Source organism: Trachurus japonicus, chromosome 11 (genome assembly GCF_045865225.1).
Source record: "Trachurus japonicus isolate A0001 chromosome 11, Traja_1.0".
In the NCBI taxonomy this organism is placed as follows: domain Eukaryota; kingdom Metazoa; phylum Chordata; class Actinopteri; order Carangiformes; family Carangidae; genus Trachurus; species Trachurus japonicus.
Genome location: NC_140917.1, coordinates 120461 through 242096, shown reverse-complemented (window position 1 = coordinate 242096; position 121636 = coordinate 120461). Strand labels below are relative to the sequence as shown.

Below are 121636 nucleotides of genomic sequence, written 5' to 3'. Positions count from 1 at the left end.
GTAGCAAGTCTTAAAGTTGGTGGTAATGTACCATTATTAAATGACTCGTTAAACATACATGTCCTTATCCAGGTCTACTTTAACTTCCTCTGTGAGCATTTTAAACTGGAGCTGATTAGGAAAGGTATCTCTATAGGCGGGCATGGGGGAGCATTCTGACCTGTATAGTGATTGATAAAAATCCTTAAATGTGTTATTAATATCTAGAGGATCGTTTGATATCTCCCCTGATTGAGTAGTTATGCCATTAATAGCTCTTTCAGATTGTATTTTTTTTATTCTCCAAGCTAACAATTTGCCGGCTTTTTCTCCCTGGTCATAAAAGGCTTGGTTCAGCCACAGTAGACTTTTTGCTGCTTTATCAGATGTTAATTTATTGTATTCTGTTCTTAAAGGTTCATGAGGCAAGAAATGCACATGCGTACTGCTAAAGCGTTCAAAACCAAAAAGAATGAGCCCACCCGCGTATCTCTCCGTTGCCTTGAACAGGCTGTGTGCTGCATAATGCGCTGCAATTCTGGGTCCAAATTTCCCGCGCTGTCCGCGGATGTGACGTCAAATGACGCTGCATGCGCGTCCTCGACAGCTTCGGCTTTCCTCCGCTTGCGCCCAGCAGTCGGCGGATGTCTTGCAGCCTGAACAGTCATGTGAGCAGCGAGTAGAGAAATAACGTCACTTTCTTACATTTTAATATTTTTTCATGCGAGAAAGTGTCGGTTTAGATTCCCAATCTGTTGTCAGTTTATCCAAATGGGGACAGCTCTCCATTCCGACACCCCTTCACTTCGACACCCCGCTGTTCCGAAATACCCCCACTTCGAAACACCGCTGTTCCGACACAGTCCCCCCGCAGCTGTCCAATGTCGAAGGTGCTGAACCGCGTGACGTTGTTTACATTCTGCTTTGTGGCTTGTCTGTGAAACGTGCGCTGCTCAGGGACTGGGCAGATCTGTCCCACTTGCTTTCTCCCCGACTCTGTTGTTGGAGATCTCCACAGAGTAATAGAAAAACAACCCCCCCCCCCGCGCCGCTCGAGCGCGGCTGAACCTGGCTTGAGCTCACACTCACAGGGGCGCGAGGCTGCTGCAGCCGCCACTCATGCTGACAGCTGACTGAGGGAGATGCTTTTCTATCGCTCTGGGCTTAGGCAATGAAGAAAGGAGTTTGTTAAGTTTAGTAAAAAGACCAGGTAGAGGCTAGACAGGCCAGAAGCATAATGAGCGTTATAAGTCATTAATATGAAGTATTTGCTTGTTTTGCAGTTAATTATGCACATGATCCATTTGACCCCAAAAAGGAAAAAAGGATCATTGCGCACTGCACAGCCTCCGTTTCCTTTCTGATTAGGTCTGTCTGTCCGTTCGGAGTGGGGGGGTTTCCCCCAATAGCCTTTTCGGAATAGCGGGGTCTTTAGAAAAAATAGAAAACCCCGCTATTACGATGAATGGAAGTCTATTGTCGGAAAGGCGGGGCTTCGGAAAGGCGGGGTGTAACCTATCCAAATAACGTCTGTAAGTAGGTTTGCGCCGACATTTTTCGGAGGAGTGCAGAGCCACACACACACGCAGCAGCAGCAGCAGCAGCAGCAGCGGCTCGTCACAGAGGCTGCAGCCGGGGAGCTGAGCTCATCGGCCGGTCAACCTATGTCCTCCTCCCAGGGAAGAAAACCAGCCCAGTAACTTCCCCACAGGTTTTTAGAGGTTTTCTGCCGGCTGGTTGAATTGTTTTTAGGAGATAAATGCTGGTCTCATTTATGAAATCTAACAGTGGCACTGTGGCAGTCGCATTAGTTCATTTGAATGAAAAGTGAAGCTTCAGGTGTGTGTGAGCAGCGCAGCCTTGGGGCTCTGTACGTACAAAAATCACCATATTTAGGCTACTTCAATAAATAAATAAATAGTTTTACAATGAGCCGATTGATTCATCCTTGGTCAGTTTATCCAAACAACGCCTGTGGGAAATTCTCCGACGTGTTCGGAGGAGCAGAGCCACTAGAGCAGCCGAGCGGCAGCAGCGGCGGCGGCGGCCGGTGCTGACCTGATGCCTGGCGGTCAACAGGCGCATAGGCAGGAGTGGGCCTGGCCGGGCCAGTGCCGCCCACACGAATCACTGGCCCGCCCGTCCACGTTTCATAAGAAGAAAAATTTTATTGATTAAATTAAATTAAATGCAGTTAATCGATCGTTTTCAATGGGAGTTGTTCTGTGAAATATAAACAAACAAAGCCGACAGACATGTAGCGGATCTCTGTTTAAAACGTTGGTGCAGCGCACTGAGCACACAAGGGAGAGAAGAGGTGAAAAGAGACAATGTTACCTGTTGTATAATACTGGACTCAGTCATGTAGCACCATCGCTAAAACACCGAGACCAGTGAGTAACGAGTCAAAAAGCTGCAGACACTGATCACTGATCACTGCCTGAAGAGTTTGAAAGTAGCCTCTAACTTCATGAACGCAGCTCAAACAGACCCGCTGCTTCAGCATGGTGACACTTTGATAAATACAGCGGATCTGCGCTGGTTTACAGTAGCCTATCCTCTCGTATATTAGCCGGTCACTACCGGAGCTTAATTAATAATAAAAATTTTTTAAAAAGCGCTCCTCGTGTAGGAGCGGAGTTTCCTCTAGCCTACTACAGCTGATCAGCTGACATGTGGTCAAGACCTGTCACAGTCACAGGTGCATTTCATTTTTATAGGACTTCAACCTCAAAGCTGTCTGTCCTCAGACTGTCCTGACCTGTCCCTGAACACCACACAGGGACAACATGGAGCTGCTGTGTGATTGGTTACTGAGTTTTACTGTTTACATGTACATGCAGGTACAGTTAAACACAGTTTATCATCATAGTGGCAGGAAAGATCATTTCATCTGTATGTATCAAATATTGTGTTGGTCAAGAGCAAGTTACAAAAAATAAAAGAAAAAAGTTGTGCAATAAAATGGTTAACAGTGATGTGTGCTAGATGAAATGCACTGTCCTGAGAAAAGATGGCCCATCCAATTTTGTACTGGCCCACCCAAAATTTTAATTCTGCCTACGCCACTGGCGGTCAACCTCCCGGTGTCGCGGTAAATTGAGCACTGTACAATGAGCGTGGCATGGCGCATTTACTGTTTATTAATAGCCAAGCGCGGTGTGTGTGTGTGTGTGTGTGTGTGTGTGTGTCGTGAGAGAGACCCCAGAGGAAAAGAAAATTCAAAATGAGATCTCAAAAATGTTTCATTTACTTCTCCTAGACAACTATGAGATCTGTGTGACAGCAAACTGAGACTAAGGGCCCTAGTTTCTTAGACCAGGTGAAGTCTAACATCAGCGCAGCTTCGCCACGCCAACGGGGTGTGGCCCAGGTCCATTTCGCAAGATTGGTGGGCCGCGCAGTCAGACTTATACCAGCGCAAGCCCTCCCCTCGTCCCTCCTACCGGCGCAAACGGTGAAGAGGGAGGAGAGAGGGCGGGAGGGAGACAGGAGGAGGAGAGAAAGGCGTGGAGTGGGTTTGACACAGCCGAGTCAGATCTTCACCAATCAAAGGAGCTCCTCTCCTCACCTTTAACTGCTCCGCGGGCGATGCGCGCTGCAAGTTTGTCATTTTATACTTGGACATGGACGGAGGAGACAGCGACGCCAGAGGCCGAACCTCTCCCAGGAGGAAACAGCTGTTTTGGTCCGGAGGTCCGAGCTCAGAGTGACCAATAATGAGTTTACTAATATACTTAACCAGGAATGATCTGATACACTGAGAACCCCTGCCCAGTGTAAGATACAACAACTAATAAACTAATAAAGAAACTCATATTTATTCAAACCCTGTGTAAGCAAGATGACAGGTGTAGGCTACACTAATCACAACATGAACAAACACCATGTGGATGAAATCAGCGCAAAGGACGCTCTCTCTCTCCCTCTCTCTCTCTCTCTGTCCTCCTCTCTCTCTCTCTCTCTCTCTCTCTCTCTCTCTCTGTCCGTCTCTTTTTTTCTCTTTTTTTTCTGTGATAGAGATGCTGAGTATACTGTAGTAGGCTATATACTGACTATCTGATACCGAGGCTGTTTTGGTGGACTAAGAGAGATGATGATTTGTGTTTTGTTTTTCAATACGGCTGCGTGATGCGGTCGCACGCGCTAATGAATTAATAAGTAAATAAATAGAGCGATCATCACAAGGGCAGAGTGGTATCTCAACACGGCAGCGACATGCAGTCATCCACCCTCAGTCCTGCTCTTGGGACATCCACAGCTGCTTTTCAGTGCCAGTTCGTCCCTGCTGTGTTAATTCAGGTGGAGTTTCCATTACGCGCCGACAGCCTTTGATCTCTGCTTTGATCTGACGTCAGATGTGACGGGACAATCTATATAGATATAAATTCACGTGTTGATTCCGTTAGTTGCATTAAATAGTGGTTATTGTGGATATTTATTGCATTGAAATGTGCCTGGAACTGTGGAGATCTGCCTGTGAGGTCTTGGTGACGTGTGTGCACTGCAGGTCAGTCAGCCAAACTTCCACTGCACCTGCTGCGCTCCGCCCTGCGCTGAGATTAGACCTGGTCTCTGAGAGTAGACCTGGTCTCCGCCCTGCGCTGAGATTAGACCTGGTCTCTGAGAGTAGACCTGGTCTCCGCCCTGCGCTGAGATTAGACCTGGTCTCCACCCTGCGCTGAGAGTAGACCTGGTCTCCGCCCTGAGAGTAGACCTGGTCTGAGAGTAGACCTGGTCTCCGCTCTGAGAGTAGACCTGGTCTCCGCCCTGAGAGTAGACCTGGTCTGAGAGTAGACCTGGTCTCCGCCCTGAGAGTAGACCTGGTCTCTGAGAGTAGACCTGGTCTCCGCCCTGCGCTGAGATTAGACCTGGTCTCTGAGAGTAGACCTGGTCTCCGCCCTGCGCTGAGATTAGACCTGGTCTCCACCCTGCGCTGAGAGTAGACCTGGTCTCCGCCCTGAGAGTAGACCTGGTCTGAGAGTAGACCTGGTCTCCGCTCTGAGAGTAGACCTGGTCTCCGCCCTGAGAGTAGACCTGGTCTGAGAGTAGACCTGGTCTCCGCCCTGAGAGTAGACCTGGTCTCCGCCCTGCGCCGAGAGTAGACCTGGTCTCCACCCTGCGCTGAGAGTAGACCTGGTCTCTGAGAGTAGACCTGGTCTCTGAGAGTAGACCTGGTCTCTGAGAGTAGACCTGGTCTCCGCCCTGCGCTGAGAGTAGACCTGGTCTCTGAGAGTAGACCTGGTCTCCGCCCTGCACCGAGAGTAGACCTGGTCTCTGAGAGTAGACCTGGTCTCCGCCCTGCGCTGAGAGTAGACCTGGTCTCTGAGAGTAGACCTGGTCTCTGAGAGTAGACCTGGTCTCTGAGAGTAGACCTGGTCTCCGCCCTGCACCGAGAGTAGACCTGGTCTCCGCCCTGAGAGTAGACCTGGTCTCCGCCCTGAGAGTAGACCTGGTCTCCGCCCTGCGCCGAGAGTAGACCTGGTCTCCACCCTGCGCTGAGAGTAGACCTGGTCTCTGAGAGTAGACCTGGTCTCCGCCCTGCGCTGAGAGTAGACCTGGTCTCTGAGAGTAGACCTGGTCTCCGCCCTGCGCCGAGAGTAGACCTGGTCTCCGCCCTGCGCTGAGAGTAGACCTGGTCTCTGAGAGTAGACCTGGTCTCCGCCCTGCGCTGAGAGTAGACCTGGTCTCTGAGAGTAGACCTGGTCTCCGCCCTGCGCTGAGAGTAGACCTGGTCTCCGCCCTGCGCTGAGAGTAGACCTGGTCTCCGCCCTGCGCTGAGAGTAGACCTGGTCTCTGAGAGTAGACCTGGTCTCCGCCCTGCGCTGAGAGTAGACCTGGTCTCTGAGAGTAGACCTGGTCTCCGCCCTGCGCTGAGAGTAGACCTGGTCTCCGCCCTGCGCTGAGAGTAGACCTGGTCTCCGCCCTGCGCTGAGAGTAGACCTGGTCTCCGCCCTGCGCTGAGAGTAGACCTGGTCTCTGAGAGTAGACCTGGTCTCCGCCCTGCGCTGAGAGTAGACCTGGTCTCTGAGAGTAGACCTGGTCTCTGAGAGTAGACCAGGGGCCTCATGTATCAATGTTGCGTACGCACAAAAAAGTGGCGTACGTCATTTTCCACGCCAACGTTCAGATGTATCAAAAGTGAAATGACCGTGGAAAAGTGCGGTGGCCCACGCCAACTCCATAGCTGGCGTACGCACGTTTCTACAGCTATTGTTCCTTTGGCGACACTTAGAGGTGAAGCTGGGAAACTGTTAATAATGTGAAAACAATTAGTCCTCAGAGTAATGTGCACATCAGAGACACATTTATGAACAACTAACCCATCCACATGTTGCAATTAGATAGGTGGATAGAAAAGCATGTGCAAAGTGGTGCAGGAAATATGTCAGCTTTAGTCTTAAGATATTGCAGATGCTGCAGTGCGAAGTGCACACGAGTCCCGGAGGTTTTTTTTTTTTTTTGTACATGATGACTCCGAGGGCAATTCTCTTGGAACTGAGCGCAGTGCGCTGCAACCGGCCTGAGAGCGCGACACGGCGGGGAGCATTCATCCATTCAGGTGCTGACCACACTGTGAACAGGAAGCATTTTTATACTATGAATGTACAGATCATATGTGATGCGTAAATGCATCACATATTAACAAACATTGTGGCGAGGTGGCTGGTTCAGCGCATGGTTCATTCATTCAGCATAGCTGGGGACAGATTACAGGCTGGGACTGTATGCGCGCAAAGTAAATGTATTTGTTTAATTGTCCTATGTAACCCCCCGCCCCGATGCACATTGAGCATGTCCGCCGAAATATCACGCTGTCAGTGACTTTCTTTTTGCTGGTTAAACTACACAGACTGTGTGAAGTACTTCATGTCAATAAACACATGCGTAAAGTTGGACATGTGTCTTTATCGGCCTCCCTGGCGCACTTCTGCATTTATTTACTACGCGATCTGTGTATAAAAGAAGGCAAATAAAATTGTAAATCCATTTCACATAATTTAATTAGAGTACATTGTCTGCTTTCATTTGGGATGACAGCGGTCCTCCGCCTCACGTCCACCTTTATATAACACACACACTCTCCCACCCCCTTTGTGATGGTGCCGGAGGACGGCAAAAAAAAAAAAAAAAAAAAGATGTTTACACGGCTCAACTTTATCGAGGAGCACCTTCCACTCAAATTTGGTTAAATTGCTGTTCCTCACAGTTTTTCATGGTGTTTTCTGACCGTAAAAAGAAGGGAATCTTTGGTGCAGGCCTTATTTACATTGATTTGCATATTTAAATGGGGGCGTGGACAGGGAGGAGATTACCACTTCTACATGTGCGCTCAATTCCACGTTGATTGGGATGTTGTTACGACTGCCGTCGTTTGGCCTGGGTGGTTATAAGGGTGCATATGTATTTCTGCCGTCGCTGGCTTGGTGTGTATTGGTGTGTAGTGGGTATGTGTGCAGGTGTGCCTGCGTGTGTGTTTGTCTTTGCAGCTCCTTAGTCGGGTGGCCAGACTCCTCCCCCTCCGGTCCCGATTGGTGCTTCTGAGCTGGCTGAGGATTGGTGCGGCGCTTCTGAGCTGGCGGGTGATTGGTGCGGCATCTGAGAGCGGGCCTGGGTCCTGGCATAAAAACCCCGAGTGGCAGTCGGCAGCTGGGCCAGAGCGAGGCAGACCACGCGTTCCTCCCCCTCACCCAACCAGCCACCTTTAGTTTTTGTTGTGTTCTCCCGTAGGGGTGGACCGCCATTTGAGTTATCCAGTTTTCTCCTGTTTTTGGTTAAGTCAGGGAGGTCAGCCTGTGTTCTGTTGTTTTTGGTTTCCTTTGCAGGTTAGTTTGTCCCTCTGAGTTAGATCCTCTTTTGTTTGTTATTTTGGCCTAGGTCCACCCCGAAGTTACTGAGCACTGTCATTATTTAATTATCGTTTAATCTGTACCAATAAATATTGGTTTATTTACTTCTGGCTCTGTGGCTGCTTGAGTTTTGGGGAGAGAATGTCACATTTTCATGTTGCTCCTCAGATACCCCTAGCTGGGGCGTAACATGAATTGGGGGCTCATCCGACTTCTCCTCACGTGTTTGTCCGTCGGTAAGTAATCGGTGAGTATTTAGCAGGTCTTCTGGTTGGCAGTTCTCTTTGTGTGGGGGGGAATCATGGAGTTCGTGAAGAGTCCTTCCTGGGAGGGATTAGAGCAGTGTGGGAAGGCAGATTTGTTAATTATGGCCAATTTCTATGGGGTTGTTGTATCTTACGCGTCAGGGGAGGCAGAGTTGCAACGTGTGTTGGGTGAGAGGTTGGTGGAGATGAGGGTGTTACCTGCTCAAGCTGTTTCTGGTGCGGAGGAGACAAAGGCTGCTTTGGCGGCTGAGGCGGGGCTTGCTTCTCCGGGGGCGGAGACGAGGGCAGCGGAGGTTGCTGGCGTCCTCGCCGCCGATGCGGAGCGTGAGCGTGCCTCTGAGTTTCCTGTGGGCGGTGTGTCCACAGAGGAGCTCCGCCTAGCCCTCCGAATAAAGGAGGTTGAAACCAGAAACAAAGAGCTTGAGGTGCAGGCCATGCAGCTCCGTGTGAGAGCTCTGGAGCTAGAGCAAAGCACACCTGTGGTCTCCACCCCTCGAGCTAGTCACATATTCTCTGCTTCCGCTGGTAACGCTTTTGATATCAGTAAACACATAGCACTGGTCCCCCCGTTTCGTGAGTCAGAGGTGGACTCTTATTTCAGCGCTTTTGAGCGGATTGCAGCGGCATTAAATTGGCCTAAGGAGTTTTGGTCTCTCCTGCTGCAGTGTAAACTTGTGGGGAAAGCCCAAGAGGTCTGTGCAAGCTTAACGATAAATCAGAGTTTAGACTATGAGTTGTTAAAAAAAACCGTGTTGCAGGCTTATGAACTGGTGCCTGAAGCCTATCGACAAAAATTCAGAAATAGTGAGAAAACTGCCAATCAGACACACGTTGAGTTTGCGCGTGAGAAGAGCGTTTTGTTTGACAAATGGTGTCATGCGTGTAATGTTGCCACATTGGCTGATTTAAGGGAATTAATGTTGCTGGAGGAATTTAAAAAGTGCCTCCCGGAGCGAATTGTTGTGTATTTGAATGAACAGAAAGTGGTGTCACTCACGAACGCAGCGGTGCTGGCAGATGAGTTTATTTTGACTCATAAAAGTGTCTTCACTGGGCCAATCCGCAATCTAAATTTTCCGCCTGATCGAAGACCGAGATCTCCGCCCGGCCGGAGACCTAGGTCCCCCAAATTTGTGCGGAACAGTGGACCGGTCCCCGCTGCCGGGGAGAATCGTGAATGTTATTACTGTCATGAGTCGGGTCATTTGGTTGCAGGGTGTCCTGTCCTTAGACGGAAGGGATACGCAAAACCTCATAAAGGTCCTGCCGGTGTGGGTTTTATTAAGACCGTGTCCGCACCTGAAAAATGTCCTGACGCAGCCATAAAGCCGGTTATGCATGGCGAAGTGGACCCCCGCTTCAGACCATTCATTTCCCACGGCTTCGTTTCATTGTCCGGGGAGGCGGGAGAAAAAAAAATGCCGGTGACAATTCTCCGTGATACTGCTGCTTATCACTCATTTATGTTGGATAATGTGCTGCCTCTGTCGTCAGAAACGTCATGCAATTCCGATTTGTTAGTGTGGGGAATAAAAATGAGTGTGTTAAAAGCGCCGTTGCACACCGTGCATTTGTGCTCGCCGTTAGTTACGGGTCGCGTAAAGGTAGCTGTGCGTCCGTCGTTTCCTATCGAGGGAGTTTCGTTCATTCTGGGGAATGATTTGGCCGGTGGGGTTGTGTTTCCTCCACCCGAGGTTGTCGATGTACCTGTGTCTGCCTCCTCTGTGTCTACTGTGTTTCCTGCGTGTGCCATTACGCGCGCGCAGGCTCGTAAGATGGGTGAAGCCACTGACCTGTCTGATTCATTTATGGCTACCTTAGAGGAAAATGTGTCGCATGCTTGTAGTAAAAGTGAGGAATCGAATGATGTGGGTGTTTCTGAACCGTGTGTTAAGTCTGAACTGAGTTTGGATGTAACTAGAGACGCGTTGGTGTCTGCGCAGAGAAAAGAGCCGTCTCTAGCTCATTGTGTGTCTTCTGCCGGTACAAAAGATGAATGTCAACCTGTTTCTTTTTTCTTTGATGATGGGGTGTTAATGAGACGCTGGAACCCAGACTCGTCTGCAGTAAATGCGGTGAGTCAAGTCGTCGTCCCAGGCGAATTTCGGCCTCAAATTCTCAGCCTTGCGCACGATTCCAGTTTTGCTGGACATTTGGGTATTGCAAAAACTTATGATCGGGTGCTGCGTCATTTTTTTTGGCCGGGGTTAAAAGCTGATGTAACGAAATATTGCCGGTCCTGTCACACATGCCAGCTTGTGGGGAAGCCTAACCAGCCTGTACCCCCTGCTCCTCTGCAGCCAATTCCCGTGCTGGGGGAGCCTTTTGAGCGTGTGTTGCTAGATTGTGTGGGACCGTTGCCCAAAACCAAGTCGGGTCAGCAGTATTTGTTAACTATTATGTGTGCTGCTACGCGCTACCCCGAGGCCATCCCGTTACGCACGATAAAAACTAAACCCATCATCAAAGCTCTCACAAAGTTTTTTTCCACATTTGGGTTGCCAAAAGTTGTACAAACTGACCAGGGCTCAAACTTTATGTCCAAGGTTTTTCGTCAGGTTATGAATGAGTTAAACATTAAGCATGTGAAATCGAGTCCTTACCATCCAGAAAGCCAAGGCGCACTTGAGAGGTTCCATCAGACGTTAAAGTCGATGCTGAAGAAGGCTTGCCTGGAGTCCAACAAGGATTGGGATGAAACTCTTCCTCTCTTGTTGTTCGCTGTGCGAGAGACTTCACAGGAATCTCTGGGTTTTAGTCCGTGCGATTTGGTGTTTGGTCATACCGTCCGTGGTCCTCTCCGGCTTCTCAAAGAGAAGTGGCTGTCGGAGAAGCCTAGTCCCGAGTATAACGTCCTTGATTATGTCAGTTCTTTTCGTGAGCGTCTCCAAAATGTTTGTCAGTTGGCTCAGAACAGCCTAGCAAAAGTCCAAGGTAAGATGAAACAGCGATATGATAAAAAGTCTGCGCTCCGTGTGTTTCAGCCGGGTGAAGAAGTGTTGGTGCTGCTCCCGCTACCGGGCTCCAGCTTGCACGCCCGATTTTCCGGTCCCTATGAAGTAGAACAGAAACTCAGTGACACTAATTATGTGATAAAAACCTCTGATCGTAAAAGAAAGTCCCGTGTGTGCCATATTAATATGTTGAAGAAGTATGTTACCAGGGAAGGTTCCTCGACACTGCCCCCTGCTGCTCCGGTGGTCTGTGTGCGTCCTGCTGTTCCTGCCGGTCCTCCACCGCTGTACCGACCAGCTGATGACGGGTTAGTAGAAAAAAGCGGCTCCACGCCAGCGGTTCGGCTGCCGAACACTGAGGTCTTAAATGACCTGGAGTCATTCTTGTCCCATTTGTGTCCTGCCGCTCGGGCAGATATCATTCAGTTGATTCACGATAATCTGTCCCTTTTCTCTGATTATCCCCGTCAAACTTCTGTATTACACCATGATATTGACGTGGAGGGACATCGGCCCATTAAGCAGCACGCATACCGACTGAACCCTACAAAACGGGCTCTGATGCAGCAGGAGGTAAGTTATTTGGTTGCGCATGGTTTAGCTGTTTCCAGTACCAGTCCCTGGAGCTCACCTTGTGTCCTCGTCCCGAAGCCTGATAACACCGCTCGTTTCTGCACTGACTACCGCAAAGTTAACTCCGTCACTAAACCTGACTCCTTTCCGTTACCCCGGATGGAGGATTGTATTGACCGTGTAGGATCTGCCCAGTTTGTCACCAAGTTGGACCTGTTAAAAGGTTACTGGCAGGTGCCTCTCACTCCGCGCGCCTCCGAGATCTCCGCCTTCGTTACACCGGACAGTTTCCTCCAGTACACGGTGATGCCGTTCGGGTTGAGAAACGCTCCCGCTACATTCCAGCGTCTCATGCACACCGTGTTGGCTGGGGTTGCAAACTGCGAGGTTTATCTGGATGATGTGGTTGCGTATTCCTCTTCTTGGTCCGGTCACCTTCGAACTCTCTCCGTCATTTTCCGTCGTCTCCGTGAGGCCTCCCTTACTCTCAACCTCGCAAAATGTGAGTTTGGGAAAGGGACGGTGACATATCTCGGTAAACAGGTGGGACAGGGGCAAGTGCGTCCTGTAGAAGCGAAAATTCAGGCTGTTATTGATTTTCCTGCACCACAGTCCAAAAAAGCTTTGCGCCGCTTTCTTGGCCTGTGTGGTTATTATCGGGCATTTTGCAAAAACTTTTCAGATGTGGTGGCTCCGCTTACCGCCCTCGTTAGTCCCCTTAAACCATTTGTATGGTCCGACGCTTGTCAAGTCGCGTTTGAGTCCGCGAAGGCTCTATTGTGTTGTGCGCCTGTTTTGTCTGCGCCCGTGTTCACACTGCCTTTTCAGCTGGAGGTGGACGCCAGCGCGTGCGGCGCTGGGGCTGTTCTCCTCCAGGAAGACGAGAGTGGGGTTGAGCATCCGGTTTGCTATTTCTCAAAGAAATTTAATAAACATCAAGTAAACTACAGCACCATCGAAAAAGAAGCCCTCGCGCTGTTGCTGGCACTGCAGCATTTTGAAGTTTACATCGGTTCCAGTGCTCATCCGGTCGTTGTGTTTACCGACCACAACCCTCTTGTTTTTCTGTCCCAGATGCGCAACGCTAATCACCGTATCATGCGGTGGTCCCTTCTCGTACAAGATTTCAATCTTGAAATCCGTTACAAAAAGGGGTCTGATAATGTTATAGCAGATGCTTTTTCTAGAGCCCCAGAGTGAGCTGGGAGTTAGACATCCGTAGGAGTGGATGCCTAACTCTTGGGGGTGTGGGGTGTTACGACTGCCGTCGTTTGGCCTGGGTGGTTATAAGGGTGCATATGTATTTCTGCCGTCGCTGGCTTGGTGTGTATTGGTGTGTAGTGGGTATGTGTGCAGGTGTGCCTGCGTGTGTGTTTGTCTTTGCAGCTCCTTAGTCGGGTGGCCAGACTCCTCCCCCTCCGGTCCCGATTGGTGCTTCTGAGCTGGCTGAGGATTGGTGCGGCGCTTCTGAGCTGGCGGGTGATTGGTGCGGCATCTGAGAGCGGGCCTGGGTCCTGGCATAAAAACCCCGAGTGGCAGTCGGCAGCTGGGCCAGAGCGAGGCAGACCACGCGTTCCTCCCCCTCACCCAACCAGCCACCTTTAGTTTTTGTTGTGTTCTCCCGTAGGGGTGGACCGCCATTTGAGTTATCCAGTTTTCTCCTGTTTTTGGTTAAGTCAGGGAGGTCAGCCTGTGTTCTGTTGTTTTTGGTTTCCTTTGCAGGTTAGTTTGTCCCTCTGAGTTAGATCCTCTTTTGTTTGTTATTTTGGCCTAGGTCCACCCCGAAGTTACTGAGCACTGTCATTATTTAATTATCGTTTAATCTGTACCAATAAATATTGGTTTATTTACTTCTGGCTCTGTGGCTGCTTGAGTTTTGGGGAGAGAATGTCACATTTTCATGTTGCTCCTCAGATACCCCTAGCTGGGGCGTAACAGATGTACAAAGGAAAAGTGCTTGGATCCATGCGTACGCACACTTTGATACATCAGATTTTCTTTGTGCGTACGACAGTTTCTGGATTTTGGCGTACGCCATGTTTCAGTATGAAATCCACGCAAGTATTGATACATGAGGCCCCAGGTCTCCGCCCTGCTCTCTGAGAGTAGACCTGGTCTCCGCCCTGCGCCGAGAGTAGACCTGGTCTCCGCCCTGCGCCGAGAGTAGACCTGGTCTCTGAGAGTAGACCAGGGGCCGTATTCACAAAGCCTTTTATCTTACCGCTAGGAGTGCTCCTAACTCGCACTAAAAGTTTTTATGTAGGAGTTTTTTCTTAAAAGCTATTCACAAAGCCGCTGAGACCTACTCTTACTAAGGATAAATCACTAAGAGCAAACTAAGAGTCACGCCCCTGGTGACGCCCCGTTGCTATGGATTACGTCAATTCTCGTGCACGAATTCGAGGCGCTCAACACGGTGATTGGTTGTTGAGTGCCGGCGGCGCCCCCCTCCCCCTCCCTCCCTCCTCCTCCTCCTCCTCCTCGCCGCCAGCCGCTCCGCTCCACTTTTTTTTTGCTGTCAGGTCCGACGGGGCTTTTTAGATTGCTTCGAGTCCAAACCACTGTCTCTGCTGCCGAGTTGGGCTCTGAACTTTCTGTCTTTCGCTCTGCCATCTGCATCTTTCTGCTACAGTTTTTGTCGCGTCTCACTTTCACTTTCTGCAGTGTGACGCTGTGCAAATGCAATGAGGGTCAGTGCGTCCACTCGCAAAGCAGCCGCTGGTTTTTTTTCTTCCCACATTTTAATATTAATTTTCACATTCGTTGACAGCCCTAATATTATATGGTGATCATAATAATGATGAGAAAAGAAAATGCATTACCCACATTTGTGGCCTATAGCAGGATTTGAACCCACACTGACAAGTAAGTTTAGTTTATTGAGGGAGCTACCCCATCACGTGAGCTATTACTACTAACAGATGTATGAGTCTAGCGCACCCACCAACCTTTTAAAAATATTTTTGGCTCACATCAGCACGACTGCGTCGCAGTTACCTCGGTCCGACCGTTGTGACGCCTATATTGGACAGTTCGTCACCGTCACTCCTCCCGTTTTATAGCGAAAATGTTGGTGATGACAAAAAAAATAAAATAAACACCGACAAAAAGGCACGTTGGGCATCAAAGGGCAAAGGGGCAGGTGCTCCAGCTCCCCCCTCTGCAGCAATTCGCAGTCCTCCATACATTTGCCTGGCTGCAGCCATTTGCGATTCTTTGTGAATAGGTCTTACTGAGTTAGGAGTCCTCACGAGGACTTTTAAGCTCTCCCAGACTTAGGAGCTACTTTTAGGCATAAAATACTTTGTGAATTACTCTTATTTTAAAAAACTAGGAGTCCTAAATTTAAGACTGACACGCCCACTTTTTTTAGGAGTTGCTCCTAAATTCGGCCCTTAGGAGCTACTTTTAACCTTAAGATTCTTTGTGAATACGGCCCCTGGTCTCTGAGAGTAGACCTGGTCTCTGAGACCTCCTCCAACTATGGTCTTATTATTTATTGGTTATGCTGTTTTTTTTTATCTGTTGTGCTTTCTTACTGAATGTTGATTTGTTCACTGTTTTTTGTGTAAAGCACTTTGGTCAACTTGGTTGTTTTTAAATGTGCTCTATAAATAAATTGGATTGGATTGGATTGGATATTTATTGCATTGAAATGTGCCTGGAACTGTGGAAATCTGCCTGTGAGGTCTTGGTGACGTGTGTGCACTGCAGGTCAGTCAGCCAAACTTCCACTGCACCTGCTGCGCTCCGCCCTGCGCTGAGAGTAGACCTGGTTGGAGGTGGCGAGCTTTCAGCGCAACCTCGGCGGGACATTTTCGCACAAAACTTCCTCTGCACCAAGCTGAATCTGTGACGCCTCCCCCTGCTGCGCGGCCACGCCTATCTCAGTGCAGCGCGATCTGCCAATCTGCTAATCTGACTTTGCGCTCGGCTGCGCTGGTCGAAACTTGCATTAGACCGGCTGCGTTACCTTGCGCAACCTGCGCTGCGCCACCAAACTAGGGCCCAAAGTCTCAGCTTGGCCCAGATTCGCAGAGAGTGATCCACCACAGGGTTGTGATGGGTGTAGTCGTGAGATATAGGGAGAGGGGAAAGCAGCAGGGCACCCAACTATGTGGGTCGACATGAGTCCTCCTCGATGTGGAGCCAAGCAGGCCGGTCATTAAACTCTCTGTACCTGTTCCAAAATGAGAGGTTTCTTATGTTGCAAGCCCAGTAATAGTTCTGAAAGTTCGGGAGGCCCAGCCCACCAACACATTTTGGGCGCTGCAGGAAATCCCTCCTAATCCTTGGCTTTCTTTTGTTCCACACAAACTTAGAGATTTCACTGTCCAATTGTCCAAAAAAAGATTTGTTTAGCACAATAGGGATACATTGGAACAAAAACATATATCTTGGGAGAACATTCATTTTATTCACTTTTCCTGCCAGGGTCAATGGGAGGTGGGACCATCTCCCCAGGTCTCTGACGGTACGCTCCAAGAGTGTCTTAAAGTTCAGTTTGAACAGATCTGAGTATGTTCTATTGACCATCACCCCCAGCTGTTTAAATGAGCCCTGTACCACCTTGAACGGAAATTGGGAGTAGGATATACTCTGAGCAGCCAAGTTTATTGGGAATAGTTCACTCTTAGAGAGATTGGGCCTCATTCATGAACCGTTCTTAAGAACAAATTTGTTCTTAAGTCCTACTTACGAAGTTTTTACAAAGATTGTGGCATTCATGAATGTTTTCTTATCCAGAATTTGTTCTTAACTAAGAACAAAATCTACGAACAGTCAGGAGTATACTTACACACTTTTAAGTGCTGAGACTTCTGCAAAAATAACCGATTATAGTGTTTTCTTCTGTTCTGCAGTTGTATGATATTATATGATTTGAATAAGAATTATTTTCTTATCTTTTATGATGTTTTTAATAATCATATATATTAATAATAATAATAATTGACAAATCATTGCAGTCTCTTAAAAAACATTATAGACACTTAATTCATAACAGTTTTGTTGTGCCCAACATACAGCTGCCGATATGATTTTTTTTTCCTAATTGCGGGCTGCAACAGTGCACTTACTGCAAGTGTTCACAGTACACACAACTGTTTTTTTGTTTTTCATATGTGATAATATGATGATATTTATGATGGCACATGTGAGAGTGTGGTCTCTCTGATAACAACCCGAAGAGCTGCATCCACTGCTGACGCTACTAAATATAGCCTAAATATAAATATAAAAATATAAACTAAATATAGGCTTTTTGTTTGTTTCTTTGTTTCATTCCTGCCGCAGTAGCTCCACTTCACTACTTAAGTAGTTTTTTTTTTTTTACAATATCTTTATTGGATTTTCATTTTTATAGAAAATATATATATATATATATAAACATATATATACGTACAGGAACACAAAAGACAACAACAGGTGTGTAAAATGATGCCATGGTACAGAAGTGTATAAACATACACCATCAGAAGGAGTTTACATACTATACACACTTCCATAGAACAGTGTAATCAACAAGACGAAAACAAGGCGGTCAGGGCCTCCCTTAGGAGGCAAATAATCATGAGTTTATAGAAAATACATTATCATGTAGTCCAGAAAACTGGAGAAGAAGAGGCTGGGTCGTGCAGAGGATGCGCCTATATTGTTCCAGGCCCGTCCATCAGATGTGACAGATCATTGTCCTTCATGTAGTTGATGAAGCGACCCCATATCATTTGAAATATCTCCTGTTTGTCCTTAAGAGTGTAAGAAATTTTTTCCAGAGGTAAACAAGAGGTTAGTTCCCTAAACCACACAGCAATTGATGGTTTACCAAAGCTTTTCCATGATATGGCTATTGTCCTTTTTGCCTGTAGAGAACACATGTTTATAAACATTTTTTCATGTTGCTTAATTCTGTGTCCCTCTGGGTAAAGACCTAAAAGAAAGAGCTTAGGTTCCAGTTCTAATCTAATTGAGAGAATCTCCTGTACATACAGACAAACCTCCTTCCAAAACTCCACCACTCTTGGACACTGCCAGAGGCAGTGAAATAAAGTGCCCTTATTTACCCCACATCTATTACAGGTATCTGGGATATTCAAATTAAATTTATTTAATTTTACCGGAGTAATATACACCCTCATCAACCAATTATATTGTAGGAGTCTTAGGCGTGTATTACCTGTCCCTGTCTGAGCTGTTTTACATACTTTACGCCAATGTTCCAGTGACAGTTCCTCCTGTAGATCTGTTTTCCATGCATTCAATTTAGACTCAGAAGAATCAGGAGAGAAATCCTTCAATAAATCATAAAATTCAGAAATGATACCTTTTCCAAAAGGATTTTTTGTAAAAATTTTCTCCAAAATTGTTAGTGGGGGACAAAGCATATACTGGGCTTGATTTGTTTTGATAAAGCTCCTTAGTTGAAGATATTTAAAAAAATGTTTGCGAGGGATGTTATATTTTCTAATCAACTCCTCAAAGGTCAAAATGTTCCCATCATTCCCATACATATCTTTTACTTGTTTTATCCCTCTATCTGCCCACATTCTGAAACCCGCATCAGCTCTCCCTGGTCTAAAGAAGTTGTTGCCCCAGATTGGGCTGAAGTAAGAAAGGGAGGGGGGGTCTTTTAAATATTTCCTAACTTCTTGCCAGACTCCAATCATATTTTTAACTATAAGATTAGAACATAAAATTTTGAGTTTTTTAGGTTCATCTGAGTATAGATAAGTGGGGAATGGGAGATTTAGGGAGTGTGATTCGATATCCTTCCATGATAGGGGCCCATCTGTGGTGAAGTAAAACATAAACATTCTTAGCTGTACTGCCCAAAAGTACCACAACAAATTAGGGCACTGTAACCCTCCTCTATCGTAGGGTAGGTATAAAAGAGACAGACGAAGCCTAGGGCATTTATTATTCCATATAAAGTTATTGAAGATTTTTTTCATTCTGGGGAAAAAGTCTGGAGGAGGCGGCAGGGGGATATTCTGAAATAAATATAAAAGTTTGGGGAGTTCATTTTAAGTATATTAATTCTACCAATCAGAGAAATAGGAAGACCGGACCATCCAGCAATTGATTTGGATATAGATACCAACATTGGGCTGTAATTAGCTTTTACTAAGTTTTCCAGTTTGGGAACAATTTGGATACCCAAGTAAGTAAAAGAATCCACAGTTCTAAAATGACGAACGTAAGTGGGTGGATCTGACCTCTCATTTGACTTAAGTAGCATTATGGAAGATTTGGAATTATTAATTTTATAGCCGGACAATTTGCCAAATATCTTAATTAGGTTCAGGAGGGATGGTATTGATTTATCTAAATTTCTAAGGAAAAGAATGACATCATCTGCGTAAAGAGCTATTCGATGGTCAGATTCTCCGATGCCTATCCCCGTGATTCCATTATGTCCTCTCACAGCAATGGCGAACGGTTCTATTGCAATTATGAAAAGTAAAGGGGACAGTGGGCAACCTTGTCTACAGCCTCTTTTAATTTTTATCGGTTTCGAAATGTTGTTGTTTGTAATAATTTCTGCATAGGGATCATTGTACAAAAGTTTAACCCAATTACAAAAACCCTCCCCCAGGCCAAAACGTCTAAGAACCTCAAATAAATAAGACCACTCCACCCTATCGAAGGCTTTCTCAGCATCTAATGCTAAGAAAGCCGTGTCTGATGCCCCTCTCAGGTTGTGTAAAATGTTCAAGACCCTTCTCACATTATGAAAGCCGTGACGTCCGGTCATAAATCCATTTTGATCTGCCATTATTAAACCTGGTAGTATAGGTTCTAGTCTTTTGGCCAGAATTTTACAAAGAATTTTTAAATCTGAATTCAGGAGGCTGATCGGTCTCATATTTTCACACTTATCGTTGGATTTACCCGGTTTCGGAAGAAGAGTAATCAGAGCACCTCTAAGGGAGGGAGGGAGTATCCCATTCTGAAAGGATTCTAAAAACATTTCCAAAAGGGGAGTTCTAATTTTTGATTCAAATTTTTTGTAGATGTCTATGGGCAAGCCATCCGGGCCTGCTGCTTTTCCAGACTTCATGCATTTTATTGCTGCCGAGATTTCTTCCACTGACAAACTTCCCCCCACTGCTGCCCCTTCACCTTCCTCTAATTTGGGGAAGTTGAGACTGTCTAAGAATGGCGATGAGCTCTGGTCAGCTAGCCCGCCATCTACTTCAGAGCTGTAGAGTCTTTCATAAAAATCACGAAATTTATTATTTATGGTAACCGGGTCTGTGATGCATTCCCCCTTCTCATTTTTAAGATTGGTGATAGATCTTTCAACTTGAAGTTGTTTTAAGCGCCAAGCCAGAATCTTGCCTGCTTTTTCACCTTGATCAAAGATACTTTGTTTAAGTTTTAAAAGATTAGCAGCGGCCTTAGAAGCTGAAATTTCATTGAACTGAGCTCTCAGTAATAAAAGATCCTGATGGATCTTAGGACAGGGGTTTTTAAAGTAAATATCCTCCATAATTTTAATTTTTGCCTCTAGTAACACAATTTTTTGCTTAGCTTTTTTAAATTTAGAGCTAGTAAAATTTATTATCTGGCCTCTGAGAAAGGCTTTGAAAGCCTCCCATCTAGTGCATGCTGATGTCTCATATGTATTAAACAAGAAATATTCATCTATTTGTTTTCCCAAAAAGGTTATTAAATCTGGGTCTTGGAGCCATTTCTGTTGAAATGACCATTTGGGGGGATCACGTAGGTGTCCTGACTCCACATAAACCAGGTTATTTGAGGCGTGGTCTGAAATTAAAATGCTATCATAATTACAGTCTTGAATTTTACCTAATAAGCTGGCAGAAACTAAAAAGTAGTCAATTCGTGAATACGTATGATGAGTCTTGGAGAAGCAAGAGTACATTACCACACCAGGGTTTCTATCTCTCCAGATGTCCCTCAGGTTTAGATCCTTAATGAATTGATGAATAATTGCTCTGCTTTTACTATGGGAAGAATCTAAATGTGTTGATCTGTCTTTATTAGGGTCGAGTGTACAATTAAAATCCCCAGCAATGATATAATACCCATTGAGTGATGCTAAAGTTAGAAATAAGTTGTTGAAAAAATTTGGATCATCTTGATTTGGTGCGTAAATATTAACCAAATTGAGGCACTCATTGTAGAGCGTTCCTTGAATTATGAATTATTAAATTTGTCAGACAATACCTTAGTGACATTCAGTGGAATGGACCTATGAACCAAAGTCATGACCCCCCTTGCCTGGGAGTTGAAGGGAGCTGAGAAAACTGTCCCCCGCCACCTCCTCCTTATCCTAGAATCCTCATTCGCTGCCAAATGCGTTTCCTGCAGAAAAATAATATTAGACTGTATGTCTTTTAATCTTCCCATTACTTGCTTAACTTTTTTGAGTTTTTGCAACCCTCTGCAGTTCCAAGAAGTGAATTTAACTACTACCCCACTGGACATAGTATCTAACTTGAAGTGGACTACTCATGATAAAGTAAAAAGGAATGTCTATAAGCCGCCAAAACAACCGTGTAAAAGAACTCCTTGAACAACAAACAAAAACCCGGTGTCCCAAAACCCGGGATTCAAACCCTTCCCCACTTGTACACCCCAGTAGACTTGGAGACCATTCCACTCTCGCTGAGGAATGGTCAAGTGTCGCTATCCACTCCAACTCGATAGTGGTCTCCCCCTCCATTATGAAAGGGAAAAGATTATATAAAACTAAACTCCATTATCCATTACTGTTGTAAGATGAAACAGAGAAAATAAAGGTAATCTCGGCAGCACCATTACAGGTGACAAGAATGTGAATAAAGTGGCAAGTAAAAAGTAATTAAGAAAATAAATTAGAACCCAATAATAAGTTGTAAATACGCAGGTTAGGTTTTTCAGAAAATAATTGCCCAGTTAGTGGTAAATATGGTACAAATGAACCTGCTTCCACATGTGTACAACCAAACACATACACTGAGAAAAAAATAAAAATAAGTAAGTAAAGAACCGTAAAAAATTAAATAGCTTACACAAATTAATTATTAAATTAAATTATAAATATCCTTAGATTATTCAGCAAATAAATAAATAAAATGTCTTGCTGTGCCAGAGATTCAACCGGAAGTACAAAAGTAAACATATAAGCAATTCTGGCAGGGTCTCATCCCAGTTGCCTCCTGGGAGATCGAGTCTAGATCTTGGCCAGAGAAATTCCAGATCAAACTCTTCCAAACTACGGCACACTAGCCACTAGCTCTAACAAACTTTTAAAAGTGTAACTGAGAGACCCGTTAACTATTCCTGTGTCGGGCATCAAACGCATTGCCAACTATCGGCAAAATTAACGATTTCACAAGAGCTGTTTACATTAGCTCCGATTGCCAACGGAGGCTAATTGTTATGCTAATACAAGTAGCATTGACTCCCATAGCAATTCAGCTTGCCTAATCGCTACCAAGGTATAAGTATCAGGCAAAAATAAGTGCATTATGAATGCAACAGAAATAAACCAAGAAAAGAAAAGAGGGAAAAATACATTTTCACAAGCACTGCTTACATTAGCACCTACTGACAACGACAGCTAAGTTGTTGTGTTATGCTGAGCAGTAAAAGTTATCACATTGCAGCTACTCATCACGTCTTCCCTCCTCTTGGATGCGTCTGATAAAGTCCTCCACGTCTGATGGTTTATCAAAGGACCGTGTGTTGCCGTTGTGGGTTAGCAGCAACTTTGCAGGGAACCGTATTCCATGTCTGATTCCCATGTCACGGAGCTTCTGCCTCACGGCGTCAAATGCCTTGTGCTTCTTGTGAATCCCAGCTGCTAGGTCGGGGTAAAACCGAACTGCTCTGTCTTTGTAGAATATCTGTTTCTTGCTTCGGACCGCATTCAGAACTCTCATCTTGTCTCTGTCGTTCATGAACTTCATAATTAGTGTTCTTGGGGGCGCGGACGGGTCGCTCCTCGGACCCACACGGTGAGCTCTCTCCAGGGTTAGTTTTGTGTTAGGTGAAGCTAAGCCCAGGGCCTCGGGGATCCACGTCTCGAGGAAAGAGCAGGCATCGTTGCCCTCCGAACCCTCTGGGAGGTTAACCAGCCTTAGATTAGATCTTCTAGATCTAGCTTCCAAGTCAACGAGTTTATCCTCCATATCTTTGTTTTTATTTTCGAGGCTGCGGACCCTGGCCACAAGGCTGCTAACAACATCCTCCGTCTCGGAGATGCGGGTCTCTGTATTCTTAACACGTTCCAAGCACTCACCAACTTCTTTTCTCACTCCTTCAATTGCTGTCAGGACACCATCAAACCTGCCGCAAAAGTCAGTTTTTAAGTTTCTGATAGCGTCAAGGATTGGCTGGGTGGTTGCTCCTTCATCACTGTATGCGTTAGCATTCTTCTCCGCCATTGGGCTAACATTGGTAGTAGCGGTGCCACTCTGTTTAGCCGGAATGCTACTCTGTGTAGCCGGACTGCTACACTGTTTAGCTGGAGTAAATTCTATTTTAGGTTGTGAAGCTTTGCCGCGACCTCTTCCCCTGCCCTGCGAAGCTGCCATCAAGGCGGTTCCTTAAGCAACTCCTCCGCTTGCTCTCGGAGTCAAATAGTTTAGTTTAATATAGGAAATTTGTCAAGATTTTACGGAGGGGCGAGACAGCCGTCCACCTAGCGCGCCGCCATACCGGAAGTCCCCACTTAAGTTCTTTTTATGTTTGGAGTCTGGTGCTCCCTCCCAGATTTTCATTTGAGCATTTCAACTTTCTTTCTCACTTCACCTTCTCTGCTCAGTGCTCTGTGGGTGCTGTGTGCACACGGCCCTGCAGTCTCATGCCCTTTTATGGGCATTGATGGGGCGGTTACCTATGCTAATCCTATGTTAATTAGACTCACCTGGCACACGCCCTCAATTTACGAGGAGATGGCATAAGAACACAGCTGCGAACAATTCTGAGGCTTACGAACGCGTTGATGAATCTGACGTAGGGTTTTCTTAAGGAACCTCTTAAGAACAACTTAAGAAAGAATCTAAGAAGGTTCTTAAGAAGATATTGGTGAATGAGGCCCATTGAGCTTATATCCAGAAACTCTACCAAATTCCTTCAACAGAGACAAAATGTGTGGGATTGATTCAGCCAGACTCTGATCATATAAGAGCAGGTCATCTGCGTATAAGGAAACCCTATGTTCTCTACTTCCCCTGTGTACACCCTGAAATTGACCAGAAGATCGTAATGCAATAGCTAAAGGTTCAATAACCAGGGCGAACAGCAGGGGGGAGAGCGGGCAGCCCTGCCTAGTCCCTCTGTGAAGAGGAAAAGGGTCTGAGCGGAGATTATTAGTCAGGATATATGCTTGGGGAGCCTTATACAGGAGTTTCACCCAGGAAATGAATCGTTCACCAAAACCAAACTTTCTCATTGCAGTAAACAAAAAAAACCCACTCGACCCTATCAAAAGCCTTCTCAGCGTCCATTGAAATCAATATCTCTGGGATTATTGCGTCTGGGCTAGGGGAGTAAATGATATTAAGAAGTCTTCGAATATTTGAGAATAAAAATCTGTTTTTAATAAATCCGGTTTGGTCTTCTGAGATCACTGATGGGAAAACTCTCTTGAGCCTGAAGGCCAGTGTCTTTGCCAATAGCTTGGTGTCAACATTAAGAGGCTGATGGGATATGAACCTGGTTCGAGTGGGTCTTTGTCCTGCTTAAGTATCAAGGAAATGGAGGCCATATAAAAAGTGAGGGGGGGGGGGGTGACTTATCAGCCCCTGAAAATGATTCGTTCAGCAAAAGGGCAGAGATCTGACCAAAGAAGGCTCTGTAGAACTCCAAGGTGAACCCATCTGGGCCTGGGGCCTTGGAGCTCTGCATGCATGTAAATGAATTATTTAATTCTTCAATGCTAAAGGGTTCTTCCAGCATAGCCTTATTCTCATTAGAGACTTGTGGAATAGGTAATTTACTAAGAAAAGATTCCACCTGAGTGGTGTCTACCACGGATTCTGAAACATATAATTGAGAATAATATTGTTTAAATGGTGTGTTTATTTCCCTGGGATCTAAAGTGGTTTTTCCATTGCTGGTATTAATTTCAGTTATCATCTTAGAGGCAGCCGATTGTCGTATCTGCCAAGCCAGGAGTTTCCCTGGTTTCTCACCATATTCATATGATCTATGACGGGAGCGTAACAGCTGCTGGGTAGTGTCTCTTGTAGAGAGAAGGTCGAACTCAGTTTGGAGTGCGAGCCTCTTCTCAGCAAGGTCTGGGCATAATTGAATAGCAGTTATCAAGTTCAATAATTTGGTCTGTTATGTTGGTGGTGCGCTCCCGTCTACATTTGTTATCAGTAGAAGAATAATAAATTATCTGACCACGTATAAAACATTTTATACTTTCCCACAATATACCCCTTGAGACTTCACCCACGTCATTTGTCAACATGAAATATTCTATTTGTGTCTTAATAAACTCAGAAAATGATTCATCTGATAACAGGAGATTATTAAAGCGCCATGAGCATGATCTGAGATGACAATAGCCTCATATTTGCATTCTTGAATTAAGGGAAGTAGTTTACAATCAACCAAAAAGTAATCAATACGGCTAAATGTCTGGTGGACTGGGGAAAAAAAAGAATAGGTTCGGACTGAAGGGTTTTTAAATCGCCAAGGGTCCATAATTTTGTAAGTGGAGAGGAATGCCTTAATGCATTTGGCCGACCTCGTCAGAGGCTGAGAAGAGGTAGCTGATCTATCCAGACTAGAATTCAGAACACAGTTAAAGTCCCCGCCTGCGATGAGGTAGTATCTATTCAAGTCGGGTAGAGACGAAAAAAAGGTGGTAAAAAATTTGTCATCATCAAAATTAGGAGCATATAAACTTGCCAGAGTCACTGGCACACCAAGCAAATTACCAGTAACCACTACATATCTACCAAAGGGATCTGCGTTAATATACGAAGGGTTAAACTGAATTTTCTTATTAATTAAGATAGCTTCCCTTCGTGATTTCTGTGTAAAGTTTGAGTGGAATATTTGTCCTACCCAGTCTTTCCGAATGCTAAGATGGTCCTTATCAGCAAGATGCGATTCTGAAATAAATGCAATGTCAACCTGTAGATGTTTGAGATGTGATAAGACACGGGCCCTTTTTTCAGGTTTGTTCAGGCCCTTTACATTCCAAGAGGCATAACATACTGCATTCCCATCTAAAGAGTTAAAACTTGTCATGGTACCCTATAACTTTCAAACAACACCAGGGGAGAATGACCATGAAGTAAAAAACAAGATATAAGGCTCAGTGGTAATGAAACAAAAAATATTTACAAAAACACTTAAACATGTACCCCCCCTCCCTCTCCCCACCCCACACGGGGCAACAAAAAAAACCTGCATGACTCCCAATGCAGGCCTTTGAGCCATTAATGCTCCTAATTATCGTCTGTGGCAACCAGTAAGCCAGGTCAAATTACAGAAAGTTAATAAAAAATAAATAAATAAATGAGAAAAAAAATTGAGAGAAAAAAAAAAGAAGAAACGAAAAGAAAAGAAGAAAAAAAAATAGACATATAGATATATACCTAAATATATATATATAAAGAAAATAAGAGGGAAAAAAACAGGATGGCAAACACAAAATAGGCTAGACACATGTCAAATTGCAGATTCCGTTGGTATTCAAGTGTCAACCTTGGGCATAGTACATTACATTTATCATAATGGTTAATTGTTAATTGGCTCCCCCCTCTCTCTTTCCTTCAGAGAGAGAGGGGAAAAAAGGAAAAAAATTTAAAAAAAAATTAAAAAAAATTACGATTATTGTCTACTCACATTGTCCCGAGGGAGGAGTCCAATATGTCTCTTTGTATGCCGGTACCACGAAGGGATTTAAGAGAAAAAAAAAAAAAAAAAAGAAAGAGAAAAAAAGAAGGGGGGGGGGGGGGGGGGTAGAGGCGGAGAAGATCTTGCTCTAAGATGTGACCGCTTTCTCCCTGAGGAATTTCTTCACCTCCCCGGGGGTGTTGAATGTGTGAGGCTCTCTAATTTCCCCGGTTCTGGATGAAAGAATTTGATATTCTTTTCGTAGAGGAGATGTTTCATCTCCTTACAAGCGGCACGGCTCATGGCCTGACTCCTCGTCAGGTCCTGGACGAATCTGACCCGGCGCCCGGAGAATTGGAGATCTTTACCCTTGGCCCACTTCTCGAAATGGGTCTTGTCCTGGTACCGCAAGAACTTCATTATGATGGCGCAGGGTCCCTTGTCCTCCTGCCTGTGGCCGACGCGATGCGCCCTCTCCAGCTCCGGTTCCGTCTCAAACACCTCGGTGCCGGACAAGTCCCTCAGTAGCTTGGACATGAAAGCCATCGGGCCCGTATGGGTTTCGGATCCCTCCGGTATGCCAAACACTCTCAGGTTAGATCGCCTGGAGAAAGCCTCCAAGAACTCCAATCGTTCCTCCACCTGCTCTAACTTTCCTTACAGTTTTATCACTTTGGGGCGTTATATTATTGATTATTCTCCCACCTTCGCCTCGTTGTTCGCCACTCGTGTCTCCAGAGCTGCAGCCTTGCTGGCAGCGTTCTCAGCCACGCGTCTCACCGGTGCAACACACTCCTCCACCTTGATAATAAACTCCTCTAAAATAGCGTCCCGGATGGAGTCTTTGATGGTTTAGGCTAAAGTGTCTGTTAAGGTGACAAGCCGGGCATCCAGGGCTGCCATAGTTATCGGATCTTTAGCCATGCTGAGTGATTCTGTATCGTTGTCGCCGCCCTTACTTGCTGCTGCTCTGGTAAAGTGTTGTTTAATCGAGGTTTGATTTGCTTTTTCCTTACGCGGCGGCATTAAGCGACCATTTCAAAATACGGCACGTCTGGTTATTTCACCACTATTAAGCAGCCCAGTGGCTTACTGGTTCAGATAAATAATTATGTTAAGCGGAGCTCTGGCTCACGGCGTCCTCCTCACGCCGCCATGTTGGCCACTCACACCACTCACACTTTTAATCATATCCTTGATTTAGTACTTACTTATGGAATAGAAGCTGACCATAATTGGATACCCATACAAATGGGTGTAACGACATTCAAAAAAAAGATGACAAATATTTTCCTCCTCCTGTTCACAAAAAGTACAGTGGATATTAATATTTTTATATGTAGAGATGGCCTGATTAACCGGGTAAATTGAGTGCATAATTTTAAAAGAAACTTCTTTAATTTTGTTTGTGACACAGTATTTGTTACTTGAAGTCCATACTGAGTTCCAGTTTATATCTATGTCCACAAATTTTGAGTTCCACAACAGTTTAGCTGCTGGGGTATTAATTTCTTGGAAAAGTTTCCTCAAATGTCTATTGGTGCATTATTTATCTGTTAAATCTATACCATCTAACATAAATTTTGTTTCAAAATATACATTACGCTGTGGTCTATTATCACTTCTTAATAACATCAATAGTCCCGCAGGTATAGCGTCAAATATTATGGCAAACTCTTTAGGTGTAATTGGAAATACATACTTTCTTAAGAACTCAGTATAATTGTACAAATGTCCATTTTAATTCAACAACTGTGTCACAAACATGATATTTTGATCAAACCATCTCTTAAAAAACAAAGATTTATTCTTATATTGAATATTTTGATTATTCCAGATCAGACATTTGTGTGGCGAGAAGTTATGTTTATAAACTAACATCCAAGAAAGTAAAGCTTCTTTGTGAAAATTTGCCAGATTTACAGGAAGTTTATCAACACTATAATTACAGTTTAAAAGAAATTCAATTCCCCCGACCTTCTTGAAAATAAGCTCTGGTATAATGTACCATAATTTACTTACTCCTTGCAAATATCTCTTTAGCCAATTTATTTTAAAAATTGTGTTAGAAGTGTTGAAATCCAATGCATTTAAGCCCCCTTGACAATATGGGTTACACAGTACTGTTCGTTTCAATTGGTGGGGTTTATTTTTCCAAATAAAGTTGAAAATTTCCGTGTCAATCTGTTTAATTTTTTTGGGTGGAACATCCAATACCATAGCTGTATAGACCAGCCGGGATAACCCTTCACTTTTAGATAACAGAATTCCTCCACTGATTGATAAATCTCTTAATAGCCACATATCATACTTTTTTAAAATTTTTTATTCAAGTCAACCCTTTTTTCTTGATCCTTACATATTTTAATACCCAAATATACCCAAACATCTTTAATACAGATACCTTCTATTTGTGTCAGGTTATTGGGTTTGTCTTTTAAAGCAAAGAGATCACATTTATTAATATTAACCTTCAAGCCTGATACCAAAGAAAATGCATTGAGACAGTCAATTGCTTTTTTTAAATTTATTTATTTATTTTTAACAATTTTTATTTATTTGTTTTAGTTATCAGTGATAACAATACATTGCAATACAATCCCTTCTGGATTATAGAGAACAATAAAAAACAAAAAATAAACAAACATAAAATACAATCATCAAGAACAGAGCCTGTATACATTTATATAAAATCAAGTCTCTCCTTATATAATAACCATTTCCCCCATCTTTTAGCAAATAAGTGTTCTTTCACTTTCAACTTGTATGTGAGATGTTCCATCGCTAGTATATCGTCTATAATTGACATCTATTGTTTGTTACAGGGGGGGTCAGTCTTGAGCCAGTTTTTTGTAATGAAGTTCTTCCTAGCCACCAAAAGAAATATTAATCAGATATTGGTCTCCTATATGCACCGATCCATCCAAATGTCCGAGGTACAGAACAAGACAAGATTTAGGAATCACATATCCCAGCACATTGCAGAGAACTGAGTGAACATTCCCCCAGAAGGGCTGTATATTTGTGCATTTCCAAAAGATGTGTGTGTGATCTGAATCTATGTCATTACGCAGTCTCCAGCATGGCTGGTGAGTACCCAACTGTTTGCTTTTGATTCTAGGTGTGATAAAATATCGAATCAGATTCTTCCAATTAAATTATTTCCATCTCAGTGACTGTGTAGTAGTTTGGTGTTGTGATGGTTTCTTAGTGCAACTTTTAGGTTTAATTAATGCTGGGGTGCCAGTCAGGCGTCAGAGTCCTGATAATAAGTCTGTGTCACACAACCCACACAAAGGATACACACTTTCAATAACTCATACTTTCAAATATGTACCCTTCATTAAAAAACACCTTCAAATACTGAACCCAGCACAAGAACAAGGACAAACAGGACACAACCAAGGTTTCTTTTGTTTTCTATTGTTCCAAGATATATTTCAATGTTCACAAACAATAAACAGTTCTATTAACAAGTCTCTTTCTCAGTTTCTTCAACAAAAAATCCGATCTTCAGAAAAACAGGAAATGTCAGAAAAAACCCAAAGCAGTCATAAAAAAGAGGGGCAAATCCAAAGCAAAAATAATCCAACAAAAATCAATCGGCAGTTACTCACACGCACCAGAGGGGGGAGTCGGTAAAGCGCACCAGTCAGTCCTGAGTCAGTCAGTCAACAGTCAGTTCAGGCCAGCTCCAGCGGGACCACTCGGGAGATCGCTGATCGGTACAGGCTCAGAGGCGGACAAACGAGGCGAACGCACGGGATTAACTACCGCTCTTCACTTTCACTTTTCCTCCTGTTAGGCCACTTTGGCGGCTCGAATCGCGCTCACTTTTTCTCCAGTCACACACTGCTTCGGCTACTGCTGCTGCTGCTGCTGCCGGCGCCGCCATGACAGTTATGACGTCGCTCTTAACCAGGTGATCACGTGAGCAGGGGCATGACCTGGCGGTCAAGTGAGTGGGCACGTCATGTACAACCTCGGCCCGTCACAGTGTGCTTTCCACAAATCATGCCATGTCCCTTCTGGAATCTCCTCACCCAGCTCCCTTTCCCACTTGGCTTTAACATATAATGTTGACTATTTTAGATTCCATTAGGCAGCCATATAAAACAGATACTGCTTTTGGGATAGGATGACTATATGCCTTAACCAGTAATTTTATGATAGGATGAATTTTATCCTCATTTTTTTGATATTTTTTATATAATAATCCCTTAATTGCAGATATCTAAATAAATCCCGATTAGTTAGATTATGTTCATTTTTTAGTTCCTGAAAGCTTTTCATTACACCCTTTTTTAAAGTTGTGCATATGGCTGTAATTCCCTAGTCAATTGCTTTTTTAACCTCATTTTCATTCTTTAAAAAAATAGTAGTGTCATCGGCTAGTTGACAGCATTTCAATTGACTTTCTACAAATTGAATGCCTCTAAAATAATCTTTATTAATGTGAAGTGCCATTGTTTGCATGATTAGTAGAAATAAAAATTGTGCAATAGGGTCTCCTTGTTTAACCCCTTTGTCTATATTAAAGCTACGGGTGGTTTCATTTAACAGCTTCACTGAACTGGTACACCTTCTATATAATGTCTGAATTGCAGATTTAAAATAAGAGCCAAAACCAAAAAAGTCCAAACTGTTAAACAAAAAAGAATGTTCTATGGTGTCAAAGGCTTTATAGTAATCTATGAATAGTATAAAGCTGTTGTCATCAATAAATTCATGGTAGTCAATTAAATCAAGAATTAAACGAACATTATTACTTATAAGTCTACCACTCATAAAACCAGACTGGCAATCATCAATAATTGTTTGAAGACAAGGTTTAAGTCTTTGAGCAAAAATAAGTGACAATAACTTATCATTATTAATTAAAGTGATTGGCCTCCAATTGTCAACATTCACTGGGTCTTTCCCAGGTTTGGGAATTAATGTAATGAGGCCTTGAGACATGGATGGTTGTAGTTTCCCCATAGATAGAGCTTCCTTATAAACATTAAACAAAAATTCTGAAACCTCTTCCTTGAAAATTTTATAAAACTCACTCGTTAAACCATCATTCCCAGGGGACTTATTATCTTTTAACTTAGAAATACATGAATTAATCTCTTCTTGGGTAATGTCCTGATCACATATATTTTTCTGTTCTTCATCTATTCGTTTTACATCCCCATCTATGGAACTAAAAAAAGAAAATGAATCACATAAATCAACTTTTTTCTTGTACAAGTTTTCATAAAAATTCTTAACAAAATTAGATATTTCAATGGCATTGTCTGTAATCTGGCCATTGATATTTAATTTAGTTATTGACGAGGTTTCTGCATTTCTTTTTTCCAAATTGAAAAAATATTTTGTGTTCTTTTCACCTTCCTCCATCCATTTTCTTCTAGATCTTACAAAGGCCCCTCTTGCTTTATCTTCATAGATCCGATCTAGTTGTAATTGTAATGTAATCAGATTTTCTTTATCTTGTTTGTTTGGGTTTGGATTTTCATATATCATAATGATCTTTTTTATTATATTATCCTCCATTATCCTTTTTTTGCCATTTCTTTCCCTCTGTGGGATGCTAGTCTTCTAATTTGATATTTTAAGAACTCCCATTGCTCTTCAAAAGAGTTCAGTGCTTTTGCCTTTCTCCAGCTTTCATTAATAGTTAACTTTGCCAAGTTTAGAAATTGTTTATCTTCTAAGAGAGTATTATTTAATTTCCAATAACTTGTTCTAATCCTTTGATCATGATCTGTAGTGTTATTAAGATTAACTGAAATATATATCAATTTATGATCTGTAAGTACAGAGGGTTCAATATAAACATCCATGACTTCTTTCTCCATAGCTGTCGATATCAACCAAAAATCTATTCTTGACTGTTTACTCAAGTCTTTTGTTTGCCATGTAAACTGACTCTTATCAGGATTTCTATACCTCCATATATCAAAACAATTTAAATTAAAACACAATTTATCAATTTCTGCAGTTTTATCAACTCTCACCGGACGTGGTGGCAAACAATCCAAAAGTGGATCTTTAATGGAGTTCCAATCTCCTCCAAGGATTAGTTTCACACTGGGGAATAGCATTAGAAACTAGATAAAGTAGCATTTCCTGATGGAAATGCGTGTGAATGCTGAAAGCAGCTGAACGCTGTTGCAGAATTAGCAAATAGTGCAAGCAGTGATCACCGAGCCCAAAGCTGCACCTGTTGGAAACACACTGTGTCAACACCAAGAAAGCTTGAGAGTCAAGCCTGAATTACTTACAATTAAAATTTCTGTGAATTTCAGGCTGAGAGCAGCAGTTTCAACATGAAGCAAGTTATCAGAAGTCAACAGAGGACGACTGGGAAAATAATTCACTATAATTGTTGTTGAGGCAAGATTTGAACCAGCAACCTTCAGGTCTTCAGCCCAGTGAGCTAACCTCTAGGCTACAGACACAGACAGTATGTGAGGGGCAAAGAAAACCTTTAATAAGAGGATCACTGGCTTCTGCTTAAAAAAAAAAGTAAGGAAAGTGCAGAAATTGGCCACACCAAGTAAGAGGAGGACTTTTTTGTGACCTGTGACTATTTTTTGGTGAATTAAAAATGAATTAAAAAGCACTTAACAACAAGTTACAAAGTTGAGCTCCTTCTCCTGCTGCTGTGAAAAAAATGCATTGGGCTGAATGAGAGCAGAGAGCTCCCTGGCTGCATTTAAAAAATATTTTAAATTATTATCTAAGTCTCTTTGCATTTTTGACCAGAATTTTAGTCAGAAGACAAGTGTGGCTACAAAACTGGAGAAAATAATGTGTCTGTGGCCGTACTGACAGTTTAGCCAGAAAAACTCTAGAATGTTTTTTTGCCTCTCTCCACTCTGGCTGATGATGTCACCACTCTAGCTCTGCTCGTTAGACGCAACACACACCCATTATAAAGCTGGATTTTGTCAAAAAAACTTAATGATTTTAAAACTGCCAAATATCAGAAACTGTTGAAGATATCAATAAGCTGAGTCATAGAGGAACACTTAAAAAGTTTGTCTACAGCTTAGAATTTGAATGAAGTCTCTAGCAGAAAGTATGGTGAAGCTTTAGTGGCTGAAAGAAGTAAGACGATTTGAAGAGTTTGAAGACTGTTCCAATGCATTCTCTATGGGAAAAAAAAAATCTGAAAAAGTTAAATATTTGAAAAAGTATAAAAAGTATGAAAAATTTGAATACATCCGATAAAGTCCAGAAAAAGCTGCACGTTTTGATATATGAATTGTTGAAATAGCACAAAGTATGAAGGACTAGAAGAAGACCATAAAAAGGCGGAAAGTAGTAAGAATATAAAAAGAGAACTAGAAAAGGCATTTCCAAGAATGGAAATGGTGTGACTGCTGACAGCAGCTGAATGCTGTTGCAGAATTAGCAAATAGTGCAAGCAGTGATCACCATACAAATGTTTGACCAAGGTCGGAATCGAACCTACAACCTCATGGTCAGCAGACTTCCACTCTGCCTCTAGGCCACAGTGCACACACAGTTGCAGAGACTGTTGTCTGTTGATGAGCTGCACTCTGTCTCACTCTGACATCAAGAAAGCTTGAGAGTCAAGCTTGAATGACTTACAAATAAAATTTCTGTGAATTTCAGGCTGAGAGCAGCAGTTTCAACATGAAGCAAGTTATCAGAAGTCAACAGAGGACGACTGGGAAAATAATTCACTATAATTGTTATTGAGGCAAGATTTGAACCAGTAACCTTCAGGTCTCCAGCTCAGCAAGCTAACCACTAGGCTACAGGCAGAGACAGTATGTGAGTGGCAAAGAAAACCTTTAATAAGAGGATCACTGGCTCCTGCTTAAAAAAAAAAGGTAAGGAAAGTGCAGAAATTAGAAATAATTCACTATAATTGTTGATGAGGCAAGATTTGGACCAGTAATCGAACCCACAACCTCATGATCACTAAACCTTTACTCTGCCACTTCGCCACAGAGAGCACAGACATAAGCATGTTGCCATTGTAATGTGATGATGTGCAGAGAGCTCCCTGGCTGCATTTAAAAAATATTTTAAATTATTATCTAAGTCTCTTTGCATTTTTGACCAGAATTTTAGCCAGAAGACAAGTGTGGCTACAAAACTGGAGAAAATAATTTGTCTAGAGTTTAATTTGCAGAAAAAGTTAAATATTTTAAAAAGTATAAATAGTTAAAAAGAGAAAAGTAATGCAGATAAAGTTCAAAAAAAGCTGCACGTTTTGATATATGAATTGTTGAAATAGCACAACACCTAACACACTAACCATATGGCCACAGAGAACCTGAGTTACAATGAGCTTTATACTATGAGGAATCAAAGACTGTCCAATGACAGCTGAATAATTGGAATCAAAAGTCAAGCAATGATGTGAAATGACTGAGGCAGGAATCGAACCCATGACCATATGTTCACTAAGCCTTTACTCTGCCACTCGGCTACAGAGAGCACACTGCTTTCTAAACTGTTGTCATTCATTGTAATGTGATGATGTGCTGCAAACTGGTACGAGTAATCAAGGAGATAACAAACACCTGTAACCAATTGAAGGCGGTGGAGGAGAGCAGAATTCAACATAACATAACAAGAGTTCTTCCCCTGGATTCGAACCAGTGACCTTAGGGTTGACAAGCGGCCACCCTAATCCCTACACTACAGTGGAGCTGTGGAGAAAAGAGGTTGAGACTTTGATGAATGTGAGATTTTTCAATGATGCTTAAAATAAAAAGAAATGAGTATAAATTAGCCACACCAAGTAAGAATAGGACTTTTTTGTGACCTGTGACTATTTTTTGGTGAATTAAAATGAATTAAAAAGCACTTAACAGCAAGTTACAAAGTTGAGCTCCTTCTCCTGCTGCTATGAAAAAAATGCATTGGGCTGAATGAGAGCAGAGAGCTCCCTGGCTGCATTTAAAAAATATTTTAAATTATTATCTAAGTCTCTTTCCATTATTGACCAGAATTTTAGCCAGAAGACAAGTGTGGCTACAAAACTGGAGAAAATAATTTGTCTAGAGTTTAATTTGTGGCCGTGCAGTTTAGCCAGAAAAACTCTAGAATGTTTTTTTGCATCTCCCCACTCTAGCACCACTCTAGCTCTGCTCGTTAGACGCAATACACACACATTATAAAGCTGAAAAAAATCAGAAAAAGTTAAATATTTGAAAAAGTATAAATAGTTAAAAAGAGAAAAGTAATGCCGATAAAGTTCAAAAAAAGCTGCACGTTTTGATATATGAATTGTTGAAATAGCACAAAGTATGAAGGACTAGAAGAAGACCGTAAAAAGGCGGAAGAAAATGGCCAAACAGAAGAACAATAGTGTGACTGCTTCACACTAATGAACAAATTTCTTCTTCCATTTCTTCAAATAAGACTCGGTTTCTGAAGCTATTATTTGTACCATAAACATTACTCAGTATGAAAATGGTGTCCATAAATTTCACAGCCAAAATAATCCATCTTCCAAATACATGAATTTTATTCTTCAAAATTTTACCATTAAACTTCCCTTTTAAAATGGCTACACCTGCTGAGTTATTACTGCCATAAGACATCCAAATGTCCTCTCCCCATTGCTGCTTCCAAAATTTATAATCAGTCACTAAAGCATCGGTCTCTTGTAAAAGATAAAAAATCAGCTTTAAATTTTTTACAGAAAAGAAAGACAGCTTTCCTCTTTAAATTGTCTCGGATACCCCTAACATTCAATGAGCACAATGATAGGGACAGTGTCACTTGCCCACACACTCCAAGAGAGAAAAAAAGAAAAAAAAGAAAAGAAAATGATTTTAACACCTAGCCTACTTTAACAGCCTACTTTAAAGTTATACCTGATCATTTATGACAAGTCTTCTCTTACTTGCTGTCATCCATCATATCGCAGTTCCTTCCCGTCGATTATGGCTTTGCTCGCTGCCTCGATATGGGGCCACAGTTTGTTTCTAGTCTCTTTGTCCCTTGATGTCAAGTCCTCTCCGAATCTGATTTTGAGAGTCTGCGTTCTTGGCCTTTTTCCAAACCATTTCTCTGATTGCTCTGGAAGTAAAACGTGTGATGATTGGTCGTATTCTATCTTCAGTTCTTCTTCCTACCCTGTGGCTGACGTCGATGTGGAGATGGAGAAGATTCCCGAGCTCTGGAGCAATTGCCCGGCAGATGTCCTCCACTCGCTGCTTGACGTCTTCTCCTTCTTGCTCTGGAAGTCCGTGGAGTCTCAAGTTCCAACGTCTCTGGTAATGTTCAGCATCGTTCACCTTGTTCTCTAACTCAGATATCCTCTTTTCATGGTCAGCAGTTGCCTTCTTCACAATGGTTACATCTTTTTTCATATCCTGAATTTCTTTGAAGAGGAATTCTGCATTTTCCTTCAAGGTGTTGATACTTGCTGCGTTATGTTGAATCAGCTTCTCCAGGCCATCTGCTTTCTTTTCCAGGCCATCAGCTCTTTGGTCTATTTTTTTTCCAGCAACTTTATGATATTGTCCTGTACCTCCGCCAGCGTTGGCTCGGGTCTCACTTTCTTCAATGTGGGAGTACTCGGCATGGAGTCAGGTAACCGCACGCATTCAGGGCTTTGAGGGCGTGCATAGGAATGTAAATCCGTATGACTGACTGACATCTCTGCCCCAACCGTAGGAATATTATTACTTAGGATAGTGAAGAGGTTTCTATCCACCTTGACTGTGCGAAATCTTCCTCCTCTATCTTTTCCTCTTCTCCCAGCCATGATGGTGGCTGTCGGCGTCCCAGGTGTTGTCACTCACCAGGTTGATTGACGCTGGCAGAGATTTTCTTTTTTCATTCTTTTCCACAGGTTTGCCTTCGCTAAAAGTTGAGATATCTGTCTCCAACTTTCAGATAAGGTCTTGATATTGTTTAGAGATATCGTTTATAGTTGGTATAACCTACAAATCAAACTTTAAGTGTTCAAAATCGGAGCTCTCTCAGTCGCGTTGCCTTCCGCACTCCCCACCGCCCCTGACACATTGAAGCTGCTGCAGCGTTTTCTGAGTCTGTGATGTCATAGATGATGTCATATGTGATGTCACATCCTGACAGGTTCACCGGCTGCACTTTACACTTTATTTCACTCCCACAGTCATCAGCTGTGGAAACAGCTACAGATCAGACCCACAACAGAGTCTCCAGTCGAAAGTCTGGACTCTCCACAAGATCATGAAGCTGCTGCAGAGATGAAGAGCTCAGGTAGTTGAAGCTCAGGTCCAGGTGTCTCAGGTGGGAGGGGTTGGACTTCAGAGCTGAGACCAGAGAAGAACAGCTGATCTCTGACAAACTGCAGTTGTGCAATCTGAATAAAGAATAAAAGAAGAAGATGAAACGAAGATCACTCAGAGACACACACACACACACACACACACACACACACACACACACTAGGGGTGTAACGGTATATGTATTCGTCCCGTGCCATCACGGTACGGGGGTCACGGTTCGGTGCACACAGTCACACGGCGAATACGTCTGAATGAATATTAAAAAAAAAAAAAAAAAAAAAAGCAGAGTCCTCATTTGAATCCAGGTGGCGGTAATGAGCCTCGAAGCTGCCTGCAGCCGTCATAGCAGACGAAGAAGAGAAGTGATGAGAGAGTGAAGTTAGAGGAGGAGAGCTGTCTGCTTCATTCACTGTGGCTTCTCAATGAAACACAACGGCGGCGGTGGCGGCGGCTCGCGACCATAATACATCCATGCTCGCGACTGGTCCACCGGACAAAGTCCGTCGGCGATGTTTCACGGATGCGCGGTGCGTCGCTAGAAACGCATCAAACACGTAGCGCATGTTCAACCCGATATGTCAATCACTGGTGCAAGTAAAAAGACAAGTTGTGTGCAACAACTTATCCCGCTGCTTTTAAGCCTCTTGACATGAACACAGACAGGTGAGGAGAAAACGAGACCGCACACTATATATAATCAGACACATTTTGTCTGATGAAGGGCTGACGCCCGAAACGTGTGAGTGACATTAAACTGTCACGGGAGCTTTTAACTAGTGTGCGGTCTCCTTTTTTCCTTACCTGTGTCTTTCTTGGTGGTCCAGCACCTAGTCTTCAGTTTTTTGGGGGATGTGCGTGTAGCTGCCTAATATGTTTTATGAACACAGGCAGGACCAGAAACATCACCAAAGTAACTGCTAGTCTAATTTAACTGTGTAAACCAACATTGATGTCAGTTTATTGTTTTGTTTTTTTAATAATATTTTTTTAATAATAATAATTTAATAATTCGAATAATAGTTGCCAGTTGTCAAGTGCATGTTTTTTTTCCTCTAGAATTAATGAATGGCATTATAACACTCCTAATGCACTTGTTTTATTTTGTATTCTTTTTTCTTTAAACTTTTATAACACAAGACAGATTTTAGTTTTACATTCAATTAGTGTCTGTTGTACCGAAACCGTACCGAACCGTGACCCCTGAACCGAGGTACGTACCGAACCGTGACTTTTGTGTACCGTTACACCCCTAACACACACACACACACACAAACACGTCCTTCATTCATGACATCAAAGTCAATGGTTCAAGTTCTGAGTGAAGATCAATCAGGTTCAGTTGTGGATCAAAGATCTAAGATCTACAACAGTAACAGTCAGTGAACTGACCTCAGAGTCTCCAGTCGACAGTCTGGACTCTCCAGAAAACCACTCAGATCCTTCACTCCTGAATCCTGCAGCTTGTTGTTGTGGCTCAGGTCCAGGTGTCTCAGGTGGGAGGGGTTGGACTTCAGAGCTGAGCCCAGAGAAGAACAGCTGATCTCTGACAACCAGCACCACTCCAATCTGAATAAAGAATAAAATCAGTGAGTTGAGGACAAAGCTCCTTGTTGACAGCGTTCAGTGTCTCATCATCTGTTCAGAGCTGAAGAAGCTTCAGAAAGAACAAGTTTAGAAAATCAAAGTCCAACAGCTGAAGCAACAGGAAGCAGGTTAAACAGTCACATAGAGAGAAAACAGCTCATTAATATTCATGAGAAGCTGCTGCTGACTCCGCCTCTTCACCTGTCAGCTCCACCTGTGGCTCCATCCAGACAAACTCATGTTGTGCAGCCACATTGATCAGAGATTTGCTGACGATGCTCAAGACAACAAACATGTGAGGCTGTGCTCTGTTACCATGACGAGACAGAGACAGAAAAACCTGAAACCAGCATACACACACACACACACACACACACACACACACAGCTGCTTATTATGGGATGTTGGCTTTGAATGTTTCACTATAAACATCACAGAGCCTCAGGAAAGAGGTGGAGCCAGCAGCTATTGATTATAGATCAGTTATTGTCTGATACATCTAGGGTTGGGGAGTAACGGATTACATGTAACGGCGTTACGTATTTAAAATACAAAATATGAGTAACTGTATTCCGTTATAGTTACAGTTTAAATTGGTGTTACATCTGAATACAGTTACATTCTTTTTTTTAAAAAGGATTACTTGGATTACTTTAGCCTACCTACCGCACTACACGCAGTGTTATAAATTCCCTTTGTCAGTGAGCAAAGGTACCCTAATTAATATGTTAACTCATTGAGTGCCAGCCCTTTTATAAAATGGTCAGTGCCATGTGCCAGCGTTTTAGGGCATTTTGAGTAATATTTCAAGACCCAGAGAATATTTTGTACTATGACTCTGAAAACACCAAACAGCTCAAAGAAAAGAGGAGACTCTCTATTCAACTAGGGAAAAAACCATTTGTTTGTACCTTGTTCCATTCTTGATTTATCTTAAGTTGAATAGAGCCTGGTTGCACCAAGAAGACCACTTTTATTTCTAGAAAGCTGAGAAAAATGCATTTTTGTTAAAGAGAATCTCTCAAGAAAAACAGTGATTTATCTGTTTTAATTTTGGCTTCAAAAACATGTAAGACATCTGAAAATTTGTTTCATTGACCCCCCCCCCCCAAAAAAAATAAAAATAAAATACAAGTACGAGCAGTTGCTCCCCCCTCACCCTCTCCTACCAAGCTACCAGGTTAGCCTTCCACAGTCCCTCATTCCTCACGGTGCCCGCTAGGGTTGTTCGGTATACCGGTACTAGAGTGGTACCGGGGTACTGACGCATTTAAAACGGTACCATACTGCGCTTAGATGGGACCGGTACTTTCATTTTGCGCCGCCGGCAGCGGTGACGTCGCATTGTAATTTGAGCCGAGGCGAGCGAGTCACAAACGAAGCAAGGTGCTTTTTTTTTTATTACCGTTACAGCGCCACCTGGCCATGTGCCTGTGTTTATGTGTGTGCACCAGCGCGCGAGAGAGAGACGGGCCACCACAGACTCATTAATTAATGCAAACACTGCTGGTTGATAAGTTTCGTTTTTACCGCGCACCAACCTTGGCGCTGGCATGCATGTACGCTTCTCTCTCTCTCTCTCTGTCTGTGAGTAAACACAGCGAAGGAGCGCTACGCAGAGATGAATTAACGGAACAATATTGCGTCGATGGGGGGGGGGGGAAACAATAGGTGTGTGTTTCAGTAACATGAACGTTTGTGTTTCATTCTATAAACTACTGATGACAATTTCTCCCAAAAATTACAACTGGTCAAAAGAACAAAAAAAGATGCAGTGTTTTCAGACCTCAAATAATACAAAGAAAACAAGTTGATATTCATTTTTAAACAGACCACTAATGTTTTAATTTAGGAAGAGTTAAGATTGATATAGATGGAAATCAGCAGCAGTGACTGTTTACTGATTTACTGATTACTGATGCATATGTTATAGTTCTAAGATTTTCTATTAAAATAAAGCCAATAACAACATTTTTTGTGTTCTCTTTTTATTTGGAAAAGTACCGAAAAGTATTGAAAAGTATCGAAAAACATGTTGGTACCGATTCCGGTACCAAAATGTTGGTATCGTGACAACACTAGTGCAAGCGCGGAAGACAGAGGAGAGAGCGTCGGCGCCCAGCAGCTGCAGTCACTCAGCCTACAGACCGAGTCTGTGTGTATAGCGGACCAGCCGCACGGAGCGCACACTATCCCCAATCGTCTCTTATCGCCGGGAGCGGCCGACAAGGTGAGCGAGTGGAACATGGCGATGCATGGTAGAGACTTGTCCAGCCAGCTAACAGGCCATATGAGCCCCGTATCGGTGGCGCCCGTGGAGCGGAGCTATCAAAGCAGCCAGGGTTCTCCTGTCCTACAGCCACCAGCTAATCTCAATACGAGCATCCCACCATATCAATCACCCTGGTTAAGCTGTCCAGTAGTTCACAGCACCCCCCTGTCACAGCCATCCAACCTGCAGCTTGGATCAGCTAGACTGCTTCAGCATGAGCCACGACTGTCTACACTGCCACATACCACCTCTGCAGCATTAAAGCTTCAAGCAGCCACGACTCCTACACCAGGTAGTAGACAGGAGAACTACACACTGACGCAGTCTCTGCCATCAACTGTGACATCTGCGTGGGCACCGCCTCCCCTCACTACGCTGAATGTGGCCATGCTGCAGCCTACTCCTCAAGCATCACAACCAGTGAGTTATGCAAGTCCACAGATACCAGCTACATCTGGCTACCAGTCCAACCATCCCCATACACCAATGGTTAACAATGTACAGGACGGAGTGCCACCAGTGCCAATACCTGCCCCTGCAGACAACACCAGTAAATCCAGCACCAGTGCAGCAATACACTCCACTCACAGGGCTTGAAGACCTCCGGCAGTGTGCCAGAAATCCGGCGTAGGAATACTTTTGGTGATTTTTTATTTTTATTTTTTATTAAAAAAAAAAAAAAAAAAAAAAAATCAAACCAGCCAAACTTTTTTTTTTTTTTCAAAATCTTTTTATTGAAAAGTACAATTAGATATTTCCAATTTCAGGGATACAATTATCCTTTTCTTTTTCTTTTAACATATATGTATATGTAAACAGTTACATATACACATCAACAAACGAAAATTAACAAAAACACACTCTGATAAAATTGTAGAGGAAAAATAATTACATTAAATTACAGAGTGCAGAATAAAAAAACAAACAAACAGACATACAAAAACAGTGAACACCCCCCCACCCACCCATGCCCCAACTCGGCATATCACGACAAACACGCATACTACTGGTTGTTTATGCAATATAAAATGTACAATGGTAATAGGCAGAAATTCAATCAGGTAGTACCTCTAAATTAGTGAAATAGGAAATAAAGGGTTGCCATTTGTGGAAAATTTTTTACTGTACATCCTCTTAATGTATATTTAATTTTCTCAAAATTTAAAAAAAACATCATGTCTTTAAGCCACCAGGAGATAGAAGGATATTTAGCAGATTTCCAATGTAACAATAATAAACGTCTTGCAAGTAAGGATGTGAAAGCTATAATATCCTTTTGTGTAGAGTTGAGTGCAAGTGAGGGGTTAGGAATCCCAAATATGGCAATCAGAGGGCAAGGTTGGAGATTTACACCAAGAACAGTTGACATAATAACAAAAATCTTTCAGAACAGGACATAGAAAAAACATATGACTGAGGTGACAAGGAGAGCCATGACATTTATCACATTTGTCTTCCAGTTCCGGATATAGTACCGACAGTCTAGACTTGGAGAAATGCACCCTGTGTAGAACCTTAAATTGAATAAGTCCAAGACGTGCACAAGAAGTGGTAGATTTTACCCTCTCTATGGCTTTTTCCCAGGACTCCTCATGTATTTGTATTCCAAGTTCCTCTTCCCATGTACACTTAAGTTTAACATTTGAATGGTCGCTAAGAGCCAAAATAATATTGTACAATTTCGAAGTGATTCCTCTGTGATGAGGAGTAAATGATAACATTGTTTCCCATTGCTGTTCCGGTGGTAAAGAGGGAAAATTTGGGAAACACTTAGTAACAAAACTGCGAGTTTGAAAATAGCGAAATAAATGACTGACAGGGAGGCCGTAGCGAGATGACAAATTCGCAAAGCTATCAAATACACCACCTGCATATAAATATTTAAATTGCGTAATACCCTTGTCATGCCACATTGAAAATGTTGAGTCTGAAAGTGATGGAGGAAATAAATGGTTGTTATTAATAGGACTTGAGGAGGATGCAGCTACAAATTTAAAGTGCCGCCTAAATTGAAACCAGATTTTAAGTGTGTTTAGAACCACTTGATTCTTAGTATATAAAGAGGGTTTTGCAGGTAAAGAGGAATAAAGTAGAGCAGGTATGGAAGATCCTGTACATGATGATAGTTCCAATTTACACCAAGAGGGTCCAGAAGATTTTAACCAGTAGCAAAGTTTATGGATGTGAGCAGCCCAATAATAGGCTTGGAAATTAGGTAATGCAAGTCCTCCACTAAGTCTGCATCTCTGCAGTAATGATTTACGAACTCTTCCCGCCCCAAATAAAAGAACAAATTATCTTGTCCAGTGAGTCAACAAAATGTTTAGGTAGAAAAAGAGGAATTGACTGGAATAAAAATAAAAGTTTTGGTAAGATATCATTTTAACAACATTGATCTTGCCGATTAATGAAAGGGGGAGGTTACCCCATCTTTGAAAATCAGATGTAATCTTTGAGATAAGGGGAGTGAAATTAGCTGATGCAAGGCTGGATAAAGAACGAGTCACGTTAATACCTAGGTATTTAAACCCTGATGGACTAAACTGAAAAGGTAAATCTGACTGCTGAAGAAGACATGCTGCAGTATTAATGGGAAAACACTCACTTTTCCCCAAATTTAATTTATAACCTGAAAAGGTGCTGAAGTCCTCCAGAATACTCAAGACAGTAGGGATAGAGAATGTAGGATCAGTTATATACAACAACAAATCATCCGCATATAGCGATAATTTATATTCAATTCCATTACGGGTGATTCCTTTAACTAAGGGGGAAGATCTTAACGCAATAGACAGAGGCTCGACAGCTATAGCGAAGAGCAAAGGCGACAAAGGACAACCTTGGCGAGTTCCGCGACCAAGAGCAAAATAATCAGAATAGACATCATTAGTATGGACACTGGCTTTAGGGGACAAATAAAGAAGGCGAATCCAAGAAATAAATTTATCACCAAAACCAAATTTTTTCAAAACTGCAAACAAATACTCCCACTCTACCCTATCGAATGCTTTTTCGGCATCTAAAGAAATCACAAGCTCAGGAAGTTCAGCCGAATGTTCTGAATAAATTATATTAAAAAGTGTACGGGTATTAAAAAACAATTGACGACCCTTTATAAAACCATTTTGCTCCTCAGATATAATATTAGGAAGCACATTCTCTAAACGAGTTGCAATTACTTTAGCCAACACCTTTACATCAGCATTAAGCAGAGATAATGGTCTGTAGGAACTACAGGAGGTTGGATCTTTGTCCTTTTTGAGAAGGAGCGCTATAGTGGCTTGTGTCAAAGTTGGAGGTAATGTACCGCTTTCTAAGGATTCATAGTGGCGCCAATTTACCAATAAATGTTTTGAAAAATTCAATCGGAATCCCATCAGGGCCTGGGGCTTTATTAGACTGCATAGCTTTAATAGCATTTGACACTTCTTCAAGGGAGAGGGGGTAGTCCAATTGCAGGGAAGTATTAATATCAATGACTGGATTCGAAAGGTTCTGAAGAAATTTGTTCATTTTAATATTGTCTGTAGGAAATTCAGATTTATATAATGAAGAGTAAAATGATTTAAAAGTAGCATTAATTACCAAGGGATCTGTAGTAATAGTGTCATGAGCGTTCTTAATACTAGGTATCAAACGGGAAGTTTTGACGTCGTAACTGATGTGCCAGTAAGCGACTTGCCTTGTCGCCGTGCTCGTAATATGAGCCACGAGTGCGTAGTAGCAAGCGCTCTGCCTCCTTAGTTGACATGAGATCAAATTCTGCTTGCAAATCAAGACGCTGCTTAAGTAGTTCGGGAGAAGGGTTCAGCACATAACTTTGATCAAGGTTACTAATTGCAGATCTAAGTTCATTAAGCCTAGCATTATTCTTTTTATTAGATAGGGCAGAGTAAGAAATAATTTGACCTCGAAGGTAGCATTTAAGTGTCTCCCATAACAATGAATATGAAGAGGAGTCATTTTGATTGAAAGACAAGAACTCGTCAATAGAATTTGAAATGAGTTTGCAAAATTCTTTATCTGCCAAAAGAAGAGAATTGAATCTCCAAAGTGGAGGGCTACGTTTATAAGTAGAAAGTTGAATCTCTAATAACAAAGGTGAATGGTCAGAAATTACAATACCTAAATAGTCAGAAGACTTTACACATGAATTAAGAGTACTGTCAATAAAAAAATAATCAATCCTAGAATATGAGAGGTGCACCTGAGAGAAAAAAGAAATTTTTTTAATAGAATGATTACGAGATCTCCATGGATCGATGAGACCATTCTGTTTCATAAAATCTGAGAATGTTTTAGACATAGCAGATTGAGTCAGATTACGAGGATTAGACCGATCCAAGATTGGATCAAAGACACAATTTAGATCCCCTCCGAGGATCAGCAGGTGCGTATTCAAGAAGGGGATGTTACTTAGCAACTTATTAGTGAATTATATATATATATATTTACTAACAGAACCTTTTTTTGCATCGGGGTACCAGCAACTATAAGGTATCTGCCGTTCCTATCAGCAATCACATCAGTGGATGAGAACTGAACTTTTTTATTAATGAGAATAGCGACCCCTCTCGCTTTTGAGTTAAAATTTGAGTGGAAGACTTGACTTACCCAAGGGCAATGTAACCTACGGTGATCTTTAATGCGAAGATGAGTCTCCTGTAAAAATACTATATCAGAGTTTAAACATTTCAAATGGATCTCTTAACGGGATTACCCATACCTCTGATATTCCAAGTAATAAATCTGAGAGGTGTACCTGATCCAGCAATGCTGGGATCTATATTGCCATTAACCATTGAAATAATGAAAAAAAACAACAAAAATGCATATTGTCGCTGAGGTGGGACACCCTCCCTCCCCCCAAATACCCCAAAACCCAAATACACCCAAAGTCCCCATATAACAACAGAACAAAGGGGACAGCAGTGTTTCCCACAATGACCAAAAGTTGTCCAGAGTAGTGTTAGAACAACCCGGAGACTAAGCAGAGCAAGTAGAAGTAAGAGAGAAAAAAAAAACTCCCGCCGACTTCAACTGTGTTTAACAGTATGCGCATGAGTTGTAATGAAAAACGAATAAACAAAAGAGTAAGAAAAAAAAAGTCACAATACAATATTGTTTCATCTTAACCCTTAAACAGGCAGGAGTGGAAAATAAGTTGCAAAAAATAATTTAATGTTATCACTCATCTCTTTAGGCCCTAAGAAAAATATTTCAAAATTCAAAAATATATATATTAAATATTTTGGATTTTATGAGTTGTATCTCCCGGGATACGTTGCCCTATTAAGGTATAAAAAGAGCCCAAATGATAAACATATTAATGCTCATTTTGATGAAGATAAGTTATACATTGTTATATTCCTTGGTCATTTACATTACACATAGACCTTTTAAAGTTGATTTTATTAATTTTTTCCAATCCAACTTTGTAATCTCATTAGAAAGCAGTCTCATAAAGAAGTGACATGCCACTGCTGCTACTCCATAAAAAAATCCTAGTGGAAACACTGTTTTATAGTGAAGACAGGCAACAAACTTTTGTATGTTTCTAAGTCTGCATAAGGGAGAAATTAAAAAATTATATTTTTGCATTTACCTTTAGAGAGACAGAATTTTATGTTTGTATTTCGCACTAATCTTAAATTAACTCATAATAACATTGTATTCTAACATTTTGCACATGGGAATGGCAGAAGATGGCAAAATACTTGCTTGTTTTGTGCACATAGTTAGGAAAAGACTGAAAAACAAAAAGACCCAGGTCTTGTGGGCTGCCTGACTCAGGTGTTTTATGTTTGTGTCTTAGATAATGTCTTTTTCGCTGTAGTTTCAGCCTCAGCAAGGTAGGGATCTACTTGTTAAAAACAGAGTTGTTATATAATTGTTATAAGCTAAGAGATATGATTTTGAGTTGTGCATTTTGAGCCAAAAGTATAAAGGCCCCAAGTCAAAAGCTTTCAAAACTTCTATGTATAGGAAATAATAAAAACGAACTAGTGAGATTGATAAATCTGTGCAGGAGTGTTTTGCTTCACAAAGAAAGAATAAAAACACTCTCTCCAACTTTTGCAGTCCAATTGGCTTTATGCACAGTTCCACTACTTCCTGAAATAAGCCAGCTCCTTTATTTCCTGTCTTACATTATTGGACCCACTGATTAATACAGGTGTGTCTGACCATTGTTGTGAGGTCAGACACACCTGGATTAATTAGTGGGTCCAATAATGTAAGACAGGAAATAAACGAGCTGGCTTATGGAACTGTGCATAAAGTCCATTTGCAGTCAAATTGTTTTTCATCAACAAAAATTTGTCACACAGATCTTCATTGGGTACCCCCCCCCACACACACACACTTTACATTATACCGTGACTATTTCATATCGTGAGTCCTATGTCGTATTTCGTAAAGTATCGTGAATTGACTATTTGTTACACCCCTAACTACATACATACCACCAGTTATTATTTATTTTTAGCTATTTATAGTCTGTATTTATTGTTGTGTTGTGTGTGATTGGTTCTGTGACAGCAGTTGACCACATCCTTTCTTTTCCCATAAAATGACCTAGCCGAGATGCCCTGCTTGAAAATAAATATATTTATTTAAGTAAAATACAGTTATACTGTTGTAATGGACAAAGCTGTGCATGATAATATCTGATACTGCAGTAATTATTAGCAAGCCTTCCAGTTTGAAACAACATTTTGAATAATGAACATTGACCAAATTTCTACCCCTAATCTGGCAACGTATCTCATGGGATACATACATTTCAAAAGCTGCTAAGTAACACCACAAACACAGTTGGAACATTTTTTCTTCATGAGAATGTTTAGACAACTGTTCTAATTCATTTTAGGAATTTATACTGTTGTTTTATTGAAAATAAGTATGACTAATATATGATTAGTTCCACGGAAGGAAGCAGGTTCTCCACCACTGGCAGCCATGATGTTTTCAGATCAGGCTGACGAAACAATGAAAGATAGCCTGAACCAAATCATATCATCTAGATGCTAATACCAGACAAGACTTTTGATAAATGCAAACTTAATTAGTGAAAACCTCCCAGCACACCCCCTACAGGATGTTAAAGTGGGTGTATCTCCTGGTGCACGTTGGCTGTTTAAGGGTTAAGATGAGCATTCAAAAATAAATAAATAAAAATTCACCTTAGTAGCACAAATCAAATTTCCACAGATCAGATGGATAAGAATGTAAATATGAAATGAAAATAGAAAAATAAAATTAACAGTAGGGCAAAAATAAGATAATAGGCTACTGATCTAAACAGAAGTGCAAAAACTCAAATGTGGAATCCTTATTTTGTAAGGAAGAGGGGAAAATTGCCTGCTATAAACAAACAATAGTAACACTAATTTAGTTAGTGCAACAAAGCCCCAGCAGTATAGAGTTAAGGCCACATGTTTTAAACAATAATACAACACAAGACTGTAGAGCTATTGGAGCTCACCCAGAAATCAAGGTTTTGACGTAGTCGCTGGCTTCATCCGCTGAAACGAAGTCCTTCTCAACACCGTTGTATGTGATGCGAAGTCGCGCTGGATGAAACAGGCCGTACCGAGCGCCGTCAATGCCACGAAGTTGCCGCCTGACCTCGTTGAATGCAGCCCGAGCTCGGGCTACCTTGGCCGTGTGGTCAGGGAAGACTGAAATGGTCAGGTCTCTGACTTTAATTTGTCGGAGCTCTCTAGCGCGGCGTAAAATGTCAACACAGTCACTGTGATAATGAAGTCTGCATACAATGGCTCGTGGACGCTCACCGGGCTTGGGCTTCGGTTGGAGGGTCCGGTGGGACCGGTCCAAAAGCGGCTCCTTTGTCAGGCCAAAAGCTTCCATTAGCATGGTGGCTACAGCGGCAGTGGTGCAGGTGTCAGGACCCTCCGGTACTCCCACTATCCTAACGTTGTTCCGCCGTGACCTGGATTCCAAATCTTCACATTTATTTTCCAGCTTGGCTACGTTAGCAGTGAGGGACTTGACAGTAGTTTTCAACTCAGCGATGTCATCTGAGCATCAGTGAGCGCGTACTCCATCTCCCCGACCGTACCTTTTAGCTCGGACACGGTAGCATCGGTAGCTGCTTTATCATTCGCCAGCTGTGTTTTCACCGCTTGCAGGTCGAGCTTGATAGTAGACAGAACATCGCCGAGGGTATCTTGGAGTTCCTTCTTAAAAGTAGCAGCAATGTCATTCCGTAGCGAAGTCAGCAACTCGAGCTTGAGGGCAGCAATGTCAGGATTAGCTTGCGTTGGGGCGACACCTGTAGGAGTCGGCGGCCTACTCGAGGGTGGGGTTGCGGTTTGCAGACCAGGCCTCAGATGTGTCTGGATAGTATTGCGAGACATTTTACGCAGTCCAAAGTAAAACTTTTCAACAAAAAAATACTGCGGTGTAAGACAGGACGAAAAAAGTAACCTAAAAGCCCAGAAGAATAACAATTTTTATCGAAATCAGCAGGAGCTCCCAAACTCACGTCCTACTCAGCAGCGCCCCCCCAAACCAGCCAAACTTGTTTGTGTGTACCGGGCTGCAGAAAACTAGTGTATTGCAGCGGTCGGTGGGTGGGTGGGTGGGGGGGGATATTAGTTCGTCATGCTTCAGACCTGGGTCACATAGCGTCCGTGCTTGCTCTCTCCCACTCAACCTCACCGGGAGCGGCGGCTGCAGGTACCACAGCTGCATCCATAGTGCGAATCACGGGGGGGGGTTCTGGTTCAGCATTGTGTGGATCTGCAGAAATTAGGGTTTGCTAGGGTGTGTGTGTGTGTGTGTGTGTGTGTGTGGGTCTGACTTGCTGGCAGTTTAGATCTAGAATATTTTGTTGGTGACTGCGAAAGTTGTTTGTGTGGTAGGCTACATTATGTGCTGCATGAACTGTAAAATTGTGTAAAATTTGGTTTATCATCATCTACACACAGACTGTAGACATTTCATTGAACAAGATACTGTAGGCTAAGGATAGGCCTACTGTAAGACTTGTGTAAATTCAAGGATGCGCTTGCGCTGTACTAAGTTCCCTTTACACTCTGGAGAAAATATTGACCCCCCCAATTGTCATTGTATAATAATATATATGGCTACATCTATGATCGACCGTGTGTGTGTGAACAGAAAATTCGTATGACTGCGTTTATAGCTGAACACGATCGATCTCTTGTTCACAATGGCCCGGCCACTTGTGGAGCTGTGCAAGAATTTAGCGGAAGACAAAAATGCATTGGCTAAATTATCGGTTTCCAACAACCACACTAGTTACTTAAACACACACAGCCTTGCCCCCGAGTTCAAGAGACAGCTGGCTGAAAAGCTTAATAATCATTGTTAAAAATGCTGCAAATCAACAAAAATTTTATAGTAACTGATGATCAAATTTTCATTTTTTTTGGTGAACTGCTCATATTTCATTATTAAAAAATTTTCAACCCCCCCCCCCCGGAAAAAAATTTCAGGCACAGTTATCAATCCATCGCCCTGCAACAGCCCGTATCAGCTCTGCAGGGGCAGTACAGCCCCCAGTCCCAGTATACACCACTGCAGGTACCATACACCGACCAGTCCCCCAGACAGCCAGTTCCAGTACCCAAACTGCCAAAATTGGTACATGACAGTGAGAGTGAGTTTGCTGACTTAAAAATGGCACTGGATCACCTGCTCAATCCGCATACTGAACTTTCTGAACATTATAAATACCGTGTGCTTATGGAACACTTGGTCCTGGACGAAGCCAAGCTAATAGCTCAGTCATGCAGGCATTAGACACAACCCTACACCGCCGCCATGCAGGCTTTGCAGAGACAGTACGGGCAGCCGCATCAGTTGGCACAAAGTGAGATCGCCGCCATCCTGAACTCCCCTGATCTCAAATCAGGAGACCCCAAGGCTTTCCAGAGCTTTGCCCTCAACGTTGATTTGCTGGTAGGAATGCTAACCTCATTGGAAGGGCCAAATGGGATGGAAGTGATGTCTACTGGCCATGTTGACCGGCTACTTAGCAAACTCCCTAGACACATGAGAGACAACTTCGTGGAGCATCTACAGATTCAGGGGCGCCTCAGCACCAGCAGCTTAAACCCATACAACCTCAGAGATCTCGCAGAGTGGCTCAAGGTGAATGGTGAAATGGCACAGCGCCATCGAGCTGAAGGAGCACAGCCTGCCAAAAGAGACAGACCTATCCCTACCTCCCGGCCTCGGACCCAGCCTGTCTCTGTGTATCACGGTGCAGACCAGCCCAAATCAGCTGAGATGCCTCGGTCAGCAGCTAAGCAACAAAGGTTTAAAAGGATGTGTCTCTTCTGCAAGAGTACAGAGCACTACTTGTCACAGTGCACAGACATTATTCAATGCTCAACACAGGAAATTGAGAAGTGGATAGCACATGGCAAGCGCTGTCGCAACTATGGCCGTACTAACCATGACCAGGAGAGCTGCACATTAAAGGAACCATGCAGGGGGCGGTGTTTAGCTCAGTTGGTGGAGCACCCGCCCCATGTGTAGAGGCTATGGTCCTCGCTGCAGGCGGCCCCGGTTCGAGTCCCGCGTCGGACGGCCCTATCCTGCGTGTCATTCCCCCCCTCTCTGCCTCCCATTTCCTGTCACACTCTGAACTGTCCTATCTAATAAAGGCATGAAAAGCCCCAAAAAATATATACTTTAAAGAAACCATGCAGTGAGTGTCAGGAGATCCACCTGAGAGCGCTGCATGACGTCACTAGGCCAGGCCCCTGCGTCTACCTCATCACACCCAAAGACTGCACCTCAGCTGATAACACTATGCAAGGAAGGAAAGTGTACCTCCAGGTGGTGCCAATCATCATCAGTCACGGGACCAAATCACTGCAGACCTATGCAATTCTCGATGATGGGGCTGAACGCACCATAATACTTCCAGCTGCAGTTCGAGACCTGAAGCTCAGAGGCAGCGGAGTCCCTCACCATGCGGACTTTTCGTCAGGATGTTGTTCACCTCACTGGAGCATCAGTTGCCTTTCATGTACCCTCCCCAGCATCACCATCAGAACAGCATTTGGTTGAGAGGGCCTACACAGCAGGTCAACTTACCCTGACAGAGCAATCATATCCAATAGCAGCGCTCAAGAGACGCTACCGCCACCTGAGAGGGTTACAACTGCAGAGCTTCAATAAGGTGCAACCACTGCTGCTCATTGGTGCAGATTACACTCAACTGATCACTGCCACAGAACCTGTGAGGTTTGGCCCAAAGGGAGGACCGGTAGCTATCCATACAGCACTCGGCTGGACGCTCCAGGGTCCAGATGGTTCACAGTCCCCCGCTGCATCATGCTACTACACTGCCTTCAAGCCTACACCAGATGACATCTACCAACATGTTGAACGCCTCTGGCAGCTTGATGTGCTTCCATTCCGTAGTGAGCGGTTAGCAGTGCGGTCCCGCCTGGACCAGGAAGTGGTGGGCGTCTTGGAAGCACGCACTAAGAGAGTGAAGGTTGGTGACACACTTCGCTACGCTACACCTCTGCTCCGGGTAAAAGGTTCACCACCACTGAAAGCAGATGCTGAAGCAGAGATGCCAAAGCTACGCAGTACAGAGAGACGACTACTTAGAGACCCTGTCAAAGCTAAAATATATGAAGCAGAGATGCAGAAGCTTATAGATGGTGGGTGTGTCACAAAGCTCCAGGAGGGAGAGGAAAACAGCTCCAGTGAGTCATGGTTCATACCTCATCACCTCGTCCATCACAATGGCAAACATCGCCTGGTCTTTGACTGTTCCTTTAATCATTGTGGTCTCTCTCTCAACGAGCAGCTGCTTCCAGGTCCAACCCTCGGCCCATCTCTCATCGGGGTCCTCCTGCGGTTCCGCCAGCACGCTGTCGCCATCAGTGGAGACATCCGCGCCATGTTCCACCAGGTTTGGCTTCTACCTGAGGACCGGCCGTTGCTGAGGTTCTTTTGGGGAAACCTGCAAAGGGAGAAACAGCCTGTTGTCTACCAATGGCAGGTGTTGCCGTTTGGTACCACGAGCAGCCCGTGTTGTGCAACATTTGCTCTGCAAAAACATGTCAAAGAGAGTGCTGCAGGAAATTAAGACGTCCTGCAGTCCGTCGAACAGTCTTTCTACGTGGACAATTGTCTTCAGAGCCTGTCAACAACTGAGTCAGCCAAGCTTCTGGTGGACAAGATGCGACAATGTCTGGCCTCAGGAGGATTAGAGATTCGACAGTGGGCAAGTAACTTCTCATGTGTTCCCATTTGCCTTCCAGTGCCCGATCTGAAAGCACGGAGCTGTGGCTGGCTGAGAAGAGTAACTCGGACTGCGGTGGTACTGTCCATCTGATTGGCTCGGTTTCAAGCAAAAACCTCCAGAGAGTGAGACACCTACTATGCGGTACATCTATAAGGTGCACGCCCGCCAGTATGATCCGCTCGGGATCATTATCCCGTACACTACATGGGCCAAGGTCCTTGTCCAGAGACTGTGGGCAAAGAAGAGGAGCTGGGATGACCCGAACCTCCCTCCTGACATCCTGCAGGCGTGGTCCAGCTGGGAGAGAGAACTCCCCGAGCTGGCCAACATCTCCATCCCTCGAACCTATGCACCATTGGAGCTTGCTACTGACATCACAGAGTACACTCTCTACGTCTTCTGTGACTCCTCTGAGCAAGCATACGGGTCAGTAGCATACCTCACCACAAGAAGTGATGACACTGTCCACGTCTCATTCGTCATGGCAAGGTCTAGGGTGGCCCCAAAACGCCAGCAGTCAATGCCACGTTTGGAGCTCTGTGCAGCACTGACAGGAGCCCAGCTGTCCTCCCTCATCCACAAAGAGCTCACCCTGTGTATTGCCCAGACCTTCTTATGGACTGACTCCACGACAGTTCTCACCTGGCTGACATCTCAGTCGTTTAGGTTCAAGGTCTTCGTGGGAAGAAAGGAATTGACCGCCTCACACACCTGGGGGTATGTGGATACAGCTAACAATCCAGCCGACGATCTCACACGTGGCAAAACGTTAGCTGAGCTGGCAGTGGCAAGTCGTTGGATCCAGGGACCGACATTCCTTCGCCGTCCACCGGATGAATGGCCATCATGTCCTAACATCACAGAGCCAGAGGACAGTAGTGAGTTAAAACACAGTGTTTTATGTGCTCTCACACAGACAAGCTCACCACTCAAGATACCAGACCTCACCCAATTCAGCAGCTGGAGAGAGCTGGTCAAGGCTACTCAGCAGTCTCTTCATGGGGCGGCGGCCGACCCTGCTTCACCTCTGGGCAACCTTCGAGATGCAGAAGTCCACCTGCTGAAGACCAGCCAAGCAGATGCCTCAGAGCCGGCAAGCCTGTGCCCCCCAGCAGCAGGCTGAGTATGCTTGTTCCAGAATTAGACCCCACAATGGGTCTTGTATGAGTTGGAGGACTCCTGCGCCATTTAGACAGCTCTAGCCCCACTGACATTCACCCAATACTGTTAATTCCATGTCATGCAGTCACCACACTCCTCATTAAAGAGATGGATTCTAAACTACACCACCCCGGGCCTGATGGGGTGTTTGCGGAGATGAGGCGCTACCACTGGATTCTGTGGGGAAGGCAGGCTATTAAGAAGTATCAGAGAGCTTGCGCCGGTTTCATGAAGTGGAGAGGGAAGCCAGTGGTGCCGAGGATGGCAGACCTGCCCTCAGCCCGTCTGCGGCTGCTTAAGCCTCCATTCTTCTCAACAGGCGTGAACTGCTGAGGGCCGTACATGGTCAAGGCTGGGAGGCGAAGTGAAAAGCGCTGGGGGATCATTTTCTAATGTCTCACGACGAGATGTATACATCTGGATCTGCTCACCAGCCATGAGACGGTTCATCGCGTGGAGAGGCACCCCCTTTGAGGTCCTCTCTGACCAGGGGACTAACTTCCGAGGGGCAGATAAGGAGCTGAAGGAGGCCTTTGCAGCGATGGAGTCACAGTTAAAGGAGCGGCTTGCCGAAAAACAGATTAAGTTCCGCTTTAACCCACCAGCATCTCCCCACTTTGGTGGTGTCTGGGAGCGTGAGATTCAATCAGTCAAGAAATCCCTGCAAGTGGTCATAGGTGCACAAGTGCTCCAGGAAGAGGTTCTGCTCACACTCCTCACCGAGGTGGAAGGCATCCTCAATGCCAAGCCTTTAGGATGTATGCTCAGATGTGGCTGATCCAGACTCAGTGATGCCCAGCATGTTGTTGATGGGGCGGCAGGATGCCTCTCTCCCACAAGTCACCTATGCTCCTGACACCCTCACCAGGAGGCGCTGGCGTCATTGTCAGATGATGGTCGACCACTTCTGGACACAGTTCATCAGAAACTACTTACCCTCTCTTCAAACTCGCCAGAGGTGGCGCCAACACACAGATCATCTCCTCCTGGACACAGTTGTGATGATTGTTGATCCTCAGCTTCCACGTGCTCACTGGCCAATGGGGAGGGTGGTCAAGCTGAATGCAAGTGATGATGGATGTATACGGACAGCTGAAGTCAGAGTTGGCGAGAAGACTTACCTGAGACCAGTGGCTCAGCTGGTCCAGCTGTCAGCTCTTCCTGAAGATAATCCTGGTTAAAGGACTGTTGTTGTGGGTGTTACGTGTGGCCAGGAGGTGGGGCTCTGTGTGTGAATGTGTGTGTGTGGGCGTGTGCTTTGTGCCTCTCTCCAACTTTCTCTCTCTCTCCACGCAGCCAGTCCGCTATTTAGGGGGCGGCTGTTATAAATTCCCTTTGTCAGTGAGCAAAGATACCCTAATTAATATGTTAATTGTTAAATATAATTGATGATATTGGTATTGTTGACTTAAACAAATTAATAATTTTAGTCATGCACCTTTAAGTTGAGTCTGTTTGAGTCAGGCAGTTTACAGGCTAGCTATGTTTACGTTCCGGGGTCCTTAGAGTCAGCGTGTTGAACAATGTGCAACAGTGTGTGTAACCCTGCTGCTGAAAAGTTACACATAAAGAATAAGTTGAAACGTAAAAACAGTGTTCCCTAACCGGAGTACGCTCACGGGTGAAGAGTCCCAGTCCCACAACATTTATCCCTATGGTTCTTTAATACGCAGGTTGCACTGACTGTGCGGACGCTTGTTGCACTGTGGCGAAGTTCTAACCATCAAGGTGGGAGAGGGATGGACAAAACGGCGGTGACACAATTATCCCAGCACCGCCGGCCCAGAATGCTCTCATGCAGGAAAGAAAGGAGGGTTACGTGCTAAACTCGCCTGCTGTCTCCGCTGAAGTTGGCTTCATTTTGGTAATGTTGCTATCGGGATGCCCAGCATATTCCTCTTCAGTGTCCGGTCTCTGGTAAACAACATGAATGAACTGCGACAGGATCACGTTTTTAAAAGGATCCTGGACTGTCATGATGTTTCTAATGAGCTGGTTTAACAGCAACGTCACTCTGTTTCCAAAACAACACCAACTTCAGCAGAGACATGAGTTTAAGTACAGTTTAGTGTTAGCCTACAGATTTAACAGTGGCTCCTGTTATTACTTTATTTTCAAAATATCATCATGTTGCTTGCCCTACTCACAAACACTATTTTAAATGGTGTATTTTTTCGAGGGTATTCTGCATAAGTATTATAGGTTCAGAGGCTGTAGTCAACTGTAGAGCAGATAAAAATGCTTAGTTTTAATATAGCCTAAGCCTACTAATTGTGTTGTCATTTTAAAAAAGAGCATTTAAATATGGCTGAGTGATCAATAACAAATTAAACTGTGGTTGGACAAATTCAAACACATTTATTAAAGAGGAACTAAACAGGATTTCTCCCATGGCTATGCTACATTTTTGCCTTAATCAAAAAGCTCCGGAGCAGGTGTGGATCTAGGTTTATGGGAGATCCGAGGCTTAGCCCAGAGGGAGGAAAGATGTATGCACAAAGATCTGCCTTTTTTTTTGTCTTTGTTGCTGTGATAGGCCTACTGGACATTTCAACATATCACCTTTATGTAGACAAAATCATTGTCCTGAAGGATCCACAAACAGGTGTTACATCATAAAAAAAGAAAATATAAAACAAAAAAGGTGTTATCATAAGCAACTCAAATAAAAATTATATGGCAGTGCATGTAATCCTGATTGAAATCAGCCTCCCTATGGGGCCAAAACCCTGACATTAATAGTTGGCATTGAAAACAAAATTTGGCATTGTAATAACGATTTTTGGCATTGAAAATAAAATTTCGCATTGTAATAAAAGTTGTATTGACACTGAAAAAAAGTATTGGCATTGAATAATGTTGGCATAAAAAAATACAATCTTTTATTTGGATTTTTAAAAAATACTGTATATTATCATGTAGTCTCACTGGTTTTCAGTGTCAATTTTTTTTTTTTTTTTTCGGTTTCAATGTTCTTTTTTTGGTAACACTTTATAATGAGTACACACTATTAAGCATTAGTTAAGCATGAATAAATATTGAATTCATAATTTATAACACATGAATACTCATTAGTATGTAGTTAGTAAACATAGTTATGAATGTTTTACTCATCATTGGTAAGCACTAGGGATGCAACGGTTCTCGGTAAAATACCGAACCGTTCGGTACGGCCTGCACGGTGCAATACGCTCTTGGACCGCGGTATTTCAGATTCAGCGTCCATCAGCTCTTGCTGCTTTACAGGCAGCTGTGCCGTGTATGTGTGTGCCTGGCCGTTTAAGGCGAAAGCCCGCCCCCGCGAGTCGATGTCCAATCACTGTTGAGCCTCCACACACTCACAGTGACTCCCCCCCTGCAACTGAAAGTGCAGCAGCTCACACACAGAAGAGGGAAAAAAAAAAAAAAACAAAACAAACAGGCGGCAGCATGAGCGGTCGCTGATCGCAATCGCGGGGAAATTAATTAGTTATTAGCGCGATTTAGCACATTTAGCTTTTATTAGAGTTCCAGCAGGACTCTGTCCATGCACACCGCATGTGTGTGGTCGCGTGTCCGCGTGCCCGCGTGTCCGCGCGCGATAGAGAGACCGAGGTCGAGCAGGAGTTGACTGACAGGGATGAGAGGTGGTGAAAAAAACACAATAGACTAACTCCTTCTTTCCCAGTGAGAGACTGTGGCTGCAGCATAGTGACGGCGATATAGCACCATCTCTGTTTGAAAGTGGCTTCAGAGTGTTCACCTACTGAAAGACTAAAGGAGTGTGCAGAGGGAGGAGCTAGGGGCTGTTCACAGACAGTTCAGGTGTGTGTGTGTGTGTGTGTGTGTGTGTGTGTGTGTGTGTGTATGTGTGTTTGTGTGTGTGTGTGAGTGAGAGAGATAGAGAGAGAGGAGAGCTGTATTAGAAATATTAAAAATTATAAACATTATTTTGGGAGAAAAAAAAGTTCTCTGCACAAAACACATACCGAAACCGTACCGAGAACCGTGGCCAAAAACCGAGGTACATATCGTACCGTGGGCTACCTGTACCGTTGCACCCCTAGTAAACACAGTAGTTATGGATTAGTAAACACTGAATTCATCATGTATAAAGCATGTTTCTGACGTAAATACTCATTAGTAACTCATTAGTAACTTAACTGGTTACTGGTCAAAGACAGACTATTGTACTCACTGTTTGTTGTTATTAGAAATATATCTGTCCTAAAAACACCTGTTATCTTGTTTAAAAACCTTATTGCTTTTAGTGCAGAGAGTCAAAAATATATCAGCAGACATGCAGCTGTAGGAAACTTTACATGACCTAAAGCCAGATCTAACGCCATCAAGCGTACGGTTTCTATAGAGGTATGAAAGAATGGAATTCACTGCCGAAAAATATCAAACTCACCACGAACACAAAGAAATTCAAAATATGAATAAAACAGCATTTATCAAAGTAAGACAACATGGTATATTTATATATGGAGTATATTTCGATGGATATATGATATGTGTTATTATAATGTATATTCTGTAGAATGAATGTATATACAAGTATGATGTGTGATGTGTAATGATGTATACATATATGATATGTAGAAATGTGGGTAATAGGATTAGTATGTGAACAATTAATATAACGAAGAATGAATGAAGCACAGTTAAGAAAGGTAAACACTTATTCTGTTTTTGTTTTGTTAGGTTAAGCATATCGCTCACTTGTTTTTTTGTTTTTAATTTTTATAATGTTTATGTTTTGTGTTTTCAACTGTATATTTGATACTGTTGGACCCCAGGAAGAAGAAGAAGAGCTGTGGCTTTGCTGCAGCTAATGGGGATCTTTATTATCTTTATTTATATATATATTTTTTTTCTTTTCTTTATTTTTAAACTGTTGATAACTCTTTTTTTTTTCAAAGGAGTATTTGCTGAACTTAAACTTCTGTGATCCACTGTTGGTGTTGGCAAGTTTTTATTCAGCCATGCTTACCCTTGTTTTACATCAACAGAACAGTTGTACAGTTACAATATGTTGGGAAGTTGCAATAAATACAATGCAATATGAACTATCACTTTGTGTTGTGTCTCTCCTTGGTCTGTTAAGATAACCAAGACTTTTATGATTCTTGAGGCATTGCCAGCCTGAATATCTCATTTGTAAATGCTGTATAAGGCATAGATAGTGCCCACTTTAGATGAGCTCACACAAAATACTTAATTAACGAGTAGTAAGTTCTTTGTAACTGCCTGAATTCATGAATTCCTGCATTAATAACTGTTTATAAGTCATCCATTGGAAATGAAATTTGTGAGTTTTTATAAAACATTTACTAACACTCACTAACCATTCATACTGGACGTGTAAGAGCAGCTTGGGAATGCTGAATCCATCATTTATATAGATGAGCTTATTAATGAAGAGTAAAACATTTACAACTGTGATTGTAAACCACATACTAATGAGTATTAACGTCAGAAACATGCTTTATAAATTATGAATTCAGTGTTTACTAATCCATAACTACTGTGCTTACCAATGATGAGTAAAACATTTATAACTATGTTTACTAACTACATACTAATGAGTATTCATGTGTTATAAATTATGAATTCAATATTTATTCATGCTTAACTAATGCTTAATAGTGTGTACTCATTATAAAGTGTTACCCTTTTTTTCAGTGCCAAGTTACTGTCAGGGTTTTGGCATGGAAGGGGGAGTGTCTGAGGGGAGGGGCTAGGGACGGGTGAACGCGCCTCAAGGTTATAAGAGGGGGGTGAGTGAGAGTAGCGCGGCCGCCTGCCGGTGTAGACATAGATATAGAAACGATTCTCTAATGTCCTCCTGTGGGAGCAACCGAAAGCAGCACAGGAGGCTGGCATTTTACTGGTTCACTGGGCACTCAACTCACTCACTCAACTGTCTCAGCTGATACTCTGGTCCTGCACGATATGGTGGCCCCGATGACATATCATCAGATATAGAACGCGGCATCTACGTTTCTATATCTATGGATGTAGGTACCAGATTGGCTCGGGGTCCTGCACATGCAGATGACGTCTCGCATGTCACAAATCGTGATTGGTTGAAGCTCGGAAAGTTGGAGGAAACCATGGAAACAAAAAATGTTCGGCAAAATTGGCTCGTGGTCGGAGAGCGGTGTTTGCTAAGCGGTGCTAACGTTGGGCTAGTGCTAACACGGAGCTAACACTAACACAGACACACACACATAAATGATTATACACGAAGAACAGGGGTAGTACGGGTTCCGAGGGGTGTGTGTGTGTGTGTGTGTGTGCGTGTGTGTGTGTGTGTCCGTGTTGCGTTAGCTTCATGCTAGCCACGAGCCGAACTTTTCTAACTTTATTAAACATTGTTCAGCAGTACTACAAACATTTTGTGTTTCCATGGTTTCCTCCAACTTTCCAAGCTTCAACCAATGTTTATGAAGATGGCAACCAACTCTACGGAGTTTAGAATTTCCTTTTAAAGCCTCTCTTTGCTCCTCATGTCTTAGTTCTCCATGACTTTTCACTCATTATCAGCTGATACTCAGCTGAGAGCTCAGTGGCAGGTTAAGCTAACGCTATGAACTAGAGGCTGACATTTTCTCGGGATTCCCGCGGGACCCTGTGATTCGGGAGTCAATTTATTTTTAATCACGTGATTGGGATGTGATGGGAAAAATGTTAACGGGAGTGAATGGGACCGGGAGTCAAAGCGCGACATTCAAAGAAGCACAAGCCAGGTAGTAGGCTACATTAAGAACCCGGATAGTGCGCTCAAAACGGTCCAAAAGTTCAGTGTGTGGACTGATGCACACTTCACACCCTCAGTGATCACTGTCATGGCTACGTAGCGGTGTATAGATAGATATCACGTGACGTCACACAGCGTTCGCAGCCGGTCACAGCGCCATCTTGGGTACCGACTTCCAAAGGCAGTCTATGGGCTGTGACCTAATCCATCCATGGCTGTGACATCAAATCTCACAAAAATAGTGGATAAACCTTTTTTTATTACATGGCTCTATTGAATGTCGTATTCCGATAATTTATTGATATTTCTGATATTTATTTACATCTTGATTTTGCATTTAACAGTCTGTTATTCCTGTTTAACAGATCGTTGCTAAGTAAAATACACTAGGTAGGGACGCCGCTCTGATCAGCGCAGCACAGAAAAGAGAAACTATGCAGGATATTTACTTTCTGTTTCATTTTTTACCGTCATTAAACAGCTTGGGAGACATGTACGCCAAGGGAGGCTGCCTCACTCTACTGAGTGTGAGCAGCACGTACGTTCACGTTGCTTTCGTGAATTGTAAACACACAGACGCCCCCTCGGTTTTAGCGTCCAGCAGTTTAGCGGCTAATTCAACAGCAGTGATGGATAACTGTACCGGAGAGGCTCAACAACTTCATGAGCTTCATTTGAGGAATAAACGGCAGCTAGCAGGTTTTTACCTACCCCCCCCCCCCCCCCCCCTTTCTAATACACGCACACACACGGCCCAGGTTGTCTGTCATATCTGTTGTAAACCTTGTAATAATAGCTTGTTGAGTACAGTTAACACTATTGTTGCCTCGGTTTGAGTGTGGATTATTAATTGTTAACGGTTTGTTTAATGTGAGTGGTGGTCACGCGTCCTGATGAGTTGGGTTTTAATAACAGCTGATAACGTAACTGTGTAGATGGCGTGGATTGTGATGAGAAGGTGTTGCACATATTTTAAGACTTATCTGTGCAAACCATTGTGCAAAACCTGTTTGTTGTGACTTTTTGCGTTATAAGATGATTTGCCGAATTCTTCTTCCATTCCTGCAGCCTTTTGTCTCAATGTTAACGATGGCAAAATGTCGAGATATTTTATTACTTTATGAAAATAAATGTCTGTGAGTTAAAGCAGAAGTAAGTGGTCCGGTCGTTTTCGCTAATACTGCGTTCCAGGCAGGCTTTTGAAATCGTAAATTACAGCTTCAAGTTTACAACTTACGACTTTGTAGCGTTCCAGGCAACCCACTCGTGTTTTTCTGACCTGTTTTACCGGTGAAAGTCACTATAACGGCCACTCGTAACTTCCGACCGGTGAACTCGTACCAGATCGAACTGGTACCACTTCACGGTCGGAAAAATACGAGTTTCCTTGAACGCACCATAACAGTCCTCGTCCCTACGTCGCCACATTCACGGCGTTCCTTGGCCGCACACACAGCCCTGCATGCCGTTCTCTCTCCTCATTGGATAAAAACTGTAGGATACGATAAATGTTTTCTCCTGGGCTCAGAGCAGAGCAGAGTGACTGACAGACCCGTGTTTCAGACCAAACACTCTATAGAAGTGATTGCTGTCGGAAGATACAACTATTTAAGACTTATATTAACACAAACATATCACTTACTTCTGCTTTAAGTGGGCTACGCATTTCTGATTTGATTTGGCTTTTCGTGTATTTGGAGGAGAGACAGAGCGAGCGAGAGAGAGAGGTCCGCTGGGTGAGCTAGATTAACTTTTAACAGGAGAGAGAGCGGCGCACCGCGCTGTCAAAGATCGTCTCAGCAGAAATGGTGTGTGCTTTCAAGGCAAGGCCATCAAAATGAGAAATATCCATATCCAAACTACATCAGGCAGCAGTCATTTCTGGTCAGAGAGGATGTGGCTGCACTGATCTGAATAGAGGTTAACTCAGTGTTCGGTACCCAGCATGGCGGCGGCCAGGTGGAACGCGTCGTGACGTCACCCTACTGATAAGTATCTATAACCGTGTATAACCTGTGCAAATCAACATACCGGTAGGCAAACGTTTTCCGCCAGTAAGAGGAGTCAGCTGATGTGGCGGGGGCGTAATCTCCACCTCGCATTAAACAGGTGATGCACACAAGCAAAAAATAAAGAAAGAAAAAGAGAGAGGGAGAGAAAAAGGACAAGGGCGTTCATTATCGCTAGTTGAAATAACAAAACAAGACGGTAGATGTGTTGACACCACATCTACCGTCTGTCTGTCATTCAGCCTGCAGTGCGCTGGGGGGGGGTGGTTCGTTTGTCAACACAATCCATAGATACACAATCGTTATGACGACTGTGACGACGACTGTGTTCTAAAATAGAAAAAAACAGGAACAGGACCGGATCTGGAGTGATTTATTCGGGATTTGAACGGGACAGGATTATTTTTTGACTTTGTCACGTGACCGGGACGGGACCGGAATTTTTTTGCGGGAGCGGGACGGGATTAAAAATGATCAAAACTTTTTGGAACACTATATAGGCCTACAAACTTAACACTAACTGAAACTATAACAGTACAGAAATAATGAAAGTGTTGTATGTAATTTTATTTAGCCTCTAATTTTCATATAGCCAGTATGCTAAGTTAGCCAGGCGGCTAACGGCAAAATGCGATCAATGATTAAATGATAAAAAATGCTTCACAACTATATATAAAAATACAAACTGAACTGACTATACTATTAACAAAATGTACAAACATAACTATAAATGTAGAATGAGAGAGTTAGGCTAATCTAAATGCAGCAAGCGCTATCGTAACTTCTTAAACCAGAGGTACGTCACACTACATTGTGCAGGTGGGCACCACAGGCCCAGCCGCGATACTCACTCCCCTTTATAACCTTGAAGCGGGTTCACGCGTCCCTAGCCCCTCCCCTCAGACACTCCCCCCTCCACGCCAAAACCCTGGCAGTAACTTGGCATTGAAAGAAAGAACATTGGGTAACACTTTACAATAACCATAGTTTATAAATGGTAAACAGATAGTTTACTAATGTTTAATCACCATTTATAAACAGCATATAGACCAGTTATAAATGGTAAATAGATAATTTATTAATGTTTAACCATAATTTATAATTGACAAATAGGTAGTTTATTTATGTAAGTTAATAGTTAATTTACCATTAACAAGCAATTCAATTATGATTAATAATGTTTATTAATTATTAATGGACTATTTATTAACTGTTTATATAGGGTTTAAATATTGGTTGTAAAACATCTATAAAGATTAAAATGTGTATCAGTGGCACTTTGTAAGTGGTTAATATTTGGTTTTTATAAAACGGAAAGGTGAAATCCGCCGTCTGCCCCTCCTTGAACCGCCACCTTACCGTGGTGGAGGGGTTTGAGCACTCGAATGATCCTGGGAGCTATGTTGTCCGGGGCTTAATGCCCCTGGTAGGGTCTCCCAAGGCAAACAGGTCCTAGGTGACGGGTCAGACTAAGAGCGGTTCCAAAACCCCTCATGAGTGACAAAATATCAAGGACGTTCACGTCGCCCGGATCGGCGTCACCGGGGCCCCACCCTGGAGCCAGGCCTGGGGTTGGGGCTCGCAGGCGAGCGCCTGGTGGCCGGGTCTCCACCCACGGGACCCGGCCGGGCCCAGCCCGAAGGAGCGACGTGGGCCCGCCTTCCAGTAGGCCCACCACCCGTAGGAAGGACCATGAGGGGCCGGTGCCGTGTGTTTTGGGTGGCAGCCGTGGGCGGGGGCCCCGGCGACCCAATCCCCGGACAACAACTCTGGCTTTAGGGACATGGAATGTCACCTCGCTGGGGGGGAAAGAGCCTGAGCTCGTGCGGGAGGCTGAGAGGTATCGACTAGAGATAGTCGGGCTCACCTCCACGCACAGCCTGGGCTCTGGAACCAACTCCTTGAGAAAGGCTGGACTCTCTTCCATTCTGGAGTCGCCCACGGTGAGAGGCGGCGAGCTGGTGTGGGCTTGCTCATAGCTCCCCAGCTCAGCCACCATGTGTTGGAGTTCTCCCCGCATAGCGAGAGGGTCGTTTCCCTGCGCCTTCGGGTCGGGGATAGGTCTCTCACTGTTGTCTCGGCCTACGGGCCGAACAGCAGTGCAGAGTACCCGGCCTTCCTGGAGGCCCTGGGAGGGGTGCTGGAAAGTGCCCCAACCGGGGACTCCATCGTTCTGCTGGGGGACTTCAATGCCCACGTGGGCAGCGACAGTGTTACCTGGAGAGGTGTGATTGGGAGGAACGGCCTCCCCGATCTGAACCCGAGCGGTGTTTTGTTATTGGACTTCTGTGCTAGCCACAGTTTGTCCATAACGAACACCATGTTCAGGCATAAGGGTCCATCAGTGCACGTGGCACCAGGACACCCTAGGACGGAGGTCAATGATCGACTTTGTATTCGTGTCATCTGATCTCCGGCCGTATGTCTTGGACACTCGGGTGAAGAGAGGGGCTGAGCTGTCAATTGATCACCACCTGGTGGTGAGTTGGATCCGCTGGCAGGGGAAGAAGCTGGTCAGACCTGGAAGACCCAAGCGTATCGTGAGGGTCTGCTGGGAACGTCTGGCAGAATCCCCTGTCAGGGAGGTCTTCAACTCCCACCTCCAGGAGAGCTTTGACCGGATTCCAGGGGGAAGCCGGAGACATTGAGTCTGAATGGACCATGTTCTCCACTTCCATTGTTTTTTTGTTTGTTTTTTTAAAGTATATTTTTCGGCTTTTTTTGATAGTGATGACAGTAGAGATAGACAGGAAATGGGGAGGCAGAGAGAGGGGGAATGACACGCAGGAAAGGTCTGCCCGATGCGGGATTCGAACCGGGGACGCCTGCGGCGAGGACTGTAGCCTCTACATGGGGCGGCCGCTCTACCCACTGCGCCACGCACCGCCCCCTCCACTTCCATTGTTGACGCGGCCGTCCGGAGCTGTGGCCGTAAGGTCTCCGGTGCCTGTCGCGGCGGTAATCCCCGAACCCGGTGGTGGACACCAGAAGTAAGGGATGCCGTCAAGCTGAAGAAGGAGTTCTACCGAGCCTGGCTAGCTCGGGGGACCCCCGAGGCAGCTGACGGGTACCGGCAGGCCAAGCGGACGGCAGCCCGGGCGGTCGCGGAAGCAAAAACTCGGGTCTAGGAAAAGTTCGGGGAGGCCATGGAGGAGGACTACCGGTCGGCCTCGAGGAAATTCTGTCAAACCATCCGACACCTCAGGAGGGGGAAGCAGTGCTCTGCCAACACTGTTTACAGTGGAGGAGGGGAGCTGTTGACCTCGACTGGGGATATCGTCGGACGGTGGAAGGAATACTTTGAGGATCTCCTCAATCCCACTGACATGCCTTCCGTCAAGGAAGCAGAGGCTGGGGACTCAGAGGTCGATTCATTCATCACCCAAGCTGAAGTCACTGAGGTAGTCCGGAAGCTCCTCAGTGGCAAGGCACCGGGGGTGGATGAGATCTGCCCTGAGTACCTCAAGTCTCTGGATGTTGTGGGGCTGTCGTGGCTGACACGCCTCTGCAGCATCGCGTGGCGGTCAGGGACAGTGCCTCTGGACTGGCAGACCGGGGTGGTGGTCCCTCTCTTCAAAAAGGGGGACTGGAGGGTGTGTTCCAACTACTGGGGGATCACACTCCTCAGCCTCCCGGGGAAAGTCTATTCCAGGGTGCTGGAGAGGAGAATTCGGCCGATAGTCGAACCTCGGATTCAGGAGGAACAATGCGGTTTTCGCCCTGGCCGTGGAACACTGGACCAGCTCTACACCCTCCGCAGGGTGCTCGAGGGCGCATGGGAGTTTGCCTAACCATTCCACATGTGTTATGTGGATTTGGAGAAGGCTTTCGACCGTGTCCCACGTGGCATCCTGTGGGAGGTGCTCCGAGAGTATGGGGTCGGAGGCCCTCTGCTGAGGGCTGTACGGTCCCTGTATGACCGGAGCAGGAGCTTGGTTCGCATTGCCGGCAGTAAGTCAGACCTGTTCCCGGTGCGTGTTGGACTCCGGCAGGGCTGCCCTTTGTCACCGGTTCTGTTCATTATTTTTATGGACAGAATTTCTAGGTGCAGCCAAGTGCCGGAGGGGGTACGGTTCGGGAGCCACTTGATTTCATCTCTGCTTTTTGCAGATGATGTGGTGTTGTTGGCTCCCTCGAGCCAGGACCTTCAGCATGCACTGGGGCGGTTTGCAGCCGACTGTGAAGCAGCTGGGATGAGAATCAGCACCTCTAAGTCCGAGGCCATGGTTCTCGACCGGAAAAAGGTGGCTCGTCGGGGGAGAGTTCCTGCCTCAGGTGGAGGAGTTCAAGTATCTTGGGGTTTTGTTCACGAGTGAGGGGAGAATGGAGCGCGAGATCGACAGGCGGATCGGTGCAGCGGCCGTAGTAATGCGGTCATTGTATCGGTCCGTCGTGGTGAAGAAGGAGCTGAGCCGAAAGGCAAAGCTCTGGATTTACCGGTCGATCTACGTTCCCACCCTCACCTATGGTCATGAACTCTGGGTCATGACCGAAAGAACGGGATCCCGGATACAAGCGGCCGAAATGAGTTTCCTCCGCAGGGTGGCGGGGCGCTCCCTTAGAGATAGGGGGAGGAGCTCTGTCACCAGGGTGGCGGGGCGCTCCCTTAGAGATAGGGGGAGGAGCTCTGTCACCAGGGTGGCGGGGCGCTCCCTTAGAGATAGGGTGAGGAGCTCTGTCACCCGGGAGGAGCTCGAAGTAGAGCCGCTGCTCCTCCACATCGAGAGGAGCCAGCTGAGGTGGCTCGGGCACCTGTATCGGATGCCCCCTGGACGCCTCCCTCGTGAGGTGTTCCGGGCATGTCCCACCGGGAGGAGGCCCAGAGGAAGACCCAGGACACGCTGGAGTGACTACGTCACTCGGCTGGCCTGGGAACGCCTTGGGGTCCCCCCGGAAGAGCTGGAGGAAGTGTCCGTGGAGAGGGAAGTCTGGGGATCCCTGCTCCGACTGCTGTCCCCGCGACCCGACTCCGGATAAGCGGATGAAAATGGATGGATGGATGGATGGAGGTGAAATCCGGCGATCTGATTGGTTGTTAACCGTGGTATATTGAGCATATACCACGGCTACCTCCGCTTCGCGTCGGGCCGAACAACGCCCCTTAGCCGTGGTATAATGAGCATATACCACGGCCTGTCATGATATATTGCTTAAATAAACCATCTATAAACATTACTTAGATGGTTATTGTAAAGTTGCAACATATGTTTGTAATACTTTGTAAATGATTAATAATTGGTTTATAAACCACCTATAAACATTACTTAGATGGTTATTGTAAAGTGGCGACTTATGTTCATAATAATTTAAATGATTAATATGCTGTTTGTACTGTAAATCATCAAGTGACATTTATTTGACTTCTTTTAATGGTGATCTATAACAGAGTAATAATGTAATGTCCCCCTTGTATTGAAGCCCAAACATGAGAAATTGTTCCAAAAAAAAATTAAATAAGTCTATATTTTAAGCATGTTTGTAGTGGAAGCTCCCAGTGTCTCAGTTCAGTGCTCTGCCTGTGGGTATCAGTGCAAATCCTGCGAGATTTGCACAGAAGGGAAGAAGAACAAGAGGGACATTACAGACGAGCTGTGTGGAGGTATTTGGATGTTTTTTGGTGTGTCTTTTTGGACGAAGAAAAGTGAGCCCCGTTCTCAACCATCATATGGACATGCAGTGCTGCACAGAGCCCCCCTGTAACTCAGAGAAGCCACGGAGGACTCTGAAACTTCTCCCAGCCCTTAGTCGACGTGAGAGTGAGTAGATAATGAGTGAAATTTGAATTTTGGGTGAACTATCCCTTTAAGGGGTGTCCCATTTGTAAGTTACAATATAGCCCTTAACGCTTGGTTTTGAGGGCTGGGGGGCAACCGCCATTCCGACACCCCACCAGTCCTACATAGGCCTCTAATTGTCTAAATGGCAACACTTAATTCTTCTCCCAGCCCTTAGTCGACATGAGGGTGAGTAGATAATGAGTGAAATTTGAATTTTGGGTGAACTATCCCTTTAATTTTAAAGTGCAGTGTGCCTGAATATTGTATCATCAATTCAATTTTTTTTCCCCCAACATTATCTTTATTGAGTTTTCACAATATTTCCAAAATACATAAATATACAGAAATAAGAGTGCTCTCACATCAAGGAAGACGTCAGGGATAACTAAATTATTGTCCAGCATTCAAATTGTCCTTCCTTGCAAGTCAGGTATTTATGAGATAACATAGAGCAACACTTAGGTGAAAGTATAAGTATATAAAAAACAACAACAACAACAACAACAACAACAACAACAACAACAACAACCCGAACAATAAAGGTTTCTCTGCCTTATCAAGAGTTAGCCAGGTTATTTCACTATTGTGCTTGGATCAAAAATACAAGTTTAGATGTACAGTTCACACAGAATTAAGTAATCAAATATCAAAAGAAAAGAAATTATTTTGGATCACTGCAAAGGACGACCGACAACTAACAACTACGCCTCGTCAGCTTCATTCCCCACATTACTTAAATCCACACTCTCCATATATTCCATAAAATGACCCCAAATGTTTTGAAATAGTGGTAGTTTTCCTTTTATAATGTAAGTTATCTTCTCCATAGGTAAAGTTGTGGATATTTCCTTAACCCAGTTGATGAGTTTTGGTTTACTGGTACTCCTCCATGACAGTGCTATGACTCTTTTTGCAAGCAGTAAACATAAATCCAGGGCAGTGATTATTTTTCTAGACATGTGATGTCTATCAGGATATAACCCTAGAATAAATAGTTTAGGGTCAAGAACTAATTTTATACCTAGAATAGTCTCTAAAGTTTGTTTAATCTCCCGCCAAAACTGTTGGACTTTACTGCATTCCCAAACGCAGTGAAAGAACGTCCCCTTCTCCTCTCCACACCTGATACACAGGTCTGGGATAGTATCGTTATACTTACTAAGTTTTTCTGGTGTCACATATGTCCTCATTAGCCAATTATATTGGAGTATTTTGAGACGAGTATTGGTAGTTTGTGTTTGTGCTTCAGCACACACTTTTTCCCAGTCCTCTGAGGGCAAGTCCTCCTGTAAATCTTCCCTCCAGGCATCAAGTTTCCTTAATGAAGACTCATGGGATCCCTCTGCTAACATGTTATATAGTCTGGAGATAATTCCCTTTCCATAGCAATCTTTTTTCATTTCCATTTCCAAAGTGGACAACGGGGGGATCGACAAACACTGGTTTTGAGATGATCTAATAAAATTCCTCACCTGCAGATATTTAAATTGATGTTTGTTTGGAATATCATACCTGGGGCCGTATTCACAAAGAATCTTAAGGTTAAAAGTAGCTCCTAAGGGCCGAATTTAGGAGCAACTCCTAAAAAAAGTGGGCGTGTCAGTCTTAAATTTAGGACTCCTAGTTTTTTAAAATAAGAGTAATTCACAAAGTATTTTAGGCCTAAAAGTAGCTCCTAAGTCTGGGAGAGCTTAAAAGTCCTCGTGAGGACTCCTAACTCAGTAAGACCTATTCACAAAGAATCGCAAATGGCTGCAGCCAGGCAAATGTATGGAGGACTGTGAATTGCTGCAGAGGGGGGAGCTGGAGCACCTGTCCCTTTGCCCGTTGATGCCCAAAGTGCCTTTTTGTCGGTGTTTTTTTTTTTTGTCATCTACAACATTTTCGCTATAAAACGGGAGTAGTGATGGTGACGAACTGTCCAATATAGGCGTCACAACGGTCGGACCGAGGTAACTGCGACCGCTGCGATGCAGTCATGCTGATGTGAGCCAAAAATATTTGTAAAAAGTTGGTGGGTGCGCTAGACACATACATCTGTTAGTAGTAATAGGTCACGTGATAGGGCAGCTCCCCCAATAAACTAAACTTGTTGTCAGTCTGGGCGTCGGCACTCAACAACCAATCACCGTGTTGAGCGCCTCGAATTCGTGCACGAGAATTGACGTAATAGCAACGGGGCGTCACCAGGGGCGTCACTCTTACTCTGCTCTTAGTGATTTATCCTTAGTAAGAGTCGGTCTCAGCGGCTTTGTGAATAGCTTTTAAGAAAAAACTCCTACGTAAAAACTTTTAGTGCGAGTTAGGAGCACTGCTAGTGGTAAGATAAAAGGCTTTGTGAATACGGCCCCAGGTAATCAACTCTTCAAATGACATCAAAATCCCATCATCTGATCCCATGAGATCCCCTATTGTTTTTAAACCTTTTTCAGCCCATTTCTTAAAACCAGGGTCTGCTCTGCCTGGAGGGAAAAACTGGTTACCCCATATTGGGCTGAAGCGTGACAGAGAGGAGGGTTCACCTAAATACTTCTTGATCTGATACCAAATTATAATCATATTTCTGAGTATAGGATTTTTTGTCTTTTTTTTCAACATCTCGACTTTTGCTGAGTAATCAATTCAAATTTAATCAACAAATGTAAAATTAAATTGTCATTGTTGTGTTGTAATCCCACCATTTTTGCCTGCCACCATGTTTATCTGTGGTACAGTGTTGCATGTTATTGACCCTGTTCATAAATGTGTTCAATATGATGATCAGACCCTATTCTTTTGCAAAAAATAATCACTCTGTTATAGATCACCATTAAAAGAAGTCAAATAAATGTCACTTGATGATTTACGGTACAGACAGCGTATTAATCATTTAAATAATTATGAACATAAGTCGCCACTTTACAATAACCATCTAAGTAATGTTTATAGGTGGTTTATAAACCAATTGTTAATCATTTACAAAGTATTACAAACATATGTTGCAACTTTACAATAACCATCTAAGTAATGTTTATAGATGGTTTATAAACCAAATATTACCCATTTACAAAGTGCCACTGATACACATTTTAATCTTTATAGATGTTTTACAACCAATATTTAACCACTATATAAACATTTAATAAATAGTCCATTAATAATTAATAAACATTATTAATCATAATTTAATTGCTTGTTAATGGTAAATTAACTATTAACTTACATAAATAAACTACTACTATATAAACTATCTATTTACCATTTATAATTGGTCTATATGCTGTTTATAAATGATGATTAAACATTAGTAAACTATCTGTTTACCATTTATAAATGGTCTATTTACCATTTATAAACTGTGGTTATTGTAAAGTGTTACCCTGGCCCCATACCTCCCTACCTACAGTATTACGCTTTAAAAAAAGAAAGTAATTTGAATTTAAACTCAATTTGTCTGACTTACATTTAAAGTTAGGGATATTTGATAAGAATATCCCTATAAAAAGTTCCTGGTACAGTGGTATTCTATCATGAGGCCTTTTAAGTAGAAGGATGCAATGGTCATTTCTTTTTCTCAAACAAAAGCAGTGGTGGCTATAGCACAACAAAAATTTCAATGTCTCAATAACTTGATCAATTTGATCAAAGTGTTGTCTTGGTCTCATGATGTCAACATGTGAACATGGTGGAGAGGAGAGGGAGAGAGAAGAGGACTGTATACAAACTGTAATTGAACCAGAACATTTAGTGGTTCAATGACAACTGAACCACTAAATCAGACGGTGCTTGTGATTTTTGTGGTTAATCACCTTGTTAGAGAACAGCATGTTATTCAATAAGGACTGAAACATTGAACAATTGGACATTGAAAAGTTTAGAGAAGGTTAAATCAAGTTCACCTGTAAAGGTTATAGTGCATTTTAGGTTAAATTTAAAAGCCAAACATCCTTAACTTTTTGTGAGTAGTGTATCTCATATGACGCATAGATCTCTGCTTTTGATGTGATATGCAGCCTGTCTGGCTTCATACAGCAGCCTGGCATCTGGCATAGTGGAGTCAGGCTGCATCTGACAGCTCAGTGTGACGTAGGCTATGGCCAAGGCCTTTATTTCTAAATCCCTCCGTTTATTTTTTACACATAGCGACCAAGCTCATCGTTCATTAGCTCATCTTCATCTTCTTCACGTGCTTTTCTCCTCGCTGCGCTGTCAGACCTGAGTCTCTGTCTCCGTTACGCTGTATCGCTTCAATCCCATTCAAGTCGCATTTTTACAGCGTGCGGTGCGGTCCGTCTTCGGTCCATGAATCTATTATAATACATCCATTCTCTGTCCCGAGCGGGCTCCGGACACAGAGCAGAGACCCAGGTCCGACAGTGGAAAGCTGTCCCTCTCTGAAGCAGAGGACGAGGCAGCTTCACTCCCCTCAGTCTTCACAGACAGTCCACACAAGTTGACAGAGTTCCTGATCATATCGTTGTCAGTTTGTTCCAGGGATGGAGTTGTTTTTTTTTTTTTTTTTACCCGGCTTGTATTTAGGGCCGGCCTTTTTTTTGTTCGTGTAATGATTGAATACAGGTCAATATTTGAGGAAATGCGCTATGCTATTATAAAGTTACTTCAAATCAAATCTTTAATCACTGCTTAGTGTGCGTCTCTCCCCTGACCCTCCCAACAAACCCCCCCCCCAATAAACAGTTCCGACATCCATGAGGCTACACTTCAGACTGGTGCGGCCAGCGGAGGGAGACTGACATAACCCGCGTTGGGGCTTTGGCAAAAACATCCAGGGCTTGAGCCCAAGTAGCCATCCCCTAACCTCGCCCATGCTCTGGAGTAATTGTGATGGTTAACTACATGACTTGTGACTTGTTACAAGTGGCAACAGAGGCTCTCTATCTTCACCTGGCGTTTAACGGCTGAAAACCAACCTTGCAACATCAGTGTAGTTACTCGTTAGCCGCCCCGGTGTCCCAGCTCTTGTCTCTGCACACCACAACACAAACGTGCTCTGTAACCCGTAATCTCTTGTCCATGACGGTTAAGACTACACAAATACACACATCGTAATATTGTATATGTTATGTGTGACGACCCCTGTCATGGGCGTCTGTGTGAGTGTGAAGTCTGGTGGGTGTGTCTAAGACCTGTGTTTCTCCGAGGTTGCCATGGAACCTGAGTGACTGATTACCTGATGTGGAGCACCTGGGCCCGGTGCTCTGCAACTACTTAAGCCCTGCATCTGATGATCTCTTCCTCTTCCTTTGCTTCGATCCAGCAGCTCACCCAGCCAGCTCCTTCTTTTTGTTGTTTTATTTCACATTACAACATTCACACACATTACGTTTCCACACACATCCACATTCACACTACTGATATCACTGACTTACACATCCCACCTGTTTGCATTGTTTACTTTGAACATTTTTGTTAAATAAATTATCATTTTTTGCTCCGCCGTTTGCGTCCCTCCCTATCCTTTGTTGCAATCTCTGAGCCGGGTTGTAACAAATGGGGGCTCGTCCTTTGGCCTTAGTTGCGCGTTAGTTTAATTGTGTTTTGGTTGCTCATTGCGTTGGCTGTGATTTTTTGCCACGCATTTGTTTAGAATGCGCATTTTGCAATTTGCTCGTCCGAGTTTCAGTGTCAGCTGCTCTTTTTGCAACTGGTTGTTTGTGACACGTTGCCACTGGGTAGATCCATGCGTAAAAGTTTGTAGTGCGCATTTGTTTGGATAGGGAGAAAGTGGACGCGATACACTTGGGCTGGTCTGTGAGTTTATTTGGTTTGTGTGAGTTAGTGCTCTTACCTTGCCTGGGAGAGTACAGTAGGATTGGGTCTGGAGCTGTTGAGGTGTTTGGCCGGGAGCAGGTGGTTTTGTCTGTGCGTATAAGTTTGGGACTGGAGTTTTTCCTTGTAGGCTAAGGCGGCGTGCTCCTTTGGGTGCGTTGCTGGGGGGCTCTGTTAGTGTTGTGGCCACGCGGTTGAAGCTTTGCTTGGGAGCACATCCGTGGTGTTCAGAGGGTTGTCAGCCTGCTGGTCGCCTCTCTGACCCATCGGGCTGCAGTGCATAAATACCCGCCATAGGTGCTGCATGAAGACTAGGGGGGGAGTTAGTAAGTTTTCTGTAGGCAGTTAGCGGGGAAACTCCGGTCCGGTGAGTCCACGTTGTTGCGCACTGATACTCTGCTTTGTTTCCTGTGCTTTTAGTTGTATTTCATGTGTTATGATGAATTCTGAGTGTGAGGCGTTTGTTGCCGCACCATCCGTGGAGGCGTTGGAGAGCTTCAATAGGGACCAGTTGTTGGCATTGGCTGAGTACTATTCTGTGACCGTTAAAGATAAACGTGTCAAAGAAACTGTGAAAATGGCGTTGAAAGTTAAGTTGGTGGAGTTGGGAATTCTCCCTAAGGAGCCAGAGGTTAAACAGGTCTCTGCGGCACTCCTTGCAGGCTCACAGGAGCTGACTTTTGAACAACAGAAAGAACTGCTTTTGCTTCAACTTGAACATGAAAAACGGAAACAGGAACTCGAACTGAAGAAACAAGTTGAGGTGGAAATGATTCGCCAGCAGACAGAGAAAGCGAGATTAGATTTGGAGGCGCATCGCCTGTCCCTCATAGAAAAGGGTCACAGAGCGGCTGGAGAGGCAGGTGGACAGTCGTCACGGGTACGCAGTTTTGATCCGTTTAATCTGAAGTTGTTGCCACAGTTTAATGAGAAGGATCCAGATTCTTTCTTCGTCTTGTTTGAACGGGTCTCAGTGGCTCGGGGCTGGTCTGAGGCGGATCGTGCACTCCTGCTTCAGTGCGTGCTCACGGGGAGAGCGCAGGAGGCCTATTCGGCTCTCAGTGATGGGGACTGCTTTGATTATGCAAAGATAAAATCTGCTGTGCTTAAAGCGTATGAATTGGTGCCTGAGGCGTACCGTCAAAAGTTTCGGTCCTGGGAGAAGCGACATGGACAAACGTATGTTGAGGTTGCCAGAGATTTGACGTCTCAGTTTAAGCGCTGGCTTGCCGCGTCGAATGTTTTCTCTTTTTGACGAGTTGTGTGATTTAATGGTTCTTGAGCAGTTTAAGGATACTCTCCCCGATCGTGTTGCAACTTATATTTGTGAGAGACCTGTTTCCACTGCTGCCGCTGCTGCAGTTGCAGCAGATGAGTTTGTTTTGCTCCATAAAGTACATTTTTTTTTATTTTTTTTTATAAGTTTTATTTATCAATTGTCAGGCATGAAATACATAGGTACATACAAATAGTATTATTTCTTTTTCTTCTTTTTTTTACATTCAAGAACATAAATGAACATAAATGAACAATCCCCCCACCCACCCACCCCACCCCGTCCACCCTGGTAATTTTGAAGATAAGTATGTCATATTTAGGTAGGGTGACCCACACATTCTCTCAAAAATAAAATATAAATTGATAAATTAATTCAAGGAGAAAGAAAAAATAAATAAATTAATAAAATAAATAAAATAAAAAATAAAAGTAAAAAAATAAAACAGAAATGATATCTAAATAAATAAAAGAATAAATAAGAGTATCTAATTGAAAAGAGATCCGACACAATAAAAATATATAGGAAACAACAAGGAAAGAAAGAAGGTATGATCACATATAAAGAGAAAAATCACAAATAACAACACAGAAAATATTAAATTAAAAGTACAAAAATAAAGTGCTAGTGCTCGTCATTATGAGGTAGTATAAATGGTTGCTTGCTCCTTAAAACTCAAAGTAGATTTGTCATGCTGGGATGTCTTAGAGAAAAGCTTTTTTAGGGGGGGGCAGCCGCCGCTGGCGCTAATGGATAAGTTTGTAAATGGTCGCAAATAGGCTTCTACAAAGAAACTTCCCGAGCTGGTAATTTGTCTAGATATTTAAGTAACGGTCTCCAATGAGTAAAGAACCTATCGGAAGAGCCTCGGAGGGAGAATTTAATCTTCTCCAACTTCAGGAGACCTAAAATGTCATGTAACCAGACTTTGATTGATGGTGGCTGAGGTGATTTCCATAGCAACAGAATTCTTTTGCGGGCGATAAGAGAGGCAAAAGCAATAACGTTGTTTTGGATACCTGTGTTACGAAGGTTGTCTGGAGGTTTGCCAAATATAGCAATATGTGGAGTCGGAGTTAGATTTATGTCTAGTATATCTGAAATTGTTTTGAAAAATCGTAGCCAAAATTCAGACAACCTGGGGCATTCCCAGAACATATGGGTAAGGTTGCATGGAGTCTGAGAGCATCTGTTACATTTGTCATCAAATTTGTCCGGGTAAAGTTTTGACAATTTTTCTTTACTGTAGTGTAGTCTGTGAAATACTTTAAATTGTATTAATGAAAGTCTGGCACAGCTGGATGACGAATTAACGGCCCCTATAGCTCCCTCCCAGAAAGTCTCAGAGAAGCTCAGCTGGAGTTCTGACTCCCAGTTCATCTTAGTCTTATGTAAAAGGGATTCGCTGGATGGAGATAGTAAGTTATAAAAGTAGGAGATGTGGCCCTTTAGCAGGGCCTTGGCTTTAAGAGCCAAGTCCATTCCGTTGGGAGTCGGTATCTGTGGAAATGAAGTCGTGTGCGTCTTCGCAAAGTGACGCATTTGAAAGTACCGGAAAAAATCTGATTTATTAAGATTAAAGCTAGAAATTAATTGATTAAAACTTGCAAAAATACCATTGATGTATAAGTCGCCCAGACTACGAAGTCCCTTGTTTTCTAAGACAGAGAATCTTGGATCAGTCTTTGCTGGGATAAACAAATGATTGTTGCAAATCGGGGATGCCAAAGGGAGGGTGAGCCATCCAAAGTGGCGTCTTATTTGCGACCAAATTTTTAATATTCCGATAACAACTGGGTTAGAAGAAAGACTAGACGGGGAAGACTGCAAGGTACTACATGCTACGGCGCGTAGCGACAAGGAGCAGGAGGCCGCTTCCCCACTCTGGCACCAACTAGTTTGGGGGGACGTGTACCAAGATAGTATTTTATGCATGTTGGATGCCCAGTAATAACCAATTAGATTAGGTAGAGTCAGTCCCCCAGCTGATCCATCTCTATAGAGAAGTGAGCGACTAGCTCTTGGTCGTTTGCCAGCCCAAATGAAAGATGAAATAATGTTGTTTATAACTGTAAAAAATGATTTGGGAAGAAAAATGGGCAAACATTGGAAAACATAAAGATATCTTGGTAATACATTCATTTTTATAATTTGGATCCTACCGGCTATGGACAACGGTAAGTAGTTCCATCTTTGTAGATCAGACTTGACTTTCGTTGTTAATAGAGTAAGATTTTGCTCTCGTATTATTCGTAAGGAACGTGTAATTGCAATGCCAAGATATTTAAATCCTGTGCTGGCTTTTTTAAAAGGTATAGTCGATGGGGGTATGTCAGCGGCCAATTGGTTGATTGGGAAGTATTCGCTTTTAGAAATGTTAAGTTTATATCCAGATAAACGACCGAAGGAGTTTAATATTGTCAGAATGCGTGGGATATTTGATAAGGGATCACTAACATAGAGAAGCAGATCGTCTGCGTATAACGACACTTGATGTTTTATGCCCCATCTATTAATCCCTCCGAATCCCTCCACCAATTTTAAAGCTACTGAAAGTGGTTCAATCGCGAGCGCAAATAATAGTGGGGATAGCGGGCACCCCTGTCTTGTTCCCCGAAAAAGTGGGAACGGAGCGGAGCGTTGGTTGTTTGTGCAGACCGAGGCACAGGGAGAGGAGTAGAGTATTCTGACCCATGAAATGAAATTGTTATCAAAACCAAACTGTCTCAGGGAAAAGAGAAGATAGGCCCACTCTACCCTGTTGAAGGCTTTCTCGGCGTCGAGGGATATTATGGCCTCTGGGACGTTAGAGGGAGATGGAGAGAGGATGACGCCAAGAAGCCTTCTTATGTTAGAATATGAGTGTCTTCCCCTTATAAATCCCGTCTGGTCTTCTGAAATAATCAAGGGCATAACAGATTCCAATCGCCGAGCTAGGATTTTTGCGAGTATCTTAACATCTACCGGGAGGAGCGATATTGGTCGATAGTGTTGGTGTATGCTCTCTAATTGAGTAGCGCTCTTATTTTGAAGGACACCGGAAGTCACTATTGTTGTTGAAGCGGATGTATTTAATAAACCCAGGTGTCCTGAATACTGATGATTGGCAAACGCAACTTACCTGTGTGGTCGCTTTCTTCTCCGTCTCCCTGGTCTGCTGAATTATTTAGGAAATGAAACAACTCTGCTAACAGGTTATAGGCCCAGTTTATGAGGTGACGGCCTGCAGAGCGAAAGACATTGTGGCGAGGCAATGTGTGTGAGAGTGAGTGTTGGCGTGCGAGCATGACCACGCGAGCTGAGTCGAGCCGCCGCTGGTCCCGGCTGGTTTTCGACGGCGACGAGAAAAATTATGAACTATGGGAGACGAAATTCTTGGGACACCTGTTGCTGCAGGGATTGAAAGAAACTATCCTCCACGATGAGGTGGAAGAAGACGACGAGACTAAAAACGCCAAGGCTTATGCGGAGCTGATCCAGTTCCTGGATGACAAAAGTTTGTCCCTCGTTATGCGGGAGGCGGCTGATGATGGCCGCCGGGCACTGCAGATTTTGCGGGACTATTATGCAGGCAAAGGTAAGCCTTGTATCATTTGCCTGTACACTGAGCTGACATCATTACAGAAGGCCAGCGGAGAAAGTGTGACAGAATACGTCATACGTGCAGAAACTGCAATTACAGCTTTGAGAAATGCTGGAGAGACACTGAGCGATGGCCTGTTAGTGGCGATGGTTTTAAAAGGACTACCAGAAACATTCAGACCATTCGCAATTCATATCTCACAGAGTGAGGATCAAGTGACTTTTGCAGACTTTAAAACAAAGCTCAGGAGTTTCGAGGACACCGAGAGGATGCGCGGGGCAACGGCCTCGGAGGACAACGTCATGCGGGCGCAAGTGCGGCCGACAGTGAGGCGCGCTCCAGCAGGTGCCGGTGACCGACGGGGGAACGAGAGCAACGCGGACGTGATGTGTTACAGATGCGGTGTGAGGGGGCACGTAGCCAGAATGTGCCACCACAAGCAGTGGTGCAATCACTGCCAAAGTTCTTCACATCGTTTTACAAACTGCAGAAGGAGACCGCAACGGCGGGACGACGTGAGGAGAGCGTCAGAGGCGCGCTGCAGCAACAAGTTCACGTTCGGGGTGAGTGACTGCGACTCAGAGGTCCAGCAAAGACCCCATGTCAGGCAGACGGGCCTGATGGTCGACACAGGCGCGACTTCTCACATCATCACGGACATCACGAGGTTCAAGAGGTTCGACGACGGATTCCGGCCAGAGACTCACTTCATGGAGCTGGCTGATGGGACGAAATGCAGCGGGGTTGCAGAGCGCAGGGGAGATGCGGAGGTGGTGCTGATTGACAGCAGGGGGCAACGCCACAAAACTACCTTGACACAGGCGTTGTACATCCCCACCTACCCACAGGACATCTTTTCCGTGCAGGCTGCGACCACCGGAGGAGCCACGGTCATCTTCAGGAGAGGTAAAAACCTTCTCAAGTGCAAAGACGGTACAAACTTTAACATATATGTGTACAACAGACTTTATTACTTGAACACTGTAGATGATTGTGTGGATGACCAGTGCAATGTGTGTTACGATATAAAAACATGGCATGAAATCCTTGGCCACTGCAATTATGATGATATTCTAAGATTACAAAATGTGGTTGAAGGAATGAAAATCAAAGGGAAAACTGACCGATCTGTCTGGCACTGTGATGTATGTACTGAAGGTAAATTTGTTCAAACCAGGAACAGGGAGCCAGATACTAGAGCCAGGTCAGCCTTAGAATTGGTTCATACAGATCTAGCAGGGCCAATAGACCCAGAGTCCATAAATGGTCATAAGTATGCTGTATCTTTCACTGATGATTATACCAGTGCTGTTTTTGTGTATTTTCTAAAACACAAGAGTGATGTTGTACAAGCTACTGAGAAATTCCTTGCAGATACAGCCCATTATGGGAAGGTTAAACAAATTAGATCTGACAATGCCTTAGAGTTCATGGGTAAAAACTATCAGGCATTGCTCAGCAAAAATAGCATCAAACATGAAAGGTCTGCTCCATACTCACCACATCAGAACGGCACCGCAGAGCGTAACTGGCGCACTTTATTTGACATGGCAAGATGCATGATAATAGAAAGCCACTTACCAAAAGAGCTGTGGACCTATGCCGTGCAGACTGCATTTATGGTGAGAAACAGGTGCTTTAACAACCGCACAAAGCAGACACCTTATTTCATGCTAACAGGAAAGCAACCAAACCTGGCGAAGATGCAGAAGTTTGGGTCGGTGTGTTACGCCTACAGACAAGACAAACGAAAACTTGACCCGAGATGTGATAAGGGGATTTTTGTTGGGTATGACAAGAATAGCCCAGCCTATTTAGTATACTATCCTAGCAGTGGTAAAGTTCAAAAACACAGGCTAGTGAAGTGTGTGACCCCAACCGTTGCAGAGCACCAGACACAGACAGAAATGCCTGCCGATGATGATTTTGAGGTACTGAGGCGGGTTGATAGGGCCAGACGAACTCTCCCTCTCTTACCAACAGGACAGACACAGGAGCAGAAGCTGGTCCCTACAATTGGGCCTCAGGAGAGCCAGGTACAACCAATCAAACAGGAGACCAGGCGTTACCCCTCTAGAGTGAGGAGGAGACCAGATTACTATGGTGATAATGTAACTGAGGCAAGTGATGACCAGGTACAGATCACCATAGATTACTGTTACAGGTTGGTGTCTAATGTACCCCTCTCATTTAGTGAAGCTGTGACCTCACCTAACTCAAAAGAATGGTCCAGTGCAATGGATGAGGAGATGGAATCACTTAATGACAACAACACATTTACCTTGACCACACTCCCAGAGGGTAAGAAAGCAGTGGGGGGTAGATGGGTATATGCTCTCAAAACCAATGCTGATGGGTCCACCAAATACAAGGCACGTTATGTAGCCAAAGGATACAGTCAGAAGCAGGGAGTGGATTATGATGAGACTTTTTCACCCACTGCTAACCTGACAAGTGTACGAGTGTTAATGCAAAAAGCGGCACAAGAGAACCTGATTTTACATCAGATGGATGTCAAAACCGCTTATCTGCATGCTCCAATAGATTTTGAGATATATATGACACAACCAGAAGGTTATGAGGTAACATCTGACAAAGGTGAGATGTTGGTGTGTAAACTGGAAAAGTCACTGTATGGTTTAAAACAATCAGGTAGAAACTGGAACAAAATGTTGCATGATTACTTGAGTGACAATCTTTTTACTCAGAATCCTGCTGATCACTGTGTATACACCAAAGAAACAGAAGATCAGAAAGTGATCATTGTGATATGGGTTGATGACCTGGTTATTGCAGCCAGTGATGATAATGTGATGATGAATGTCAAAGAAATGCTTACTGCTAAGTTTAAAATGAAAGACTTGGGTAAATTAAACAACTTTCTGGGTATTGATTTTCAGCAAAGTGATCACTGTGTAAAAATATCACAGAAGAGATATGTGGAGAAAATACTTGACAGATTTGATATGCAAGATTGTAAGCCACAAGCAACACCTTGTGAGCCAAAGCTTAACTATACTAACAATGCAGAGGTAATGAGTGATGTCAGAAAGTACAGGGAGGCTGTGGGCAGCTTGATCTACTTGTCAACATGTACCAGACCAGATTTGAGCTATGTAGTAAGTAAACTTTCACAGTACCTTTCTAAGCCAACTGTACAGCAATGGGTTACTGTAAAACATGTACTCAGATACTTAAAGGGCACAAAGGAAAAATTGTTGTGTTATAAAAGGAGTGACAGTGTGTTACTTGGGTTGGAAGCATTCAGTGATGCAAATTGGGCTGAACATGACACTGACAGACGTAGTACCACAGGTTATTGTATCAGCTTAAGCCAATTTGGCCCTTTGATTTCATGGAAAACCAAAAGACAAGCCACAGTAGCTCTTTCAACTTGTGAAGCTGAATACATGGCGTTAGCTGCAACTATACAAGAATGTATGTATTTGCTTCAACTGCTACAAGGTATTGACAGCTCTCAGTACAGACAGCCAAGGGTCTATGAGGACAACCAAGGTGCCATAGCCCTAGCTAAAAATCCTGTACAAAGGCAAAGATGCAAACATGTTGACATAAAATATCATTTTGTAAGGTCAACTGTAAGTTATGGTAAAGTCATGCTCGACTATTGCCCAACAGAGCAAATGGTGGCAGACATCCTGACAAAACCACCAACAAAATCTAAGTTAAAGAAGTTTATGACTTTTATGTTTGGAGAGTAATATGTTTATGTAATGTATGCAAAGAGCAACATGAAGGAAAAAAAAAAAAAAAAAAAAATCTGTTTAGCAGCATGAAAAGAAATGTTTATGTTTCATGAAGATCTGTAATATTGTATAGATTGTATTTCTGTTTGTTTTGAATATACCAACTACCAACATTTGAGAGCAAGTGGGGGTGTTGGTGTATGCTCTCTAATTGAGTAGCGCTCTTATTTTGAAGGACACCGGAAGTCACTATTGTTGTTGAAGCGGATGTATTTAATAAACCCAGGTGTCCTGAATCTGATGATTGGCAAACGCAACTTACCTGTGTGGTCGCTTTCTTCTCCGTCTCCCTGGTCTGCTGAATTATTTAGGAAATGAAACAACTCTGCTAACAGATAGGATGCGCAGCTAAGTGGGTCTTTGCCCTTTTTAAAAATTAGGGAGATAGAAGCTTGCATGAGTGTGGGTGGTAAGGTACCTTGTTCGAATGAGTGGTTAAACATTTCAAGCAGTAGTGGGTCTAGTTGATCTGAGAATTTTTTATAAAAATCGACCGGGTAACCGTCTGGACCTGGTGATTTACCACTGTTCATTGACTGTATTGCTTCTTTAATTTCTGAAAGTGTAAGGGTGGCGTCTAATTTCAAGTTATTTTCGGGTGAAACTTTAGGTAAATCCAATTTTTCAAAAAAGTTGATTAGTTGGCTTTCGTCTGTGAGGGATTCTGAGGTATAAAGATGGGGAAAAAAAGATCTAAAGGTGTCGTTTATTTTGTCTGGGTCCGAAGTTACTGAACCTGAATCATCAGTAATCTGAGTAATTTGGTTTGATGCTGTTTTTGCCTTCAATTGCTGTGCAAGGAGACGACCAGCTTTGTCCCCATGCTCGTATACTAACCCCCGGGAGCGAAGGAGAAGTTGTTCAGCCTCGGAAGTAAGAAGGAGATCAAGTTCTGTTTGAAGTCTTATTCTCTCTTTATATAGATCAGGTGTATTTGTGGATGAGAGGGAATTATCCACATCCGTGATAGCCTCTTTCAACTCTTTTTGCCGGGATCTGCGTATTTTATTAGCATGAGACGTGAAAGAAATAATTTTGCCCCTTATGTAGGCTTTTAGGGTGTCCCATAAAATGGACGGGGAGGTTTCATTGTTTTTATTAGTTTCGCAGAAAAAGGTAATCGATTCAGAAATATGCTTACAAAAATTAGCCTCCGCCAACAAGAGAGGATTTAGCCTCCAATATCTGAATCCCTTTGGCTTCATGTTAAAGTGAAGATCTAAAATTACTGTGGCATCGTCTGATACTGTTATAGGTAAATACTGGGTGGAGACAATCTCTGGGATGAGCTTTTTATCTACCAGAAAGTAGTCTATACGCGAGAACAAGCGATGTGCATGAGAGAAAAAAAGAGTATTGTTTCGCGGAGGGATGTGAAAATCGCCAAGGGTCGACCAGTCCATACTGATTCATAAATGTGGAAAAAGCCTGAGACATTTTCATAGGCGTGGATGATCGCGAGCTAGACTTATCCAATGCTGGATCAATCACACAGTTCATGTCTCCTCCCATAATTAAAAGGTGGGAATCTAAATTTGGAATGGTAGTAAACAGTGAGCTCACAAATTTATGGTCATCCCAATTGGGAGCATAGACTGATACCAGAATTACCTGTTTTTCGTATAGTGTACCTGTGGCAATAACGTATCGACCGTTTGGATCTGTAATTACTTTATCTGAGGTGAAGTGAACGTTTTTCCGAATTAGTATAGCTGTGCCCCTTGTTTTTACATTGAACTTAGAATGAAAAGTTTGGTCAATCCAAGGCCTATTTAATTACCTCTGGTCAGAGTTGCATAAATGTGTTTCCTGAAGAAACATTATGTCGGCGTTCAAGTTTTTAATGTGTGTCATAACTTTTGTACGTTTGATTGCAGCGTTGAGCCCCCCAGTGTTTAGTGAAATTATCCTCACAGCCTGTCCGCCAGCGGCGCCCCCCTTGGTTACACTAGCCATGGTTCGGTGTCCAGCAGTAAAATTGTCAGGTCAGTCTCGAGGAGCAAGCAGCAACAAGTGAGTGGAATCCTCTGTACAGAGATAGCACAATGGAAAATGAATGCACACATAGCACAGAACTCAAAATAGACAAAATCGAGTGAGAACATTTCCCCCCATCCCTCTTCCCCAATCATCAAAACTAAACCCGAACTGTCATACTTCCCTTTCTGCGTCTTCTCTTCTCTTCTTCACTTGTCTCAGCTTTGCAGCTTAAAGAGATCAGTTAGCACCCCAACAGTAAAAAAGAAAAAATGTGGACCCCAAACACACTTTCATGACACTTGTGCAGTTTGATTTGAATGCCCATGGTGATTCAAAAGTATCTTAATGAAATGATAAAATAAAAAAATTAAAAAGAGGTCGATTTAAAGTTGATATAAAATACAGGGCATTGGTCTCTTAGAATTATACTTTAAGTGATAAGTGAGGTTAATCACCTATTCCTTATAATAGCAGTTTTTAATTATGTAATGTCTTTCCAAACTTTTTATATCAAAAATATGAAATATAATGATATGAGATAAGATAAAACAGGTTATTTATTATTTAACTAGTCACAAATTGAAATCAAGTGTAACCAGCTTCTGAACCAGCTGGGATAGCGTTTGCATTGCATTTAGGCTAAATAGTAAACATCAGGCCTGGGCCCTAGCACGTCTGATTAGTCCTCAAGTCCCATTAAACTCAACTGAATAATAAACATAATATGTCGTCCTTAAAAAAAAAAAAAAATAAGTGCTAGGGCTCTCCAGGCTACCGTCTTCATTTAAAGACTTGCCAAAACAAAATCAGCTCCTCTTGTGAGGAAACTAGATTAGCATTGCTCACATTAGCCACGGGAGAAACAGCTGATAAGCTAAGCTAATCAGGCCTCGGGGCTTGTTGGTATTTGGCCGCGAAGGAGGTAGCTTCCTCGGGTGATGAGAATCTCTTCTTCGCGCCGGTCTCCAGAGTAATCTGTAGGCGGGCCGGGAAGAGAAGCGTTGGCCGGAGAGCCAGGTTGTAAAGTTCGGCCATCACCGTCCGGTACTTAGCTCGTTCTTCGGCGACTTCAGGCGTGTAGTCCTCAAAGATCTGGATTGGTGACCCTCGGTACTGGAGCTTCCCTCGCCTCTTACGAGCCTCTCGAATGATCACCTCCTTGGTCTGGTAGCGATGGAGGCGAATTATTACCGGTCTGGGCCGAGAGCCTGGCGGTGGTTTAGCGGTGAGCGCTCTATGGGTTCGGTCCAGCTCGGGGGGGGACTGAAGGATCTGGTCGCCGAGTACTTCGGCCAAAAGATCGGCAAAAAAGCTTGTGGGCCTGGGTCCTTCTATTGACTCTGGGAGGCCAATGATCCTGATGTTGTTTCTGCGGCTACGGCTTTCGAGGTCGATAGTTTTAGCTGTTAGCTTGGTGTTGCTATTTGCTAGTGCTACACACCTCTCCTCCAAGGCTTGAATTCGTTGATCTTGCACTTCAGCGTGGGATTCCAGTGAGTCCATTCGCTGACCGTGGTCTGTAATCTTTGTCTGTATTTTGTCGAGCCTTGATTCCAGGGTCGCGAATGTAGCTTTGAAATCGGTTGCAATGCTAGCTCTGTGCTCTTCTAGCATGTTAGCTATGCGCTCTTCTAGCATGGTGGCTATGCTAGTTAGCACATTGCTATCGTCTGTCGAAGAGGCGGCCGCGTCTGTTTCTGTTTCTTCCATTTCTTCCATTATAGGTTCTTTCTTCTTTCTTGGCATTCGTCTAATGTGTTTGGGGCTCAGTTAAAAGCACTTTTAGTTTTAGTTGGGTGGGGTTTTTTGAGGAAAAAGTAAGTTTTCAAAGTTGTCGCTGCTGGAGACTGAGACAATGCTGCCTTCACATGCTCACCCAAACCGGAAGTCTCCTCCATAAAGTACATTTGAACGAGCGCTCTGGGGCGCACAGTGACTTCAGCTGGAGAGGCCGTCATTGATCCTGCTGCAGCTGATCAGGTGCTTTCGGGACGACCTTTGCCCAGGTTTGATTCCAGTCTGAAAGGTGATTCTGTCAAGGATAACATCTGTAACTATTGCAAGGAGATTGGTCATTGGAAGGATAGATGCCCACTGCTGCAAGCTAAAAGTAATGGGGTAATGGTAAAAGTGAGACCAGTCGTTGCTTCCGCACCTGTCAGGAACTGTGTTTCTGATTTACCTTTGTCTGGAGGTTGTGATCCTGACGGGTGGGCTACTTACTTACCATTTGTGAGAGAGGGGTTTGTGTCGCTGAAGGATGGTGGTAAAAGAGTTCCTGTGAAGATCCTTCGTGACACTGCAGCTTATGACTCCTACATCATTGATTCCTTGTTGCCATTTTCAGCATCCTCTGCCACTGGTGACGTTTCACTTAGCCGGGGCCTTGGGATGTCTGTTTTGCCTGTGCCGATGCACAAAGTTGTGCTGGAGTGCCAGTTGGTGCATGGTGAGGTGTCAGTTGGAGTTCGTTCAGCGTTGCCAATCGAGGGCGTTCATTTCATTCTTGGTAATGGCTTAGCTGGGAAATGCGTGTGGGCAGATCCACCGCTGTCACTTTTGTCAAGTCCACCTTGTCATGTTCGTGTTCCAAGGATGAGGCCGTGTTGATAGCAAGTAACTTAGTTTAATGTCTCACGTTCTCAACAACATACATGTGGCTCCATGCAGTCTTGCTCTACTCTGTTATACGGTACAGTAAGCTGACTACTAACCAGTACTGCCGCCTAGCGGTCAAACATGTAATAACATCTAATCATAACATCCCCCCTTTTCTAAGGTAAAATGCATTAACATGAATCATCACATTAGCTGTGTCAGTTATTTTAACCATTTCACATTCAGCATAACTCTGCAACACATAAGCAGTATAAACAATTTATATCAGATTGCATAACTCATATCTAAGCCAAAGCTAGACCATTTAGAACACATTCACAACATCAATCAATATACATTTTGTTCAACATGTTTAACATGCATATTGAATTGTCTTTGTTCATAAGTTCAGTCTATCAGGCTTTCTAAAGTATTTTTTTTTTTTTTTTGGCTTTTCATGCCTTTATTCGATAGGACAGTTGAGAGTGTGACAGGAAATGGGAGGCAGAGATGGGGGGAATGACATGCAGGATAGGGCCGTCCGACGCGGGACTTGAACCGGGGCCGCCTGCAGCGAGGACTATAGCCTCAACACATGGGGCGGGTGCTCTACCAACTGAGCTAAACTCCGCCCCAGTCTATCAGGCTTTCTGATTTCTCTTGTGGACCTTCTTAACTCAGGTTCGCTTGGAGTAGGTGTGTGAGAGTCAGTGTTACAGTCCATAGCAGGTGTGGGAGTTACCTGAGATTCACCACAGGTTACACTGAGCTCACCAACAGTCCCTTGAGGAGTCTTTAACAGACTGCGACGATTGCGTCTGAGGATTTGTCCATCATCAGTTTTCACCGTGTACGATCGTGGAGCAACTTCTTGCAGGACAGTTGCTTTTGTACTCCATCCATCAGCATCCTCAATCCTGACTGTGTCGTTGGTAGTCAGTGGAGGGAGATGCTTGGTTGTTCTGTCATAGAATGACTTTTGCATCATTTTCTGTTGTCGTAGCTTATGCTCAATCTTTTTCTTTTGCTTTAATTTGTCGTTGTGATGACTCGGCAAAGTTGTTCGTAGCTTCCTCTTCATCAGCAGTTCAGCTGGTGATAGGCCGCACTGAAGAGGTGATGCTCTGTAGCTCAATAAAGCCAGATAGGGATCCGAGTCACTGTCAGCTGTTTTCTTTAGGAGTTGCTTGAGAATGTGAACTCCTTTTTCAGCTTGCCCGTTTGACTGTGCATAGTGTGGGCTTGACGTCACATGCTTGAAATCATATTGCACTGCAAACTTCTGCCATTCTTTGCTGCTGAAGCAGGGGCCATTGTCGCTCACCACGGTGTGTGGGATGCCATGCCTGGCGAAGATAGATTTAGCATGTGTTATGACACAAGTTGATGTTGAGCTTGCTAGTAGCGCCATCTCAGGGAAGTTTGAGTAGTAATCCATTACCACTAAATAGTCTTTACCTCTGAGATGAAACAAGTCCATTCCTACTTTGTGCCATGGTGCTGTTGGCACCTCAGCTACCACCATAGGTTATTTGCTCTGCTTGTTCCTGTGTTTCTGGCATGTTTAATATTTACTTATAAGTGTTTCAATGTCTTTGTTCAGTCCCGGCCAGAAAACCGTGTCTCTCGCCCTCCTTTTGCACTTTTCGATGCCGAGATGGCCTTCATGTATCCTGTGCAACATGTCCATTCTCAAAGCCTGTGGAATAACAATCCTGCCCTTTTTCAACAGCAGACCATCCACAGTACTAAACTCACCTCTGACATGGTAAAATTGTGGACACGAACCAGCTGGCCATCCCTCATCCATGTTCTTCATGACATGCTGTAGCTCAGCATCCGTTGCTGTAGCCTCCGCTATTTGTCTTGACTTTGTGTCAGACACAATAGGGCATCAGCAAGGACTAGGTGTTTACCTGGAGTATATATCAGTTGATACACTCTTTCCACAAGCCCCAGTTCTTCACAGGCTCTGTCACCAAGAAGTGATTCCCGTCCCTCATTCACAACAAAGAAGGATAGGTGGTGCACTTTTCCTTTAACTGTGACACTCAACCTGCATGTGCCCAAACATTTGATTGGCCGCCCATTGTAGTCTTTCAGTCCAGATTCTTTACTTTTTATTTGTGGCTTATTTTTCATTGCCTTCACATCACACATGCTTATGAGATTTGCTTTTGCACCAGTGTCCAATCTCATGGTGACTACAGTCCCATTTATCATTAGAGGAGCTATCCACTTATCTTCTGTAGTGACATCATTTACATTGTCTGGCTTATTTATTTGTTCACTTTCACAATTCACCATTCCAACAAAGAACGTGTCACTTAGATCAGGCTCGTCTATTAAGTTTACAGTTTTTTCTTTTTTCCATTCTTTCCGTTTGAAGAAGCATTGTTTAGCAAAATGATTCTTGCCTTGGCAAGTGGAGCATTGCTTACCAAACGCTGGACACTGTCTGGGCTTGTGCTGTGAGCCGCAGCGCTTGCAGTTTATCATCACGTCCTCCTGCTGTGCAGGCCGGGTCTGTGTGCGCCGTCTCCGCTGATACGACACCGCTCCAACCGCTGCCGCGCTGTCGCTCTGCGCCGAGGCGACTGCAGACATCTCGCTGAACGTCCTCACGTGCCTTTGGGACAGCTCACTGGCCTGGCAGATCTTAATGGCTCCTGCCAGCGTCAGCTCCATCTCCCGTAGTAGCCTCTCTCTGACCTTTTTATCCTCAACGCCGTAAACGATCTGGTCCCGGACCATGGAGTCCGTCAGCGCCGCGAAGTTGCAGGACTGCGCCTTTAGCCGCAAGTCCGTCAGGAAGCTATCGAAGGGCTCATGCTGCCGCTGTGTACGAGACCGAAACATGTACCTCTCGTACGTCTCGTTCTTCTTCGGAGAACAGTGAGCATCAAACTTGCTAAGCACTACATCCAACTTTTCATTATCTTCAGGACTGTCAAACACGAACGTGTTCAATACTTCTATGGCCTGTGGCCCTGCTATCGTTAGCAGCAGCGCTACCTTTCTTGCTTCTGGCTTGGCCTCGAGTCCCGTAGCAGCAACATAAAGGTGAAACCGCTGTTTGAAGGTGCGCCAGTTCTCGTCGACATTCCCCGTTAGTTTCAAACTTTCCGGTGGTTTTAAATCCATGTCGTTCATTCGAGTTTACTCCTGGTACCATGTCATGTTTGTGTTCCAAGGATGAGGCCGTGTTGATAGCAAGTAACTTAGTTTAATGTCTCACGTTCTCAACAACATACATGTGGCTCCATGCAGTCTTGCTCTACTCTGTTATACGGTACAGTAAGCTGACTACTAACCAGTACTGCCGCCTAGCGGTCAAACATGTAATAACATCTAATCATAACACACCTCTCTCTGAGGGCAAGGGCCCAGAGGGTTTTTTGGCCTGTGGGGTCACCGATTCAGTGTCAGTAGTTGGGAAGGATGAAGAACATTCAGTGGTTCAACCTCTGTCCACATGCTCATCGTCTGTGTTGGTTGGTAAACTGTCGCAAGTGCAGCAGGCTGTATTGTTTTTCGAAGGTCTGCTTGGCTGTGTTGGGTTTCTTGCATTGGCTCTGTGTGTTCTCTGTTTTGGTTTTTTCACGCTTCAGATAGGCGCATGTCAGGTCGGCTCAGGTGCCGTCTTTGTTCAGCCGGACCATGGGGGTGTACTGAGGCCAGTTGGGATTTTTCCAGATAAGTTTGTTCGCTCCCAGCAAAATTGTGTGGGGAAGAATAATTGTGGTCCGCTGGCATTTTTGCAGTGGCTTAGGTGTCCGATTCAGGGTTGGGGGCGCTGGTCATTGTTTGTATGGTCCTCGTTCATGATCCAGATGTGTGTTGCATCTGGGACCAGCCAATGTATTTCCTAATGCCTTGACCTGTACAACTGTGTGTTCATATAATGTTTGTACTCTGCTCTTGCTTCGTCTCCTCTTCAGGCTGACTCTTAAACTGCTTCTCAGGTACCGGAGTTGCCGAGGATGTCTTGTGGAGGGCGACGAGCAGGTCAAGTTACATTGTTAGATTTTGTGCACAGTTGGCACTTTCACATGTTATACAGTGTTAAATTATTATTGTGGGAAGACTATAGCCTATTGTAAAGTGCATTTTTTATGGTGCATTTTGCATAGTGTATTTTGTAAGTCACTTTTTCTTTTCACTGTATTTTGAAATTTTGAGCTGTGGTTTGGGGTGTGTGAGTGGCCAGTGTCCCATTTGGGTCACTGACTTTATGGGGGGGGGGTGTGACGACCCCTGTCATGGGCGTCTGTGTGAGTGTGAAGTCTGGTGGGTGTGTCTAAGACCTGTGTTTCTCAGAGGTTGCCATGGAACCTGAGTGACTGATTGCTGCCTGATGTGGAGCACCTGGGCCCGGTGCTCTGCAACTACTAAAGCCCTGCATCTGATGATCTCTTCCTCTTCCCTTGCTTCGACCCAGCAGCCCAGCCAGCTCTTTCTTTTTGTTGTTTTATTTCACATCACAACATTCACACACATTACGTTTCCACACACATCCACATTCACACTACTGATATCACTGACTTACACATCCCACCTGTTTGCATTGTTTACTTTGAACATTTTTGTTCAATAAATTATCATTTTTTGCTCCGCCGTTTGCATCCTCCCTATCCTTTGTTGCAATCTCTGAGCCGGGTTGTAACATATGTAACGCTTTCCACCGCTCCATTTATTGATTTTTGGCCGGCTTAATTGTAAACAAATGCACATGGCTGAGAGGAGTGTAACCAAAACAGCGGAAAAGCCAACAGACTTACATAGTTCCCCTGTAATGCTTTAGTTTAAAGGAGCCACGGTAGCCTATCATGTATAAGATAATTCAAAGCAAATTCAGTGTCTCAGTTAAAGGCGCTGAGGTAACCGATTTTGAAGTTATCTAAAAGTAATCCAAAAAGTATTCAGATTACATTACTTTACTTGAGTAATCCAATTACATTACATATTACATTTAGGACATGTAATCAGTAATATGTAAGGGAATACATTTTAAAAGTAACCCTCCCAACACTGGATACATCACATGTGGAGGTGAAACATGAAGAGAAACAGAGATTGGACTAAAAACCAGTGAAGTGCAGTCAGGGCTTTGATTTATTCACTTCATCTAAAGTTGGATTCTTTTGGACTTTCAGATAACTTTACTACAAGTTCAATGTGTCAGAATTAGGTGATTTTCATGGTCGAATAAAAGCCTGCACAAACCACTCAGCCATGTGTAGTATTACAGAGCTCTTCTGTCAGTACGCTGTGGATGTGGCTATTTGCACATGTGTAGTAAGTTCCCACAGAGAGTTCACATGGAGGTGAAAAGTCACAACGCTACGCTGCCTCTTAAAGCAAAAAAAAACTCTTGAAAAATGAAAGAACAGCCCAAAATACACAACCTGACCAAATGAAGAAAAACAGAAGGGAGACCAACGCCTGAGCTACGGTGGCTAACAGTTAGCAAGTTTTACCCTGCTCTCTCTCTAACACTAGACACTTTTACACAAACACACACACACACACACACACACACACACACACACACACACACACACACACACACACACACACACACACACACACACACACACACTCTCTCTCTAACACTAGACACTTTTACACAAACACACACACACACACACACACACACACACACTCTCTCTCTGACACTAGACACTTTTACACACACACACACACACACACAGGATGATAAACTGTGTGTGGGTCTGGAAATTTTACAATATGACATTATGTGTGTGTGGAGTTAGCGGTTGCATGACTTAAGATTTTTTAAAGTCGACTCAAATGTTATGAAAGTCGAGTCAACGTCAACTAGTTGCTGATGACGTCATTCATATTTTTCCCGTCATAAATAAAATCACTCCCTGCTTATTCAGATACGGTGATGCACTAGTGTTTGTTTGTTTTTTCTCAGTGAAAAGCGGTGCGCTAGTGTTACCACACTACACACACAATTTTTTTTTTTCATCAACGATCTGTGGAACACTTGCATGCTGATCCGTGGAGAGCGATCAAGGATCAACACTGATCTGTTGCACCACTACTCCCTCCCTCATGATCATCAACATCCTCAACGAGAACAACATAAATAACCAAGTTTACCAAGGCCGTGCATTCAGCAACAGAAGAAAATTTAAATCAGTTAGGGTGATGGATTAGTTTCACTCAGCTGTTGTTTCAAGCAGCTCTCCTTTTGTGCTGCCAAAATCGCGTGATCAGTGAGAGTCGACGTCAAGCTCAAAATGTCATTGTGGAGCATTAAAGTCAACTAGTCTGTGCAGCCCCTAACACACACACTCTTCAGCTTCAGCTACAGAGGCTGATCCAGCTGTTCTGTTAGCAGCTTCATCTGAGAGCCAGCTCATCATCATCATCATCATCATCATCATCATCATCATCATCATCATCATCATCATCATCATCATCATCATCATCATCATCACCATCATCACCATCATCACTGACAATAGGGACTTGAAGCAACGGTGGATTTTTGCCACGGCTATGGCAGCCGGAAATAGATCTTTGCTCCGCTGATCGAGACTTAAAGGGATAGTTCACCCAAAATTCAAATTTCACTCATTATCTACTCACCCTCATGTTGACTAAGAGCTGTGAGAATTTTCAGAGTCCTCCGTTCCTTCTCTGACTTACGGGGGGGTCCGCACAGCAGTATTTGTCCATATAATGGTTGTCAATGGATACCAACTTTCTTCGTCCAAAAAGACACACCAAAAAACATCCAAATACCTCCATGCTGCTCTTCTGTAATGTCCCTCTTGTGTTGAAGCCCCGACATGAAAAATTGTTCCGCCGGTGATTTGCACTGACACAGGAAGAGCAGTGAACTGAGACACTGGGAGCTTCCGCTACAAACAAGCTTAAAATATAGACTTATTTAATTTTTTTCGGGACAATTTCTCATGTTGGGGCTTCAATACCAGAAGGACATTACAGACGAGCACTATGGAGGTATCTGGATGTTTTCTGGTGTGTCTTTTTGGACTAAGAAAGTTGGTATCCATTGACAACCATTATATGGACAAATACTGCTTTGATTAATTAAACATAAATTGTTCTTCCCTGTAGGATTTGTTTTATTTACATTTATTTATCTTATTTCTCAGCATATAGGCCTATTAATTATCATGACAACATAAAGCACTGACGAATAAGCCTAAACACTGATACAGAACTCTGTAACACACTCATTCATGCTCTCCCTGTGTGATCATCTAGGAAGCAGACAGTCTGAGGTTGAAGTTTAGGTGAGACTGTGACAGGCACTGTTCCCTCTAAGGTGTTTTACTGTGCAATTGCGCACTGCTCCCCACCTCTTTGCGCAGAAGACAAAAAAAGTTGCGCACTCGAATATCTCCGACTAGTTTACGGTTTATTTCTCCCTAATGTGCGCTTCGAATTGTGAATGGATGACCTCTATGGGCGTTTATCACTGCAATGAGTGACAGGTGACAGGGTGCTGTCAGCCAGTCATCATTAAAAAAACATGCCCACTAGGCGCTGTCCAGCCAATACGCAGAGGTTGTTTAGCTTGACAGCCAATCAATGTGTTATGACGCCGCTGTTGTGCCGTTTTTGTTATTGCATAGCAATTCAGCCGTGGCTAAACGGGAGGGCTGTGAGACTGCCGGAAAGGTAAAGAAAAAACGCGCATCGTTGAAAGTGGAGTGGCTGTCACAGTGTGTGGTCATAGTACAAATGCGGACGAGGGAACACCGGTAAAAGTCGGCGAGATTTTTTTTTCTTTTTCAACCGAGACTGGAGTCGTTTGCAAGACGTGCAGTGACGCAAAAGTAAAAGGCGAGTTTTCAGAGGGGCAAGTGTGGAGTGGACAATGTTTCCAGCAGCGTCATGTCAATGCGGCAGTGGCTCAGGTGGTAGAGCGGGTCGTCCAATGATCAGAGGGTTGGCGGTTCGAATCCCGCTCTGTCCCGGTTGCTGCCGTAGTGTCCCTGGGCAAGACACCTTACCCACCTTGCTCCTGATGGGTCGTGGTTAGCGCCTTGCATGGCAGCTACCGCCATCAGTGTGTGAATGTGTGTGTGAATGGGTGAATGTGATGTACTGTAAAGCGCTTTGGGTATCGTTTCAGTTATAGTAAAAGCGCTATATGAATACAAGACCATTTACCATTTACCAATAGAAACGAGGGGGCACGTGCACCCACAGACTTGAGGGATAATTTCTTTTTTCTTACATTACCTTACTTATTATTTTACCATAGCTATGATCAGTGGTCATATTGAGTGAAATCTATTACAAATAATGGCAAGTCCGCTTGCTTTTCTGCTGGTTTGCTAGCAGTCCCTGGCCATGTGCATTAGTTTACAAAGAAGCCGCGAAAAATCAATATATGGCCATGTGCATTTGTTTACAACAAAGCTGCCTAAAAATCAATACATGGAGCGGTAAAATACGTTTTTTTTAAGTGCATCCACCTTATTGTTCCACATTGTTAGCCAAGATAATGTTTCTGAAAGTCAGTTTACCAGCTTTTCGGTCCCCAGCACTAGCCTTGGTGCCCAAAATAAGTGATTTGAGGGCATCCCCCAGAAAATGTTGCAAGCAATATGACATTCACCTTCATTGTGCCCCCTCCAATTTTTGGGTTGCATGACACCCCTGAATGTTTCTATCCCTTTCTTTCATTGTTTGGAGCCCATTGGCAAAGCTCTCTCTCTCTCTCTCTCTCTCTCTCACACACACACACACACACACACACACACACACACACACACACACACACACACACACACACACTGTGGTCTGTAAATTGCAACTACAATTTAAGATTTTGCTTTAAAATTATTTTTACTGTACATATCAAGAATGCTAGTGCCAAGAGTTGATGACATCATGTTAGTTATTTTTTGACATAATTGTTCATATGGCAATAAATGCAAAATCTATTTTGCCAAAACAATATTGTATTTTGTTATCATTAACTGTAACTGGAGTAGTAATGTTGTCAAAATAATCTGCTATTAATCATTATATTATATCATATATATATATATATATACATTAATCATGATATTTGGAGTTGGAGAGGTGAGGCCATAGCACCAGCATGTGGACGTACTATGCTTGAGCTGTCGCTCACAGTCACTCAAGCAGGTCATCAGGGGAGTTGAATTTCTGCTCAGGAGTTTTGAAAATTAGAGGGAACATTGGTGACAGGTCACTGTACGTCTTGACCACATGTCAGCTGTTCAGCTGTAGTGGAGGAGAATTCAGCTGTTTTCAGCTCCGCCGCATGTAGTGTTTTTTTTTAGGAGTGGTATATTGCGGCTTTATGCGGGAGGACACGCGGTGCTACTGCTGATCCAATGTATTTATCTGAGCTTGGTCACCGTGAGAGGCACCGGGTTGCTTTGAGCTGCGTTCATATGAAGTTATAGGCTACCTGACGCTGTGCAGCACCTGACGCAGGACAGGGCATTTTGACAGGTTTGCGCTAGTAGCTCACATCAGCTGTGTTTATTTACCCTCACCCTGTCATGTGAGCGATCAGCTGTTTGATCTGACAGCTACCGCAGCCGCAGCGTCTTGCTTAATGACTACTACGGATTTGACGGCTACGGCACCAGCGTCAGGAGAGATCTATTTCCGGCTGCTGTAGCCGTGGCAAAATCCGCCGTTGCTTAAAGTCCCTACAGACAAAAGTCCAACAGGTCTAGTCTAAAGCGTATCCATACCGCATCATTGTGTATACGACATGGTTTAATTCAATTTAAAGTACTCCATCGCCTGCACTATTCAAGGGGTAAATTGTCAAAACTTTTTCCCACTGCAGATCCTAGTTGTCCGAGGTGCAGCTATGTACCTGCCACAATAGGACACATGTTCTGGTCATGCACATCCCTCAACGACTATTGGAGACAGATGTTTGATATATTTTCCAAAATTTGTGGTCAGACTATAACACCTGACTAAGCTTCCCTGCTTGCACGCACTGGAAATCAAACTTAGCCCCTTCATTTCTACAATGGTTGAGGGATGTTCTATCTTTTCTACCTTTAGAGAAACTGAGATACAAAATATGTAAAGCCCACAGAAACTTCACCCTTACCTGGAGTCCCTTTATAGAATTTGTAGAAGGTTTTCCCTTTCAATGATACAAGTTGTATTGGATAGTTAGAACCACTTTATAACATGCTCAAAACATTAATTGATTAAACGTATGATAAGAGGTCACTGTCTGACAATTTTTGTATTTTTTTGTTTTTGTATTTATTTTTTATTTTTTTAAGAGCCTTGTGGGAGGGAGGGGGTCTATGTTTGGAAGTTGTATGTCTGTTAATAGAAAACTGCAAAATAAAGTTTGAAAAAAAAAAAAAAAGAAGTCCAACAGGTCCAGTCAATGAACTCACCTCAGAGTCTCCAGTCTACAGTTTGGACTCTCCAGTCCAGCACAGAGAACCTTCACTGATGAGTCACTCAGTTTGTTGTAGCTCAGGTCCAGTTGTGTCAGGTGGGAGGGGTTGGACTTCAGAGCTGAGGCCACGACTTCACAGTGACTCTCTGAGAGGAAACAACCACCAAGTCTGTGAAGAGAGAAAATGTGTCAGAATGAAATCAGAGTAAAGCTGCAGTAAAAACACAGTTGATGCATCTGATGACAGGACGTGATGATGTGATGAACATCTGAGCTTCAGCTCATCTTCTCTGACTGAGTTTGACAGGACACAATTATCCTCATCACTCAGGTGATCAATGAGGAGCAGCATTGATGCTGATCTACCAGTGCATTGATATTCTGCTGCTTCACCTCACTGTTATTGATGAATTATACAACAAGTAGTTCCGAACAAGCAATCTGATTGGTCAAAAGGAAATTTAGAATGTGCTCAAACCAGCATGACAGCACGCCTGACTCATCACTAATAATATTACTCTGCCATGTCATGTTGTTGTATCCATCTCCATGGTAACAATCCATGGATTCTTATTTTTATTTTTTAGAAAGGTTATGTTACTCGTGAAAATAAATCACAAACTAAATCAACCTCCTCTAGTGTTCCTGTCAGCTGCCATAGCCTACTCACATTTTAGAACAATTCAAATAAATAAATAAACATGTTATTCTATCTTTTTTTTGGCGATTTTGGGGTTTTTAAATGATCTGAAGTAATCGAAATGTTTGACTTTCTCCATCAGCTGTGTCAGCAACACGGTATTGATTTACTTCGGGAAAGTCAGAGACCGTGATAAAAACATTAACATCAGCTCAGAATTCACCATCTTGGACTAGAAAACCTTTTCTGTTGCTAGGTCGTTACTGGGTTGGATTATTTGCTGTAGCGTTAAACTACGTTCCATTACACATAGGAGTCTACTGACGTGACTGATTGTGTTTCAGGTATTAGTCGGACCCTATGTATTTCCATGGAAACGGGAAGCACACTCGCAAAAACCTTTCAAATTTGAGAGCAAATTGTCCATCAACATGAATATATTTACTTGAACAAAACTGTTGAACTATAATAACAGGTTCTGCTCTTCTGTTGTGGGATCAATAAACATAGTATCAATAAAGAAGAAACACTGGTATTTGATTTATTACTACTCCTGATCGATAATTATATTGATTATGTCTGGACTCACTTAGCCTCCCTACAGTTCCTCACAGCTGGAATAAGTCTCACTCGTCCCTCCTCTGATGTCTCGTGCTTCCTCAGGTCCAACTGGTCCAGAACCTGCTCTGACATCTGCAGCATGTAGGCCAGAGCTGAACACTGGATCTCAGAGAGTTTCTTCTTTGATCTGTTCTCTGACTTGAGGAACTGTTGGATCTGTTGATGAACTGACTGGTCCTTCATCTCTGTCAGACAGTGGAAGATGTTGATGCTTCTGTCAGGAGAGGTTTCATCAGTCTTCATCTCCTTCAGGTTGTTGATGGTTCTCTGGATGGTTTCTGGACTGTTGTCTGTCTGACCCAGCAGACCTCCTAACAGCCTCTGGTTGGACTCCAGAGAGAGGCCATGAAGGAAGCGAACAAACAGGTCCAGGTGACCGTTTCTACTGCTGAGGGATTTCTGCATGGCTCTCTGCAGGAACTCATCCAGGGTTAGAGGACTGTTATTGATCGGAGGATGACTGTTATTGATCGGAGGATGACTGTTATTGATCGGAGGATGACTGTTATTGATCGGAGGATGACTGTTGTTGATCGATGGGTGACTGCTCACATTGAATTCATCAGAGGAAGGCACTGTGCTCTCTTCTCTCTCTTCGTCTTTTCTCAGGAATTTCTTGAGGACCTGTGTGTTCCAGTGGGTGTAACAGTGGAACATGTAGACTGCAGCCAGAAACTCCTGAACACTCAGATGAACAAAGCAGTAGACTGTTTTCTGGAAGATCACACTCTCTCTTTTGAAGATCTCAGTACAGAGTCCTGAGTTCACCAAGGCCTCTGTGACATCCAGACCACACTGCTCCAGGTCTTCTTGGTAGAACATGATGTTTCCTTCCACCAGCTGTTCAAACGCCAGCCTCCCCAGCTTCAGAAGAACTTCCCTGTCGGCCTCCGTCAGCTCCTGTGGACTCGTCTCATGTCCTTCACCGTACTTGTTCTTCTTCCTCTTTGTCTGGACCAGCAGGAAGTGTGAGAACAGGTCAGTCGTGGTCTTGGGCAGCTCTCCTCTCTGGTCTGTGGTCAACATGTGCTCCAGAACTGTAGCAGTGATCCAGCAGAAGACTGGGACTTGACACATGATGTGGAGGGTCCTGGACGTCTTGATGTGTGAGATGATTCTTCTGGACAGATCTTCATCACTGGACCTCCTCCTGAAGTACTCCTCTATCTGGGCGTCAGTGAAGCCTCGGACCTCTGTTACCCTGTCAACACATGTAGGAGGGATCTGATTGGCTGCTGCAGGTCTGGAGGTGATCCAGACCTGAGCCGAGGGAAGCAGATTCCCCTGGATGAGGTTTGTCAGCAGCACGTTGACTGATGACGTCTGTGTGACATCAGACACAACCTCCCTGTTGTTGAAGTCCAGTGACAGTCGGCTTTCATCCAGGCCGTCAAAGATGAAGAGAAGTTTACAGACAGCCAGCTGCTCTGCTGTGACCTTCTGTAATGTTGGATGGAAAACATGGAGCAGCCTGAGAAGACTCAACCGCTGATCTCTGATCAGGTTCAGCTCCCTGAACGAAAGCAGAACCAGCAGACTGACATCTTGGTTCTCCAAGCCCTCGGCCCAGTCCAGAGTGAACTTCTGCACCGAGAAGGTTTTTCCAACGCCAGCAACGCCGTTGGTCAGAACCACTCTGATGGGTTTCTGTTGGACAGGTGAGACCGTAGAGACGTCCTCTCTCTGTTGGACAGGTGAGACCGTAGAGACGTCCTCTCTCTGTTGGACAGGTGAGACCATAGAGACGTCCTCTCTCTGTTGGACAGGTGAGACCGTAGAGACGTCCTCTCTCTGTTGGACAGGTGAGACCGTAGAGACGTCCTCTCTCTGTTGGACAGGTGAGACCGTAGAGACGTCCTCTCTCTGTTGGACAGGTGAGACCGTAGAGACGTCCTCTCTCTGTTGGACAGGTGAGACCGTAGAGACGTCCTCTCTCTGTTGGACAGGTGAGAACGTAGAGATGTCCTCTCTCTGTTGGACAGGTGAGACCGTAGAGTCGTCCTCTCTCTGTTGGACAGGTGAGTCTTTAAAGATGTCGTTGCACTTGATTGGAGTGTCATGGAGGGTCTTCTTCTTGGACGTTGTCTCCAGCTGTCTCACCTCATGTTGGGTATTAACCTCTTCACTCTGTCCCTCTGTGATGTAGAGCTCAGTGTAGATCCTGTTGAGGAGGGTTCCACTTCCTGTTCCACTTCCTGTTTCCTCAGTTCCTTCAGTCACTCGTTCACATCTGCTCCTCAGACTGATCTTATGTTGATCTAAAACCTCCTGCAGACCACGATCTGCTGAGAGACAAGAGACAGAGTCAGACTGAAGACAGAGAGTCTGACAATCTGATCAGATTATTTTCATCAGCTACAGAAAAACTACAGACAACAAAGAGAAGGTTTGAATCATCATCTTAAATGTCAGTGCTGTGTGATGGAACAATGACTCTGGAGAAAACAACAGGTCCTGGTTTCACTAATGACCACATCAGCAGACAGATGTTCAGTCTCACTTTGTCCACAGCTGCTCTGATTGGCTGTCTGCAGCTCACCTCTGGTTCTGGGTCTTTGTCCACACTGGGGACAGGACGGGGGTCCTGAAGAACCAGACTGGTCCCAGTCTGAGGTGAAGCACTGTCTGCAGAACCAGTGTCCACAGCTGGTGGAGACTGGATCCTTCAGGACGTCCTGACAGAGACCACAGCAGGACAGCTGCTGGTGCACAGAGACACCACTCCTCTTCCTCCTGTCAAGACATTTCTGGATCAACAACAACAACATGTCACAGCTCCACATCTGAGCTCTGATTGGTTAACTACCTCAAAGGGGTGGGGCTTCAGTAAGCAGAGGAGCAGAGAGAGAGAAAGTAAGTAAGTAGAGGAAGACAAGTGTAGAGAGACGAGCTGAATGAAGACCAGGGTCCTCATTTATCATCGTGGATACATCTTTTTTTACACCCTTTTCCCCCTGTTTTGTGCGTACGCACTTTTCTCCGCCAAATTTGGGATCTATCAAGCCAAAACCTGACTGGAAAAAGTGCGGAAATTTAACTGTGCTGCAGTGTGAGAGGGAGAGAGGAGCGCGGAGTACATTTAGAAGAGCACAGTAGGATTTTTTGAAGTAAGTAGGCTAGTGGTAGTGGTGGACTGTTGATGCTGGCAATCCAACCCGCTCTATAATAACACTAGGCTCTATGTTAATTGATAAACAGAGCGGATTGAGGATTTCGCTTTTTTGCTTTTACACACTCTAGTGTGAAGTCTGACAAGGATCAACCCCGCCATGTTTAAAAACACACCGGCAGCAGCGCCCACTGATCTGCAGCCTACTGAGACTGTTATTATTCTGTCACCTGAGTTAACGAGGTGCACGTGTGTTTGGAGCTGATGAGGGGAATAAAGAGCGAGGCAACGCGGACCTGAGGAGGAACTATGAAGGACTCAGCTGTAATGGGAAATGACCTAAACAGAGTCCAGTAGAGCTGTAACTGTGTAGTGGAAAGGCATTCAAATAAATGGTAACTATCCTGGAAATCCTGCTTTACATTGTTTTAACATAGGTAAAAGAAGAAAAAAAAGATTTTCTGGGATAAAGGCAGATTACATAAGATTATTCTTCTTTCTGCTCCCTTTTGTTGAGATTTGGGAGGGTTTTGTTTTTATTTTAGCTTATTAAAATGCAAGATCATTTTTCTGACTGATTTATTGCCCTGATGCCGTGTATCTCGCTTTCGGAGAAGTTCCACTTCTTTCCCCCGTCCTCCGCCCATTGTCTTCGTTGCCACTTTGTAGTCGCTCCACAGAGCACATGGCTAATTAATATGCACATGCAGACCATATATGGTTGTGTCTAGGCGTTCTGGGGGTGGAGTAAGAGGTGTGTTCACGTGCAGTTTGACAGTTTTAGTAGCAGTTTTACACCCTTTTTGATAAATGAGGCCCCTGGTCCTGAACTGGTCTGGTTTCTGTCTCTATTTATCTGTTGACCATAAATCTGGACTCTAAAACAAACTCCCTGTTAGTTTGAGTCTCTTCAGTTCTGTGTCATCTGGTCTGGTTTTTACTCCAAATGTGTGAAATGATTGAGAAGCTTTTGGTGGTGTTTTCCTCTTTCAGACACTGATCATGTGTTTGATGTCGGTTCTGGACTGATTCCTATCAGCTCTTTAACACCTGAGCTTCACTACATGTTGTGGAGAAGCTCAGTCACAGACAGGAAACAGGAAACACTAATCACTCCTGTCTGGTTCCTGACTTTTCAAAATAAAAGTCAGGAACCAGAATGCGCGTCGCTTTGGGTTGAAAGTAATCTGTGATATGTGTGCACTAAAGATGCTCCATCTGAATGGCCTCCATGCACATACACACGTGTTTTAACCAAAAAGGTGACCAAAATCACAGATGTGGCCGCGTTTGTCTCAGATAGGCAGAGAAATTGTAGGGTTAGCTGCAGCAGTCTCTTTCATTAATAAGGGCAGCCCCAAAAAAATGCCAGTTCATATAATGTCTATTTCAGTATGTCATTCCTTGATTTCCGTGACGTACAGCAGCTGTCAACCTGAATATGAGACTCAAATACATTGGTTCAAGGTCCGATATAGAAATATATATTTTCTAAATAATAGCTCATCAAATAATTCCTCTCACCTGGTTAATGTGATAACTGCCTCTGAACTTCACTGCACGAGTTGTAAGACGTCACTTTCATTTTCACGAGCTCTCATCTGTGAGACGCAAGCAATGTTTACTTTATGGAGAAAACCTAGGCTATGTGATGCATATTTTGATGGACAAAATATTGAAAAAGTATTTTAATATCACATGAGCACCTCAATCTCCAAAGAAATAACTATTACAATGAACAAGTGAATGGCCATTGAGTGTTGTTGTGCCGAGAAGTGCCTGCTTGCTGAGCTCTGCATGCTGCTCGCGGCAAGCCACTTCTCGGCACAACACCGGCAACCCCACAGAGAGCCACGGTGCAGCCCTGGCATTACATGAGGTTCACACAGACATTCACGCATACACGGGAGATTTCCTTATAGCCAATAGCAAAGACGGTAATGATCATAGCCAGCAACAGCCAGCAATAGAGCAGCCATGTTTAAACGATCATGTGACCGCCGCTCACAGCCCGTCATGTGACAGCGCACGGGTCCCTATTGGACAGCCGCTTGACTGCTCGGTGTCCGGACACACAGACACACACACACAGATGGGATCGTTGTAAAGGCTGAAGTGTCCTGCTTTCAATTTTAAAAAAAGTACGTCGCTCTCATTGTCCATTCCGGAAATAGACCCGAAAGAGTAGCTACAACAATACCCCTGCCCTGGTATTGCTGGTGATGCTGCAGACCTCTTTCTGAGTTTTCTGACCGGAGGGTCAAGATTCTGAAAAATCTTAATGTGTGGTGTGCTGTGTTTGGAATATCGCAGCACACCACACACAATACGATCAAAACTGTTCAATCACAGATTTTTATCTTCATGTGTGGGGTCTCTCACAGATAAAAAAATTGGTTGAGATTTAGAAAATCTTTATGTGTGTACCAGGCTTTAGAGGGTGCTAGAAGTATGTAGTAGAGAGTGTCACAGGGTTTCCTCCTCAGGTCAGTGAGGGGCGCTTTTACATTCATGTCCCCCTGCCTGCACGCAAATAAATGGCTGCTGCCTGCTAGCACTCCTGGTAGTCGTTTTTCACCTCCTTTCCCACACAATCTGATGACACAACAGACTTTTGGTGATGAGGTCACCGTATTTGGCCTCCCAGAAGGCAGCTTACACACAATTTATGGTCAGGATCTCCTTGCTTTTAACACCACTCCTTTTATAAAAAGCCTTGGGGTTCCTTTTTTTTTTTTTTTTTTTTACTTTATTTTTTCTTGTTTTCATTAACATAAACATGAGGTCAAATACAAACATGAGGTCATATACAAACATTCTGTCACATTGAATAATACTCATAGGTACTCGCCACAGGGTGATAAACTTTTGTTCATAATCTACGACAATTTCAGCCGTCGCACTCGGCTAGGTATGTAACCCATTTTGCCCAGTAGTCTTTCCCCTTTTCCTTCTGTAATCTCAAAATGAAAGTTATACTTTCCATACTGTATATATCTTTTATTATATTTTTCCATAGGTTCAGGGTGGGAGGTTCTCTAAGAAGCCAGCATCTGGTTATTGCTTTTTTACTTGCTGCCATGAGGATCTTTAATAAATATATATCCCTGTGAATAAAACTGAACTGAACTGTTATGCAGATCCTTTGATATATTCCCCAAATAAAATGAAACACAAGTGAAGTCAATATCAAATCCCAGAATCCTCTTTGTTGTGGCTTGTACTTGGGTCCAGAAAGGTTGCAAGGCAGGGCAGGTCCAAAAAATATGAGTGTGGTCCGCCATTAATTGTCCACATTGTCTCCAGCATTGGGTCTGGTGTCCTGTTTGTTCCAGACATTCTGGGGGTTATGAAAAACCTCACCAAGTTCTTCCAGCAGAAGCTTCTCCAACACTGTGAGTTTGTGGTCGACATCTGGGTGTGTATTATGGCAGTCCATTCCTCTGGGGAGATTACAATTTCCAACTCTCTTTCCCATTTTTGCTTTATATAATCTGTTGAGTGGGTCTTCATCAATGAAATACTTGAGTACAGATTCCCAATAATTCGTCGGGAGGACTTTGAGTTATAAGCTCTCATGAACATTTGTGTAACCCCAGATTGTTCTTCTGTACCCTGTCCTTTCACCTCACTTTGATAATAGTGTTGTATTTGTGTGTGTCTATACAAATCCTGTCTTTCTAGACCATATTTTCCAGATATAGACTGAAAGTCCATTAATTTCCCATCCTTCACTAATGAGGAGTATGATGTAATTCCATACCTTATCCACTGTCTGTATTTTGAATCTAGGGATGCTGGCTTAAAATCTGGGTCGTATGCTGGCCACCTCAATATTATTATTTCTTTTTGGATCTGAAATTTCTTCACAAAGTCTAGCCACACATTCAGTGAAAAACAAACCCATTGATTCTGGAGATCAGGTAAGTCCTTAATAACAGAAGGGCAGCCCAACAAAGATTGTACAGGTCTACTTGATATTGATAATTCAATACCTTTCCAGTTGGCTTCATACTCGGGGTTACACCAAAGAATCAAAGGTCTTAATTGTGCTGCTACATAAAAATCCCTCAAGCATGGTAGAGCCATCCCCCCCTCTTCCCTCGGCAGCTGCAATGTATTGTATCTTATTCGTGGTTTTTTCCCTTCCCATATAAATCTTGAAATTTGCTTATCCCATACTTTAAACTGTGAGTCAGGAATTTTAACTGGTAATGATTGAAATAAATATAGTAAACGAGGTAGGATATTCATTTTGGTGGTCATTATTCGGCTGCCGAAGTCAAGAGGAAGTGAGCCCCACCTATCAAAATCGTCACCTATCTTTTTGTTAACAACTGTATAATTCTCATTGTAGAGGTGAGTTGTATCCTTGTCAGTTTCACTCCCAAATATTTTATACTTGTAGAGTTCCATTTGAAGTTGTATCTGTTTGCAAGATCCTGCGGGGGGTTAAAATTAAAGACCAGAGCTTGGGTTTTCTCTATATTGAGGGTATAACCTGAAAGTGTGCCATACATTGTTAGGAGATCCATAAGGAATGGTACACTTGACGCTGGTGTTTTCAAAGCTACCAGGACATCGTCCGCGTACAGACATATTTTATGTTCTGTACCTCCTATTGTGATGCCTTCAAGGGCTGTCTCCTGCCTAATTAGTTGGGCTAATGGTTCTATAAACAAATTAAAAAGTCCTGGGCTAGCAGGACAGCCCTGGCGACATCCTCGTTGTAGGTGTATAGTCTTGGACAAATGACCATTTATCTTAATTCTAGCTGTTGGTAATGTATATAATGTTTTAATACACTGTATAAATTTTTTACAGAAACCAAATTTTTCCATTACCTGGTAGAGGTACTCCCACCCCACCGAGTCGAACGCTTTTTCAGCGTCGAGACTCACCAGGATGGCGCTAGTCCTTTCGTGTTTTATTTGTTCTATTATATGAAGGCACCTCCTTATGTTATCCTGGGTCCGTCTGTTACTTATAAAGCCGGTTTGGTCTTCATTTATTATTAATGGTAGCACCTTCTCCATCCTTTTAGTCAATATGGAAGCGTATAATTTGTAATCTTGATTTAGCACGCTAATTGGCCTGTATCCACTGCATTTTTTTCTGTCTTTGCCTTCTTTTGGGGTTATAGATATAATGGCTTCTCTCCAGGATGGAGGCAAAACTCCCTCTTTTAGGACATAATTAAAACATTCACAAAGTAGAGGAGTTATTTGATCTCTAAAAGACTTATACCACTCACCAGGGAACCCGTCGGTACCTGGCGATTTCCCTGCTTTCAGGCCAGAGATTGCTTTGTCAACTTCCTCAGTAGTTATTTCTTTTGTGAGATCATCATTATGTAGTTTTCCAATAGAAGGAAGATCTAGCTGATTTAAGAACTGTTCCACAGTATGTGCCTCTGCTCTATCTGGCTGTGTGTACAGGGATTCATAATATGTCTCAAACGCTTTTTGAATGCCATCTAGAGTGCAGGTTGTTTTATTAGAGTTGGGGTCTCTTATTTCATGAATAGTGTTTTCAGCTCGTTGGTTGCGTAGCCTCCAAGCTAACAGTTTTGTTGCTTTTGAACCTGTCTCATAATATTTTTGCCTCAAAAACCGGAGCTTTTTCTCTAACTCTTCACTGTGAATTTTATCTATTTCCTGCTTAACAGGTCTCATCTGTTGCAGTAGGAGGGGAGTTTTCTGCTTACTATGCAACTGCTCTAATTCTAGGAGTTTATTTTGCAGGTCAATCAGTCTTTGGGCTTGTGCCTTCTTCATGAAGACAGTAGTTGAAATAATTTTACCTCTGAGGACAGCTTTTGCAGCGTCCCACAGTGTCACAGCATTCACCTGCCCATTGTTATTATTTTCCAAGTATGTTTGTAATTCTCCTTTAATAGTTGTTTTAAATCCTGGGTCATTTAGCAAACTTGTGTTTAATCTCCATAACGTATTTTTGCGTTTGCTATCCACGTGTAATTTTAAGTACAAGCTAGAATTGTCTGACAGGTCTCTTGTGCCCATCCTACATTCCTTTACTCTATGTTTTTCGGAGTTATACATAAAAAAGTAATCTATTCTGGAGTGTACATTATGGCGTGCAGAATAGAAAGTGTATTGTCGATCTTGTTTATGGAGATCGCGCCATATATCTATCAATCCTAAATCCTGTAGTCTTTTCTTTACCCATGTTTCTAAGTTATTTTTTTTTCTTCTTTGGTTAGTTGTGTCTAGTTTTGGGTTCAGTATCATATTTAAATCCCCTGCACAAATGAGAACACCAAAAGTTTCACATATAATTAAATCAAAGATTTTCTTGAAGAAAGCCTTATTGCTACCAGGAGGGGCATATATATTAAGTAGGGTCACCTCTTTGTGGTCCAATTTACCCTTGACCAATATAAATCTTCCCTCCTTATCCTTAATCTCTGATATAAATTCAAAGTTAACTGAGTTTGAAATCAAAATTGCAACCCCACGTTTGCGACCTCTTTTGTAAGAGGAATAAAATGTATTTCTGAATCCCATCTTTTTTAGCTTTTCATGTTCAGAAGACTGTAAGTGTGTTTCTTGCCAGAATACAATTTGTGATTTCTCCTTTTTAGCCTTAGCTATCATCTTTGCCCTCTTAATATAATAGGGCTGGTGAGCCCATTTACATTGAGTGTGACAACATGAAATTCTCTTTCACCCATAATCTACAATTGTGAAGCATCTCAGTTCCTGTGGCAATAACCTCTTGGACCTCAGAACATAATAACAATGTAACACAACAGAAAAGTATGAACAAACATAACTATAATGCAGGTTAAATGAGTGTGCTTCCAACTTGGAGGTTCAGACTAATCCAACCTCTGAGGTGGGGGTGTGTTCCAACCACTGGGTGGGGCCCCTGACTAGTACAACTAGTAGTTCGCTGGTGGCTTGCTCCGTATTTACCGGTGTTTTATTAGACAGAGTTTGTAACATTAGGGTCCGTTATTATGTCCCAAAGATCAAAACGTAATGAAGTATATTCCAGCTGCAGTTGAGCAGCACAAACGCTATGGTTCGAGTGGGAGTATTCAAAACTTATAAGTCTCAACGGGACCGAGCCTGTGTATCACCAACCTAATCAATCATTAATTTTGAGGCGTTAACTTACGTATCCCCGTTTTGCAGTCAAAAAACAAAAACAAAATCCAAGGACCGATGCGGGCCAGAGAGGGAATAAAGTAGCCAAGCTCTCTCTCTCAGTCGCCAGCGGGTGTAGTATCCTCCTCTCCGGTGCGCCGCTGAAATCCCCGCAGTCTCTCGCGGATGCTTCGTTGGAATTTTCCCGGGTCGTGGCGGGGGTCCTTCACGTTCTCCCACGGTAGCTGAGGGTTGTCCGGCGTCTTCTTGGTCTGTCGGGTGTGGGGCACTGCAATCCCTCTGGCACGTAGACCCTCCGCTGCTTGTTCAGCACTGTGATATGTAACAGGCCCATCTTTAAGGAATACTCGCATCCTTGTTAACGGAGTCTGAAAGCGGATTCCTTTTTCTTTAAGTGTCTTCTTTATTATCGTGTATTCCTTTCGTTATAACAGCACTTCAGTTGCGTAGTCATGGTCAAAGGACAGCCGTTTGCCTTCAAAAGTGATAGGCTTCTTCCAGGCGGCACGAATAACGTTTTCCTTAGTTGTGAATTTCAGGAATTTTATGACTATGGATCTTGGAGTAGCATTGTCCGGGGGCCTCGCGCCCAGGGCTCTATGCGCCCGCTCAATGCCCAGATTCGTGTCGGGGGGGATGTCCTCACTTAGTTCGGTCTTGATGAGTCCTCGATCTCTTGATTAATGTCAGCTCTCATTTCGTTCAGCTGTTTCTTAATATCTGACTGGAAACTATTTTGAAAGTCAGTTAGTCGATTTGCAATATCGGTTTTGATTTCCGTCATCAGCTCTCTTATGGTAGTCAGTATTGCGGACTCTTCACCTGGCGTTAGCTTTGTAGCTGGTGCCTCCTCGCCGCCATCTTCTTCTGTGTTTGTGCTTTCCATGGCGTCGTCCTCCCGATCTAAGTCGTCTTTCTTAGTTCTTCTTTGGGACCTACCACGGGCCCTTTCCTTCCCCCCTTCCATCTTCGGGTGTGTTTAGGTCAGTCTTAGTTTAAGAAACCTTTTGAATTTGGGGGGTTTACCTAACCGGCAGAGAGCAACTTTTTACACGTCCATCCTCGAGCTTGTGCCACCGGAAGTCGGGGTTACTTTTGATAGTAAACTTGATTTTAAGAAGCAAATCATCTCAGTGGTAAAAGGGTCTTTTTACCAAATTCGTATTTTATCAAAAGTCAAGCCTTATTTATCTTTTAATGACTTGGAAAGAGTTATCCATGCCTTTGTAACATGTAGGCTCGATTTTTGTAATTCATTGTATGTTGGTCTAGACCAGAGCTCACTCCGTTGCCTGCAGCTGGTGCAAAACGCTGCTGCTCGCCTTTTGACCGGCACTAAAAAACATCAACACATCACCCCTGTTCTATGGAGTTATTTTTGTCTCATTAATATCTGTAAACGCACAGAAGGTGATCTACAAATGTTCCTTGGTTTGCACACGTGTTTTGCTATCCACAAAGGGTGATCTACAAATGTTCCTTGGTTTGCACACGTGTTTTGCTATCCACAAATACAAATTTCTAATTTGTAACTTGTATTTTGGTTTTTACAAATAAATGTGTATTTGTAAATATATTGTATATTTGTAAATGTATAATTTTCCATTTGTAAAAACAAAAAAGCCATTTGTAAAACCGAAAATTCTGTCTGTGAAGTGTGACTCTGCATTTGTGGATCACCAATCACACACACGCATCTCTTTCCGCAATGACGTATTTCTGAGACAATCCTGCCGAGATCCACACAGAATCCACAAACTCACAGCTGCTGATTCACAAAGGGCCGCTCTCCTCACCAGGGGGGGCAGTGTTGGCGAGTAGCTGGATGAAAACTAACGAAGAAGACTGCTATTGGTTTATCTCGAGAAATTATTTTAATTCCCACTGTTAATGCGTCACTTTATTAAGTTTTAATGTTTTTTCATGCGATAAAGTAACTGTTTAGACCCCCAATATGCGGTTAGTTTATCCAAATGACGCCTCTTTGGAAGTTTGCTCCGCCGTTCGCGGAGCAGTGAAGCTCCATCTGTGGAGCAGCTAAGCTAACTAGGCTACCACCGGACGAGCGGTCTATCACAGAGGCTACCGCCGGGCTGCTGTGGTGGTCGGCCGGCTAACCTCCGCTGTCATCCAGGTCTCCCCCGGCTCGTTTTTTCCCCCGGAATGATGAAGCTGGTTAGCCAGCCCACCGCAGCAGCCCGGCTGCTGTTTAGATCTGATTAGATGTTTAGATGTTAGACTGTTTAGATCCCCAATATGTGGTTATTTTTATACAAATGACGCCTGTTTGGAAGTTTGCTCCGCCGTTAGCCTAGTTAGCTGCTAACTAGGCTACCACCGGGCGAGCGGTCTATCACAGAGGCTATAGCCGGACTGCTGTGGTGGTCGGCCGGCTAAGCCGCGGTCTCCTCCCAGGGGAGAAAACGACCTGCATTGTTAATGTCAACTGACTGACCGTTTTATAATAGTTTTGTTTGTTGATATAGCCTACAGACTACACCACTGAATGAGACAACATGTATCGCCTAAAAATAATTCATCCAGCCGGCGGTAAACCTCTAAAAAACTGCCGGTAGATTGATGGGCTCCTTTTCTCCCCTGGGAGGACGACGCAGATTAGCCGACCGACCACCTCAGCAGCCCGGCTGTTGCTTCTGTGATGATCCGCTCATCCAGAGTCAGCAACCGGGTTGGGGCTGGTCTCTCCCCTGGAATGACGCCGCGGCTTAGCCGGCGGACCACCACAGCAGCCCCGGCTGCTTCCTCTGTGGTGATCTGCTCATCCAGAGGCAGCAACCGGTTTACTGAAGTGCCCGTTTTCTCCCCCGAGAAGACGCCGCGGCTTAGCCGGCCGACCACCACAGCAGCCCGGCTATAGCCTCTGTGATAGACCGCTCGCCCGGTGGTAGCCTAGTTAGCAGCTAACTAGGCTAACAGAGGAGCAAACTTCCAAACAGGCGTCATTTGTATACAAATAACCACATATTGGGGATCTAAACAGTCTAACATCTAAACATCTAATCAGATCTAAACAGCAGCCGGGCTGCTGCGGTGGGCTGGCTAACCAGCTTCATCATTCCGGGCGAAAAAACGAGCCGGGGGAGACCTGGATGACAGCGGAGGTTAGCCGGCCGACCACCACAGCAGCCCGGCGGTAGCCTCTGTGATAGACCGCTCGTCCGGTGGTAGCCTAGTTAGCTTAGCTGCTCCACAGATTGAGCTTCACTGCTCCGCGAACGGCGGAGCAAACTTCCAAACAGGCGTCATTTGGATAAACTAACCGCATATTGGGGGTCTAAACAGTTACTTTATCGCATGAAAAAACTTAATAAAGTGACACATTAACAGTGGGAATTAAAATAATTTCTCGAGATAAGCCAATAGCAGTCTTCTTCGTTAGTTTCTGTCTCTGCTCTGTGAAGCACTTTGGACGACTGTCACAGGTCTTTTTAACTGTGCTATACAAATAAAAGTGAACTTGAACTTGAACTTGATGAGGATGGGATGTCATGTGGGTGAAAAGAGTTCTGTTCAGTGAAACTCTGTCGAGATGAGAGAAGAAGATTTCGATGCCTATGTGGAAAGGTTGGAACAGTTCTTTGTGGCCAACGGACTAAAACTGGGGGAAGAAAAGTCCAAGGCCATGTTCCTCACTGTGGTGGGTAAAAAGGGGGGGCGACCGCCATTCCGAAAGACTGCCATTCCGACGGTCCTCTATTCTGAAAATTTACAAAGGTCTGTCATTCTGAATTTCCGAGGGGCCGCCATTCCGAAGGTGTCAATCGTTGTGTTTTTTTTTGAAGGGTCGGGACCGGATTCTCTTGTGTGTCTTTGTTTGACTTCCTGCCCGGCTTGATGCGATCGCTCACGGAAAAAAGACCAGATGAAATGATCGCTGCAGGGTGCGAGCCGGCGAAACGTCTAGTGTGTGTGAACGACACATTATTAGCCAGCCGGTGTGTCCCCGGCCGGCTAATAATAAACAAGACAAAAAACTGTCAGTGTGCCCCCCTTCCTGTATTCGATCCCAGGTCACCTACATGGCAGGTAACTGCTCTACCCAAGGGGCTAGATCGGACTACATGCAGGCGTAGCTCACAGTCGGCCATATTGGAACGGGCAACTTGCTCTGACTCTGGCTGCAGTTACAGAGCAGTAGATGGTGATCCACTCATCTTCACTAAAAAAATGATTCATAACTCTGTGAAAAATAAATCAGTATGTAGCTACTACTTTAACTGTTTGCATAATGTCACTATAATGTTACTTTTACAAAAAAACAACATGATTAAAATTATCTGTGATTTTAAGTATGCTGCATTATAACTGCATAGACGTTCATAAAAAATCAAACTGTTTTGAAATCGGACAAAAACTGAGCAAGTTGTGGTCATTATAGCAGAACATGCACCACAGGCTTAATGCTCTGAGGGAGAGAGTTGCCCGTCCCACGATGGCCGCCATTCTGGCTCCGCTGTGTCATTGGGCAGCAGCGGCGGGTGAGTCATCTAGTCTTCTTATATATCTAAGGCTCTACCCACTGGACTACTGCAGCATTCAATGAATTGGCTTTATGACAGCATATTTAACCAACTTTTCGAAATGGCACACTTTTTTTCAGGTTCGGAATGGTGGCCCTTTTTATTAATTCATTGAGTGTCAAACATAATTAACTCATTGAGTGCCAACCACGTAATTTCTCGTTTTTCGTTCCCATGCGTTGAGTGCCAAAAACGTAATTTCTCGTTTTTTGCTTTTTTTTTTTTTCAATTATGAAACTAGACACTTTAACACACCTTATGTGTAAATTTGGGGACTCTACGACAAGGAGAACTGAAATAGATGACGATCAAAAACTCATGACAGCTCATGATCTGGAAGTTTTTATCATAACTCGGCTTTTGCAAACGGAGTTCTGCATGTGGATGCAGCAGCTGCTCTGCTCTCACCCGCGAGGCTCCAGGAGCTCGGAGCTGAAACAGGAAGCTCTCAGCCGACAGTCCCGCCCGGTCTTCATCTGGAGCAACACCATGTCCTCCCCAAAGTCCTCCCGCGGTAAAATGGAATGGTCTCTGGGCCAAAGCAGACCGGCACCGACCAGTACCACAGAAGGACCGCGACCACCGGTGGAATCGGTGTTCCCGACCTGCTGTGGCCCAGAGACCATCACATTCCGCGGCGAGAGGCCGTGTTTAGTGGCGCCCCCCCGCCCCCGATGGTGGTTTTGTGAATAGAACAACAATTGTTGTATATATTTATCTTACACAAGCCCTTTGATCCAGAAATGCGAGTGTCAGAAGAGCAACAGGCACAAACGGAGCACCTTTCATAAACTGTAAACTGTAAACTGTCTTGTCTGTAACAACATCTATTGCACGTCTGTCCGTCCTGGGTGAGGGATCCCTCCTCTGTTGCTCACCCTGAGGTTTCTCCGATTTTTCCCTGTTAAAAGGGTTTTCCATGGAGTTTTTCCTCAGTCGATGTGAGGGTCTAAGGACAGAGGATGTTGTTATGATGCCATGTAAAGCCCTTTGAGACAAACTGTTTGTAAAAACGGGCTATACAAATAAAATTGCCTTGCCTTGCCTTTCATAAAAGACGCTGTATCTCCTTTTCTAGAAAAAAAGCAGGGATTTTGGTGAAACCCAGCCATGTTTAGCTCGAGTTTTCTCAGGAACGGAAGCCCGTAGAAACAAACGGTTTGTGACCATTTGAAGCATAAAGTTTCACCTTTCAAATGAGCCACAGTATGTGTTGGTGGCAATAATATAGAATACACTGTGGCTCTACAAAAATCGTCAAAAATTGTCTAAATTGCTGGTACACTTGACTAAAACTTTGGAAAGGAGCGCCGCACTCAATGAGTTAACGGCTGGCATTCCGAAATATGAAAGTAAACGTTCGAAATGGCGGCCCTTCGGAATGGCACACTGGAACCAGTAAAAAGAACCACATGCTGCTAATGGACTTCTGTGTACCGGAAAAACCGTCCAAGAAAAAGTTAACGGAGCTCATTCTGTTAATGCGCGCACACTTTGTGCCTAAGGCAAACTTCATTGCTGAAAGATACAAGTTTAATACCAGAAACCAGAGAGAAGATGAGTCAATCAGTGAATACATGGCTAGCCTGAGAAAGCTAGCGGCGTCGTGCCACTTTGGGACTTTTCTTGACGATGCTCTCAGGGACAGGTTTGTGTGCAGAGTTAAAAGTGCAGAGCTACGGGACCGCATGCTGACTGCTGCTCACTCAAAAGACTTGACATTGTCAGCAGCTTATGATATGGGACTGGCACATTAAGTAACGAAACAAAATGCGCAGCAGTGGTCACACTAAGCTTTCAAGGCCATTTCTAAGGCATCCATGTCAAAAAAGGAAGAGCGCGGAAAACCATGTTACAGATGCACCAGTAAAGGGCACACGCCGGAGGGGTGCCGCTTCAAAAAGGTGGACTGCCAGGTGTGTAAGAAGAAAGGACACATCGCCAAGGCATGCAGATCCCGACAAGAGGGGAGAAAAGATAAACCGACCAAATGGACCAAGCACGATGTTACAGCCCGAGCAGATGAGAGCGACCGGGATAAAGTCCGCCAGACGCCGACTGGAGCGCCAAGCCTGCCGTCACTCGGTACGCCGAGTGGAGCAGCAGAGACTACACTTCCTGGCTTTGTCACACAGTACCGGACAGGTAACGTCAGAGACGTAGAACTGTTTTCAATAGAGACTGAAAGTGAAGACACTGCATCTGAAGCAGGTACAGAGATTATAAAACCTTATTATGTGTATGTGAGGGTAAATGAGAAACGGTTAAAAATGGAAATAGATACAGGTGCAGCCGTGTCAGTGATTTCTGAAAAACTGTACAAAAGAAGGTTTAAGAAAGAAAAACTAATGCCTTCGAGTTGTGTGGTGAGAACCTACAGTAAGCAGTCACTAAGACTAATGGGGAGTATTTCTGTTAAAGTGTAATGGAAGCACACGCATACTTCCCCTCCTTGTGGTTAAAGGAGATGGTCCAGCATTGTTAGGAAGAGACTGGATCCAGCAACTGAAACTAAATTTGGTCAGTTGTAAACAGAGTAGCACCTGATAGCTTTGAGCTATGTGACAGATACCCAGAGGTGTTTCAGTCCAGCCTAGGGAAAGTGACAGGCATTAAAGCTAAACTACATGTGGTGTCAGGGGCTGTTCCCAAGTTTTGTAAACCACGGCCTGTGCCTTATGCAATTAGGGACGCCGTGGAAGCCCAACTAAACAAAATGGAGGCTGATGGGGTCATCACACCTGTGAATTTCAGTGAATGGGCTGCACAAACTGTCAACATTCCAAAGGTTGATCAGACAGTGAGAATCTGTGGGGACTATAGGTATAAGTGTCTATCAACCCCTGGCTTGAAGTAGATCAGTACCCAATACTGAAACCACAAGATTTGTTCACAAAACTTGCAGGAGGGAAGAAATTCACCAAGCTTGATTTGTCACAAGCGTATCAGCAAGTAGAGCTAGATGAGAGTTCTAAACAGTACTTGACCATAAATACACACAAAGGGCTCTACCAAGTAAAGAGACATCCCTACGGTGTAGCCAGTGCACCTACTATATTTCAAAAGTTAATGGATCAAGTTTTGCAGGGCATAGATGGTGTTATTTGTCATTTGGATGACATACTGATAACTGGTCAGGACACAGAGATGCACATGAAACACCTGGAAGAGGTTTTGAAAAGACTGAAAAGCCACAACCTCAGGGTGAACAGAGCAAAATGTGCTTTCTTTCAACACAGTGTATCTTATCTACATGTTGTTGATGCAGAGGGGATTCATCCAATGCAAGAGAAATGTGAGGCTATTGCTAAGGCGGCTATTCCCACAACAGTTACAGAGCTAATTCTTATCACTGTTAAGTTATTATGGAAAGTTTATTCCAAATCTTTCTACTCTGATAGCACCTATGACAGAACTGCTACAGAAAGATGCAAAGTGGGAGTGGTCACCATCATGTCAGAAGTCATTTGAAGAAGCTAAAAAGCAGCTTCTCTCTAACAGAGTCCTTGTACATTATGATCCAGAACTACCACTTATACTCGCCTGTGATGCTTCACCAGTAGGTGTAGGTGCAGTCATCTCACACAAAATGCCTGATGGTAATGAAAACCTGTAGCTTTTGCTTCTCGTATGCTTACCAAAGCTGAGAAGAACTACTCCCAAATAGAAAAAGAAGCATTAGGCCTGGTTTTTGGAGTGATAAAGTATCATGAGTATTTGTTTGGTCGTAAGTTTACATTGATAACAGACCACAAACCATTACTGAAGATCCTAGGTCCAAAAACAGGAGTACCACCTTTAGCTGCTGCTAGGATGCAAAGATGGGCCCAGTACTGGGTGTCAGGTTGGCCAAAACATGTTCCAGACCAGTCAGATAGAAAGAGAAAACTCAGGTCCTTCTCTATAGGTCAGGCTGTGCTTGTGAAAAACTACAGGGGAGGAGAGAAGTGGTTGAATGGTGTAATAACTGATGTTTTGGGTCCTGTAACACAGCCATTCTCAACCTTGGGGTCCCGACCCCAGTTGGGGTCGCGAGATGATTTCTGGGGGTCGCCAAATCATTTTGGAAAAATATAAATATGCAAAATTAATTAATTAATTAATGTAGCGTCCGACCGGACGTTAGAAGGACGACGAGCGACTCTCAAACATGCATTGTATTACTCAAAACCAGTTACTGTCGGCCGTAACTACACCAAAACAATAACAACGAACCTGTCCACTTGTCTCATGTCTGCCCTTCTCATTTCACACAGACACCGCTCTCTCTCTCCTGCCCCTCACCTCACCTCACCTCACCTCATCACCACATAGGGCCATGCGTTCACAGACTGTCTGAAATCGCAGAACTTAAACTTAATCATTAGGCTACTTAAACATTATAACAGTAAAGGTCGTTACAGAGAGTTGTTTTAGTTGTTTTTTTTCGCTTCATTGTTTGTCCAAAATTCATTGTATCAAGCGGTATGGTTCTGGTCTGTGCGCGTGAGATTCTGGTAAAAACAGGTAATGGAGACACCTTAACTTTGAAAAAAAGTCTCAAATATCGCAAAAACATTTTTACGCTCTCATGAGGTGGTTTTCCAGACGTTATCGATATAAACGTGTATCGTAAAAGTGCTATTGAAACACTTATTTACATTTACACGTCAGTTGAGTTGTGTGTGTCCAGCTGTGTTGACTGGAGGGGATAAATGAATGACATGTTTCTTGGCATGCATTGCTGCCCTGGGCATTGTTTCTTAATAAATTAGAAACATTTTTCTTATCATTCCCCTTTTCCGTGCATGGTTGAAGGAGACTGGCTTGCATCCACGCTCCACTCGCTCCTGCGCCGACAGGTCCTCGCATGTCACATAAACCAGCCCGGGTGTGTGGACACCGCATCAACTCGCCACCCGCATCTATTTAAACTACGTCACTTTGTTTTGTTCTTTTGCCCTGATGAAAACCTCCAGGTCGAAACATTGGCCATGGAGACAAAACTACAGCAGCCAATAGATTTTTTCAGCGCAGGGATCAAGAACTAAAAAGGCAAAAAAAAAAAACCCACCGCGGACAGCGCTGCGCTTTATCCATCATGCGTTCACACTGGCGTGTGTGTGTATTTGTGTGTGTGTGTGTGGTGGGGGGGGGGGGGTCGCGGACAGAAGTGCATGTTAAATTGGGGGTCGCGACTCAAAAAGGTTGAGAACCACTGCTGTAACATACAGTACATGGTGTCTGTAAATGGAACATGTGTAAAAAGACGTGTAAATCAGATGCTGGATGCAAAGAGAAAGACAGGAGAACAGACTGTGATTATCACTGATGGATACTCGGATTACACTGTTGATCCTGGAGATGACACTGAGACTGTTACTGGTGTGTGTGAAACACACGAAGAGCACCAGAGCTCAGGGAGGATGAACAATGCTCTGGGAGAATCTTCAAGTTCAGGATGCATGAAGCGCCCTAAGAGAAATGTGCGCCCTCCTCAGCGTTTGGACTTAATAATAAGTCTCAGAAAGACATGGGGCCCTATTTTCCTGGCACAACTCAGGGGGGTGCAGCGAGGCGAGCCCTGGCGCAGCTGGCGCAGCTGGCGCAGCCGGCGCAGTGGCATTTTCCTCCAGTGCAACAAGGTGCGCAGCGGATTCGGTAAATTGGTAGACTGCTGTGCGCCGAGATGGGAGTGATCGCGCAGCAGGGGGAGGTGTCGACAGATTCACCGTGGCGCAGTGACAATTTGTTGCAGATAGACCGCGCGGAGAGTGCACCGAAAGCTCGCCAGCTCCAACCTGGTCTAATCTCAGCGCAAGGCGAAGCGCAGCCAGCGCAGTGGCAATTTGACTGCCCAGCGCGCAGTGCAGACACGTCACCAAGACCTCACAGGCAGGTTTCCACAGTTCCAGGCACATTTAAATGCAATTAATAATAATAATAATAATAATAATCATCACAATAACCCCTATTTATTGTATCTGAATCAGCACATACACCTATATCTATATAGATTGTCCCGTCACACTGATGGCAGATCAAAGGCTTACGTAATGGAAACTCAGCCTGACTGAATTAACACAGATGAAACCAGGGAGGGACTGCATGGGACAAAAAAGCAGCCGTGGATGTCCCAAGAGCAGGTGTTGACACTACACACTGTGCCGTTGCAGATGATCAGCTATTTATTTATTAGGGCCACGGGCAATCGCACCTGCAGCTATTTCATAGCTGTTGGGACCAGTGCCCGATGCTGAAAGCATTCACACTATTGTTCTTCTGTTCGGCCATTTTCTTCCGCCTTTTTACGGTCTTCTTCTAGTCCTTCATACTTTGTGCTATTTCTACAATTCATATATCAAAACGTGCAGCTTTTTTTGAACTTTATCGGCATTACTTTTCTCTTTTTAACTATTTATACTTTTTCAAATATTTAACTTTTTCTGATTTTTTTCAGCTTTATAATGGGTGTGTATTGCGTCTAACGAGCAGAGCTACAGTGGTGTCAGAGTGGAGAGAGGCAAAAAAAACATTCTAGAGTTTTTCTGGCTAAACTGTCAGCACGGCCACAAATTAAACTCTAGACAAATTTTTTTCTCCAGTTTTGTAGCCACACTTGTCTTCTGGCTAAAATTCTGGTCAAAAATGCAAAGAGACGGGGCGGTGTTTAGCTCAGTTGGTAGAGCACCCGCCCCATGTGTTGA

The 121636-nt window shown here is 43.8% G+C and overlaps 1 protein-coding gene and 1 long non-coding RNA gene across 2 annotated transcripts; both read right to left on the bottom strand.

The window, feature by feature from the left end:
* Window positions 1–37458: 37458 nt before the first annotated feature.
* On the bottom strand, window positions 37459–98973 carry LOC146977813 (uncharacterized). Its single transcript, XR_015037018.1, has 3 exons — window positions 98902–98973; window positions 39081–39257; window positions 37459–37765 (listed from the first exon to the last, which is right to left on the bottom strand). It is a non-coding gene; the product is annotated as an uncharacterized LOC146977813 (long non-coding RNA).
* Window positions 98974–100131: 1158 nt separating this feature from the next.
* Window positions 100132–102444, bottom strand: LOC146977812 (protein NLRC3-like; the record flags this gene model as incomplete). Its single annotated transcript, XM_085790507.1, has 3 exons — window positions 100132–100239; window positions 100720–101825; window positions 102186–102444. Coding segments are annotated over 3 exons (1473 nt in total), but the record flags the coding sequence as incomplete, so codon positions are not given.
* Window positions 102445–121636: the final 19192 nt, after the last annotated feature.